The following is a 144,179-nucleotide window of genomic DNA, read 5'->3' on the forward strand; positions in this document are numbered from 1 at the left end:
CCCCATGTTGGATGCAACATTATTTGAGTTAGGACATTGTCATCTATAATATTTGGAAATTCCAAGGATGTTTTAGTCTTGGCAGCATGAGACCTCTAGCATATATCACTCAAATTGAAGTCCCCCATCATCACACTTTTTCCCCCTATAAATTATAGATAGGTGCATAAGAAGCCAGTCATTCTGTTCCCTGGTGTGATTTGATGGGCTGTAGCAGACAGCAACGAATACCCCATCTTGTGCCTTATCTGTGAGGCCATTGATCCATAAGCATTCAAGATCTCTTTCTTCCTAGTTATCTATGACACAGAAATAAGTAATGCCATTTTTGACATACAGTGCCTCTCCCTCTCGCCTTTTGCCCTCTTGAACTTCCTAAATACATTGTCACCATTGATTTTTACACTCTAGTCATGCAATCATCCCACCAGGTTTCAGTAATACTAACTAGAACAAATTTATGCTCACAAATTAGCAACTCCAATTCCTTTCATTTGTTATTTAGGCTATGTCCACACTTAAAATACTATAGCAGCACAGTAGACACACACTATGGTGACAGAAGAGGTTCTCCTGTTGCTGTAGTTAGTCCATTTCCCCAAGAGTCAGTAGCTAGGTTGATGGATGAATTCTTCTGTTGACATAGTGCTGTCTACACCAGGGATTAGGTCAGTTTAACTATGTCTCTCAGGGGGGTGGATTTTTCACACCCCTGAGAGATATAGTCATAGCTGTGCTGATGTAAGTTTTCAGTGTAGACTAGCCCCTAGACTCCTAACATTGATGTGTAGGTGATTAAAGAATTTCTTCTCTTCATGTCCTTTGATTTCTTTATTAATTTTGTTCTCAACATCTTGATTTCGTTCTAAATGAGTCCTCGTATCGTCCTTCCTTTTACCCTCTGCTTTTGTATGTGTGTGTGTGTGATAAATATGTTACAGCTGATTATGAGACAACTGAAAAATTTTGTTGGTTTCAGACTTATTCTCCAGTATAACAAGATCATTTTGAATTCTAATCTGTCCTCCAAAGAGTTTACAGCCCCTCTCAGCCTGGTGTTAAATGCTAATTTTACAAGCAAACTCTCCACTCCATCATCTGAGTCTTAAATGAAAATATTGAATAGTATTGTACCCAAAATGGCCCCCTGCAGGAGCCCACTTGATATGTCCTCCCAGTTCAACAGTGAACCATTGATAACTATTCATTGAGTAAGATCCTTCAACCAGCTGGGCACCTACCTTATAGTAATTCCATCTAGATTACATTTCCCTAGTTTGCTAATAAGAATGTCGTGTGGGACTGTATCACACCTTACTAAAGTCCCTATATATCATGTCTATCGCTTCCTCCATCCACTAAGCCAGGTACCCTGTCAAACAAGGAAGGTAGATTGGTATGGCGTGACTTGTTTTTGACAAATCCATGTTGGCCATTACTCGTTATCCTCAGGGTGCTTACAAATGGATTGTTTAATACTTTACTCCAGTATGTTTCCAGTGTTGAAATTAGGCTGACTATGGTAGTTAGGATTATTCACCAGCCGGAGGAAATGGGAGAAATAGTTGCTGCTGCAGGACCTCCCCTCTTCAGATTCCTATTTCCCTGATCTTTGTCTGAACTTCCCTTCTGATTCCCTTCTCTGTTCTCCACATCCCCTCACTGCACCATACACTGAGTATGGAAGCCAAGAACAAGAGGGGAAGCAGTGTAAGAGAACAAGAGGGAGCTGATGCTCATGATAGTGTCCCTACTGACTGAAGGGCCAAATCACAGGAGGGGGAAAAATCTGTCTTTCCCCACCAATACCCCCCTTCTGGGTAGGAGGCAGGGAACTCAGATTAAGGGAGTGTACTGCTCCTTATTGGCTTTATATCCCCACGCCTGCAACATCTGCCACTGCAGCCAACAGGAGTGGATAATCACAAGCTTTGTTTACTTCCAAACAAAAAACTAGCTGAACATGGAGTTACGGTGGACAGTATATATCAGTAACGTGAGGGTAAAACATCTTGCTTGGATGCTCTAATTATCCCAGAATCATGCATTACAAACCCAGGGAATTCAGAGTTAAGGTTATACTTAAAAGAAATCCAGACATATTCAGGTGCAGAAATGCACCGTTAAGGCACACGAGCAACCTTAACTCTGCCCTGCAGTGATGCTATGAAATCAGTACGATAAAGTGCTTGTGATCTCATTTTTACAGATATTCATTTTTCATGTTTTTCCCCTCTTGGTGTCACTACAGGACAGAGTTAAGATTTATACTGCTCTCCATTCCCATGTCCCCAAACAGAGTCAAGGCCCCATTGTTCTACTATTATACCAACATATAAGAAGAGACCATTCCCACCCTGAGCAGTTCACAATTGGATGGACATTTCTGCTAGAACAATCACTAGAGGAAAAAGTTAATGATGTTGACATTTAAGCATTTATCATCAGGCTTCAGGGTCAACACTCCACTTCAGTGAATGGGGAAGTTCACATCTTTTGTAACTATTGTCTAACACTTACTGCTGATTCTGAAAGACAATCCTGGATCAAGAAAAGGAGTACTTGTGGCACCTTAGAGACTAACAATCCTGGATCAGTTTACTTTGGAAGGCTCAGAGCAGCGTCATCTCTGAAGTGTATAGAGCAAAAAAGCAATATACATAAAAATCAAGAAGTAATGAAACGAGAAAAAATTACAAAATAAAAACTACTAGATATATAAAACTGAATCATTATTATAGTAATTATGTTGTGCATATTCAGTGGGGTTTTTTTGTAATATGTCATTGAACAGATATGCTAAGTGACTCATACCTTTGGATCAGTCTGTGATCTTCAGATATGCAATTTACCATGAGCCACCTGGCACCTGCAAAACTGCTCAATCACAATGAAGTAATCTGTTTCACAAATTTGGAGTTGATTCAAAAGTGCTAGATTTTAGATTTAGAACTGGACTTGAACCTTTGAGCTTGGTTTGATCGTAGCAAAATACGACTTCCAGGTTGCTGAATGTGCTTTTACTATATTCCCCAAAAGCAAGGCAAGAATTTCTTTCAAACAAAAAGAACAAAAAGAACTGTTTGAATAACACATGTTCCTATTGAGCTGTAAACTTGTTTTTTGATGAATTTCCCTGGGGGGGGAAAGGCTTACATTAAGATGGGAAGTTTCAGAGTAACAGCCGTGTTAATTTGTATTCGCAAAAAGAAAAGGAGTACTTGTGGCAAGTACTCCTTTTCTTTTTAAGATGGGAATGGTTCACAACAAAAGCTGTTTGTAAGAAGTATGCAGACCTCTGACAAGATTAAGGGTTATGTAGTTCAAAGGTCTTTGGGTCTCTAGGGATATCACTGTTTAAAACAACATTTACTCATTTAATCCTTCTCAGAACTTTTTTATTGTAAAGGCAATACTAAAAAAAAATAAGAAAAAAATGAAAGACTTCCCTCCCTTCTTAGGGTTCTAACATGAATTCAATACTTCGATTCGACTTTTTTTCTTTCTACCTAGAGTCAAATAGTTCTGAGGATGATCCATTAATTTAAGCTTAGTTCTATTCATCTACATTTATAGAGTAATTATTAATTTAAATGTTAATACTTTTATCCAAAACAGCATAGATAAAAGGTCTAAGCAAAATTAGACCTTGTGTTATTTATAAACATAACTTGAAGTAGGTTAAACAAGATAATAACTGTTTTTTCCCCCAACAAACCCCTTATTTTGGAATAGGCAAATGAGCAAGAATTTGTATTTAGTTCTACCTTATTATTATTATTTAATATTAAGCATTCAAAACCGCACGCAGAATCAAGGCCTGATTGTGCTAAATGCTATACAAACACATATAACATGATTCTTACTCTGAAAAATTTCAAGCTAAGACGACATATAAAGGGCAGGAGGAGAGTTTTATATGCATAACTTAAAGACAGTCTTTCATTTCCCAGATTAAAGGTGAAGCTGCTGGTTGATGTAAATTATTACCAAGTTGGAATCAGTCAAAATAATGTGAACCTGAAAGCTGCAGCAGTACCCAAAATATTGTTGTTTTGGCTGGAACTGTACATTTTACTAGTACCTTATTCCCTTAATAGCCCATCCATGCATTAATTAGTGAGTCCAGCTCTTCAAGAGGCAGCATGCTCTAATAAGATGGACACTGGACAGGAACACAAGAGACCTGGATTCTATTCCTGGCTCTGCAACTGACCCGTGCCACCTGGAGTAAATCAGCCCCTTCTCCGCCTTATCTATTTAGGCTGTAAACTCTTCATATGGTCTATTACCATGTGTTTCTGCAATGCCTAACAAAATGGGACCACAGTGTCAGCTGGTGCCTCTAGGCAATACCTTAACACAAATAATGGTAATTTTAAAAGAAAGTCTTTCCTATAGTCTTCCCTGAGGGAATCGTAAAAATAAGAAAACATGCACGTTACCTGTTCACATAAATCTGGTTGTACTGTACACATAATTGTGTGACCAGTTCCCCGTATTAAAGGGTATCTTTCATAAGATATCTATTAACATTAGTCCTCCTGTACCACAGCACTTTGAGAGTTCACATGTTAACAGTGGTAGACATCTGCTGCTTTCTTCATTTCCCCCTTCACATCCAAAAAGCAAGGGCTGTTTCTTATCTCCAGAGCTTTTATTAGCAATAATCACAGTTCTTCAGCACAGGGCCAATTACAAGGCAGTGGTTTAGCCGTCTTAACACTCATTAGCCCTTATGCTAAATATGGCAGTCCTTTCTTCAGGCTCTGCATCCTGTACAGTTAGGCTAAAGGTATGATTTACTTCTTCTGTTGTTATCAATTAACAGCAGTCAGGAGCCCAGAACAAAATATGGAACCTTCCACTTCCAGGTTGTCATTTCCAATTTAGGCGAGGTCAATAGTGACTGAAAGTTGGTAAGGCCTGACTGCGTCCAGCTCCCAGAGTCACAAACTCTGAGGGCAGCAGGCTCAGCAGTGAAGCCGAGCTCTGAATGGCCTACAAGAGTGAAGACTCCTTATCCTAAAATGTGCTCTCTCTGGGTCAGGATTGAGGTATGTTGATGGAACAGTGAGAGGAGAAGGTTTACACTGCTGTTTCTCACGTAGTACCCCTTTTCTGTATAAATAGAGGTGACTACCTGGTCTGCCAACCTGGTACTCTTTCAGCATCACCACATTCACAAATTTAAAAATAATAATGGTAAATATATGCATATATATTAAATAGCCACAGAATAAGAAAATATTTCTGAAGACTCTCTTACCTGACTAAACCCAACACTGTCATCCTTAAGCAAAGTAGCACCGAAGCAGATGAGTGCATGCACTCACAGTGTTATTTCTAAGTGTGTTGTATTTTAACTTTTACCTTTCTTTTTCTTCTGTTCAAGGGACACTCTTGAGCAACATATAATACTTGGTACTGAATTATCATTTACTAATGGCAAAAAGGATTTTCTTTGATGCACTGTGGACAATACATGTTGAGAACAGGGGTCAGCAACATGTCCGTACATGGACACAAGTGAACAATTTTGAGGTCTGTGGTAATTTTTCAAAAAATTGAATGACTGAATGACATAACTCCTCCTCCCCCCCCCCCCACCCACCCCATGTCCGTAACTAGGTATGATAATTTTGTCAAGTGTCTGTTGCACAACATGGTGGTGTCGACCCCTGGTTGAGAAATTTAGTTATCTAAAGGGAACCTTTATAATAGGCTTTATATATAATTACTTTTTTCACTGTTTGACACAATCAATATTTTAAAGTGCACTTTTTCTAAGTTATGTTTCATGAAAGGAAGAGGATATCTCCAAATCCTAATCTACAGCAGAGATAAATGGAGGTTATTGTATAAGTCAGGATATGTTTATTACTAGATTTCGGAGTAACAGCCGTGTTAGTCTGTATTCACAAAAAGAAAAGGAGTACTTGTGGCACCTTAGAGACTAACCAATTTATTTGAGCATGAGCTTTCGTGAGCTCATGCTCAAATAAATTGGTTAGTCTCTAAGGTGCCACAAGTACTCCTTTTCTTTTATTACTAGAGAGTGCAATTCCCCTTCTTCAGTACTTAACACCTCTGCTGTTAGCTGGTTTCTTCCTCCCCCTCCCCCCTCATTTTCTCCCTTTAAAAGAAGGCACATATTGCCAATCACAATTTTGTTTTACCATGAGTTTTCCTCTTCCCTTCTACAAACTCTATGAGTTAACACAGAATCAAATGGCTAACATTAAGATCCAAAATGTGTTTCAGTAAACAGAATTTACTATTTTGACTTGAGTTCTCTGGTCACGATTATAAGCCAGCTGTGTTTTTCACCTAAGGCAACATCCGAGGAAGTGGATAGAGTGAAAAACAATTCTTCTCTCCCTCCTGCCTCTTCCAACACTTCTCTGCAGAAGTTTTTGCACTGCTGGAGATTCCAAGGGAAAAACTTTCAAAGGGAAGTATTGAGAAGTTTCATTCCCTCGCCTTGTTCATAATCATTGACACACTTTATTCTGTACACTATTCAAAATGCTAACTCCAATTTATTATTTTCCTTCGGATAACATAGTTCCCCATTTTAACACATTATCTGATAGTAACAGTTTCAGGGTATTATTTTAGATGCACAGAGAGTTGCAAACATCAGTAACACAGAACTAGAGGTAGTGAATGTGCTTGACATATTTTACAGCTACTGCAGGTCCACTTAATTCTTTTTCCTTTACACTTCTAAGATCAAAGGGTTTTGTTGAAACAACTTTCACAATAATAACTTGGCTTCTTTCCTTTACGTCATTTGCAGAGGTTTACATAGGCCTTGAGTTTACCATTATAATTAGAACAAATGGCCAAACTGGCCCCACACATGTAATAGCTTAGCAGTTGTTCTACTTAGTTGGCTTGGGGATGGCTGCACATTGCATTACTGGTGACGATTATCTTTGAGGTGTCTGTGAGTTAGCGAATGAAGCCTAATGTTCGTGTGATAAAACTTCTGATCACAGAACAGAATGAATTATGTCCTTGACTCCTCCTAGAACATGCATAATTTGAGACGCATACTTCCCACTGTATATGAACCAAAGTACCTCTCATAGCCCTGCATTTCCAGTTCTGATCTGAAGAGGTTTTTTTCATTTTACTGATCCTCATAGACATCCACTAAAAACTGGGCAAGAGCTAAAGGTGTGCTGCCTGGCAACAGATGTATGTGTAATTTCAGCTAAATCTTTTCTCCTAAGTCTCTTCTCTTTTACACCAGTGTAATTCCACTGCACCAGATCCTGTTGTTGGTGCAAAGCTGCCAAAAAGCTGGTGGCACTGATCCCTGAGTACTCCCCCTGCCTGGGGAGTGGTGTAGAACCCAAGTGGTATAGAACCATCACAGCAGATCTTGTGCCAGCCCTCCTCCAGACCTGTGACACACAGGATGTGTCTGGGAGAAGGTGTTAAGACCCCCTGCGCCTCAGCAATCCTCAGCTATTGGCACAACTTATGGAGGTGATTGCCAGCCTGGGGAAAAGCAGAATTGCCCTGAGGCTGCTCTATTTTAGGTCAGAGATGAGCTCTGTGCCTGCATCGGGGGTGGGGCATAAAGGTGGCTTGCGACCACTCCCATTCTGAGATGCATCAAATGTAGCTAACACACAGCCCAGAATCTGGGACCTAGACTTAAACAGATTTACTGTTGATTCTCTTCTCTTGTGCTACTGATTCACACTGATGAAAGTGAGAGAAGAATTAGGACCTGTAGTTTTTTGAGTTCACTTTGCCACTGCTATGCACCCAAGGAACATGCAATCCAAAGGGTAGAGGAAGGTAAAGTATTTGTTCTTCTTCCAAAGATGAGAAAGCAGAGTCAATCTTAAAAATCTTTAGCAAAAAAGGATACACGAGAAATAGCAGTAGCCTTGTAGCAGCTCGCAGCAGTGTGGCGTGTATCATACCAATGAACAGGGGGTGCAAATACAGGTCTGCAATACTTTTGATTCACAAATAAAGCATGATGACAAAGGAAATCGACATGACTGGATTTCACATGAGCGCCTGTATATTTTCCAGCATCTGTGGGGACAAATGTTTTCTTTTTAAACTATTTATTTATTTAGGAAGTTTTAACAGGTTTACAAATCCCTGCCATGTAAATAGCAGAGACAAAACAATCATTACAGCAGTGAGATTTTGTTTAGAGAAACATACAGTAATATAAACATCAGATGGCTCTCTAACAGGGTATTATAGTACAAAGTGTTTCTGATGACTTTAGTAAATTGCGTGAAGTCTCCGCAGGTTTGTTTCCTTTCACATCACTCTTAATTTAAAGCAACATTATTTTCTTCAATTAAATCATTTGAATTCTAAAGATTTTATTTTTGTATAAAGGAGCGGAGTGAGTTCAATTGTTAAGATACTGGATACGTAGGACAACTGGAGATAAAGGACCCAATTCTGCAAACACTTCCATGTGTCTTAATTTTTTTTTTTAAATCTATGTATGTATTTAGGAAGTTTTAACAGGTTTACAAATAATTGCCATGTAAATATCAAAGACAAAATGCTGATCATTACAACAGAGAACTTTTGTTTAGAAAAACATACAGTGATATAACCATCAGCTCTCTCTATTTAATAGGTATTATCATATTGCACTCCCCACAATGTGTTATTTATTTATGGTGATTTTATTAAATTGAGTGCTTAATTTTAAATGTACATACAGTAACTTTAAACACATGTATCTTTGCGGGATCAGGGTCTAAGTTTGAATGCTCATTTTCATTCAGAGCGTGGTGAGAGAGAAAAATCCTTTTGTACTTTGTAGCAATGTGCTTGGTGAGCCAAGATAGGTACATGATGCCTTTTGTAGAGTATATTTTCAAGACCTCTGTGGCTCTGATTGCACTATTAAGGCAAAGGTCCACACTGGCAGTAGTGCAGAGACATCCCACTCCAAAGAAAGGCCCAGGAAGCTGGTCACAGCCCTTTCCCCATTGCCTCCCCACAAGGTGCAAGCAGGGAGCATTCTCTATGCTCAGACAAGTGCATAGACTGCAATTGTACCCATCACATGTGCTAGACAAGTAGGAGGGAAAAGTCTTCTTGTAGTTCAGGGGACAGTGGATGGAGCAGCAGGCTGCCTGAGTTCCATTTCCAGTTCTGACACTGACCTAGCAAGTCATTTTTCTTCTTAATTCTTCCATTTTCCCATGTGGTAAATGGGGATCCTGATACTTACCTTCCTTGGTAAAGTGCTTTGAGATCTACTGATAAAAAATGCTATTTAAGTGCATAAATGTTATTGTTGTGGTCCCCTCCTTTCGTTCGCACACCAGGCAAGAGTATAAGCTGGCACGGCAGCCCGGATTTGTAAAGGTATTTACAACCTCAGTATTGCAATGCCTAACCGATTTAGGAGCCGACATCTCATTATAAAAACTGGTTTTGGCCTTTAATAGCCTAAATGTCAATAGGATTTTGGCTTCCAACTGTCTAAATCCCTTTGAAAATGAGATTTAGGTTCCTAAATCAGTTAGGTGTTGTAATGCTGAGCACAGCAATACCTAAATACCTTTACAGATCTGGGCCTATGAGTATGCATGAGAAATATGTTGGAGTAGGCAACACAGGGCATTTTCACTAACACACATTTGCCTATACCCTTTATAGGCATGTAAATAGAGTTTGTTGGGGAATCTGTTTTGGTTCTTCAGCTAAAGGCTGCAGAAATATAATATTGTGGGCATTTTTCAAACTGATTCTAAAAGACTGACAGCCTATCTACCAGGTAATGTTAATGCTCCATTTACCATCTACAAAATCATTTCCAGTTTTATATCTATCACATAAGTGTTATGACCCCGCTGTCAGTGTTAAAGCAAGAGACCCATATTTTCTATTGTGTGTCATTTCTAGTCGTATGAAATAAACAGCAGTTAGATGGTCCTTTTTCTGTCAGTTTTCTTGTGTTGATCCTTTCATATGATAGGATTTTCAACTTAGTAAAAACGCAGTTGAACTCATAATCCCATTCCAGAAAATAGTGAGCACTGAGCTGTGTAAGCATTACTATAATACAGAAGGCATTAGTAGCAGACATCTGTCAGTAAACAAAACTGCAGGCAAGGTGAGCTATTCTGCCTTTACTCTTGCTATATGAATTTGATACTGAATCAGTAGCTGGTTCATTAAAATTCAGGGGTACCAGTTTGTGTCATAAGTGCCAAATTACAATTGAATTTGTTAAGAATGTCAAAACACTGCTATTCTACAGGCAACATTCATCTACTGAATACCATTCCTCCATGTTATCTAGATGGCAGTAGATAAAGCCTTTCCCTAAAAACTCTCTTTAATATTTTGTTGATCATGATCTTTTTCCCATGGTTGTACGTTTCATTTTGCACATGGGAGTATTTCTTCCCTTCTCTGCACAAAGTGATAACGTTCCAAAGAGTTTTTAAAAGTTTAATTAAAAAAAAAAAAGTTTTCATTATGTATGCTAGAGATGGCTGAGTGGTCAGCAAGGGATGACTAAATTCAGGGGTGTCATTGTGCAAGCTACACATCAGTAAATCGGTGTAAGTGGGTGTGACAGCAAGTATAATTGACATACCAAAGGCGTGTGTGGATGAGGTTGTAGCAGGAAAAGCACTGAACAGGAAGCCGTTACATCTTGTTACGCCCATTAGTTGGCTACATTTGCTGTTACAATCCTGCCCTTGCAGTATGTAAATTTCAGTGGTTTCCATACCTGATCCTGGATGCATAATTGACACCAGAGTTTCTCAACCAAGGTCTGAGGCCCCCTGGGGGGCTGCAAGCAAGTTTCAGGGGACCACCAAAATAAATCAGACTGCAGGGCCAGCATTAAGAGTCGCTGGCACCCAGGAAAGAAAGCTAGACCCCGAGCCCCACTGTGTGGGGCTGAAACTGAAGCTCAAACTCTGCCTCATGGGGATGAAGCCAAAGCCCAAACAACTTAGCTTCATGGGGCCCCCTGGGGCTACCCCATAACTCCAGCCCTGGCTTTTAATCTACTGGATATGCAGAAAAACATTTCTTGTGGCACAGGCGGGCCGTGGAGGTTTTATAGCGGGGGGGGGGGGGGGGCTGCAAAAGAAAAAGGTTGAGAATCCCTGACTTAAACCATCATTTATGTCACCTCTGAATTTGGCTGGGAAAAGCTCTTTCCCATCTTACTTATCTATGGGCTGTATTATGCCATCAATTTAAGGCGGAATTCCTCATTGATTTTCTTTCAGTGAGGAGTTCTACTTAAATATCTGATGGCAAGTTATGGCATTATGTAACTATTTATATAATATTGTACCTGATTTTGAACTGTGCATTGCCCAGGGCTGTGCAAAGCCCTGTCTTTATCTTCACTTTAAATCTCAACTGGAGACAAGTAATTACCAAGCAAATGTCAATGAAACCATCTACTACAAAGGCTTTAAGAAACTGACCAAACAAAGCCAGGATTAGGAAACGTTTAACAGTTCTTACCACTCTTTGCCCATTTGTCTTTGTTGCAGTACTTATTTACTCCAAATATCCTTAAAGATAATAATTTCCGTAGCTGCACCACCCAAGGATCTTTTGTTTGTGATCGGATTTTCTCATTTAGTCGATCTAAGTTCAAAGAATTATAAAGATGAAATTGATTGGTATGTGAAAAAAGAACAGCACCGCTCTCATTAACACGTCACCACAAAGGCCAGCTAATACCATTAACACTTCACCACAAAGGCCAGCTAAACCAATAGCTATACTAAAAGGATTAGTAGTGTTTTTAAAGAGTACATTTTCTAAGAGAACCCAAACTATATACAGAAGTATAGTGAAGCCATTTTAAATACCAGCTAGAACAATATATACCATAGAATATATCTCTGTTATATAATATATAATAAATTATATAGTCTATATGATCACCTAAATGGTAGTTTTCGATATGCAAGGAATCCAGGATCAGACTCTAAATTTGTTAAAGGAAAAGGCTGTCATTGAACTAAGGGTAAAATGCCATAGAAAATAGACTGCATGGAAAGCTACATTAATTTATATTCACTGGATCAGACTAACATGCAGTGCATTAAAGAGCAGAATCCTCTTAAGTCTAAAATAGTAAGTCAAAAAGAAAAATACTGATGTAACAAGATTATTTAACACATTTCTACATTTGCTAAATAGCTACACCAGTAACACTTTCCATTGATTCTAATGTACTCTTATTCTGGTTCAGCAGCACTTTATTCCATGAATACTTCTATTGACTCCAGTGGGGCTACAGGTGGAGTAAGGCTATTGGAATCTGTCCCATAGTGTTGTCTATCATAGATCTCAAAGCACTTTACAATCGTGGTAAGAGTTGTTATCTTTATTAGACGGATGCAGAAACTGAGGTTCAGAGCTACTGAGGCCAAAATTTTCAAACGTATCCATTCATTTTGAATGCCTCAACTTTGGGAGCCCAGCTTGTGAAACTATGCACGCCAAAATGTAGAATGTCTCATGCTCACACAGCTAGTTCATGGCACTGTCAAGAACCACAGTTCCTTGACTCTCAGGGCTTCTTTTCTCACAGGTTTTGTACGACTTTAAGTATCTGGGTTTAAAAACAGATATAATTAAAGCACTACAGTGCCTGAGTGGGAACACAGCTATACCGGTATAAAGGTGTTTATAGTGGTATAGTTTACTCCTGTAAATATTCGGACAGAAATAAACTATACTGATATAAGCACCACATGCAAACTGACATCCAAGAAACCTATGGTTCACTCTCTGGCTGCAGCAGGGAAGGGGAAGGCCGGATACTGTGGCATTCCAAGCGTTAATTTCTGAGAGCGAACTAAGGCCCCAAGGCCAGCTGGATTACAGGTGTTCCCCCTCTTGAACTTATCTCATGAGGTGGCTAATAAAGAAAAGGCCTTTCTGCAAGCAGGGGGAAAGAGGTGCAGAGTAGGCGATGACTGATGGAGACAGAATTGTCAGAGGGAAGAGACTGTTATATTTAATGTCAATAGTGAGAATGTAAGGATAAAAAAATATAACTAGGAATAAAACAGTGATTGTGCTACCCATGAAGTAACTACAAACACAAGTAACCAAGTAACTACAAAAACAAACTGCTCAGGTGTGGTGTCTGCTATTGGTGTGGTGTCTGGCACACGAATCAATGGACCAACTGGTCAAGCCCTTACTCTTATGAATAGCCCCATTGATTTCAGTGATCAGGCCCCGTGTGTGTGTGTGTGTGTGTGTGTGTGTGTGTGTGTGTATGCACGTGCGCACACATTTTTGCTTGTAACTGTCAAAGAATGAAGATGTGGTCTTCTCTGAATAATTCCATTGGGAACCTCTAAGGACTCTGTTATCTGAAACAACACATGTACGGTGGGTTCTCGGAGTTCAGTGAAGACTGTCATAAGATACACCCACACATGCTGTGTTTTCTCATAGAGATATGATTGTTATCTTTTGTTGTTGTTCTCTTAATCTAAAATACAGTACAGTACAGGGCATTCAGACTGAGAGCGTCTGTTTGTTCTTTATTCATGGGACAATATAACATGTCGTCATCACAAAGATTATAAAATGGGAGCTGAACTTTCAAGAATCATGCTCTTTTCTCCAAGCTACTGGGCTCTCTTTCAATGGCCGTAGTTTCCCAATAGTCTTGTGAAAAGTGTGAGATCCTTAAAAGCTTCTCCACCTCCCTTTTTTCCTAGATATTCCAATAAAAATTATCAGATTATCTACTGCTTGGTAGGTGTGATGAGATGGACAACTGTAGCAGGTTAGGAAGAGGTTAATAGTCTATCCTGGACACGCACTGAATCAGGCTCCATTCTGCAACACCTTCCAGCAATACCAAGCCTCGAGAACTTCCACTTGGAGTGAAATACAAGGGAGCAGGCTTTCGAATTGGGCTACCTTGGAAGAACCTAGGCAGCGGGTTGAGTTGAATCTTGTGGTGCTTAGGGACGTTCTATAGACATTCATAGCTGCTTGACGTTCTATAGACATTCCAGCAATTTCTCCATCACACTTTTTACTAGCAGAAAGTAAGGTCATTATGGGATAGAGTGTGAGCTTGCCACAAGCCCTGGCCATGGGCCAGCGGTTAGTTATACTGCCCCACGCAAAGACTGGGAAGCAGAAAATGATAGAGACAACATCTCCTTCCTGGTTTCCCCTCCTGAAAGGGGAATGTACCCTGTGCCAGCAATGTCCCACCAAGGCTGCACCTACTCCTTATCCCTTTCTGCACAGTCCCCGTCCACATGAACAGCCTCCGCAGGGGCCACGTGCTGCCGTTTGCACAGCTAACTGCAGTAACGGGTGTGCAGAGCGGTAATGGAGTATTCCATGAGCGGGTGCACAGGCAAGACACAATCTGGCACTAATTACAGCTGGATATATGCATTTATCAAAGGGGTTCAAACCATGCTACTTTAAAGCTCTTCAGTGCACATTGCAGACTTGTGACTGAGGCACAAAGCTAATATTTTCCCCTTTCTGTTTAAATGCCAGGTTTGAGAGACTTAAGATTAAGTGCATAGCCCTTATTAAGAAAGATCTAGTTTAGGGTTTGTGCTTGACATCATAATATCCTTAAGTGGTCATTGTACAAGGCCATGAGATATTATGTCTACTGGTTGTGTTCCAGTGAGTGCGGCAGGATTAACTCAAAGCAAGCATTGTTCAAAAGTTGTGGTCAGCATGTTCTGCTAAAATGTGTTGCTTTAATATAGTTAAGCAATTAACCAATTAAACCTGGGTGATATATTTGACATTTAAAACTGAACTACATCAGGGTTTTCTCCCTTTCACCCTGATCTCCTTCCAAACTGCATCCATGGAATGCCTAATTTTTCTTGACAGAAGTGTGTCACTTCTTTAGATTTGGTGGGAAGTTGTGATGAGGACACTATTAACCCCATGGGTTGTTATAGAGCCTGACATACTTGTGTTTATTGATCAGAGATCCTATGGCCACAGTCTGCTTGATAAACAGGAGAAAGGCTGAATTTCAGATGCTGGATTTTAAATCTCACACAATTGCAAGGAAATATTTGAGCCTTCCTACAGTTAAAATGAGTTTTCCAAAATCATAAGTATTTAAACTAGATCTGTCCTCAAGAGTGGATAATCGAAGGACGTTACAAAATAGTGCTAAAAATATACAAACAAATGGGTATATGGAGAAAGGATTTTGCAGCTGTATAGCCCCAGCAGAAGCTCCTGGAGGCATGGTCCTTCTAGGAACAGAGATATAGCACAGCTGCTATACTACCCTTGAGATACATGCAGCTGCACACATCAGACTGGTTGAACTCCTGGGTCATGAAGTCCAGTCCCCTGCCATTGCAGGCAACCCTGTCATATAATCCCATTCATAAACTCATCAAGATTCATCTTAAATCCAGTTAGGTTGTCCCCCCTTCCCACTCCACCACCTTTCCCCACACACCTCCACACACTGGAAGTCTGTTCCAGGGCCTCCATTGTTTTACACACACACACACACACACACACACACACACACACACACACACACACACACACACACACACACACACACAGTGTGTGGAACCAGCTCTGCTGGGCAGCATGGAATTTGAGATTGGAGCCCTGGTCCTGTCCCTCCAGTTCCTCTCTGCCATCTCTAGGAAGTTTGAGCCAACAGCAGTGCTGATCAGAAGTAGTTCTTCTTGGTCCTTGCAGTGCGAAGATTGCCATTGTAAGAGGCCTCTCTTTAGGGAGTACGAAGGGAAGGGGATGCTTTCCATGCCTGTCTTCCCCAGTCACAATCTCGCCCAGAAAGGGGAAAATATTAGCTTTGTGCCTCAGTCACAAGTCTGCAATGTGCACTGAAGAGCTTTAAAGTAGCATGGTTTGAACCCCTTTGATAAATGCATATATCCAGGCATGATATACATACATTTTTCTTCAGAATCCATACTATTGGTTGTGCTTATTACAAAATGAAAAAAAGTCAGTTTTAGCCCAAATACTGGCTCTCTGTAATGTGGCAGGTTGATCTTCAGCAGCACAATTATTAGAAATTATATTTAGAGTGCCTTCTTTTAACTGTCATTAACGACTGAAATCTCACTGGAGGTAAACCTGGACATTCTAGCTTCAGCAGAAAATCATATTTTTTACTAGAGTGCAAGATTCTCCCAGGAGAAAGGGAACTGCCCACAGCCCTGGAGTTGAGACTCAGAGGTGGCGGCCAGGCGGAGTGGCACAGAACACAAGTGACTGCTCTATATTGCAGTGGCAGCTGCCAGCTGTTCTCAGTGGGTGAGCAGAAGTGACATCTGTTGCCCTGCTGAAAACAACTGGGAGGCACAAAAAGCACCGGCTGAATCCCAGCTGGGAGGCCCTGGGTGGCAGGAGAGTGGAAAGGGTCTGACAAATGGCTCTCATCAGGCCACAATTAGCACAGGTGGGATAGGGGAGGGTGTGTCTTTTCATTCCATTAAGGTCCTGGCAAAAGAAAAAAGGGAGAGAGACAGCTGCGTAAGAGGGGAAAGAATAGTTGTGTGTGAGAGGGAGGAGGCAGAAAAAAGGAAGGGAATGGAAAAGAAGGACAATGGAGGAATGTGATCTGACTGGGATAAAATCACTGGGTGCTGACGAAATCATCACAGCATCCTACAATCTCAGGGCTTGTCTACATGAGAAAACTGGCCAGCATAGCTATAGCGGAATAAGCTAATCTCCAGAATTAAACTCACTTTCATTCCAGAATAGAGTTTCCACATAGGGAGTTATTCTGATATAGCTACTGCAGAATAGTTTTCCCCCCTGTATATTCCTCTGTAAATATACGGGTCAATGTCCCCATGTAGACAAGCCCTCATTGTCTCCCCCTGGGTGCTGTCGCATGGTTTCATCGGTGTAGTTGCATTGGCAATAAGCCAATTTCCCCACCGGAATCAGAACTACGGGTGTCCTGGAGATTATTACCTCAACACATGCAAGTATGAAAATAGGATTAATATACATGTCTTGCAGTGTGGGAAGAAAGTGGTGTCAGCCACAACGCTAGCGGGCCCATTCTCCCTTCTCACTTGGTTTAATTTGCCTCCTTTTTCCATGCTGAATCTCAAAGAAAGAACTATGATAAATAGTGGTCATGGGGCAGGTTCCGAAAACATACTGTACACGCCAGATTGGGAATCAGCTTCTAGCACATGTTTCAATTAGATAATCAACACCAGCCATCAGGAGAGAAATTTGGTTTGATTATAAAGATAAAAACGGAGCCTGGTTTAAGAGAAAATGAGAAGCAGATTCACCCCTGTGCAAAGGCTTTCACAGGCTTAGGTACCACTTAATCCCCATTTGGAAAGATAAATCAGATTTATGTGATTCATAGACCTTGTCCTTGCCATAGGGGTGAATTTCACCTACACAGTGAAATCCGTTGCTACCAGAAATAGGAGGACAAAAACTGATCACAAAGCTTAGCAGCTGCCACTATACCATATGGGCCACGGGAGAGGGGGAGACCTTATTTTACCCATTTCAGGGGAAATTAAATATAAGATGATATAAATGTTAATAAAAAAATGTTATCTGCTCCCTGCTGTGTTTCATCTGGGGAAGAGGAGATAAAATTCTTGTTTGCCATATGCTACTGTGTGAAAAATTAAAAGTTGATTTTAACAATCGTTCAATAGCATTGATAGCCCTAATTCAATCACACAATGCATTAAAAAGATATTAGAGCAACATATTACAGCTCATGCAATCTCAACCTGTCAAAGGAACACTATAGAAGGAACACGGCTGACATTAGTAAGTCAGAAATGGAACACGCCTCTTTGGTTTAATGTAGCTGTTTGCAAAGTCAAAAATAGAAATGTTTAAATAATACAGTATTTTCCAGACAAAAAGGACTCCCAGGCAATCCCATGACAGACCGGTTTGTACACACTGTGGGGACAGACAGTTTTAAGTATGTAAGGGGTTATTTAAAAGAAAAGTTAATTAGAAATCTATTTAAATTATTAAATACCTGCTGCGTGTCCCTATAAAAGGCACCACAATGCACCCATGTATTTGTATTGCTTGACTGCTTGCATATTCCCACCCACAGCATAGCTAGATCACTGATGAGTTTTCTTTGTTTTTTGTTTTGGACTGGATATATCTATTAAGTGACCAGACTTGCGTGGTGCTGAGTGCCCTCATCTCCCATTGAAGCCAGTGCTATGTAAGGTACTTACCACCTTCCAGCTTTGAGCCATAGATCACACAGCAGAGTTCAATTCTGAGATGAAAAGCTAGGAATAGAACACACTGCAATTTCACCCACTAGCCCCTCTCTTCTCACCCCTGGCATGCTCATATAGATTAACGCAGTGACCCAGAAGGGCTAGGATGGGAAAAAAAGCTGTAGATCATTTTGGTCTTTCAGGTTACTCTGGCGTTTAACAAGTCTGTGCAAGTGTCGGATGAGTCACGAATGGCTCAGCAAATGCCGGCATTGCCGAACCAGATGAGAGAGCAGCCTCAAGCACTTGAAGGGAAACATTTGTGATGATTTACAATGTGCTCCTTGAGCCTTGCAGGGCCTTAGCCTTCAGGATTAGCATGGTGAAGAATTAGAGAAGGACTGGTATTAAAATCAATAGCTACCTGCATCTCTCCACCACTAACGACAAAGGACCTGACCGTGCAAGGGGCTGACTGCCTTTAACTCCCACTGACAGCAAGAAAGATGGAGGATTCTCAGCATATTGACATATCAGGCCCATTGTGTTCATTTATCCACTGCCTTTCCAGCTTCCTTCAGCAGAGTGTCATATTTCCATCTGGAAACCATGGCACCAGCCTGCTGATAGTGAAGCTATCGAAATTGCTCCTTAAAGTCTGGGTCATCAGGAAAAAACACTTGCTAAAGGTGCACAAAGCATAGGCACTAGAATGACCAGTCCAGAATCTTGTGGTGTTTCATGGCAATGTCGACTGGTGCCTTCTCATACTGGAGGGGCACCAGCTAAAGGGGAGGGCACATGACCATCCTTGTGTCTCCTCCCCATTCCACCTCCAGCTTGGGGCTCCCTCACTATTCCCACCCCCTCTCTGCCCCACGTTACCTGCAGGGAGGGGCTCCGTCCTCCCACTGCACCGGCTCTCCCCTTCCCTTGGCACATTCAGCTGCTCTCCCTGACAGCCAGGCCCTGGCAGGGAGCAGGATGGAGCCGCTCCCAGTCGCTGCTCTGTGCAGCATAGCCAGCTTCCTGGGAGAGAGCCCAGCTGGGGCGGGGCGGCAACCCGCTCCCTGCCTGGGCTCAGCTTCACTTCCGGAGACAGGGGCCAAACATGTCGGGAGCGGGGGGAAAGGAGGGGTTCCAGCTCACCTGGCCCGATGTCCCTGGAAGCCGAGCCTGGGCGGGGTGGGCAGCCTGACGCCTCAGCCAGGAGCTCTCTGCAGCGGGCAGCATCCCAGGCCGGAAGAGGCTTTGGTTCCAACCCATCCACTCCAGCTCTGGTCCAGGCCCTTCCACTCCCCACCCGATCTGGCTGCTGGGGGGTAACTTCATCCCATGTGCCCCCCCCGACACGTCGCTTCTCATAATGTGAAATGCAAATAATTAAAACATCCTCATCAATCACTTTTCTTCATACTACCCTTCAACCAACTCAAAGATTACAGCTGACCATCCAGTGTAAAATTACATATTCTCTCATGTGTGTTTGTGTGTTAATGATGGAAGTTTGAAATTCTCTGATTGTACAAAAAGTCACAGACACTGTTCCTAAAGAACAGAATTAAATAAATTAAAGATTTGTTTATGAAATTATAGGGAAAAATGCAATGTAACCATGCAAATGTGGTGAGGTTGCTTTGTTGGTGTTAGTAGTTGCACAGGGCTGGCCTTACCATGAGGCGACCTGAGGCTGCTGCCTCAGGTGCCAGACTGTGGGGGGGGGGCACCAATAGGACCCAGAGTGTAGACAATTGTGCCTGCTGCTGGTGCATATATATTCTCTCTGCTCTAGATGCACAGAGATGGGGGAGTGCTGTGCTGGAGGAAGGAGGGCACAAGAGACATAACAGGCAGGCAGGAGAAAAGGTGAGAGGGAATAACAGAAAGCAGCAGGAGCTGCAGGGAGAGAGAGGAGGAGGAGCCTCTTATGTACCTCTCTAGCACCCCAGGAGCCTGATTAATTGGACTGATTAACACCAGCTTCTCAGAGAGCTTCCTGTTTCCTACTGCTTTCCTGAACCCACTTGAGGAGAACAGGCAGTCAACTGAAGTAGTAGGAGCCAGTTAGGCCTTTAAGACGCTGATATCTTCCCTCACTCAGGCCCTGCTACCAGCCAGCTTATTTGTCCCTTTCAGCTGAGTGTTGAGAGCCACTATAGCTGGCACAGAACAGCAGTCATGAGTGAAAGAATAAAATGCCCCTCTGGGGCAGCATTCAAAAAAAGAAAGAAAGCAAAGGAAGCTTTTCTATCTAAGCAGGAAGGCGCTCTCCTGAGATACATAGACACAAATGTTCACAGTGAGCCTTCTGGCCCCTGTGAGGATGTGAGTGGTGAGGAGATGCCTGATCTTCCAATTAGTCAGCGTGCAGGTGACCTGGCAGCTACTGCAGCATCTATATCTCCATCTCAAATGGATGTAACCATGCACATTCCTGAAGAAACGTGTAGATCAGAGAAGAGTGTGGTGGAGGCGAAAGAAACAGCTGCTGCTGAGTTTAGTTCCTTAAGTCTAGATGATCCAGGACTGTGGACCCACTTGAGCAGTAGCCTGAGGGACTTCCTTGTACTACATGGGCCACAGCAAGTGAAAAACTTCATGTTCCCCAAAGACAATGAAAATAGATGTTTCCATCCAACACATTACTGACGTGAAATCCCCAATGGTGACAAAGTGGAGAGGCCATGGCTTATGTACTCAAAAACACAGAATGCTGCATACTGTTTTTGCTGCAAACTCCTCCAGTCTAATGTTCCAACCACATTAGGTTCTACAGGAACAAGGGGACTGGAAAAATCTGGCTAGAAATCTGGCATGCCATGAGAAGGCAGCAAATCATCAGAGAGCATTCTATAGGTGGAAAGAGCTTGAGATAAGACTAATGTTAAAGGCCACCACACTTGATCACACACTACTACCTTGGAAAAAACAATTCAAAATGAAATCATACAGTTACTGGCAACAAAAGTCAAACAAAAGATTATGGCAGATCTGAAGTCAGCAAGATATTACTCTGTTATTCTGGACTGCACACCTGACATCAGCCATACGGAACAAATGACTTTAATGATGCATTTTGTAACAACAACAGAACCTAGTGAAAATGTCCCTGCAATGGTGACTGTCAGAGAGCATTTTCTATAATTTATTGACATTGATGATACTACAGGAGCTGGTATGACAAATGTGCTTCTTAAAAAGCTGGAAGATACGGGAATTGCGAAAGCTGACATGAGAGGTCAGGGCTACGATAATGGTGCCAACATGAGAGGAAAGAACAGAGGAGTGCAGACACAGATCCAAGAGTTAAACCCTCGAGCTTTTTTTGTCCCATGCAGTTCTCATTCGTTGAACTTGGTAGTCAGTGATGCAGCATCAGCTTCTAGTGAGGCTGCTGAATTTTTTAATATAATTCAAAGCATCTATGTATTTTTCTCTGCATCAACTCATCAATGTCAAATTTTGAAGCAACATCTGGGAACATCCTCTCTGACACTGAAACCACTGAGTGCCACAAGATGGGAAAGTCGAGTGGAGGCAATAAAGCCTATCAAACACCAAATTGGGAAGATAGATGATGCCATAGTTGCCATTATGGAGGATAATGCTATGACAGGAACTGTTCATGGGAGAACAGTGACAAAGGGAAATGGAATCACCAGAAACATACATAACTTCAAATTTCTGTGTGGCTTAGTGTTCTGGCATGACATACTGTTTGAAATAAATCTTATAAACAAGAGACTCCAAGGTGTTGACCTTGATATATCTGGAGCAATGGAACAACTGGACAAAGCAAAGTTATACCTACAGTCTTACCAGGTCAGATGAGGGATTTCAAAACGTTCTGAAGAGTGCACAGAAGTTGGCAGAGGAACTTCACATTGAAGCTATTTTCCCATCCATTCAAGAATACAAGAGTCACCGAAGAAGAAGACATTTTGATTATGAGGCATGGGATAATCCCATAAGAGACCCCAAACAACAATTTAAAGTTGAATTCTTTAACCAGGTGCTAGATTGTGCAATACAGTCAGTTGAAGAACGTTTCATGCAGCCCAAGGAACACAGCAGTTTATTCAGGATGTTGTATGATATTCTAAAACTTCTCACTATACCTGAAGAAGACCTACACCAGCAATGCAGGGTACTAGAGACAGTGTTGACACATGATGACATGTGCAATATTGATGCGAGTGATTTAGGTCATGAACTGAAAGCCCTTTTAAGATACATTTCAGCAGGATCAACTCCAAAGTCTGTTCTGGAATATATGTGCACAAATAAGATGACCACCCTCTTTACAAATGCTTTTGTTGCTCTGTGCATATTTCTAACACTTCCTGTAACAGTTGCCAGTGGAGAAAGCAGCTTCTCCAAGCTGAAGTTAATAAAAACACATCTATGCTCCACAATGACACAGGAGAGGCTGGTCAGCCTTGCAACCATCTCAATAGAGCATGCGTTGGCCCAGACTATGGACCTTCAGGAAGCAGTTCAAATCTTTGCAACCAAGAAGGTACAGAAAGCATCACTTTGATTATTCAAACAGATAAAAATGCCAGTGTTTACTATGCAGACAAGAAAAGTTACATTTGCTGTTCAGGCGTTTGAAAGTTAAGTGTTACTTAAAATTTTTGAACAAGGCATTTTAAGTTGTTAGTTCTCCTTTATTGGGGTAGGTAGCAGAGCATTACCATGAGAGGAGCAGAACAGGGAAGATGGCAGAATTGAGACCTTTCAAGGTTTTGGACCAAGTGAGGGGGTATGGAGGCATCATTTGAGCTCCCCGCCTCAGGTGCCAAAATGTTGTGGGCCGGCCCTGTCATTGCATGCATGTGTGAGATCCCTTTGCTAACTTTAAAGCATGTTATTGGAGAAGGAAAAATATGAGACAATCTAAACTTGACATAACATAACCAGCCATGGTCATAAACAGATGAAAAAGAGGGTCATGGAGAGCAGAGACAAAGTTTACAATAATAAGATCACAAGGAGGGTTACAATAATAAGATTGCATGGATAGTCAGCAAGATATATGTGTACATACATTAACTAGGTTACTTTTTAAGGGTTTTCTGTAGTTATTGTTTGTTGGATATCGTTTAATTATTGTTTATGATAAATGAGTTTTATTATGCCCATGTAAAACTCCCCCTGTAGATTCAATTGGAAACTAAAAAAGCTAGAGAAGGACTTTTTGTCCAAAATCTGTGCACACTGCTAGAATACATGGATGTTACGTTTCACCCCAGAGAAGACTGCAGTTCAGTAGTTGATGAAGTGATCATTATATATTATCTATCACATTTAAGTTTGTATATCACTTGGCAATTATTATTAATATTATTACTTATTATGTATTCTGTGTCCAAAAATGTTGTAGGAGCTCAGCAGACAAATAAAATAGACTCACTAGCCCAAAGAGCCTGCGATCTAAATAAAAAATGACACCAAGTGATAGTAACAAACAATGAGGGCGAAATAAGGAAATGGGAAGAGGAGGATACAAAAATCAGGCAACACAGTTACTTGTTAGGTTCACGTCATGTTCTGCAAAATCTATACAGTTTTTTATATTCCCTTTCCTGTTTGTATCTAAAATGTTCCCACATTTTCTAAACTTGAAATGATTTTCTGTTTCATTACTAAACAGATAGACTCCTTACAAACAATCCACACACAGTTGCCTGTTGTTTTAAACTATTTCATGTGTTAAAACCTACTAAGCTCCCACTTCTTAGCTTAAGTGCTCATTTACACATATCCCCTATCTGACTTCACCACCAAGCACCCTTAGCCCAGAACCCCAACCCAGGGCGTCTGTAAGCGTCTCATCCTATGATGAATGCATCCAATGAAGTGAGCTGTAGCTCACGAAAGCTTATGCTCAAATAAATCGGTTAGTCTCTAAGGTGCCACAAGTCCTCCTTTTCTTTTTGCGAACAGACTAACACGGCTGCTCCTCTGAAACCTGTCATCCTATGATGTCTCTGTATCTCTTCCATCCCCAGCAATCATGTCCTTATTTCAGTACATTGCTCCAGCCCCAGAAATGAGAAGTTTACAAAAGTTACTCTTGTTATCAGAGGCCTGATCCACCTTGAAGTCAGTGGAAAAATTCCCACTGATTTCAATGGGTTTTAGATCAGGCCCAGAGGCTCCAAGAGCCACTTCTTCCTCTTTCTCCCCAGAAGCCCTTCAACATCATATTGCCTCCAGTTCCAGCATTCAGCTCAGTCTCTCTGTTAAATAATAGAGAACTTTGGGGCTATCACCTCAGAAAAGCAGAAAGTTTGTTACGCCTGTTTTATTGTCCCACTTGAAATAATTCTTTAAAATGCAGGTTTCTCTTGTGTAAGGTAACAAGTGACTCAGGATCACCATCTAGCCACAACATGCACGATGCTAAGAAATAAGTAGGTGCGGTGATTGTTTGCTGAAAGGGAAAGCCCTGGTTTGATACTGAATACTGGAACAGACATGAACTATTAACATCTCAAGAGCTCCCAGGCCTCTCCCACCGATGGCCTCCTCTTTCGCAATCAAGCAAATGGGATTTGCATGTGAATTCTTACAATGTAACATTCAGGGATAAGCTGGGCAGCTCGGAGCTCCTTGGAGTTGTACTTTCTGTGAACTTTAATCTTTTGTCATTCTTTCTATCAGAGCAGCACAATAGTGGGATCCTAGGTTGAACTAGCCAGATGTTTACTTTACTAACTTGGAAGGTTGCTGTCCTATTATTTTGTCAGATGCTTGAATTGCACCTATCTCAAGTGATATAAAGTTGAACAAGGCAGAACATCTTAACGGATACCTCCTGCATACGTGATTGCAGGTTGGGGGTTTATTTCTTTAAAACAAATTTGGACCACAATGCCTCTGAGAAACTTGACAATCCCTAATATGGAACAACTTTTTGGTCCTGTCCAGAGCAGTTGTTGCTACAACACCAGTAGGATAAGATCTGCCTACATCTGTGCTTTTGTTTAGTGTAACAGTTGCAACATAAACCTAACGAGGCTTGAATACTCAGGCTTAAGCTTAATAGGTTTGTATTGCTATGGAATTGATATCATTCTATAATAGAAGAGCTGAACCATTTTACACTTGTTATCCAAAACATTATTTAGTCTTCCAAGTCAATCTGATTAGGGGAAGTCTGTTATCATTTGTCAGATGAATTCTTATAATGGAGGAAGAAAAATAGACTGTCCTTTTGGAGGCAATAGAAAACAGGTCTTTTCAAGTCATTTCTTCTCCAGCTCTGCAAAATTAGGGGATGTTGGGGTCCATTTTCAAAGCACTCAGAAATTGGGAGGGAAGGGCTTTAACTAGTTTTTTTAAACGGGGTCTGTTTATACTACATAGCAAACCATGTCAAGGCATCCAGGTATAACACAGTTGTGCCCTGACGTGGTTAAAGCATGCTCCACTTTGTAGTATAAACAGGTTCCTAAGTGTATTCCCAAACTGAGCTAAAGCCTGGACTTCACTGGGCTTTGAGTCAGACCCAGAGTTATTATTAGCATAAGATCATTGCCTGCCCCACTAGGTATCTTGAGGAGAGTTCAGGATGTGAGGAAGAGCTCTGTGAATGCTTCTCTCTTTCACCAACAGAACAGAAATTGGTCTGATTAAAGATATTACCATGCCTACTTTGTCCTATATTCATTTCAGACCATTTATGTCTGTCGCTGAGTCCCCCTTTCAATTTCTGGGTCAAACATCACATTTTCTTATTTAAAAAAATATTTTCTCTCAGCTGTTGCTGTGTGAATGACCCCAACACACAGCAAGGGAAACTGACAAAGGGACTGACTGTACAGAGACAACTGTACAAAATGCAGTTAGAGGCACAAAATAAACACTGGAAAAATATATACTCCCTTTTCTCTAAACTGTCTCACTTCTGGTAATGTTAGGTGTTACTTGTGACAACAGTAGGTAAAAATGTTCAGCAAGAAGGTATTTAAAGTGATAATACAGTGCTGTAAGCTATTTTGCAAAGCCAGCTTAATTTACAAGAAAAACATAAGAAGGTTAGTGTCAGTTCAATCTTTATCGATTAGACAAAGAAATAACTATATGCTAGCCATGAAATGAAAACACTGTAAAGATAGTGAGAGGTGTTACACATTTCTAACATATACTAGGAATGGCTTGAAAATAAATCTGAATTAAGCATTAGTCAATCCCTACAGATCTTTACAAAGACTAATTAATTAATGTTTTGTGATTTCATCTAAATTGTTATTGTTACAGGAAGCTCTGGAACTCTTAGTCATGAGTGAAAGGGCTTCACACATTTTAACTTTATTAAGCATTGTGCTCTGTATTTGATATTTGTAAACATTGTTGTTACAAAATAGCTGCTGGATATGGAGCTGATGGAATGTAGCTCCACATTCCCCTCTGCTTTAGCCTGAGGTCCATGCTGGGTGGAGCTGGGTGAGCTTATTCACTAATCATTATGTATTCAATTTATTTTATTTAGCCCTTCTTTTACATGCATGAGTTATTCATAAGCCAATCACAATTTCCCCAAGATTTGTTTTTGATTTGTACCTGGCCAAACAGTTTTGAAATTTTGAATGCTTTTTTTTTTTTTTTTTTGGTGGGGGAGGGGATTTTTTTTCAAAACTTCTTCCAGAAAAATTGTCCCCATTTTTTGACCACCTCACTTTGTAACTGTTGGTCAACTACTATGATGGAACAAAGGAGAGCTTCTGGGTTACCTATGAATCGAGCGCTATGACCAGATGTTACTTGTTGTGTGTTGTGCCATCTCCCACACAGCCAGCCAGGTCCCCCTAACAAAACAAAAAATCTAAATGGATATAGTTAATGTAGGTGACATCACTGGGACTTAGCAGACACTGAAAGGGTCACCCCCTGCTGCTGTATAGTTCCTTTCTACTGTCCAGCTTCTTTCTACTCTCCTACGGATCTGTGGGGCCTTTTCTAGGCCACTCCCAGGAAAGCAGAGGACTCAGTCACACATGATCAGTTGGCAGGGAGGGTGCTTGGGTCCCTCAGTCCCCATGGTCTCACTCCAAGGGTACAGATGTGGTTAAATTTTTTGTTTAAAATATAAAGTTCTGGTCATCACTGCAAAATGGGAGTGAAATAAAGATTGAAGCTCTGGCCATAAATCATACACACAAATGACCATTAGCCTCACTGACTCTGCAAAGAAATGAGGACTCCCATTCCCATTCATTGGCTGCAGGCATTATTTAAACAAGAAAAAAGATAGGACTAATTGTCTGAATATGTGATCATTCCCCACATCTTGATTTCCTGACTATGCCAATATTGCTTTGTGTGGTGATCCTGTGAGATCTCAAAGGCTCTGTCTACACTTGTTACGAATTACACCTGAGAGGACACGCACACAACTGCTGCGAATTACACCTGGTAGGACACACACACAAATGCCACACTGCAGCCTATGTCGGCAAAACTTATGTCGCTCAGAGGTGTGACTATTTCACCTCCCTGCGCAACATAAATTACACAGACATAAGCGTTCATGCGCACAGCGCTATGTCAGTGGGAGAACTTCTAATGAAGATTTCTAACAAACTCTGAAATCAGCTGTAATGTATATGATTCACTTTACATTTAATAATTCTTTTCTTTATATATATATATATAAAATCTTTAGTTTTAGTTACAAAAGGATTGGTACCTGTTTGGTTTTGGGGTGAGATCCAGAAGTACATATTGATCTGTGAGGCGTGTCTGGTTCTTTGAAACTGGAAGAACCTAATATATGTGATTTCTGGTTTTAATAATAATTTATCACAGAAGACTGGTTCATCTGGGTGGTGCATTAGGGGCTAGAGGGCCTGACAGGGGCTGTCTGTGGCCCCATAATAATTAGTACGGTATTCTGGGAGCACACATTTGTTACTGGTTTGGTGAGATCTTATCAGTGGTGGATTAGCCACTGGGCCAACGGGGCCCATGCCCAGGGCTTTGGCCAATTGGGAGGCCCCTGGAAAAATGGGTGCCCCGGGACTCCAACCCACTCCAGCCCCCGCCCACACACACACGGCACTCCTGTCAGGGAGAGGGGGAAGCCCCCACGCCTCGACACCGCTTCCCAGCAGGAGCACCAGGTGGGTACGGGAAACCCCCGTGCCTCGACCCAGCTCCCTGGAAGAAGCGTTGGGCGAGGTGGGGCAAGTCCCCACACCCTGACCCCATTTCCCCTGCAGGAGCGCGGGCAGGGCGGGGAGTACTGCAGGCAGAAGGGATTGGGTGGGGTCCCCACTTGCTCTGGCTCAGGGCCCCACAAACTCCTAATCCACCTCTGAGTCATGATAGAGCAGGTATTGGCAACCTTTGGCATGCAACCCATCAGGGAAATCCGCTGGCGGGCTGGGCTGGCTTGTTTACCTGAAGAGTCCCCAGGTTCGGCCAATCACGGCTCCCACTGGCGGCGGTTCGCTGCTCCAGGCCAGTGGGGACTGCGGAAAGTGGCAACCAGTACATCCCTCAGTCTATGCCGCTTCCCACAGCCCCCATTGGCCTGGGACGGTGAACTGCAGCCAGTGGGAACTGCGATCGGCCGAACCTGCAAGTAAACAAACCGTCCTGGTCTGCCAGCGGATCTCCCTGATGTGCCGCATGCCAAAGGTTGCCAATCCCCGTGACAGAGTATGCCACCATACTGGGGTATATGCGCTGTATTCTGGTAGTCTGACCTGAGATCGGCACTCTTAGCTGTGTCCCTTATCAGACAGTGTGACAATTGGCTCATGTGATGCCATCCATTTTCGTCTCCAGTGTTTACAGCAGTGTAATTAGGAGCAGAATCTGACACATCAGCAGAGCTGGTTGAAAAATTACAATTGATTTTCAAGGGACATTTTCCAGGACAAATTTTCAGTTTCTCAGTGAAAAATTGAAACATGAGAAGTTTTTGGATTTTGAAAAAAATGTTTTTGGTTAAAAGTTTAACTGAAAAAATGTTCCATTTTCAGTAAAAATATCTGAGGCTTGTTTTCAGGTTTTTTATCAAAACCCAGAAAATATCAGCCATCTTTTTCCCTAAAAAATGTTTTAACAATCTTTTTTATTAACTCTATAGATTTAGGTATATTCTCTAATGATACAAAGGTATTTGAAATCCACGGGAGCAAGGCACCTGAGGATCTGTGACATAATGGTTATTCCTACTAGTAGTTCTTGCATAAAGCAAGGGGAGAATGGACTTTATAATTGCTCTATCAGGAATTGCTTAACCACCTCGTTCATCTTAACATCAGTATATACAGCTTTTGTCTTTGTTGTTAAAATGTGTCTGTTTCACAGTGTCCTAGAGCCTGAAACTATCAAGGAAATAAAAATCTATGTCAATGTAGGGGCCAGAATGAAACCTGGATCTCATCAGTATTAATTCAGCAGATCTAAGTGGTTTATTGTCAAGCTTAATTGTGAGAAGAAATTAACCTTCTCTATAAACCTAACCTTCCATGGCGCAGTTGAATAATCGTTGTAATTGGACAGTGATACATCTGTAGGTAAAGAGCTTTAATAATCAGATGCTACATGGTCATTAATGGTGTTTATGTTTTTATGGCCATGTTTTTTTATTTGCAAGGGCATTCTTTTTTTAGCCTAGCAGTTACAGGAGTCAGCTATATCTATATGTTTCTAGAAAAGAATGTCTTTGTAAAAAAATATGACTTACATATTTGCAAAGACTTTGGTGCAAAGAATCTCAAAGCACTTTATAATCCATGGCCCCTGTTCAGAAAAGCACCCTATTCAGAAAAGAACTTCAGCATGTGCTTATAGTTAAGCTGCTTAAATGCTTTGCTGAATAGAGATGGACTTAAGCATGTGTTTAAGTGCTTTCTTGAGTCAGGACCTATATGTGTAGCCACCTCTAGCCTGAGCCCAAACGACTACACTGCAATTACATAACTGTGTCAGGAGGACATGTCTGCTTGATGTTACTACATTTGGGTCTTTTGCTGTTAAGAATATGTCTTCACTGCAGAGACAGCCCGAAACTGTTACGCTCAGTGCGATCCCCAACCTGGGCTAGCTGGCTTGTCTGAGGTCATAAACTAAAAACCAAGTCAGGCTTTCACTCGGGCTGGTAACCCACCCACTTTGCAGTGAAGATGAAGGCTAAACCACTTCAGTGCCAATAATCCTCCAATGCTTTCCCACAATTTCCCCCCTGTGCTTGGAAGGACAGACAAGTTCTCCCACAATTCACTGGGAAAAACATAGAGTGGCTCATCAGCTCAGCTTACTGCAGCACTAAGAACCATGGGATATGACCCTAGAGGCATGTCTGCGCTGCAATAAAACACCTGTGGGTAGTAGTGGCAGCTGACTCGGGCCCTTAGGGCTCAGGCTGCTGGGCTATAAAATTGCAGTGCAGAAGTTTGGGCTTAGGCTGGAGCCTGGGCTTTGGGAGTCTCTCCCTTTACAGGGTCTCAGAGCCCAGGCTCCAGCCCAAGCCCAAACAACTACACCTCAATTACATAGCCCTGCAGCCCAAGCCCTACGAGCCTGAGTCAGCTGACATGGCCAGCCACAGGTGTTTTATTGCACTGTAGATGTACCCTAGGAGTCCTAGTGACACACACAGGGGAACACAGCATCAGTGTGGCCAGAGTAACTCAGATCTGGCTTTGCAGTGTGGCTGCTCACACCTGGGATAGGCTAATCCAGGCACTGATCAGCTGGGCTAACTCTGTGGAGAAGACGTACCCTAAGAGGAAAATCCTCAGGCCATTGTTCACACTGAGTAGCTTGGGTGAGTGCTGAGGGGAAGGGAGAGAAAGAATCCTCGCCTTCAATCCATGGAGCAGCTTGCAGGGCTGCTCATGCAGTTCTAACACATCCTTTCTGGGGGAGGACAGAGGATTCCTGTAGCAGTGGACAGAGCCTGTGGCCCCAGCCTGCCCAATTCATGCAAGGAGGCTCCACAGAACTCATCTTCATGCTGCACAGCACGCACCATATTCTGACCCCCAACAAATATTCCTTGTGTAGCAAACTGCACTGGCACCAGTGCCTGGGGATCCTTTACACCAGTGGTTCTCAAAGCCGGTCTGCCGCTTGTTCAGGGAAAGCCCCTGGTGGGCCAGACTGGTTTGTTTACCTGCTGCGTCCGCAGGTTCGGCCGATCGCAGATCCCACTGGCCGCGGTTCGCCGCTCCAGGCCAATGGGGGCTATGGAAAGCGGCGTGGGCCAAAGGACTTGCTGGCCACCCTTCCCGCAGCCCCCATTGGCCTGGAGCGGCGAACCGCAGCCAGTGGGAGCTGTGATCAGCCGAATCTGCAGACGCGGCAGGTAAACAAACTGGTCCAGCCCGCCAGGGGCTTTCCCTGAACAAGCAGCGGACTGGCTTTGAGAACCACTGCTCTATACCACACAGACTAGGACAGGATTTCCCCTAAAAGTAAAGTTGCAATATCTAAAGGTTGGGACAGAGAGCAACCATCTACCTTCTCCCTTTTTTGTAACTGATGGTATATCCACCACACTTCTAGTGATGGCAAAAATGATACTCTGAGTCAGTCTTTACAAAAACATTTCTGCACTCTAATCCCCAGTGAAATGATACACAGAAAGAACCTTGTGAGAAACAGGTATATGCACTTTTTGTAGGGACTATTCGATTTTAGACAACAGGCAGATCTGTCGGTGCAAATGGCTTCTGCTTCCAAATTAGGGAGCTACTTCTCTAAAATGCCTGGACTAGTACTTCTGGCCCCACTTTAGGGTTCAGCTCCTTTTAAAATCTGGCCCACATTTAATAGCACAAAAATGATGGAAGATGAAATTAGAGCTGGTGTAATTCCATAGTATCTTAAACCATTCCACCACCCACCCTCCACTCTGCTGGTGCCATCCACAAACAAGCATCTTATTGATATCATTGGAATGTTAGGATGTTCCTGGTACATTCAGCAATGCAGCAGGTGCATTTACCTGCATGTGCCTGCAGGGTTTAGCACGTGACTTTCACAAGCCTTTTGGTTGAAATCTCAAACAGCAAGGTGCTGAATTAAAGCTCTGCATTTTTGAAGCCTGAATGTGCTCTTTACTTAAAAAAAAAAAAAAAAATCCCCCCCAACCTTTAATATAGGACCCAGAAAGTCCAGGTTTAAAGGCTTGATTGTGCAAGGCACCAAGTATCCCATCAGAGGTGCTGGGTGTGGCACTGAGGGTCCTCAGTTCTTCTCAGGGGCACGCTACACTTTGCAGGATCAGGCCCTATATCGTCTTGCTTATCTCAAGGGGCAGGCATTGAAGAAAATGCCTTAGGTAGCTAGGGGAAATGTTTTGATTAACAATGCTTTGGAGCTTATAGTTCTAGGTGCATGTACAATACAGGATCCACATAGTCCTAGAGATGCCTTCCTGGAAGAAACACATCTCTGAAGTTTTGTTCCCATAAAATCCAAATGTCTGTAGTGGCCCCATTAATCTTAGGAAGACTCCTCTAGTGTTTTGACTCAGTCAGATTTCTGGAGGAGGAGACTACTGAAAGCATATGCTCATAAACAATATTTTAATTAGTGCTTGTCCTTGCTGGAGGCAATGGAGTGTTGATGATCTGAGCCACTCCTCTAACGTCAATGAACCAGCTCACTGGTGATGTCAGCCGGGCCTTCTGCACACAGACCTGATTGGCTATGTTTGGATTGCAGGGGCCGGCTTAGCTATAAGGTGAATATGCAAGGAAGCAGCTGTGTGGAGGTGTGTAGTCAGAGAGTGTTAGCAGCAGACACAGTCAGACAGTGGGGCTTTACTGAGGCTGAGGAGCCTTTTGTATTTCGCATAGGTAAATAAACAAACCAGCAGCAGACTTTGGAATTTGGAAAGACTCACTGGGCACTTATGCAGGAAGAGTGCAAGCTGCAGATTCCATAGAGTGGCTTTTTTTCTTTTTTTTTCCCCAGAACCATAAGTGGAATAAGTGTACCTGAAACTGATATGCCAACTGAAATCTCTCACGCCGTAAGAATGCACGCCATCTCGGACTTCCCTTTGACAGTGCGACTCCTCAGCAAGGGGCCAGAATACCTTCGCAGACAGATGGAGGCAGGCACCCCAGGCAGGAAAAGTGCTGTGGAAAGACTGGCAGCTGATAAGGCCAAGTATGTAAAAAGTCAGCATGTAATCAGCACTAAGCAGGAACCCGTCATCGGGCTGAGCTCAGCCTCAGAGAGCAGCAGTGAGAGCTGTTCAGTGGAAAACAAAAAAATCAGCAGGGACGTTGGTGGAGGGAAAGGCACAAAAAACTCGGAGCCAACTAAAGCAATGTATTCCTGCAGTGCTCCCCTGGAACCTGATCCACCCATAGCAAGGCGCAGCAGCTCCAAGAAGCAGGTACGGCCAGACTCCCTAGTGATCTATCGCCAGAAATGTGAGCTTGTGAAAGGTCAAAGCAATGAGAGGTCACGAGGGGGCCTGGTGAGGTGGCTGTTCCAGGGGTCCATGAAGGAGAAGCTGCTGACTTCCCCTGAGATGCCCAACGTAACTGGGGAGGGCCTCACACCAGAAAGTGAAGAGACAGTATCCACCAAACACGCCGCCAATGGGCCAAACAGCCGTGTAGCTGAGCACGCTGCCCCTGAAAACACAGACGCACGAGCTGTTCCTGAGCGTGAGTGTGAGGACTCCTCACAACTGACTGTTGCACCTGATGAGGTCAAGGACATGAGGAGGAAAGGGTTGCATCGTTCCCAGTCTGATATCAGCTCTCGCTATTCCAAGTCTTTCTCTGAGTTTGACACTTTTTTTAAGTACTGCGGCCTCGAACCCGAGGTAGTCGAGGATCTGGGCAGAGAGAACTTCTCTGTGATTTCTGACATCTCCTTCAGGATCCGCAGCATCAGCCTGGCAACATCCGAGAGCGACTTCACAAGGCACAGTGGGGATGATGGGCTGTTGGAGGAAGAACTGACTGAGCAGGTCCCTAGCACCACGTCAGTGATTGAGCGCAACGCTCGGATAATCAAATGGCTGTATACTTGTAAGAAAGCCAAGGAGACTAACAACATGCTACAAGAGCTTGCGTGAAGGCTTCTCCTTTCAGCATGCGTTACAGCCTGGTAAACTCAAGGTGTGTGCAAAGCCCAGCCATGCCCATTTATATTTATCTTTTTATTAAAACACTGTTGATTTATCTGAGTTTGTCTGTTCTATGAATGGCAGGAACAAGCTGCTTTCTGCCCATAACGTTGCTATTATTATTATTTATATAATTACAGTAGCACCTAGGAGCCTAGTTTGGGGGAATGGAGTTCTTGTAAAACAGGAGTCCGGGGTATTACAACAACAACAAAAAAGAGAAACCAACTGTAATTTGCAAGCTTGGATCAGATCCCCAAATGAAAGTAAACAGTCAGGGTTTACAAGGAATGTCTGCCCTTTGCAGTTTCCTGCTTTGTAAATGACTTGTTTTCACCAGTTTCTGCTATGTTAAACTCAAGACAAACCCCAGAAAAATTATTCAGCCCTTAATTGTAGCAGGTAAGATCAAACAAACTGAACTGAACCACTCGACGTTTAGGGGTAGTCTGTATTTACCGTGTAGTAGTACAATTTTCCCATCCCTCCCCTTCTGTCTCGCTCTCTTTCTTTCCCTCCCACTTTGCCTGCACTTATTATATCCATGCTTTTTCTAGAGATCCCATTCTCACAGAGCTTTCTGCCTTGGCAGTAGGAATTGCCAGCTGATGCCTGGCATTTCACAAGCTCTGCAGGGAAGTGGGACTGCTCTTTCTGTTCACGTCGATTGTAATCAGTTTGGCTCTTTTGACTTTGGAGAACTTTCGTGGCTTTGCCCACATGGTTGTGCTACTGCAATTCAAGCAGCAGATTTTGGAAGTCAGTGATGTGGTTTGTTTGGTGGGCTGGGCCGATATTTAAAAACTACAACAATGAATAAAAATGTGAGAGGCTTGGAAAGCTATTCCTTCACGTAGAGAAATGGGCCAAATGCACTTCTGGTGTAAGTGGGCACACTTCCTATTGACTTTTAATAAGAGCTGTACCTATGCCTGGGGTGAGTCTTGTCTATTGGCAAAAACCATTTTCTTAGGAACTTTAGTAGCTATTCATTACATGCAAATTGCCCAAAGTATCCATTATATGAAAATCTTACTGACCCAAGCACATACATCCCTTAGGCCTTGGACCTCTTACACAGTATTATTTTAAATTGTGCTAACTGATCCTTGACACAATGAGCTACATGTGCTCTTTGTGAATTTATCATGTGCATAATCTGTATATTAAGAGGATACTAATTAGCCCTTGGCACAGTTGTTTGAAATGAGTCCATGGCTTATCCAAAAGAACATGGATATTATAATGTCTGAGCCAATTTCCTAGTGGATCAAGAACTGTTACCCAGATTTCTCCTGGTACACCGATTTTATAGTGGTATGAATCCACTGTCTTCAAAGAAATTCATCCCAAATTACATAAGTGTAGGTAGGAAGTGAGTAAGGCCCTGTGACTCCATCCCACGCAGTTGCCTGGGGGCTCAGAGTTATGAAAATGTTGGGATATGCATTAAGCATACTCACTGCATCTCCTGACATGCTAACATGGTGGTGGATTCTAGCTTGGTTGTCTGACAATGTAGGGCAGTAAAGAGTCTGAAAGATGCAGCATACAGTACCTACTAACTTCTGAGCATTCCTAATGAGGAATATACCTTTTAACACCGTTGAAATATATTAGGCTGAGAGAGCTTTCTAGAAGGCACAAGATGGAAACTTGATACAGATTCTGTTTAAAAACAGGACCTTTTTTAGAGGTGGATAAAAAAAGTATTCTGGTTGTGCATTTGTTTGAGAAAAACAAAAAATGCATTTTCATTTACCTTTTTCATAGAAAGAAAAGGAGTACTTGTGGCACCTTAGAGACTAACCAATTTATTTGAGCATGAGCTTTCGTGAGCTACAGCTCACTTCATCGGATGCTCACGAAAGCTTATGCTCAAATAAATTGGTTAGTCTCTAAGGTGCCACAAGTACTCCTTTTCTTTTTGCGAATACAGACTAACATGGCTGCTACTCTGAAACCCATTTTTCATAGAATTAGTTTTGTCATTCAAATGTTGAAAACTCAAAAATTTTGACTTTTGTCAAAATCATTTCCACAAAATATTTTTCACCAGCTCTAGAGTGTGCCTCCAGAATAGGGACAGTTGTCATGTGTGATGCTGTCAACCCACAGATATGTCACTGGGTGAGAGCTCCATGCCTGAATTCAGTCGCAGAGAAGAGAGGGTTTCTCTGAGCTGAAGAGTTCCCCTCCCTCACTCTCCAGAGCTGATGGGAGAGGGAGCCACATAAAACAGATGGTGGATGTGGGGGTTTGCAAAAGTTTCTGCAGCTGTGAACTTTACACAGTTATGAAGGTGGGGCCTTTGACCACCTCCTGTTACTGGGTGCAGGAGCCTGGAACTGGCTTTGTATAAAGCAACTGGCTTTGTATAAAGGGAAACAAGAGACGTCTGGCTGTAGGATCTCTTTGCCACTGCTCTTGGGGCCAGCTGTGAGGTTATTCTCCTACTGGAACTGTGGTAATTCTCATGGGCCATGTGGGCCTTGTCAAATGGAAGAAGGCTGTTGGGCCTCTTATTATTTATTTGTGAAATGCTATCAGTGTGTTCAGCGTTGCAGATGACACAGGAGACAGATGATCCCTACCCCAAAGAGCCTACAAACCAGCTAGGCACACATCATAAAAAGATGTCTGGCAAAGGGTGCTGTAATGTATGGAAAGCCGGAAGTACATTCACATGTGCTCCCCACCTTCGCAGAAGCTCTACAACTCCCTGGTGCAGAATCAAGTGTTGCCTTTTTCTCTTTCTGCCCTTTGACCAACCTATCACACAGTCAGCATCTGAGGCCGTAGGTGCTTTTGCAGCCAAAGAGACTTTCTTCTTGACTGGATCCTTAATATTTGTCATGTTAATAATCCACAGAGCAGGACTTTAGATAAATTATACTTCTGTCGCATTTTAGAGGGGTATGCAAAGGAAAGACAGAAGCAGGGCCAAAGCTGTGAGAGGTTTTTCAAAGACATAGAATTTTTTATGTAAATGAAAGTACTGGGTTCTAAAATGTAGCATAGCAGATTTTAAATGGATTTTAAAAAAATAATATTCTGATTTTACAATAGCATACTAATTTATTTTCAAGCTATCCAGGGTCAGCTCTTTAAAGGACCTTGCCCAAACATGTGAGCGCATTTCTGTGCCTACGTTTGTTAACATAATTATCTCCATTGCTTGTGCAGATGGGGTTTTTGCATGCCCAAGTGGACTTTTACGGCCTGATTCTTTTCTCATTTACACCAGTGTAAATCAGTGCTAATTTTATTAAGTTAATGGCATTAAACATGCATAGACCTGATTTGTATAAAAGGAGAATTGGGCAAGTAGCTACCTAAATAGCCATTTGCACATGCAATGGCCCAATTTGCACATACAGGTAGGGTAACTTCACATAAATATAGACCCATACATATGTGCAAATATTTTCATGCTTTCTGTCTTTAAAAATTGTAGCCCACAATTTTTCTCATGTTATGATGGGAAATTTACTTTTAAACTTTGTTTCCTTAATATCTTTTGATACTGGTCTGGGGAAGAGGGAATACATAGGAAGCATACACCAGAAATTTTTAAGTAATATCATTAATAGTAAAGACAAAGAAATTCAAAGTATTGACTGACACCACATTGTGCCTTTGAATTACAGGTAGTTTTATAACCTATTTCTTCTTATCCATATAGGCACAGGGTTGTGTTTTGTTTTGTTTTTTTGAGGACATGGTGGCAAACACATTTAAAATTCCTTAACTGCTTTTTCTATGAGTTTGTGTCACAGTTTTAATGTTGCTTAAACATAGTTGTACATGTCTTTTCGTGTGTTTTCAAAACAGATCCATGTATTGGGACAGGACAGGAATTTAGGAGATAGGGCTTTTGTTATTGGCTCTGTCACTGACCTGTTGTCTGATCTTGGGCAAGTGGTTTAACCTCTTTGAGCCTGGCTTATGCCCCGGAGAAATAATACTTCCCTACCTCCCCAGGGCATTGTGAGATTTTAATCATGTTTTTAGAGTGGATGGAAGACAATTTGAAATGTTTATTGGATTGCTTTCTGTTCCAACTAGCAGTTCAGAGGATGCTGAAATATGTGGGTACCACGTGAAAATTCATGGTAACAAATGTCATCTACAGTGTCAAGCCCTTCCATGATTGACCTGAAATTAGATTGGTTGACTGGTCCTCAAGAATACATATAAACCCTTAACACTTTCATTAATATTTAAGAACTTGCTCTTTTTTTGGTACTAATATTTCTGTACAAAAGAAACCCTTAGCAGAATGATCTTCTGTATTAATCTAAACCACAAAATCTCCACTTATAACTCATCACGTGTTTACATAATTGGTTAATCAGAAGATGAGCCAGCAGGGAGACAAATTAACCACTCACATGCTAAGCCTTCAGCCTAGGCCCTTTGAAGCAATGCAGGGAACTTCCTGAAGTGAAGCAATGCATCCTGGCTTTCTGCAAATATTGGATGTGATCCACAAAGCATACAGAGACATTCATTACTAGCATTACTGATCCCTTGAATTTTACAAAGGCAAAACTAATCCGCATGGGAATGAGTATGACTGGGACACGAGTACTCTAACTCTCTTGGCAATAATATGCAGAGAAGTATAGTACAAACCTAGAATTGGTAACAAATTACTTGAGTAGAAGAGTGTGTGAGTGAGTATACAACTCAGGTCATATAATTTGCTTATTTTTAGACAGGGGGTAGAAAGAGATTTTAACTGCTGAGCCTGAGATCTGCTCAGTCACATGTCATTTAGTTGTATTTAATTACCCAATGAATGTGCCAAATAAACAATTCAAAATTGATGCTATTTACAGCCCATGGTTTAACAGAGTAGGAGAAGGACCTGCATGAACTTGGGTATCTATTGGTTAAAAACTAAATTCATAGGCTAGATATGGCCATTCTAACTCTAACAACCTAGTGACTGTGTGGCTGAAAGTAGCTTTTCCCTCAGCTGCTTTCCCAGAAATGATGCCATCTTGAGTTTAATTTGGAATGATATTCAGAGGGGCACACTACATTATGTTGTCCATCTCAGGCAAATATTTTGGTACACTCTGTTTTTGCAGTTTAGGAAACTCTAGTCCATCAGGTTTGTACCCTAAACCTGACTTTAAATATATAGGGACAGATTCTCAGCTGGTGTAAATCAGTAATGGAGCTATGCTGATTTCCACCAGCGGAGGAGCTGGTCCACAATTAATGAAAAATCAAGGAAAATCCAACAATGCTGATTTTAGGCCATTACTTTTAACAGACCCAGTAACCGTTAGAAAACTCACCTATAAATATCAATGTACAGTGCCCAGCACAAAGAGGATTCGGGCCTTTTGGAGCTACTTTCATATAAATATTTAATAATAAATAAGGCTGAATTAAAGTAGTTATCACCAGACAATCGGTGGTGTTGACTCTGGGTCTGAGACTTGTGTTTCCTACAAACCCACAAGCTAGCTTCTTGTCAATGCTAGAGTTTATCCTGACCACAGGCCATCATGTTTGTTGCAAAAAATGCAGTGCTCACAGGATATTTTTACACTGCAGTTAAACACCCGCAGCTGACTTGGACTCATGGTGTCAGGCTGCAAGGCTGTAAAATTGTGGGAGGAGACATTCGGACTTCGAGTGCACCCCAGATTCTGGGAACCTGAGTGGAGAGCATCACACCACACAGAGATCAGACAGATAAGCTGAAAATAGAAGCTAGCCCTTCAGCTCCCTTTGGCCTTTGTGTAGACAAAGTGCACAGCATTTATCAGCTGTGGGAACAGGGAGGCTAATGGACTAGACCCAGGAAACCTGCCCCATGGAAACTAGGTGCTTTCTTTGCCTTTCAGCAGACATATTCCTTAAAGCCCCTGGCATGGCCTGGTGTATTGAAATAGTTGCACCATATTTTAAAAAAGAGAAAAACCAACAAAACCCTCTGTGCATGTTTCCTAGACTCTAATGTTCATTCTGAGTAGAACAGCTTTTTTAAACTGCAGGTTTTTAATGAGTCAGACGCTCCTATTAATATTTTATGTTCCTAGCTTAATTTTTCATGAATTCTGTTATGATTGGTAAAACACTGCATAAATAAAACAGCTACTCGAGACATGAAGTGAACTAACACATTTGTTTTAGCAGGATGATAATTAAGAAGCCATGTTATCTATAGTTAGCCTCAAAATAACCCAAAGGTAATTGACTAGATTTTGCCTAGATAAGCAGCATTATAAAGTTACAAAGTCTTAAAGGCCAAATTCACCAATGGCATTAGGAGGAGCACAACTCTATGGGCTTTCAGGGAGTTTTGCTCCTCATTGCTTTAATGATGGCTATGGCTTTAAAAAAAGGGTGAACTGAACATCCTCCTCTCTGATTGTAATCAAGATTACGCAGTTCATATCAGTCCTGAGCTTCAAAAGCATTTTTTTAAAAAAAGAATGCTCCTTTTTAGGGTGGGTTTCTCAGGAAAGGAATTGATTATGTTGGTAGTAGTTGTAAGCAGTTGGAATGAAGTGTTAAAGCTTACCCTGTACCAGTATGATGCATTAAGTGTTTTAAATAGCACTTTTTTCTTTCCTTAGACTGAAAACATTCCCTGAGATGGCAGCTGACTAAACAGGACACAGACAGATAGACCCACAGCAAACTCTTCTATCATCTGGCTTATGATAAATCTGTGCAAGTTTATCAACTTCCTGTTGCCCTCCCACCCGTCTGCAGGCTCACTCTTTGTCACAGGCATATGTGTGTACAGAAGTGCAACAGGAAGAGGAAATTACAAACTGAGACGGAGGGAAATTAAAGCTTCTGGAAGAGCAGGGGCAGGTTTACGTGCTAAAATATCTGGTAATATCCAGAAAGAGGTCAGTGCACCAGGATGTCATCCTAAATGTGAAGGAAAGTTGGTGTGGCATGTCTGGCTCTGACTGATGGCAAATCCATCAGCAAGACCCGGGGAGGAGAAAGCGGGAACAAAGTGGCAATGACCTCTGGGTCAGGTATTTCTTTGCAGGGAGGCTCCACCTACACTTTCAAAGAAAGTGTGTTAACAGGACTTTAAACCTGGCTCACACTGACATGAATTCAGCACACTCTGCCTGGCTGGTGACAGTGGACCAAACATGACAGTTTTACAAACAGTATTTAAAGCCAGCTGTACACTAGCTTCTTTCTTAGGCCTTGTCTAGATTGAGATTTAAGGCAAACTAGAGAACCATGTTCTCCAACTAGACCAGGCTGATCAGCCAGTGGGAATGGATGGCTAAAATCATGTTTCACATATGGTCTTGGGCATACTCCCAAAGCCTAGCTATGACACAGAGAAACTCAATGCACGTTCCATATTAGACAGGACTCTTCTTTGCTATAACAGTGCTCCAGCATGGTAACATGTGCAGTCTAGGTAGCCCTTAGGCTCTTCTTATACTACATCTCAGACCCTGCCAGCACATGGTTGTCTGTAATCTAACACATTTATTTTTGTACTGAGGATGGGCAACATGTTTATTGACTCATGTTAGGGAATAGTGTCACAGCATATGTAATGTTACGGCTGATTAGCATGAATCTATAATAGCATTGTCCTATCTGCATTGTAAACAAGAAGGCATGTTAGGACACAACCGCAACATACCAGACAAACGTGCTGAGATTATTCGACTTGTAGTATAGACAGCACCATGTCAACATAATTGTTATAACGACTACACCTACTTTGCACTGACCAAGCAAACTTTATTTGAACTGTGTTTAAACACTGTTTAAAAATAATTTGTGTCACTCAGTTTGATTGTAGATGTAGATGTGAGTTTATGGCCCTTGGCTATGCCTCAGATCCTTAGCTCAGTCAGTCATTAGTTATCAGAAAATGCCCTTCCCTGAGTTATTTATTCCTGATACCATAAATCACAAAGCAGGGTGGGGGGGAAATGAAGTAGGGACCAGATTCTGATTTTCGTTATTGCAGTGTCAAACTGGAATAATTGAACTGATAAAAAAGAGATCAGAATCTGGCCCTATATTTCAGTGTGCTGAAAGGTTAAAAGTTGAACCACAGGTTACCATGGCTATAGTATTCTGTTTACAGCACTGGACTGTCAGACCTGTACTGTAACAAGTACAGGAAAATGAGATTCCATTCTCAACATTCCATTAGGGTTATATGCGGTAAGCAGTCAATCAGCCCCTTTCAACGATTAGCTGCCATGCCCCCACCGAACAAAGTGAACCAGACGCAGGCATAGAGGAGAAGATGGAATGAACAGCTAATCAGCACTTTTAACATCTTATAAAAGACTTAGTCTTGTAACATAACTATGAGAGAGGGAGGAGAAGGACTGAGTGATGGCATTTTTATAGAGCATTCACTCTAACCATAAGAATCAAATATTTCCGATTTTAATTTATTCAACCATTGTGAGCCAAAATACTGCACTTTAAGTGCTATTTAATAGTTTTTAGTTGACTTTAAGTTAACAATAGACTTATGAGTCAGGCTAACCTTATTTAATTAAGAAAAACATATTTGTCACTATTTCTCACCCCCAGTATGAGAATGCAGGGCATTTGTCTATATTGGTTTAGTGTTAATTCACATACACATATCTTAAATTGTCTATATATATAAAAATAACATTTCCAAATAAAGTATTTATTGAATCTGCTCTACACAGGGGAAACTGAAATGATTGTATTAGTGAGACACAGAGTTTAAGGTCAGAAGAGACCACCAGATCATCAACTCTGACCACTTTTTTATCACAAGCCACCAACACCACCCAGCACCCACACACCAAACCCAACAACCAAAATTTGACCAAAATATTACAGCTCACAGGAGAATAAACTATTATGTGCCACAGGCAGAGAATAGGAGGGACCAAGTGAGCTACTGTATACTTAGAGATTAGCACCTTCAAAACAAATAATCTAAGTTTCGGTTTTGATTCACGATAGACTACACCGTCAATGCTAATATGGTTAGAGTTATCCACTGATGTGCAGTTGTTTAAAGGGAGATTGTAAAGATTGATAAGTCAGCAATGTGACCCATTGTATTCTTATGCTCACTTTGCAAATTACTGTACATGGAATTATGTATATGTTTTATCAAAAGCTATTGAATGCTTTTTCTTGGAAATACGAATGAAACACTGTAGACAGCTCAGAGCTCATGAGAAATCCCACAGCTACAAACCAGTGCACCAACACAATGGCAGGGGGGCCGGGTTTTTAGAAAGGTTTCTGGTTTCCTTTCAAGTTTCCATTGGGTCTGTATCAGAGATGGTAGTGAGATAAATTGGCCATGGACTTTAAATAACAGGAAGAGATATGTAAAGGACTTAGATGGGATTCTCAAAAGCATAGAGAATCAGTTGATTCTGTCCCGATTGAAGTCAGTGGGAGTTTTACCATAGATGTCAGTGGGATCAGTTATGCCAGGATTGTGCATTTCTGAAAATCCCACCGTTGGCCTTTATGAGCTGCTTAATGGAGCTGTGCTGACCTTTCACACCAACACCAGAGCAAATGCACCTGGCTTTGTTCAACTTTGGATGTGTTGAACCTCAAAGAAGATTTGCCCAAGACCTTTCCTTACACCTAATAAGCTATGAATTCCCCTTACCTATAAGTGTCTACTGAGCAGATCTACCCTTTTCCACCTTACCAGGAAAGAGGACAGCTGACAGTCCCTTTATCCCTATATCTCTTGGGAGTGGACATCTTACCACGCTCATCCTGAACAGTGGATTAGCACATTCAGCACAACAGTGGGGATTAGCACATTCTGCTCAGCTATTGCTGCTGTTACTTATAAAGCCTTTTACCTCATTCTGATGCTGACCTGCCCCATGATGATAGGGAAACCAATGGCTACTCTTGGCCATTGACTCTCCTTATCCTTTGACTCTCCTTATCCTTCAACAAAAACCCTTCAAATAAGGAAGGGATGCACTGGGAAACTCATCTATTTCATTACGAAACTGGTGTGTTTTGTAAGGGGTTGCTCAAGTTTTGTTTAGCGCTTTTGGGTAAAATCCCAGCCCCACTGAAGTCAATTGGAGTTTTGCCATTGTCATCAGTGGGGCCGGGACTTATCCTTTATTTTCATGCAAACATAAAACTAGGATTGCTGGGAGAAAATCACAAATTAACCCACTTGTTTTTGTTTGACTGGAACCATGCAAACCAAGACAGCCACATTGGATGCAACCCTATTGCACAGCTTAATTTTAACAGTCCAGTGCTCTTCATAACCAGTTTTTTAAAGCTAATATTATCACTGTGAAAAGGGACAGTGTCCATAGTTTTAATTTAACAGGAAAAAAGGTACAAAGTCCGCTTTTATGGCGAGAGCCTGGTGTTTACAATTAAGACATCAGGTGTAAACTATGATCCCTTCAGTATATTGTACATAGCCATGTACAGGAATCTGTGTAACAAGAAGAAAAGGAGTACTTGTGGCACCTTAGAGACTAACAAATTTATTTAAGGATAAGCTTTTGTGAGCTACAGCTCACTTCTTGTTAGTCTCTAAGGTGCCACAAGTACTCCTTTTCTTTTTGCCAATACAGACTAACACGGCTGCTACTCTGAAACCTGTGTAACAAGAGTGCAGATTGTTGTATATATATACACATTTTTAAAATGGATATAAATCTTCATGCTTCAGGGCATAAATCAACCACTAATTGATGGGGACTAAGAAGAAACTGCCTCCTATAAGCATGTTATTCCATCATTGTCTGTTATGGGGTTTCTTGCACCTTCATCTGGTCCTGGTCTGACCTAGTATGGAATTTCCTAGGTTTCTACGTTTATATTCTTATAAAAAAACAAATCTGTATTTTATTTCATTGCATACAAATTAAAAAAAAAACACAACTGAAAGTTTGTAATTTGTTCTTGGTAGCTTGTAGTTTTATTTTGTTTGTTGTTTACATTACTGTTACTATAGTTTTTTTAAAACTCAGACTCCTTGTCACATGTTTAATTGCTCTGGGACAGCAGCTTCTTTGGTGGTGAGCAAAGCTTTGGTTTGAAGAAACATTCAAAGGTGCAGATGATTCTCTGAAACATATCCCAATCCCTGCGTAAAGAACCAGGCACGCAATCTCTTAAGAAGATCTCTCTCATAAAATGGATAGTGAGTTCTGGTATCAGTAAATTTGATATCTACAAAGCTAATCTTTCTCATAATAATTTTGTATTCCCATTTTAGGTCATGGTTCAAGTGGCGTAACATTTATTTTTAAAAGCAAACAAAACTTTTTCAAACTAATTAGGGTTGCCAACTTTCTGACCGAACAAAACCAAACACCCTTGCCCCACCCCTTCTCTGAGGCCCCACTCCACTCACTCCATCTTACCCCCTCCCTCTGTTGTGTGCTCTCCCCCACCCTCACTCACTCAGTCATTTTCATAGAGCTGGGGAGGGTCCTTTTTCGACTGGGTGTTCAGTTGAAAACTGGACATCTGGCTACCGTAATTTTCGGTATTACCTACATTTGGTTTTGTTCAATCTCAAAAACTAGGATGTGCCTCAGGCAATATTGTACAGCCATTACCCTCACACCCAACTGGCCAGAACAGCTGGGTGTTTGGGTCCATCAGGAAAAGCTCTATCTGAGGAACCTTACTGAGATAATTTTGTTTAATGGATTGAAAGAGACAAACTAGATTTAATAAATGTGTGTTTTGTGGGAAGAAGTGAAATAATGGTTTTTAAAGTGAGTTTTTGCTGAAACTAATACATACTCATCCTAGGGTCTCAACATCATTTGCCCTTCAAACTACTAGACAAACACCTGTCAGGGGTGACCTCTCAAGGTCCCTTCCAATCCCAGAAGTCTATGATTCTATAATCTAATCTTCTTAGACCGGGCCTACCCTTGTGACAGGGTGTAGTGTATGTGTGGCTACATGCAACAGTGGAAGGCTCCTGCAAGGGGAGGAGCAGGAAGTTGCCTGGGCCTTTCCCTGCTGCCTCCCTGCTACCTGAGCCTTTCTCTGCAGCTGGAGTCTTTCACCGAGGCAGGGAAAGACTCTAGCAGCAGGGAAGCAGCAGTAGTTTCTACACTAGCAACAGCAGTGTAGACATGGGAGGCACTGTTTGGGCATATAGAGAGCCGTGTAAGATATATACTCTAGGGTTCAGACATTTAGGGCACTCTGTTCAACTCACCAAAGCAGTGCCTCAGTCTGCACTGCTACTTATACCCCTGCTAGCTCAGTCTACACACCACCACAAGTGTAGACCTACTTATGTAAAAGTAGTCTCACTGACAAGAGTTTGAACACAACTCAGAGTTCACTGCTATGCAGCCAGTAGGATTAAGGTCTTTAGCACAAAACGGAAAGCAATTTTGAGATCGTTGAAATGCTCCCAAATCCTAATTAATTGGTGTTTGTGCAAGGTACTAAGCAAAGGCTGGGCAGGGGAAGGAATTCATGCTTTTAACTTACGGGTGGGACAAGCCGCCTTAGCAGTCTGCAGCTGGTATTCTAGTCTGAGGGCTGAAACAGCAGTCGCTATACTTTCTGAGGTCCCAGTCCAGCAAAGCAGTTAAGTACATCTTTATTATATTAGAACCCAACCCTGCAGTCCTTTTCCACCTAAGTAGGCCTTCGTCGTGCAAGCCTGTGAACTCAGCTGGACCACTCTCACAAATAAGGATTTGCAGGCTCAGGTTCACAGATTGCCCAGTGTGGATAAACAGTCCTTTTAAATTTCACAAATTACTCATCAAGATGCTCTTCTTTCTGCTCATCTGTGAACAGCTTACAAAGCACAGCTGTTGAAAAGAGAGCCTGTGGTGATTTTACAGCTGAGAACAAGACCCTTTGCTGCAGCTTTACACAGACTGGTGTCTACTGAACATTAGGGTGTATAAGATCTTGAAGGGCTTTTCACAAAGCATTCTCTGAAGCTCTGTGCAGTTGCCACTGACAGACGCCCTAGCACATAAGTGACTTACACAACCCTGCAAAGACAAGCCTCCTAACACAGTTTCTCTCTTTTTAAAAAAATGGTGCAATAAGATACATTATGTCCCCCTCCTTACTTTAGTATCTGAGCACATTCTGTAATACAGTTATCCTCACAACCACCGTTCCCTGCCCATAAGGTAGGGAATTGCTATTGTTCCCATTTTACAGATGGGAACTGAGGCACAGAGATAAAGTGGCTTGCCAAAGGTCATACAGGAAGTCTGTGGCACAGCATGAATTTGGATGCAGGGCCCCCAAGTCCTCGATGAGTGCTGCAACCACTGGACCATCCTTCTTCTTAGTTTCATTAAAGCTTATCCTTGAAAGAAAATGAAGACATTTTTAAATTACAGGGTTAAAAAGCCTGACTACTTCAAACTAATTTTCCAACCCCCAAAAAGTAGATTTGAAAAAGCTCACCCTCCTAGAGGTTCACTTACCCTTAGTTCAGGGATCTCAAACTCAAATCACCACGAGGGCCTCATGAGGACTAGTACATTGGCCTGAGGGCCCCATCACTGACACCTTTTCATACAAAGATACAACGCCCCTGCCCCCAGCCCCACCCCCACTCCACCCCTTCCACAAGGCCCTGCCCCCGCCCTGCCTCTTCCCACCCCTTCCCTGCCCTCATTCCAATCCCTTCCCCAAAGTCCCCGCCTCAACTCCGCCCCCTCCCTGCCCTCTATTCCAACCCCTTCCCCAAATCCCCGCCCCACCCCACCACTTCTCCGCCTCCTCTCCTGAGCGCGCCACATCCCTACTCCTCTCCCCTCCCTCCTGGAAAGTCCTAAGTGCTGGGAGATAAGCGGAGGAGTGGGGATGCAGCATGCCTGGGGGACAGAGGCAGGGGGGCCGGGGGTGAGGGGAGCTTGGCTGCCGGTGGAGTCGGCGCCTATGGCGGGCCGCAGCAGATAACACACATAAATGGCCTCGTGTTTGAGACCCCTGCCTTAGTTCATACCATCTCCTACACACTACACACAATTAGTCAGTGGTGCTTTTCAGGCAGCTCTGGCAGATGAGCAAAGTCACAACTTCTGTTTCTCTTTGGTCATTCTATTGTGCTTTTCCCCACTGTTGCATGCAGAGGAAATATTATTCAATTGTTACCAATTTTTTCTATTAAAGATCTCAGTTAGGAAACAAGACTTCTTTTCAATCACATACAACAAACTGGGTCATGAACACTGTGTATGCATTACATGCATGGGCCCAAATGGTTACAAGTTGGGTTACAAGTCTGCACCCAAAGTTAAGGCCACACATTTGCATGTGCAAGATTTTACTCATGAGCCTCAAGTGGTATAAATTAACAGAACTCTATTGAAGTTAATGGAACTTCTCTGTCATACACCAACTGAGGATCAGATACTCAGTACATATGTGAAACTGGGGATTGTTATGTGTAAATAACTTTGTTCACACATAACACTGACTTATGTGCATGCACTAGGACTTTTGTGTGTGCCACTCATGGATACTGTCTTTTATACATTTGGGTGATGTTTAAGTTAAGCATATAATCTCACCATTGATTAGCTCTGATATTGGACTCTGCTGCACGTGCTTTCATTTGCTATTTACTACCTAACATATTGTGGGCCAAGTTAATTGACTTCAGTGGGGTTTTGCCCATTTACACCTGCCAAAATTTTGCCACATATAGCTTTAAAATAAACAAGAAAAAAGACAAAAGGCAACAGCATCACCAACACCAAAATGAGTTTCAGTGATTTCAGACATCCCTATCCCCATCCAGTAGTTCAGCAAGAAAGGACATGAAAACTTGTAAAACTAGCTTGGATAATTTGAGAAGTATTAGGTTGTTTTAGTGAGGAGTGTGATTAAGGGAGCTAAGAGTCCTGTGTGGATTCTGGAAAATGCTTCAAAAATCAACCACCTTTCAGGAGCATCACCTGTAGCGAAAAGATGGGTATAGTAATTACTGACACTAAACCACTAAAACATCTGATTGTTTGTCACATAACTGTGATGACTGTAAATCAGTGCTGAACAGATCTTCTTCCATTAAAAGCTAAACTGTAGAAACAAATGCAAGGATATTGATAGGGCTTAGCTGGTATTGCTAATTTCTTCCTGTTAACGTATCCTCTTTGATTACTTTTTCACTGAAAACCTAGGTCATTGAAAGTCTAACCATTTCCCCTTCACTGTTCCAGAGTTATCTGTGAGCTTTAATTGCTCAGCTTATGCTGGCCTTGACAGTCCCATTTTGTGTTTACATTTCAAGCTAATTCATCCAGATAATGAATACACAACCTGAGGTACTATCATATGGTAAATGTTGCATGTTATTTTCTTATGAATGACATTTTCCAGAGAGACAAAAAATCCTCCTTCCCTTAACTCTAGACCAGTGGTGGGCAACCTGCGGCCCACAGGCCGCATGCAGCATGTCAGGGCGGGCCGCCAGACAGTTTGTTGACATTTGCACGGCTGCCCTCAGCTCCCAGTGGCTGCAGTTCACCGTTAACGGCCAATGAGAGCTGCGGGAAGGAGCGTGGGATGCAGGGACATGCTGGCCGCCGCTTCCCACAGATCCCATTGACAAGGAACTGCAAACCACTGCCACTGGGAGCTGTGGGCGGCTGTGAAAATGTGAACAAACTGTCTGGCGGCCTGCCAGCAGATTACCCTGACAGGCTGCATGCGGCCCATGGGCCACAGGTTGCCCACCACTGCTGTAGACACTGCCTCAACTATATGAAAACAAAACAAGCAAAGAGCCCAGGATCTGCAAGTTGCATAGTTAAACAGAATGGTATTGCATGAACATTTACTATTTTAGCCCTTTTCCTGCCACATCCCCTCCCTTTGTTTAATGTCATCCCTTGTTAGGTTATAGCTAGCCTAGATAGTGAGTTCCCTGTGGCTGGGGTTGTCACTTTACATATCTGGAAAGGCCATGGGCACCTTGGGAGCTAAATAAATAATAAATCATAAAACTCTCTTAAAGATGAAATATATTCCAAAGCATTTAAGAAGGTTGCAGCACAGAAGTGTAAGAGTGAATGACTGGCCAGTGAAAATAATAATGTGTCACCTGGGTACTAAAATACAAGCCTTGCACAAGTGTTAGCATGGAGGGGGGAAACGGTCCTGGGGTATTGCGGATCAGGTCCAATGTATCATAGTTTTTCATAAATTTGTTGGAAGTGAATAGCCTGCCCCTCTTATTCCTTGGGGACTGACCCCTGCTCAGCAACCAGCTTCTTCAGCAAAGTAAGGCCTCTTGTGCTCAGAGTCATATTCAAAGTCAGCACTTCTCACTGCCAGAGTATAAACATGAAGGAAACAATAATGCAGCCCAGTGTGTCCCACTGCAAATGCAAAATAAGGTAATTTTCTGCAGCCAATAGTTCTCAGAAAGGTGGGGTTGTCAGTCAACAGCTCTCCCATGAAGCAGTAATGCTTCTTAGCCAACGAGGCGTCAACTCCACCTGACTTTTTAAGTCTTCCTATTCTTCTCCATTTGTCTCCAGGGAACATTTGTTCTCTCTCCTTTCAAGCTCTCAGAACAAGCATATGTCCCGAACACTCTGCTTATAATCCAGTTAGGATCAGAGTGGGGAAATCATCCCTGTCACACCCCTTCCCATTCCCTCATGGCAAGGTTCCACTGTAGTCTCTGCAGTGGGAGCAGGCACCGAGTCTCTCTTCCCTGCTTTGGGAGAGGGTTTCCACCTGATCCCTGCCAAACGCTGCTGGGCTCTCATAATTACAAAGAGTTGCAATTTTCACTGAAGTGGTGCAATTTTCACTGAAGTCAATAGGAATTTCACCCACTGATGCCAGCGCTGGATTTGGCTTTCTCACACCAGAAAGATACTTGTGATTTCTGAGATTTTAAATATAATTTCCAAAGAAGAAAAGTGATTTGGGGGATTAAAATTCTTGTCTTTTCCATAATAAGTTGCTAAAATCAGCCTGTCAGAATTCAGGCTGCCCTGTAGCATGACACACTCATCTGTTATCTTGTGCTGCTTTCAGAATATTGTGGAAGCCAGCAGATGGATGGGCTGGTCAGAATGTTCCTTGTTTTCGACTTGATGCCAAGTTCCACAAGCACGTCATATGCAACAGGCGGGTTTTTTTTCATAATCACTTTGTTTAAAGCTTTACAATCATGCTTCTATTTGCTACACAAAAGACAATATCGGGTCCTCAATCTGCATTTGTAACCCACTTTAATCCCAAATGTTTACAATACAAATCAAAGTGTATCATCATGTGGCGAGACTCTTGGCTTACTTGGGAGTGGCCACAGTTGCTGATGCCTAAGCCAATTCAAAGAACTGTCATTATTATAGCCCCAAAATTAATTGGGATAGTGCACGAGTGCATGATGTATAGGAAAACCTGGCTACGAAGCTGGCAGATTGCCTTATAGAAAAGTCCAATAGAGTTTAATAGGGAATTGTATTTCTCCTATGGAATTCACAGAAACATAAAGGAACAGGATCATCTCTATTGAATTCTATAGGTTTTTAGACTAATTGCCATAGAACTCTAATTAATTTCCATAGAATTTTAACCTTTCCTTTTTTTCTTTCTTTCTTTCTTTCTTAGAATCATAGAAGATTAGGGTTGTAAGAGACCTCAGGAGGTCATCCAGTCCAACACCCTTCTCAAAGCAGGACCAACACCAACTAAATCATCCCAGCCAGGGCTTTGTCAAGGCGGGCCTTAAAAACCTATAAGGATGGAGATTCCACCACCTCCCTAGTGAAATAGTGTTTCCTAATATTCAACCTAAACCTCCCCCACTGCAACTTGAGACCATTGCTCTTTGTTCTGTCATCTGCCACCACTGAGAACAGCCTCACTCCATCCTCTTTGGAACCCCCCTTTAGGTAGTTGAAGGCTGCTATCAAATCCCCCCTCACTCTTCTCTTCTGTACACTAAACAAGACCAGTTCCCTCAGCCTCTCCTCATGTGCCCCAAGTCATGTGCCCCAGCTCCCTAATCATTTTTTTTTGCCCTCTGCTGGACTCTCTCCAATTTGTCCACATCCTTTCTGTAGTGGGGGGCCTAAAACTGGATGCAATATTCCAGATGTGGCCTCACCAGTGCCGAATAGAGGGGAATAATCATTTCCCTCGATCTGCTGGCAATGCTCCTACTAATGCAGCCCAGTATGCCATTAGCCTTCTTGGCAACAAGGGCACACTCCTGATTCATATCCAGCTTCTCATCCCCTATAATCCCCAGGTCTTTTTCTGCAGAACTGCTGCTTAGCCAGTTGGTCCCCAGGCTGTAGCAGTGCATGGGATTCTTTCGTCCTAAGTGCAGGACTCTGCACTTGTCCTTGTTGAACCTCATCAGATTTCTTTTGGCCCAATCCTCCAATTTGTCTAGGTCACTCTGGACCCTATCCCTACCCTCCAGTGTATCTACCTCTCCCCCCAGCTTAGTGTCATCTGCGAACTTGCTGAGGGTGCAATCCATCCCGTCATCCATACCATTAATAAAGATGTTGAACAAAACCGGCCCCAGGACTGACCCCTGGGATACTCCACTTGATACCGGCTGCCAACTAGACATCGAGCCCTTGATTATTACCCATTGAGCCCAACAATCTAGACAATCTTTCTTTCTTTCTTTCTTTCTTTCTTTCTTTCTTTCTTTCTTTCTTTCTTTCTTTCTTTCTTTCTTTCTTCATATGAAATATAAAACATAAATCCTATGCTCTAAACACCTATTCCATAGGTTTAAATAGAACAAATAGTGCAACCCAGCTGCCTGTGAACAGAGCTATCCCTTGGGTAGGACGAATCAGGGTGACTGCTCCAGGACCCGCACTGTGGGGGGCCCCGCAGGCCAGTGTAATTTTCCGGCGTGGTCGGCCCTGGAAGAGACAAATCCATTACTTCCGCCCCGGACCTCGCACCTCCCTAGGGATGGCTCTGCCTGTGAATATAATCTTCCCAACCCTGAGCCTATTTCCTCCTTAATAGGCTATAAAAAGAAAGGCGTAGTAGCCTACCCAGAATCTGGATCTGGCAGGATCTCGGGGAGCAAGTTGCAAAAGTATGGTCACCTCCCTCAGCATAAAGAAAGCCCCACTTAGGGTTTGTATGCACACAGTTATACCGGTTTAACTAAGGGTCTGAATTTAAACCAGTTAGTTAAACCAGTGCAAACCCCCACGTGGATGCTCTGACTGCAGCTGAAGAGTGGGTTATTTTGGTTTTGCTCAGTCAGTTGACAGGGTTAAGCTGAAGAAAAATAAAGCACTTTTAAACTGAAATAAGAGTGTCTACTCAAGGGTTTGCACCTGTTTAACTAAAATGGCACAAGCCTGTTTGTAGATAAGGACTTAGAGCTACGCATCTTTCCTTTCACCGTGCCCCCTACCCTAACAGAAAGAAAGGGTGGTTTGTAGGAGCTGCTGTGACAGAACTACTTGCTCATCCCCTTACTCTGGCATTATTCTCCTACAGCAGCTTTAGGGTCAGTTTGTGCCTTGCCCTATTCTTTAATAAAAAACACACGTGCCGCTGAGTAAGTTAAAAGGAGAAAACAGTGGTGGAGCTACACCTGGGATTCCTTTTTGTGCAAGTGAACACTCTGTTGTTTCAAATAGCCCTGTGTTTACCCTTGCGTACAGACTGAAAAAAAATATATCTAACTAGGTGGGCAACTTAAATTTGCTTATTTAACCCTCCCCCTCACTTAAAGTCACACTTGGATCCCTGTGTGTGTGTGTGTCCCTCACTGCTTTGACTGAGAGCCCCACCTATGCATCTGTTGACAAAATCTCACCTTTGATCTTTCCAAGAGTTTTTCTGGATATTGGTTAAGGTATGGAGGAGCTCTAGCTGCAAATTTCTGATCCAGATCTAAACAATCCAAACGCAGGAAAGTGCAGATCTCAGATTTTGGCACCACAGAGGAAGAGCCTGTCATAAAGGTTGGATTTTGATTCAAGTCAAGACTTCACGCAAGTTCAGGGTGTTCCCATACAGAGCTTTGGGATAGGCCATGTCCAGTTTTTGAGGGTTTTGTTGTCAGAAGATGAGTCTTGTGTAGATAGTGAGTTCTTTGGGGGCAGGGACTGCCTTTTTGTTCTATGTTTGTGCAGCAGCTAGCACAACGGGGTCCTGGTCTATTACTGGGGTTCCTAGGTGCTACCAAACTACAAATTTAATATTTTATTTATTTAGTTATAAAGTCTGAGATAGGTTCCCAAATTGTTTACTTTTGGAAGCAAGTTCAACAGCCATTCCAAAATTCCAGGGTTTGTTCTGAATAACATAGAGGACACAGTTGAAGACAGAGAATTTCTGAACAATAATGACCATGTTTAAATTAGTTATCCTTGAGCTATGACTAACAGTGACAGCATCTAGGGGACAAATAAAGACATTGAATTTCAAGAGGATGTAAACCAGACAGTTTTGAATGAAATCAAATGAGACAATGCAATGGAAAGAAAGATGACAGAGTGGAAATAGAAAGTGTTCAAAGATAAATGAGTGTATCCCATGGTTAAGGTGTGCCAAAAGGAGAGAAAACAAAGCCAATGTAGATTAACAAGGAAGTCACAAATGTAATCAAAAGTTCAAGAAGGATGCATTAGAACCCAAAAAAGGGGACAGAGATGAAATGGAGAGCTCACAGACTGAAAAAAACTATGTGTGTAAACATGATGATAAGATTTTCAACTGTGTGGAAGATATAAGAAAAATTCATCAGGGATAAACTGAGAGGTCACCTGGACTGCTAGGGCCTCATTAGAGACAGTCAGCATGGATTTACTATGCTTTACAAATTTGACAAGTTTTTGAAATAAAACAGAGTTTTTGGGGAAATTATGAATGTAATCACAGAGACTGGAAATTGGAAATTTATATTATGTAGTGCTTTTCATGCGCAAGCTCTCTCACAGTGCTCTACCGAGTAATGATAAAGGAAATACTTTTGGAGTATAAGACTGGGACTTTTCAGCTTGAAAAAGAGATGACTAAGGGGATATATGATAGGCGTATATAAAATCCTGACTGGTGTGGAGAAAATAAATAAGGAAGTGTTATTTATCCTTCTCTTAACACAAGAACTACGGGTCACCAAATGAAATTAACAGTCAGCAGGTTTAAAACAAACAAAAGGAAGTATTTCTTTGCACAAGGCATAGTAAACCTGTGGAACTCTTTGCCAGGGGATGTTGTGAAAGCCAAGACTATAACAGGGTTCAAAAAAGAGCTTGATAAGTTCATGGAGGATAGGTCCATCAATGGCTATTAGCCGGGATGGGCAGGGATGCAAAACCATGCTCTGAAGTGTCCCTAGCCTCTTTGCCAGAAGCTGGAAATGGGCAACAGGGGATGGATCACTTGATGATCACTTGTTCTGTTCATTTCCTCTGGGGCACCTGGCATTGGCCACTGTCAGAAGACAGGATACTGGGGTAGACAGACTATTGGTCTGACCCAGTATGGCCTTTCTTATGTTCTTATATTAAGGGAGCTGTGTGATTGTGAAGAGAAAAGGAGCCGTACTAAGACATTTTCCAATGTCTCATACATAGCTTTGGGGTAAAATTTTCAAAAGTGCCTATGTGACTTAGGAGCCTAAACTCCATTTTCAAAAACAAGTTAGGGCCAGGTTTACAAAGGCATTTAGACACCTAAAGATGCAGATAGGTACCTAGTGGGATTTTCAAAAGCACCTACATGAGTTAGGCACTTAACTCCCAATGACTTTCAATGTGCCTTTGCTCAGGCCCTTATTGAGGTGAAGTATTTTGGCCAGGATATCTACTGTTTCTGAAAGGTCTCAGCTAAAGAGCTAGCTGAGATGAGTAGAAGAAGCTTCAGTTGGGTGTGAAATACGGCAGCTCTGTATGAAGTATGGCAACTCTAAAGTGCACATACACCTGAAAGAGCACTGTAATATCAGCATTGTAGAGGTTTGAGGACAGGTGGGATTAGGGTGACCAGACAGCAAGTGTGAAAAATCGGGATGGGGGTAGCGGGTAATAGGATCCTATATAAGAAAAAGACCCAAAAATTGGGACTGTCCCTATAAAATCGGGACATCTGGTCACCCTAGTTGGGATTGGAACCCTCAGACATGTGGGGCGGACGGGGCTTAAGAAATGTGCAGTGACAGTGATACACAAATGTGCAGTGACAGTTATAAAATGTGCATTGACTTTTAGGAATACACATGTTGGTAAAAATAAACAGACCTATGGAATATTAATCTAACTCTGGAGAGTCCAGCTGCCCAGATAAGCTCTTCATTATTTGATATGCGCATTGACTTTTTTGAGGTTATGTTAAACTCTGGACCCATTGTTCAGTGCAATATTAACTGAGACATACTGACACTTATTATATCTCTTTGACAGCAAGAGAGAAGATTATGGTGCATCACAGAGGACACAATCTGGCCAGAGAACCCTGCCCATAGATGACAATGAGGACATGAGGCAATTGAATTACAGCTCCCATGAAACGCTTCCAAATCTTTTGTTTGTTTGTTTGTTTGTCTGTTTGTTTTGTTTTGTTTGTTTCCACCTGGCAGTTTCCACTGAACATTTTTTGGTTTAATATTTTGGTGAAAAAATAAAATTTTTGTTAAAAAAGTTTCAACAAAAATAAATTTGTTTGTATCAAAATTCGCAACAGAAAACCCCCTTAGTTTTCATATTAACTTAAAAGTCAGATGGTGACTGCATATGTGAATGTACAACTACTGTGGCTGTTAATATGTAACTAAACGGAAAACACTTTGGAACACGAATCTGGGTTTGTTTGAGGCTGATCCGTCCCTCCTGCGGTTGGCAACAGCAAAGCAAGGTCTTGATGTCTGTACGTGCAGTGGTAACTCATATTAAATACACAGTTATCAGCAAACAGTGAGGTAGAGGGAAGGTGAATTAGCTGTAGTTATTTCTGTTCCCAACAGATTTAATGTATAGCAATTGCTGTACTTATATAGTAATTTGCCATGCAAGGATCTCAAAACACCTTGCAAATATTAATGGATTAAACCTCACCACAGCCTTCTGAGGTAAGTAAACATTACTTATTTTCCAGAAGGGAAAACTCAGGCAAAGAGAGATCTGTTTTAATTACTTTTCATATAGCCAGTTTAAAAAGAAGATATCACATATTAATACCTAAGGGGAAAACAAACTATTAGCTGAGATACCTCAGCGATTGGGATAGATAGATAGATAGATAGATAGATATTCAGGAAGAATTTTGTTAAATAAAGAAAGGCTGGATTGAAGAACAAATGCCACTATAAATAATGGAACTAATTGCATAAAAACAGTTTAAAAAGACCAGAGTATGACCCCTAGGTAGCTTTGGTGAATTTAAATGATGCCAGATATCAGGTCATAAGGATAAGCCTTGATGGTAAAAGATGTCTTTTGCTGACATTTCCTAAATTCCTCCCCATATTACAATTACAAAAAGGATTAATAATCCATTCATTCTTTGCTCTTAAATTGCAGAGTTAATTCTCTGTCTCTGACACACACACACAGACCTAACAATTCTAGACACTCACTGTGCAGTGCAACATTACCAATATTATATAGCACTCTGTGAAATATGTTGGGGACTCCTGGAAATTATACACTGTACTAGCATCCTCCAATAAAGGGGCAGAGATCACAAATGTTTGCAGACGGAATCTGTATTGTTGATTCCCAGTCCTCAAGGTACAAGCAGATCCTGTCTGCTGTAGTTCCAAAAGTAAAGTATTAATAGAATCATAGGACTGGAAGGGATCTCGAGAGGTCATCTACTCCAGTCCCTGCACTCATGGCAGGACTAAGTATTTTCTAGCCCATCCCTGACACTGTCTAACTTGCTCTTAAAAATCTCCAATAATGGCGATTCCATAACCTGCCTGAGCAATTTATTCCAGTGCTTAGCAGCACCAAAGAGACACATGCCAGTTTCCTCAGTCATTCAGTTATTTGTTTAGCCCAGATGTGAGCAATTTCCCCTCAGAGCTCCTTGGTGACATTCATGAGTGGATTTCACTAGCAAGGTAAGCTGCCATAGTTGCACAGGCCTGTTACATTATCATGGGTTTTCCCCGCATTAACATTTTCTAACTAGCAATTAAAATGAATATTGCAAATACAGCCAGTTTTGGAGCTCTCAGGTATCTAATGAGTTCATTAATCACCGGGATCTGTGTAGTCACTTCGATGTAGGTGTTTACATAACAGCAATACCAAAACTTACTGATGTGGATGACATTCAGAAATACATGTTCCTAATTAGGCAGCAAGCCAAGAGGAAGGGTGGCTTGATACATTCTTTAATGGTGGATGTATTCATCTTAATTAAAAATGATCACAGGGCCAATAAATAAGCCATTCATCTTGGCTCCATTCTGCGTGGCCTCTTTTCCTGTTCCAGTGTTACTCTCGCTGGTGAATGCAGTGTTTTGGTAGCCATGTTAGTCCCCGCTGCACAAGTCACCATCTGATGAAAACTTGTGTTTTTCAGAGAAGTATGACTGACCTTGCCTTTCTAATATCCTCTGGTCTACACAGCTACAACACTGCAAACAACTATGGAAGATATTGAATGTTGCCATCTGAAATGGAAACTCCACAACATGAAAGAAAAGGAAGCAAAACTTAACAGCAACTTCTACTTCCTGAGGAAATACAAGAAACAAAACCTACATCAGCCCCGAGGACTCACCATCTCAGAAGTTGGTCCAGTAAAAGATATTACCTCACCCACCTTGTCTCTCTAACTGGTGGACATAGGAAGCAGACACCACAGGGCCATCCGACTATGACTGTCCTCATGTGCATTGTCCATTCTTAGCTTATTTTCACTGTTCATGAATATCATGCAAAAATTAACAGGAAGGTTTCTCAACTACTCAGACTTTCTGTCACTCTAACTTGTTGGTGAGCCACCCTAGCCTGTGATGGTGAATAGCATGGAGACATCCTGCCACAGGTAGACAGCAACTTTGTACTGATAATTCTTAAAATTTCACAGACAAGTGTCTGATAATATTAATAAATAATATATTGGGCCTCTTTCTCCACTGCTTTGCACACTGTGCAGTCATGTAAATCGGGGTCAAGTGAGGGCTGAGTGGGTGTAAATTGCTGCCATTCTGATTCAGTAGGATTTTGCTGGAAAGCTGGCCAGAAAATTTTCAAATATGCTGAGGACTCCGGAGAGCCTAAATCCTGTTGACATTCAGTGGGACTTAGGCACCTAACTCTCTTAGGCACATTTGAAAATCCCACCCAGAGAACATACCAAACACAATGAGCAGTACAACATTCAGCCTGGATATACCAAGTGTGGGTAGTAGCAGCTACTATGAAGTCTTTAATATGCAGCTAGGTTGAGAAAACTTCCCATGGCAGAGTCCAAACTCAGATTCAACTAATGAGTGTTCTCACCTGCCTGAGCGTGAGGAAGTTGCCCAATCCATTTATTATTTCAAACTCAGCTCATATGAAGGCAGGGTCGTTTATTACTCTCCTGTGGGAAACTGAAAATGCACAGACTCGCCATACCCCAAAGCAAAGTTAGATTCTGTATGAATTGGCAAGACTCGGCTTTAACTCACTTCTACCCAAGAGAAAAGGTGATTTAGAAATGCTAATGTTTAGTTAATTATTCCCAGCAGCCACCACTCACAAGGCAATTTGGGTCACCTGTCTACCTCTACCTCAAACTTTCTACATGCACAAATAGCATTTAAGAAGAACTTACCCTTAATCATGAGCTATGATACTCAGGCATTTGCCGATTCCTTTGCAAACAGTGCTATAGCATGTACAGACTAGATTCATCTAATTAATGGGTGGCATGTAAAATAATTAAGCAATCAAACCCCATTGGCAAGGCATTACAAGGGAATTACTGAATGTCTTGGGTGCATTGCACAGTAAGGGACCAAAGACTGAATGCCTCAAGCCACCTGTGAAGTGCAATAATACCCAGGAAATGCACGGCCAAGCAGCTCTTATTTCTTATGTAAAATAGACATAAAGGTATAAAAATGATACCATATATCTACTAGGGATTCCTGACACAAAGCTATAGCTGCTGAAAACCAATCCAAAACCTGTCTTCAAAATGCCATTTCAGCACTATAGTTAAGGTACAAATGAAGAATAAACCAACATTAAAACACCAAAATACAGAGGGTGAGTGAGATCCTCACCCCCCACTTAGGGTTGCCAACTTTCTAATAACAGAAAACTGAACACCCTTGCTCCACCCCTTCCCTGAGGCCCCGTCCATGCCCACCCCTTCTCCGAGGCCCTGTCCCCAATCACTCCATCCCCCCTCCCTCCGTCGCTCTCTCTCCCCTGCCCTCATTTACTCATTTTCACCTGGCTGGGGCAGGGGGTTGGGGTACGGGAGGGGGTGAGGGCTCTGACTGGGTGTGCGGGCTCTGGGATAGGGCCAGAAATGAGGGGTTCAGGGTGTGGGAGGGGTGCTGGGCTGGTGCAGGGGGTTGTGGTGTGGACGAGCAGGTGGACTCCGGCTGGGAATGTGGGCTCTGGGGTGGGGCCGGGGATGAGGGCTTTGGGGTGCAGAAGGGGGCTCTGGGCTGGGGGATGGGGCTGAGGGGTTTGGAGTATGGGAGGGGGCTCCAGGCTGGGGCAGTGGGGTGGGGTGCAGGACGGGGTGAGGGCTCTGGCTGGGTATGTGGGCTCTGGGGTGGGGCTGGGGATGAGGGGTTTGGGGTACAGGAGGGGCCTCTGGGCTGGGGCAGGAGGTTGGGGTGCAGGGAGGCTCCAGCTCCAGCTGGGGGTGCAGGATCTGGGGTGGGGCTGGGGACACTGTGCACACTGCCATTAGGCTGCCTCCTAAGGATCCTCTCAGAAGTCTTTGCATTGGCAATATACCAAAGGCGGGGGTGGGGAAGGGGTATGTCAGGGGCAAGGCTACAGTACACACTGCTACAGAGATTCTTGGCAGTGCTGCAGCTCATTGGGCAGTTCACAGAATCATAGAATCATAGAATATCAAGGTTGGAAGGGACCTCAGGATGTCATCCAGTCCAACCTCCTGCTCAAAGCAGGACCAATCCCCAACTAAATCATCCCAGCCAAGGCTTTCTCAAGCTGGGCCTTAAAAACCTCTAAGGATGGAGATTCCACCACCTCCCTAGGTAACCCATTCAAGTGCTTCACCACCTCCCTCATGAAATAGTGTTTCCTAATATCCAACCTAGACCTCCCACACTGCAACTTGAGACCATTGCTCCTTGTTCTTTCATCTGCCACCACTAAGAACAGCCTAGCTCCATCCTCTTTGGAACCCCCCCTTCAGGTAGTTGAAGCCTGCAATCAAATCCGCCCTCACTCTTCTCTTCTGCAGACTAAATAATCCCTGTTCCCTCAGCCTCTCCTCATAAGTCATGTGCCCCAGCCTCCTAATCATTTTCATTGCCCTCCGCTGGACTCTTTCCAATTTTTCCACATCCTTCCTGTAGTGTGGGGCGCAAAACTGGACACAGTACTCCAGATGAGGCCAAACCGATGCTGAATAGAGGGGAATGGTCACATCCTTCGATCTACTGGCAATGCTCCTACTTATACAGCCCAAAATGCCATTAGCCTTCTTGGCAACAAGGGCACACTGTTGACTCATATCTAGCTTCTCATCCACCATAACCCTTAGGTCCTTTTCTGCAGAACTGCTGCCTAGCCACTTGGTCCCTAGTCTGTAGCAGTGCATGGGATTTTTTCGTCCTAAGTGCAGGACTCTGCACTTGTCCTTGTTGAACCTCATCAGATTTCTTTTGGCCCAATCCTCTAATTTGTCTAGGTCCCTCAGTATCCTGTCCCTACCCTCCAGCATATCTACCACTCCTCCCAGTTTAGTGTCATCTGCAAACCTGCTGAGGGTACAATCCACACCATCCTCCAGAACATTAATGAAGATATTGAACAAAACCAGCCCCAGGATGACCCTTAGGGCACTCCGCTTGATACTGGCTTCCAACTAGACATGGAGCCATTGATCACTACCCATTGAGCCTGATGATCTAGACAGCTTTCTGTCCTCCTTATAGTCCATTCATCCAATCCATACTTCTTTAATTTGCTGGCAACAATACTGTGGGAAACAGTATCAAAAGCTTTGCTAAAGTCAATGAATAACACATCCACTGCTTTCCCCTTATCCACAGAGTCAGTTATCTTAGTTCTGGGAGGCTACCAAAATTTAACCAAGTTCCCAAGGCTAAGTTACGCTGGGTGTGCTATTGTAGCCCCAAATATGGAGGGTGCAAAAATGTCTTAAAACCACCTTAGCATCTCCTCCCCCTGGGCTAGAAGTTCTATGTTGTGCCCTTTGAAAAAAAACTAGAAAATATGGAGCAAAATTGTAGCTTAAAGGGAAGTGACAAACAAAAATGGTGAGTTACAGAAGGGGAAAGAAGTTGCTCTTTAAAGTAATTGTAAATATTTTTGCTATTTATAACAGTATCCATTCCAAATGTGTCCTTTTCTAAAAATGAGCTATCATGCATCTGGCTGCTGGTAGTAACTGTGTTATCAGTGGGTTTTTCCCTGAGTCAGCAACCTCCTTTGAACTGTAATCTAATAGAACCAATATTTTCTCTGAGTAGCCTGTCTTTAGTATCTTGAAAATTCTGTTTGCTGTTTTCCTCCAAAATACAATTATCTTAGGGCAGGCCCACCATCCATTTCAGAATACATAACTTCCTTTTTATATATTTTTCTTTCTTTAGTCAGAGCAAGGTACATTGATACAGGATTTTGCAATAATTTTCCTTACTGATTACACAAATAGATAGGGTTTTGATCTTCCTCCAGATATTTTCCTGTTGTTCCAAAGTGACTTTTCCTTTTAGAGCCTTTTCTCTTTTTGCATAAAAGTAGTCTTATCTTCTAGATTCATCAGTAACCATTGGTATACCATGAGGAGATCAGGCCTTTCCCATAAATAATGTTCCTAGACTCATTTTCTGTATCAAATTCCATAACTGAAGTGTCATTCTGATATTTTTATGTTGATATAAATCAGTGGTTCTCAAACTTTTGTACTGGTGACCCCTTTCACAGAGCAAGCCTCTGAATGTGACCCGCCTTATAAATTAAAAACACTTTTTAAATATATTTAACACCACTATAAATGCTGGAAGGAAAGCAGGGTTTGGGGTGGAGGCTGACAGCTCGTAATCCTCCATGTAATAACCTTGTGACCTCCTGAGGGATCCCAACCCCCAGTTTGAGAACCCCTGATCTAAATCTTTTAGGTAAAAAAAATTCAGTGCACTAAATTTATATTTAAAATCCTGTTGTTCAATTTCCACTCACTGTTTCTATTTAACTATAATCTTTTATTATTATAACCCTAAAAAATATAATGCCCTAACCACACTCTAATCATGTTCTTCTGTATCTGGATCACTATTTCTCCTCTAAACTTTATCCTCTTGTCTTGGTGGTTCATCTCTTTGGTGCATTTTCAAAGGGTAGACGTTGCCAGTTCTTGGAAGATTTTTATTACTTGGTTGAAAATCATCAGTGTTTTTCCTTCATTGCTCTCAGTATTTTTCCCTATCGTGGTAGCAATGTCGATGAACAATCACTTCTCTTCCTCTGGAAACTGCTGGGGTCTTGGGAATAAGGGATCTATGGGCCATCATCACAGTACAAATATATACCTTGCTGCCCAATTGTATTTCTTCACATAACTCACAGTCAACCTGTGGAACTGTTTGTCAGAGGATGTTGTGAAGGCCAAGACTATAACAGTGTTCAAAAAGGAACTAGATAAGTTCCTGGAGGACAGGTCCATCAATGGCTATTAGCCAGGATGGGCAGGGATACAAAACCATGCTCTCAAGTGTCCCTAGCCTCTGTTTGCCAGAAGCTGGGAATGGTCAACAGGGGATGGATCACTTGATGATTACCTGTTCTGTTCATTTCCTCTGGGGCACCTGGCATCAGTAGACAGGATACTGGGTTAGATGAACCTTTGGTCTGACCCAGTATTGCCGTTCTTATGTTTTTATGATCCTACAAACAGTTCTTAATGGACAGATCCCTGCATCCTGGTAGAGTTTGAATGAATTCAATTGCTTTCAAGATAAACGTGCTAGCTGAGTGCTCGCAGTATTGGATATAGCTAGCAGATGCTCGATCTATTCCAGTACATGTGGGCACAATGCATAGTTACAAAGAAATTATTTATCTCACCATCTAGCTAGGTTCTTATATGGCCACTATCACCTAGCATCTGAGGCCCAGTTCCTTAAAGTTATTTAGGCAGATGAACTCCCATTGAAATCAATGAGAGCTAGAAACCTAATTACCCTATAAGGAGCTAGGCCTGATTGCCTCACAAGTAGCTAAAAAACAGAAATAATACTGTTCTCTCTTTCTTCCTTCCCTTTCAGCCAATAGGAAGAATAGCTTGATTTATTCATGAGAGTTTGTTGTTTGTTTAGGGGGCTATTTTGTGTGTGTACATACGAAAGAAAAAGCTTAAGAGGGAAAGTCACAAAGGTGAATTTTGTGTTTAGGGTATTCTGACTTCATTGGGCTTTGGATCCCTTAGTTCTCAGTGCAATGACAACAGTGGACATCCACTTAAAGTCAATCATTAGTCCCTCCGACCCATCCCTTATAAGCAATGCTACCAACAATTTCATCACTGCACAGGATGACTGCTCTGCGTGCCCTTATTTGTTTAAAATAAGGACAGATCTCTCAGTCCTTTGCCAAAGCCCCTTCTGCAAAAGCTGGATCAACCATTTATGAAATTTGCATTTTGCTTGTGAAATATTTTTTTCTTCCAAAAGTCAGAGGGATATGAAATTCATCAATTTTTAATGTGGTATTTTAAATAGGCCATTGCCTTACCTGAGGCATCTGACTAAGGCTCTTGGAACCAGGAAATTGATAAGGCAGCTGCATCTTCCAATAGGAATATCCACAGTTCCATTTCAGCTTGCACAGAAGCCAGTGCATTTTGTCAGACTGCACCATATTCAGGTGCTTTGTATAATATGATGACTTTTACACACAGGTCCATATTTTCCCCCTTAGCTGTGCAGTGCAGAGGGGGGGAGACTGGATGAGAAAACCATGGTAAGGCCCTGACGAGGGGAAATATGTGATGTTGCCCATTCACAAAGCCACTTCTGTCCCTTCACTAAATATCCAGGCAGTCCAGGGACTACATGGAAGGAATAGACAGGGCAACGAGTATGGAAACAGCCACTATAATGGGCATATGTCGCCTCCAATATGCAGTCTATCTATCTTAGCTTTAAGGTACTTGGTACCATGGGGTCTCTGTGTTAGGCAATTAAGGATAATATTGAGCATGTATCCAAAAGAACAGAGTTCTCACAGCCTCCCCAGTGCAGCGTGTGTGTGTTTTTCTTCCTTCCGTGTGTGTGTGTGTGTGTGTGTGTGTGTGTGTGTGTGTTTTCTTTCCTTCTCCTCCTACCTCCCTTTTCACAGTGTTTCTTCTTTCCTTCCCCTCCCAGGATGGTCTGGGGGTGGTGGGAGTTAATGAGTAATTTGACTCCTTTCCACAGAACAGCTCAGCACTGGGCAATGAGGAAGTTACAACTTCAGGGTATCCTGGCTACCAGCCATACCTTGCTACTACGGTGTAGGCTGGAGGCTGCAATACAGTGTGGCTACGCGAGGAAGTCCCTCTGGGCAGCTGAGCATCCTGGCTCTCTCTCCTTTCTCTGGCTCTGTCCCTGCTAGCCCCCATCCAGCAGTGTCATTCGAATAGGGCAGATCTACACTGCAGCCTAAGTCAATATAATTTACGTCGCTGAGGGGTGTGAAAAAGCCACCCTCCCACCCCAAGTGACACAAGTTTTGCGCTGTCCACACCAGCGCGATGTCAACTGGAGACACTCTCCCGCCAACATAGCTTTAGCTTCTCACCAAGCTGGAGTAATTATGCCGATGGGAGAGTGCTCTCCTGTCGGCATAGCACATCTTCACCAGATGCTCTACAACCATGCAGCCGCATCAGTGCGGCTGCACCCGTGTAGTACTGTAGTGTAGATTTGCCCTGAGCAGAGGGAGAGCTGTGGACTGCAGGATCCGATAGAGGTTGGAGTTCTTCCATTAGCTGGGTCTTGTCTGCACATTTGTGCACAGGAGAGATCATAGAAGCCCATATTAACACTGAATAGCTAGTGCAGACATGATATTTCTTACACAAGGTGCCAGTACCTCATGTTTAGTTACTGGGCAGTAACTTCCAATATAAACCCTTGCCATTGATAACACAGGGCAGCAGGCTGCACAGAGATTAGAGCAAACAGCCTGCTTGGTTCGGTACAGCTCACTGATAATGTGAAATGTGAGGAGGTGTGCTGGACTAGCTGGAAAGTTAAAAATGCATGTTTGCAGGAAGCTCTAGTTACAGCCTTTATTTTTGTGTAGTGGTTAGCTCAAGCATCACTGGTGCATGTGGAATTAAACTAGTGACAGGCAGAGAGAAGATGAGAGAACACATGGAACACAGCAAGGAGCAAGGGCCCTGCTGATGTTATCACTCATCTCAGAAAGGGTGGGTGGAAGCGGGGAGGAGCTGCATGTCTCACTAATGCAATGTGCTGTGACCTCAAAGAGCTTCTGCTTTCCTTTCAACTCCAACTCCCAGAACGGCGAGACAAGAGAGAAAAAATAAATGGGAAAGCCCTGAAGGTAGGTAAGACACATACAAAACAGTAGCATGAAATGTCCCAAAGTGAGTGAGGAAAACAAAACGGGGAAACATGCTTTTACTGAAAAAGAGGATAATTTTCTATCTTCAACAGTAATTACCTGTTGCCCCCAACCAAGTTAAGTAGCAGTCATGTTAGGGATGGAAGGCTGAATGGGCTTCCCTTTTCTTAATGCCTATTGGCTTTATAATAGATAAAAACTATTAATTATTATCTTACATTCAGGCCCTGATCCAGCAAAGCACTTACCCTCAAACTTAACTTTCAGCACATGAGTTTTCCCACCAAAGTCACTGGGGCTATTCACTTGCTTAAAATTAAGCGTGCACTGAAAATAAGCATGCACTTAAGTGCTTTGCCAGATTGAAACTGTGAGTACCTTTCACCTGCAAGTTCCCTAAAGTGCCATACAACTTATCAGGCATATCCTACTCTCAGCTCATTCACAGCACCCCTGCTGACATCAATAAGAATCCTATGAGTAGGGCCCTACCAAATTCACAGCCATGAAAAACACATCACAGACTGTGAAATCTGGTCTCCCTCTGTGAAATTTGGTCTTTTTGTGCTTTTACTCTATACTATACAGATTTCACAGGTGAGAACAGGGGGATGCAATGGTAGTGCCACTTCCCCTGGGGTAAAATTCCCTTGACAATCAGATATCAGGATGGTGCAAAGGAGGGTAGCTTCCAAATAACTGACCGCCTAAAATCAGCCATGGAGCAACAAGTGAGGGTCTCACACAATTAGGGTGACCAGATAGCAAGTGTCAAAAATCGGGACGGGGTAGGGGGTAATAGGTGCCTATATAAGAAAAAGTCCCCAAAATCGGGACTGTCCCTATAAAATTGGGACATCTGGTCACCCTACACACAGCACAAAAAAGAGGAAGAACAAGACTTACAATAACACCCAGATGTCAGTAAGGTCTCAGTCCTACAAAGACTTATGTATGTGATTAATTCACCATACGGCAGCCACAGTTTAGCAAAGCATTTATGCTCATGCTTAATTCCATCCCTACTGAGGTTTCAGTGGGACTTAAGCAAGTACTTAAGTGTTGTCAGGAACAGGGATGCTTTCCTACAAGTTCCACACATAGGCCTTTGCGGGAGTCTTACATATACACACACATCTTCTTCATGGCTTCATCTGATTCATTTTTTCCAGAAGGGAGTGGGAGGGGGCAGAAGGGGACAAAGTTTTTAACTCCCTTCTGGTAGCTGACAGCACTGTACGTGCCAAATTTCTATTGCTGTGCCAAATTTTTAATTGTTTTCCCTTTTTCCTTTGTGCTCTTTTCCTTTGTGCTCTCTTCCCATCCCTGTTATACTCAGCTGTGGAAAAGGAGCTGAAAATAATACATTTAGCTTTAAAATAATTAGCCAGAAATTAATAAAAAAGCACTATTCCCACAAATTGCTGGTGTTTGTAGGTATAAATAACTGACACATTCCCACTGTTTTAATGAAAATCTCTGACATTCAGCAGAAGCGTTCTTTAATGTAGCAACTCTTTTCTGGACTTTGTTTATAATAATGGATTACATTTGATTGTCTTCATTGGATGCTCAGTTTGTCAAAATGGAGACATTCCTAGCATTAATAATACCACCTAGTTCTTATATAGCACTTATCAGTGGATCTCAAAGCATTTTACAAAAGAACTTGGTATCATCATTCCCATTTTATGATGGGGAAAATGAGGCACAGAGCAGTGATGTGACTTGTCCGAGTTCATGCAGCAGACCAGTGACTGAGCCAGATTCCCTGAGTTCCATTCTAGCGCTCTGTTCACTAGGCCATGCTGCCTCTCTTTAAAGCCAGCCAGAAAATGAAAAGCTATTCTTATGAAGCAGTTTGCATTTTAGAAAGTTTTTCCATCCTGAATTGGGACAAAGTCAAAAATACAAATTGTTTTGTGGGAAGGGCGGGGAGGCAGGAAAATTCTGCTTTGGAAGAAGTGGAAGAAGGGGAGCTTGGCTGCCAGTGGGTGCAGAGCACCCACTAATTCTTCCCCATGGGTGCTCCAGCCCCAGAGCACCCACGGAGTCGGCACCAATCCCCCAACCCCACCCCAGAGACCACACCCCCAGCTAGAGCCTGCACCCTCTCCCACATCCCAAGCCCCCGCCCCAGCCCAGTGAATGTGAGGGTGGGGGACAGTGAGCGACGGAGGGATGGGGGCTGGAGTGAGCGAGGCAGGGCCTCAGAAAAGGGGCAGGGCAGGGGTGTTTGGTTTTGTGCAATTAGAAAGTTGGCAACCCTAAATATACTGTGGCTCCAGTATCTCATCAGAAGGATGTCACACTCCTTCAGATGGATGTAGGGTCAAATCTTGGCCCCACTGAAGTTAATAGCAAAACACTCATTGATTTCAGTGGGACCAGGATTTGATGTGACGAGAATAAACTATGAATAATTTGGGAGATATCAATCAGTGGTTGGATTACAGCAGGGACATTCCTGTTTGCTATATCGCTCATTCAGAATTCAGACACAGAGCTTAAACAATAACTTTCATTTTGTTCTCTCTGATCCTGAATGCCACAAACCTTCCTTCTCTTTCAGGACCTTCCTCAGAACACACTTATCTGGACAATCTCTTTATGCTGCTCTACATGCCCATGTCAGTGAAATAAAATCTAAATTCATCATAAAAAGAGTGGTGCTAGCACGCGCTGCACATTTTGAAAACAAGCAACTTCATAAACGGCTTGTGCAGGTCTCCTTCCCTGCCGCTTTGTAAATGGCACCTCTCAGCCTGTGTCATTTGAGATCATATTCAAGATAGACTGCAAGCAAATGCCTTGAGTCTGGGGACCAGGTCCCTTATTTAGTCTATAAACTGCCATACAGGTCTCTGGCATGATATACAAACAACAAATATCATACTTAAAGACTACACATGGTGTAAATGTTCACTATGATGGGAGAACCCTGTTAAAATTAATGGAAGCTGTATAGCAAAATCCCCACCCAGAATACTGAAAGTGTACCCATCAATAACCCAAAGTCAATGGCGCATCCGTTCTTTATACAGAATAGCACATCAGAAATAATTGCTGCAACACTTTGGAAAGTGGCTAAATATTAAACAAGGATTCTATTCTTTGCTAAAGCTCTGGAAAGGTGAAATTCACCCCTGTGCAGTAGCACTGCAAGAGGCACACCTCCATCTTACTTAAATCCTCAAAACAGGGCTCACGGAGAACTTAAATGGTGCTTAGACTTTTTGATGGCCCTCTGCACAGGAGGAAATTTCACTCCAGATGAAAGGCATGCACTCATTCTTTTCATGAATCCAGACCACAGGTTTAGCTGCAGATAAGACATTATTCCTCTGCAGGAGTAGTCTAATGTAGTCACCGTTAAGGTGAAAAGTGACATTTATTCATTAATTTCTATTACGTACTGTTCTATAGAATAGTCTATCATATGCTTTGTCCTGCCAGCCTCTAGAAACTGATCAGTCAAAGTCTGTGACATATCACTGTCCCCTTTGAGTCATCACATCTGGGATTTGTTGATTGTGATCTTTAAAGAATTGAATGGTCCACGACTCAATGGCAATTAAGATTTATTTTCCTGCTCTTGCTATTGGTTCTTGTAGTTTAGTTGTCCAGGGCAAGGCAATGGCAGAATATTCTCAGTGGAGATTCCCCCACTACACAACTTACTTTCTGGCAGTCCTCCAGACAGAACCTAAGTTTTGTTAGCTGAATGGTAACTTCCAACTTATCTGTATGTATATATATCTTACTATATGTTCCATTCTGTGCATCCGATGAAGTGGGCTGTAACCCTCAAAAGCTTATGGTCTAATAAATTTGTTAGTCTCTAAGGTGCCACAAGTACTCCTGTTCTTTTTATAGTGGTTTATATTAACCTTGACTTTATCATCACAAAGCTAGTTTATTCATTCAATCCAGTCACCTCAGACAGACTATATTAGCATGTATTGTGTTTTAACTGTTGGAAGGGAGCAAGGTGCCATGGCTGTGAGTGCCACATTTAATATATTCACCTAATGTCCAAAAGCACTTTCACATCTGAGTAAAGCATTGTGTATGGCCCAATAACAATGATGTGGTGCTTCTGGTTATAAGAACTGGTCATTTAACACAAAGACACAGACACACAATAACATTCCTTGCCCTCCACAGTGTGTTCAACCAATTTTTATACTTATGACAACTGATCCTCTTGAAGGTTATTACTGTTTAATCATAATCCTCCATATGGTCGACTTTCTTAAATGTAAAAGCAGATGTTCTCCCTTTCCTCCGTTGCCAACCAGCTGAAATTCTGTGTTTTATTGATTAGAATAGCCACTTGATAATATTTTATATTAAACATTTATTCACTTATTATTCTAACTTTTGTAGTAAGTTTGTGCCATTTTTAACCCTTCTCTTCATGACCATTTGAAGAAGAAGTGATTCTTTCACTGCTTTGAGATGAGCACCTGGGTTCAGATCAACGGAGAGGAGGAAACAGCTCAAGTGTGGAGTTAAAAATCATGATATTCACTGTTATGATACCCCACAAATAATGTTATGTAATGTAATGTCATGGCAATGTAAAACTGTGTCCCTGTCCATCACACGGAGAGGAATGGCGACATCTGCAGTACACCAGGTCAGAAGGTTAATCAGACTCCACTAAGCACAATGTTTTTTTAACTAATCCACTTTTGTTTGTCTGCACTGTAAACGAAATACCTCGTGTAAGCTGCATTAATTCTCCTATTAGTAAAGGCAGGATTTATCAAGTGGTAACTGGGATCTGGCAGATAGTAGGTGCCATGCCGGGCCCCTCATGGAATTGTTCCCCCAGTTCTTTAGGAATTTCCAGACAGGAGGTTAGTTCTGTTTTCTCTCACAGGAGTGTTGGACTGATAGGAAGTGAACGAAAAACAGCTTATTATCTAAATCACTTAGCTGTTGCACCAGCATAAGAGGGGAATTGTATTTTCTGAAGCCAAACAAACAGGCCAATTAATTTGGCAGATTTTCCTGTTTGGAAAAAGCTATTACCGTAACTCTCTCTTCAAGTCTAAAGGGCCTTTGTAAATGAGATAAGACCAGCCAGTCAATGGGTTTGTCTTTCCTGTTACGATACCGATATGCTTTGGACAGGACACCATGGGAAAAGGAGAATTGCTTTACAAGTCTTTTTTTAAAACCAATTTCCTGCTTTTCTAGTTAAGCACCTTAGTTGCAGAGGTCACTGAGCTTCCCAGCTACAGCATACGCTAGTAACCATAAGTTACTGCTGGCTGTCAGGCCTCATAAGTAGTCTAAGCAGGATTCAGTTTAAATCATTAGTCACCTGGAAACGTCTATTTCATCTGACCCAAAAATCAACAAAAAACAATCCATCAATAACAGTCAGGAACCACAGCCTCCCGCAAACCTAGTGCCCACAGGGATCTGATGTCATCGGCCCCATGGCCAGGTAGGGAGCCCTCTGCAGCCGTGCTGTCACAGCCCTGCTTGCTAATGGCCAAGAGTATGGGGGTCATCCCCGGGCAGGACCCGTTCAGCAGCCAGGGTGCCTCCTCCTCCTTGCAGCCCTAACTGAGTGTCTTTGCTCTGCCCTGTCAGGACTGCTACCTTCCCCACACTGGCCCCACAGCTGTGAAGGGAGCCCTCTGCAGCCCCCCGTCACAGTCCCACTGACTCACCAGCCAGGAGTACGGAATATGGATGTCCCAGAACTGTTCAGCAGGGAGGTCTCACCCACAGCTGGGGACTCTGCCGCCTCCTCCTCATGGCCCTGGCCTGGCATCTTCACTGCATCAGCCAAAACCTCAGCCTCCACCTCATCTTGTGCCTGGGTGTCTCGGACCGCTCAGCTGCACAGAAATCCCCCTGCAGCCCCGTTGTCAGCATTGCCATAATCTTAATCCCAATTCTAACCTCCCTTAATTTCCCACAACTGTGAAAATTAACATAGTTACAAATAAAAATGCTTAAAAGTAAAAATCAATATTAATTGCAGAAATTACAAAAAATAAATTTGAATTCTGCCAAAGGATCTGATGTTGCCAGCTATCATGATTTTAATGATGATATTTGGTGCTTTTCTGAAGCCCCAGATTCTGGAGTCAAGTGAGTATGTAGAAGACTTAGCTGAAAGAAATCATATATATTACAGGCATGCACACACATGCCCTCATAATGGTGGAGAAAAGCTTAAAAAAGGAGAACCCTAAAGGCTCACCAAGCAGAAAACAAAAAAGAACCCAGACTAGATGATTTTATGGTCCCTTCTGGCCCAGAAACCAAACCAAACAAAAAACCTATTAATCTACGAACCTCAGATTTCTCTAGTTCTTTTTTAAACTCATAACTTAATTTTTAATTTAGTTTTTAACTCAAACTGTTGAAATGTTTGATAAAAAAATTGAATGTTTTAAATTAAGAATTAAAGTTAGTAAAAATTTAGTAAGAATTTCAAAAGTTTATGAAATTGTTACTGTTTTTAACAACGAGCTGCAGAGCTGATCGATTTTTTAAAAATTTTGGGGAAAATTTTTTACATTTTCAAAATTCTCAAAGTTGCTTACTGTATATTGATTTTTTCTACCTTTATTTTAAAATGCTGCATGATTCCTGATTTTGCCACCTGTTTTTAATTGTTTTTAACACTGCCTTTGTCTCTTAAAAAAAAATCAAACCTGTCCCTGTTTCGACTTTTTAAAAGCCTTCACTGTTGCTCTGTGTGGCTCTCACATATTTCAGTAACACAATGCTGTGTGTATGAAATGTTTTCATTAAACTGTTCATAACTGCAGAAAGTAAGAAAGTAGTAAGTCAATCGGGATCTTACATGTTTATTTTTTTACAACTACTGAATATGCTTGTAAGGCATCTATCAATAGGCATTGAAGTGTCATACAATAATATGCACTGACTTGAAATCAAAATAAAGGGCCAGACCCTCAGCTAGTGCAAGTCACTGTAGATACACTGTCTTCAGCTACAGGTTCTGGCCCAAAATCTCAACCAGTCTAATCCATCACAATTAACTTGAACTAACCGGTCTGGCACAGGGGCAAACCATTTGACTTTGATTGTCACTTGTTTGATCTGAGCATTTATCTAGCTCACCCATTTCCGATATGGCGGCTCTGTCGCATCCTGCCAATGGCTGAAGCATTTTTTCTAACTGCTGAAGTGAGAACTACAAAAACAAACAAGCTGATGCAGATGCTGGAATATTCAATTCTTATGCCCATATTACTTTGTGTGCCAGTGTTGTGCTACACCTCAAATTTGCCCGTTGTATACAGTAGGGATTCAGCTACTGCTTCTGCTTCAAACCTTCTTTACATGTAGAGTGGTTCTACATGTACATCAAGGCCACAGAAACCATCTACAATTTATGCCATAAGTTGTGACATACCTTCTCCTCTGTACCATTTCTTTCCTGGAATGTTGGAGTCCTCACCTGACTTGACTCCCTGCAAACTTAAACATGTTTTTCCTTGTTTTCTTCCTGTTCCATCGCACAGCACTTACCACACGTTTTAATAACTCCTAGCAGCAGCTGTCATCACAGTTCAATGGACCTATTATAAAGCCTTTATTTACTATAGCTAAACTGGCTTCCACATGACTCACTTCAGAGCCTCAGGAGCTCTTCTTGTCAAGTGCCTGGAAAATAAAGGAAAGGAGGCTGAAATGTTTTACTCAGTGTAACAATGCTAATGGTAACTTTACAGGTTATGTGTGTTTAACAAGGACACAGTATGCATTGACTGTTGTGTTATTGCCTTCCCTGCCTGGGACCTCTGGTAAAAAATATCTCAATATCTCTGCTCCCAGAATCAAATCTGTATAGTAGACTAAGACCACTCCAGATAAGTCTGTTACACTCATTATGGCTATGTCTACATTACAGACATTACAGCAGCACAGCTGTATTGGTGCAGCTGTGCCCCTGTAAAGTCTCCTGTGTAGCCGCTCTATGCTGGTGGGAGAGAGCTATGGTAGCTATGTTGGCAGGAGAGTGTCTTCCACCAACATTGTGCTGTCCACACTGGTGCTTTTGTCAGTGAAACTTTTGTCAGTCAGTGTTTTTTCACACCCCTGACCAACAAAAGTTTTACCAACAAAAGTGACGGTGTAGACATAGCCTATGCCACTGCACAGCACCTAGAGTTTCCTTTGACCATGGGGATGTGTTTATGGTAATAATGGATCACTGCAGAAGATTATCAAGATCCATATCATGCTGCACAAAATATTATGAAAGAAGATAGGCAGCTGTCCAAGGTGGGCTTGTCTAGTCCACCCTCACAAGAACAACAGCAACTTTTAGATACACATCTACACATAAACATCATGTGACTTACTGTGACACAGGGTCATCACTAGAGGACCATGACTCTCTACTACACCTTCAGATAACAGTCTGCTTTTAGGATTTTGTGATTACTTTGTTTGTAATTCCTTCTTGTTACTTAGCTCTTGCATAGTCTCTCGGGATCTCATGGCCTTCAGAACAACCAGGCAGGGGCATGCACAGGAATTTAAATTTTATCACTTGGGGGCTGGGGCACATTAAACACACACATATTATACGCATTAAATCATATCAACACATGCACATACATCATATGCAAAGAAATAAACAGCAGGATATTCACCATTTCCACAAACTGTACCTTTACTCCACCTCGAATACAGGTTCCTTAACGTTATGGGGAGAACATGTGCAAACCACGTAGATACACGTGCATCCATAACCTCACGTTATGGGGATACATGTATGACCCCCCTCCCCCCCCCGCTTTTTCTACTATGGTATTTCCTCCTAACATACAGCGTGCAAACTCAGTGAGGTCAGAACAACGGCAACCCCTCCAGCTCTCTTTTCATTCTCTCCTGCCTTCACCAAAGAAGCTGCTTATATCCTGTCCTTCTTCCCAGCATGCTTTGTTGTGGAAGTCTGCAAATCCCTGTAGCGCCTGGGACTACATTTCCCAAAAGTCCTTTTGGCTAAGAAAGAGAGGACCCTTCCCCCACCACACTTCAAGGTTCTCATTCCAAGCCCTCGACAGAGTCAGAAGCCTATGTTCTCTTCCAACCCGTAAATTGTCACCCCAGGACCACTTCTTCTTTCTCAGCGATTATTTTCTTTGGCCCAGATCCTCAAAGGTATTTAGGCTCCTAACTCCTATTTAAACCACTGGAAGTTAGGAGTGTAAATACCTCTGAGACACAACTCCTGGACCAGAGTGGCATGGCCATGGAGTCTTCCTTGCTCAACCTTGAAGGGTCAGTATACTGTTATACACCCCAAATACCCATCTTACCTGTGGCCATGTTGCCAAGCACCAGAAACAAATTATTTTAACACCACGCCTCCAGGATATATAATATTTCTCAAATGTATTATCAGAAATGATATAATTCACAATGGCAGCAACCACATATTTACTGAAGGATAGTCTCCCAAACATCTCTAATTTACTAAGTATCCAAAAATATTTCAACCAGTTGGGCCAATCACCTATTTTGCTGCTGTCAAAGCCCATCACATTGTTTAAGGAATATAAAGGCATCTGGCAGGCTCAGGGCTCAATCCTGGCTTTGGCACAAGTCCAATGTATGGAGACAGTGCATTGGTTGCACTGCCCCAGGGGCAGCCCCAACCAGAAAATCAGAGTTCTGTCTTCTGGTTCCCCCCTACATGGAAGGGGGTGGAGGGAACTTACCCTCTGCCCTACACCTGCCACAGTGTACATCTCCCAGCACTCTAGTACACATTATGGAGACAGAGCCCAGGCACCGCCCATTCCACGTCCTTTTGCATAGAAGGGTCAGAAGCAGCTCTGTGGAGGTTGCTTCATACTAACCTAATGCAGGTAGGTGGTACAGGGACATAAGGAGGTACTATCCTGTATAGGTTTGTAGGAGGCCACAATCTTGTTCTAAGATAGTAAATCATGCCTAGTTAACCACAACCCAGTGGCTACAAAAATTAAAAGCTGTCAAATTCCATGTGTTTTGGAGAAGTAATGAAATCATATGCCCTGTAAGCTATTACTGTGGTAATCAAGTTTGATATTGCATTATTAAACGTGTACTTATCTTTCATCCCTACCCTCAGTCTGTTATTTGTTGTTGAAGAACAACTGAGGTTTATTCCTGGCTAAAAAATGGCTTTGTTCCAAACCAGATGTCTCACCCACTGCACATATGTAAGCCCTGCAAGTCCTGTGGTAGATTCAAGAAATAGCAAGTTTTGCAGCAATTTTCAGAGAACAAAGTGATATCAAGTTATTACTTAGACAAAATAATAGAACACTCCCTACCTTTTATCTCAGCAATTGTTTTTCCACACGTTGGATGCTGCTATTACACTGGTATAAACACAGCGTAAACTCCATTGACTTCAGTGGAGTTATTTCGTTTGTACAGCAGCATAACTGAGAGTGTAATTTTGAACCAGTGTATAGACTGGCCGAGGAAATGTTTGAGTAAGACTTTAATACTTCAGTGGCTCAGATTCCAACTGTGCTCTCATTGAAAGCAGTGAAAGCAACATCAAGTCCACAAAGAGCATTTCAACAGGATGGTAAAATTTTATTCTGCTTTCACACGCACATTATACCACATCAGTGTAAACAGTAGAATCTGTCTTTCCATGCAGGGCCGTCCTTAGGATTTATGGTGCCCTATGCAATATTATTAAACTGGTGCCCCTATGCCCGACTTGCTCTTAGCAACACAAAAATAATCAGTTATAAAAAATAAAAAACAATTAAAAAATAGCTCAGATCTGATAATAATGTTCTATTGCTAACAACATGTTCATGCTCAAAGCTGATCAATGGCAACACAGTACTGCTTTCATGCATGGCTCACCCCTGGCCTACTGGTCCAACACCTGCAGTAGAAGAGATAGGTGGAAAGCCGTGGGACCCCAAAATCTACCTCTTGGGGTGCAGAGTGGCAACAACAGCAGCAAACCCTCAGGTCAGGTCACGTCACCGGACATCGCCGTTGGCACCACGGTGAAGTGCAGCATCTCGGGGCTGGGGAACCTGGGGGCAGCGGCAGCTCCTCCTACCCTGCATGGCTCCCCCCGGATCAGATGGATCGCTGCAAGGGTGCAGCGCCTACCGGACGAGAGACGCGCTCCCCAGCCCAGCCAGCTGTGCGCATTCCAGCCAGTGTGGTCACTTGGAGTGAGGCATTCGGGCTGGCTGCCAAGAAAGTGAGTCACTTCCTCAGCACACAGCCAGACAGCCCACACATCTGCACCCCACCCAGCCCTTCCGGAAGGGGGGGGGTGATGGCCGCTCCACAGGGAGGCGGGGGCTGTGCTCAGCACAGGGGAGAGGAAAAGAAGAATGCGTTATCCAGGCAGCAAAGGATACCACCGGAGCCAGCGCCACCCGGCCCACCTCACCTCAATGGCAGTGGGTAGAGAGTCACACAGGTGAGTTCCACCGCCCCTTCCCAGAGACCCCAGCAGTACCCTCCCTCAGAATGCGCCACGCCGGCGCATTTGTGTCTACAACCCGACCCCACTCTTACCCGTCCCAGCGGGACCCCAAATGTAGTGGTGCCCTACGCAGCCACGTATGCTGCGTATGCCTGAGGACGGCCCTGTTTCCATGTTTAACACAGTTTTTGTGCCCAGAAAGCTACCATAGAGCATATCACAGCTATACTCACTTTACAAAAACTAAATGAAATGTAAAGAAAGCTACTCACTCCTAGTTTCTCATTTGAGAGAGAAAGTTTTGAAAAGTGAAAAACCTGTGATATCCCATATCACTTTTGCAATGTTTCTGGATGATTTAGTGGTTCTCAAACTTCATTGCACTGTGAGCCCCTTCTGACAACAAAAATTACTACAGGGACTGAAGCCTGACCCTGCCCAACTGCCCTAAGCGGGGGAGGGGGCGGAAGCCAAAGCCTAAGTCCCACTACTCCGTGCTGGTGGGCCAAAGCTGAAGCCCAAGGGCTTCAGCCCCAGGTGGGGGGTTTAAAACCTGAGGCCCACCACCCAGGGCTGAAGCCCTGGGAGGTGGGGCTTGGGCTTGGGCTTGGGCTTGGGCCATGACGATCCCATTAAAACAGAGTCATGACCCACTTTGGGGGCCTAACCCACAGTTTGAGAACCACTAATATAGTGTCTTTTGTTAAATAACTTTCTTAACCAGCAAAACTTAAAATCTAGATAAAAAGATGCTTTAAGATATTAAGGGGCTGTAATCATTTTGATAGCAAAAAGAACCACTCCCTATCCTGTCTGAAACCTTTTCTCATTTTTTTTTAGAACAAAAATGGACAAAGAGGACTTTAAGAAACCTTTGGTCCCCAGATCCTTCAATTGCAGGTCTAGCTGTGATAGCTGAGTGCCAGACTGGTCTCTCAACACATCTTAGAGCAGTTCAGAGGTGGCTCTAAACTGCACCAGCTGCTTAAGGAACTGAGATCAATGGGATGTACCGTAGCCAAATCGCCTCTTCCCTGTTTATAATCCTGAGTCAGGGAGCAGAAGTGGGGCTGGCATAAGAGCATCAAGGGGAAACCTTGCCAGTGTTGACTGGAGAATCTGACCCTGGATCTTTTTGAAGGTTCTGAAATGCTCAGTTTATATTTTCCAACCTATTATTTTAATTTTCATAGATGCAGCTGCAACTGTGGTGCTGGCAAAATACAGAAACAGACGTGGCAGAATGCTAAGGGACAGCTGATCACCTTTCAGTGTCTGTTTTCAATGAAAGCTGGAATTACCAGAAGTCTCCTGAGATAGCCTCTTCTCACAAGATTTCCAGCCAAATTCCAGACTAAAACAGTTCAGTTCAATAGTTCAGGTAAACCTGGGAATTTCTGGGTGCGTTTCCAGACTGAATGTCTTTTGGGAAGATTTGCAACAGACTTTTCAGAAGCTCAGGTTTCTGAGTATCAGAAAAGCACATATCAAATGCAGGCAAGAGTTGACTCTAAAAAGACAGCATGCATCAGGTCATTTACAAAAATAGTATTCACAAGGATTTTCTTAACATGCCATTTATACAGTATGTGACGCTGTTCTACCAGAACATAGGCATGAACAGAATTTGAGCAAATAAATCTCTGAAAAAGATTTGGCGGTTGTGGTGGAAAATCAGCTGACCATGAGCTCCCAATCTGACATTGTGGCCAAAATTGCTAATGCAATCCTGGGATGCATAAACAGGGGAATCTTGAGTAGGAGTAGAGAGGTTATTTTACCCCTATATTTGGCACTGGTGTGACTGCTGCTAGAATGCTATGTCCAGTTCTGGTGCCCACAATTCAGAAGGATATTGATAAATTGGAGAGGGTTCAGAGAAGAGCTACGAGAATGATTAAAGGATCATGCCTTACAGTGATAGACCCAAAGAGCTCAATCAATTATCTTAACAAAGAGAAGGTCAGGGGTAACTTAATTACAGTCTACAAGTATCTACGCAGGGAACAAACATTTAATAATGGGCTCTTCTATCTAGCATAGAAAGGTATAACATGATCCAATGGCTGGAGATTGAAGCTAGACAAATTCAGTCTGGAAATAAGGCATACATTTTTAACAGTGAGGGTAATTAACCACTGGAACAATTTACCAAGCTTGTGGTGGATTCTCCATCACTGACAATTTTTAAATCAAGACGGGGTGTTCTTCTAAAAGATCTATCTAGGAATTATTCTGGGGAAGTTCAATGGTCTGTGATCATGATAGTCCCTTCTGACCTTAGAATCTATGAATGTCAAGGTATAACTCTGGTGAAGTTGCTATTTAATTAAATATCCCTTTTCAGCACCTGACAACTAAGTCAGATGATTTTGCAGATGTAGCTATAAGCCTTATCTGATGCAACACATTTCATTGGCATACCAAAAAAAAAAAGCAATGTAAGAACTGAAAGAGTTCAGGTCATATAAAACATGTTACCTATGAAAACAGCCATATTAGTCATAGGGGAGTATTTAAATAATCTTTTAAAATGAGACAGGGTAAAAGTTAATCACAGACAGTGACTTGTAGAGGAGTTTTAAATGATGTAAGTAACACATCGATAACCCATCTCTGCTGGCCAGATCCTCATCTGGTACATCAACTGTGGATCTGGCCTTGTAAGCAAAAGTCAGTGTATGGGATGGAAAGACTGGTAGCAGAATCAAAAAGGTGTGTAAGTAGGAGTAAGAGAAAGCAGGCCATCAGAGACAGTATAAGATGAAGCTGCCTACTGACACATTTTGTCTAGTTCTTTGACATCATACGCCCTCCCATTGTTTGCTTTTCCCACTACAACTAAACCCTTTCACCCCCTCGGCATCTAGACTATGCTAATTTGCATCCATTTAATTATCCTATTTATTTGCCTGCCAGGATGACCAATATTGTCGTACTGCTCCTGTGTTCTCTCCTGTAAGTTTGTCTGTTGCTTTGTCTTGTATTTAAGATTGTAAGCTCTTTGGAGCAGGGACTGTCTATTTGTTCTGTATTTGTACAGCACCTCGTACAAAGGGCCCTGGCCCATGACTGGGATTCCAAGAAACTACCACAATACAATTAATAATAAATACATAAATAAATAATATTTATTTTGATTAGTAAAGGTCTGAATTATTCAATTAATAAGTGGCCGTCCCAGGCTCAGGGACTTAGAAGTTACATTCTTGCAAAAAAATATAAATTTATAATAATATTTGAGTGTGTTCATGCGCCACAAAAGAACAATGTCAATGACAAACAACCCCAGGAGATCAACCTGCCTCCTCCTCAAGTGTCTGACAGAGAATATGGGCCTTGCAGCACGCCCAGAGGCTTAACAAATCTTGCAGTGCATTACCAATGTTTAGTTTACAATACTATTCACTTCAGGTCTGAATTCAACCAGGATTCTGAAACCTACACATGCAAGCTCAAATGAGAAAAGTGGCTCTCACAATCCAAAGAGAAAAGCCAGACAAAGGATGTGTTTATTACCCTTATTTTATAGATTAGCTCAAATTTCAAACTGAACTGAACCAGAAAGTCTTTTAGGTTTGAAAAGGTTAAAAGGTCATACCCTCTCCATCACCTCTGTTAAAAGGACCACAGGAGCCCTCCTATCTGTGCTCAAATCCATTCTGGGATCTCTGCAGAGGTGGCAATTTTTGGTACACTAGCATATGCTGCCATCACATCTTGCAAGTTCTAGGGCTTCCCCAGCACTAGCAGGAGGAGAGCCCTTTGGGGTTTTTCAGAACTGGAGAAACTTGGTAGAGCACACAAAATTTCTTGGCCAGGATTTACAAAATGCCAGATTTTAGCTCACAAAGAGAGGAAGTTTGCCCCACTGGCTAGCATGCTAGTCTGGGACATTCCCTGCTCTGCCACAGACTTCCTGTGTGATTTTGGGCAAATCACTGAGTCTCTATGTGCTTCACTTCCTCATCTGTACAATGGGGATAGTACTTCTCTATCTCACAGGGGATAAAACAAGACAGGGTAAAAGTTAATCACAGAGAGTGACTTGTAGAGGAGTTTTAAATGATGTAAGTAACACATCAATAACCCACCGCTGCTGGCCAGATCCTCATCTGGTAAACCAACTGTGGATCTGGCCTTGTAAGCAAAAGTCTGTGTATGGGATGGAAAGACTGGTAGCAGAATCAACAAGATGCGTAAGTAGGAGTAAGAGAAAGCAGTTGTGAGGATAAATAATTCCAAGATTGTAAGTCACTCACACACTGTAGTGATGGAGGTATATAGATAAAAACGTTGTCAGACCCCTGTGGATATCAGCATGGTAGGGGAACTACAAGAGGCCCAGGAGAAGTGGCAGACGGGGGAAGATGTGACTGGGTATAGAAAGAAATATGAGATTTGTGATGGAGGAGAAAAAATCATGGGATTCAGAGAAGGCAAGGCCTTGAAAGCATATACACTCAGAAAAGCCTCCAAACTGCACTGGCACGCATTTGGCACCCACCATTACACTATGGTTAGGGTCTGGTGCATTGGCTGCCATATACAATCCCTTTTTATGGCTCTGTGATTGAAACTGATTCATCTGAGCTGAAGTTTTGTCTCAGAATTGCTGCTTCTCCTGAAGAATCATATGACTGTTGAGAAGTCAAGAATAAAAACGGCAACAGAATGTTTTATTATATTGCTCTAGAGAGCCCTGGTTTTGACACAGGAGACTGAACGGCTAATATGGGGCAATATATCAAAGCCAAATTGTTTTTATTGGAATCCTTTAAATTGTTTCTATCTGTTTCCATAATACATAAGTGGGAGAAGTAGATAAAATATTTTCAAAGACAACCATAAATAAAAGTTATTTGTATTCTTTTTTAAAGCCTTAAGAAACCAAACTGCCTCACGGTTTTGTTTTTGTGTGTGTGTGTGCATGCCTGTATTTTAATTTTTTCAGTACTCTTCACTTTATCTTTGCTTACCAGCTTCAGATAGACTGTGGTGTTTAAAATGTTAATCCAAAAGAAACTCATTATGTGATATCTCGAGCACTAAGCCAAAAATATATCTATAACAGTCAAGCTTAAAACAAACTTTTCTTTTCCTCATTCAAAAGTTTAAAAACTCTTTCACTTTATATATTGTATAAAATTAGTGGAAATGCTTAATTAAATTTGCTGAGTACAAACATATTACTGCCAAATAAATTACATTTGTAGAACATTTTAACATAATTGGCACATGCTAACAACCTTTCTACAATATTGAATGAGGTCTATTTTCAGCAAAGCTAGTCAGTGTGTCCCTAACTTTAAGCATGTGCCGAAGTCCCTTTGACATCTATGTGAGTTAAACATATGCTTGAATGTTTAGCTGACTTGAGGCCCCAGGAGCAGATCCTCAGCTGGTGTAAGTGGTCATAGGCCCTGCTCAATAGTGAAATTTTTAGTGTGACATTTTGGTTCTATTTAATTCAATGAGAGGTTAGCCATTGACTTCAGTGGAGCCAGGATTTCACCCTTAATCTATCTGTCTAGAAGGAAGCTACTGCTGATACAGTTCATTACTTTGATGTACCATCTTGTGTATGAACTCACAATATATTTCAAGCAACACTTGCATAAATATGGTTACCAGGATCAGTGTTTGCTAGCTCCACTGGTTACTGTTATAGGGTCCATGTTGGCAGCAATCTTGTCAATCTTAGTGTTAGTTATTTCTAGGTAGATAAAGGATTGTTTGGGCTGCTAATAGCATTGGCTGGAAGACCCAGCCCTGTAGTTTGAAGATGACATGTTTTTTTCCCAGTTCATTCTTCCTTTTAAGCATTTTGATTCTTTTGTCTTTCTGAATAATAATCCCAGAACTGTAGATTGCATGGGTAAATATCCAGACTGATGCAGAAACACTAGAAATATTAGGTATGTACAGATTACAGGAGTATCTGTACATACCTAAGTCCATCTGGGCAAAAATCACATTGGGGAAGAAAACGACTAGAACCTCCCCTGTGATAGTACTTGGGGTGTGCTATAGACCGCCAGGATCTAATTTGGATATGGATAGTGCCCTCTTTAATGTTTTTAATGAAGTAAATAATAATGGAAACTGCGTGATCATGGGAGACTTTAACTTCTCAGATATAGACTGGAGGACGAGTGCTAGTAATAATAAGAGGGCTCAGATTTTCCTAGATGCGATAGCTGATGGATTCCTTCATCAAGTAGTTGCTGAACCGACTGGAGGGGATGCCATTTTAGATTTGGTTTTGGTGAGTAGTGAGGACCTCATAGAAGAAATGGTTGTAGGGGACAACCTTGGTTCAAGTGATCGTGAGCTAATCCAGTTCAAACTGAATGGAAGGATAAACAAAAATAAATCTGTGACAAGGGTTTTTGATTTCAAAAGGGCTGATTTTCAAAAATTAAGGAAATTAGTTAGGGAAGTGGATTGGACTGAAGAACTTATGGATCTAAAGGCAGAGGAGGCCTGGGACTACTTCAAGTCAAAGCTGCAGAAGCTATCGGAAGCCTGCATCCCAAGAAAGGGGAAAAAATTCATAGGCAGGAGTTGTAGACCAAGCTGGATGAGCAAGCATCTCAGAGAGGTGATTAAGAAAAAGCAGAAAGCATACAGGGAGTGGTAGATGGGAGCTACCTAAGGAAAGCTACCTTATTGAGGTCAGAACATGTAGGAATAAAGTGAGAAAGGCTAAAAGTCAAGTAGAGTTGGACCTTGCAAAAGGAATTAAAACCAATAGTAAAAGGTTCTATAACCATATAAATAAGAAGAAAACAAAGAAAGAAGAAGTGGGACCGCTAAACACTGAGGATGGAGTGGAGGTTAACGATAATCTAGGCATGGCCCCATATCTAAACAAATACTTTGCCTCAGTCTTTAATAAGGCTAATGAGGATCTTAGGGATAATGGTAGCATGACAAATGGGAATGAGGATATGGAGGTAGATATTACCATATCTGAGGTAGAAGCAAAACTCCAACAGCTTAATGGTACTAAATCGGGGGGCCCAGATAAGCTTCATCCAAGAATATTAAAGGAATTGGCGCATGAAATTGCAAGCCCATTAGCAAGAATTTTTAATGAATCTGTAAACTCAGGGGTTGTACCGTATGATTGGAGAATTGCTAACATAGTTCCTGTTTTTAAGAAAGGGGAAAAAAAGTGAACCGGGTAACTACAGGCCTGTTAGTTTGACATCTGTACTATGCAAGGTCTTGGAAAAAATTTTGAAGGGGAAAGTAGTTAAGGACATTGAGGTCAATGGTAAATGGGACAAAATACAACATGGTTTTACAAAAGGTAGATCGTGCCAAACCAACCTGATCTCCTTCTTTGAGAAAGTAACAGATTTTTTAGGCAAAGGAAATGCAGTGGATCTAATTTACCAAGATTTCAGTAAGGCTTTTGATATGGTGCCACATGGAGAATTATTAATTAAATTGGAAAAGATGGGGATCAATATGAAAACTGAAAGGTGGATAAGGAATTGGTTAAAGGGGAGACTACAGCGGGTCATACTGAAAGGTGAACTGTCAGACTGGAGGAAAGTTACCAGTGGAGTTCCTCAGGGATCAGTTTTGGGACCAATCTTATTTAATCTTTTTATTACTGACCTCGGCATAAAAAATGGGAGTTCGCTAATAAAGTTTGCAGATGATACAAAGCTGGGAGGTATTGCCAATTTAGAGAAGGACCGGGATATCATACAGGAGGATCTGGATGACCTTGTAAACTGGAATAACAGTAATAGGATGAAATTTAATAGTGAGAAGTGTAAGGTCATGCATTTAGGGATTAATAACAACAATTTTAGTTATAAGCTGGGGACGCATCAATTAGAAGTAACAGAAGAGGAGAAGAACCTTGGAGTATTGGTCGATCACAGGATGACTATGAGCCACCAATGTGATATGGCCGTGAAAAAAGCTAATGAGGTCTTGGGATGCATTAGGCGAGGTATTTCCAGTAGAGATAAGGAGGTTTTAGTACCATTATACAAGGCACTGGTGAGACCTCACCTGGAATACTGTGTGTAGTTCTGGTCTCCCATGTTTAAGAAAGATGAATTCAAACTGGAACAGGTACAGAGAAGGGCTACTAGGATGATTGGAGGAATGGAAAACCTGTCTTATGAAAAAAGAAAAGGAGTACTTGTGGCACCTTAGAGACTAACAAATTTGTTAGTCTCTAAGGTGCCACAAGTACTTCTTCAAATTTGTTAGTCTCTAAGGTGCCACAAGTACTCCTTTTCTTTTTGCGAATACAGACTAACACGGCTGCTACTCTGCAACCTGTCTTATGACAGGAGACTCAAGGAGCTTGGCTTGTTTAGCCTAACCAAAAGAAGGTTGAGGGGAGATATGATTGCTCTCTATAAATATATCAGAGGGATAAATACCAGAGAGGGAGAGGAATTATTTAAGCTCAGTACTGATGTGGACACAAGAACAAATGGATATAAACTGGCCATCGGGAAGTTTAGACTTGAAATTAGATTAAGGTTTCTAACCATCAGAGGAGTGAAGTTCTGGAATAGCCTTCCAAGGGAAGCAGTGGGGGCAAAAGACCTATCTGGCTTTAAGATTAAACTCGATAAGTTTATGGAGGAGATGGTATGATGGGATAACATGATTTTGGCAATTAATTGATCTTTAACTATTCATGGTAAATAGGCCCAATGTCCTGTGATGGAATGTTAGATGGGGTGGGATCTGAGTTACTACAGAGAATTCTTTCCTGGGTATCTGGCTAGTGAATCTTGCCCATATGCTCAGGGTTCAGCTGATCACCATATTTGGGGTCGGGAAGGAATTTTCCTCCAGGGCGGATTGGAAGAGGCTCTGGGGTTTTTTCGCCTTCCTCTGTAGCATGGGGCACGGGTCATTTGCTGGAGGATTCTCTGCACCTTGAAGTCTTTACACCATGATTTGGGGACTTCAATATCTCAGACATAGGTGAGAGGTTAATTGCAGGAGTGGGTGGGTGAGATTCTGTGGCCTGCATTGTGCAGGAGGTCAGACTAGATTATCATAATGGTCCCTTCTGACCTTAATATCTATGAGTCTATGAGTCTATGAGTTCTCAGAAACAATTTCTACCCTGGTGACTAGTAGGGATACCTGCCCCTCCCAACAAACCCAGTGATTATTAATCTGTCGAATATACCTAAAGGCAAAAGGAAGATGGTACATTAAGATAGATCATTTGTATAAATTACTTGATATGTCAGACCACAATTTTGCAGGCTTTGCATACATGAGCAACCGTTACACATGTGAGTAGTCCAATGGAAGACAGTGGGCTTCACACAAATAAGGCTTGTAAGTGTCAAACTGTCCTGCAGTGGTTCAAGAATATGAATATCAATCTCCGGGCAGACTGTTAAGAGACAGAGCGCAAACCCGCAACTGGCTGTGAGTTCTGTACTTCAATTTCACCCATCAAGTGTAAACTCCTCAGGCACTATAACTGCCTAACCATGGAGTCATAGACAGTCCCCTTGGGTGCTCTGATCTATCTTGTCACCACCGCAAGCTTGCCTTTGTGGTAGATGGTCTCTAACACCAAAAATCACAGCAATATTCAGGTTACTCCCAGTCCCAAAGGACCAGTCACTTAATCCAAACCAATTGCTCTTTAGATCTCACACCAAAGACAATACTTGCTGCCAGTACTACAATAAACTACCTAGAGATTTATTATACAAGAAAGGGAAATGAGAGTTATTTACAAGGTTAAAGCAGATAACAATATACACACAAAAAAGAGTTACAGTCTTCAGTTTCAAAAGCTTCTGTAATGAGCAAGCTCTCTATGTCCCTTAGGGCTAACCCAGGCTAAATAGTGAGGATCTTTTGTTTATACCTAGAAAAACTTGCCCTCAAGAGTCCAAACAGCACAGAAATACTGTTCCTCCTTGTTAGAGCTTTTTATTCTTTCCCCACTGCTGCTTCAAATTACAAACTAAGGCTATGTCTACATTGCAGAGTTTTGTCGCTGTGATGGGGAGCACTTGCCCCACACTGGGCATGTTCCAGCTGGAGTCTATGTATAAAAGAGAGCAGCTCAGCTCATTCAGGGCTGGCCGCCAGAGGGAAAGGACCTTGGGCGGAGGCTTCATCTGAAGAGCCGTCACAGCCCTTGCCTGCAGGAGCCAGAGATCCTGAGAGTCAGACTGGAGGTTTGTGGCCAGCAGAGTCTTAGGGAATCATCCACGCTGAGGAGCCCGGAGACCCTTGATACCCGATGGACTGCAGCTTTGGGAAACACAGTGAGAAGTGACCCAGGGAGGGTGAGTGAGTGGTATCTCTCACCCAAGTGAGATCAACATGTTTCGTTGGGATTTCCCACTGACCCAGGGACTCCGTCACTCTTAGGGTCCTGGGTCGGGGCCTGGTGGATTTGAGTGGTCCCCCGTGTACTGGTCACTAGGCCACATTGCCCTGCATCTGGAGGCTGTTATATTGACTCTGAATGCAAGGGCCATTGTAACTGACTCTGGCCATTGGGCCACACAACCTTAAGAGGAGAACAGCCATATTGACTTTTACAGTTAGCCCTCACCACCCCAAGACAAAGGCTGGTTATCAGGACGTGACCACGGGGAAGCAATTACCTCACCGCAAGAGGGGATGGGGTGCACTTGCCCTGCGACAGTCACCAAAAGTTATGCTGCTTTAATTAAAGCACTTTAATTAAACCCCTGTTGCATGTCCACATGTTGGCAGAGTGCATTCACACCAGCAGCTCTTGCATCGACACAGAGAGCAGTGCACTATTGGTAGCTATCCCACTATGAAACTGGCCGCAGGGTGCTTTGCGAGGGTTTACAATGCCTCATAGGACAGGTATAGCATCACATGATGCAGTTTTCTCAATACCATTGTTCCATGGTCATCCTACTAGGTTGCCAGCTGTTTTTCAACTGAAGTATGTGGGGGTGAGAGTGTGACAGGGAGCATGTGGTGGGGAAGTCAGAGAGAGTGGGAGGGAGCGTGTATGTGAGAGAGACAGATAGGGTTGTCAACTTTCTTCTAGCACAACACTGAACACCCTTGCCCTGCCCCCTGCCCTGCCTCTCCTCTGAGGTCCTGCCCCTTCCCTGAGGCCCCGCCCTCGCTCACTCATCCCCCCTTCTTCTGTCGCTCGCTCTCCCCACCCTCACTCACTTGCTTATTTTCACTGGGTTGGAGCAGGGGGTTGGGGTGTGGGATCTGGGGTGGGCCAGGGATGAGGGGTTTGGGGAGCAGGAGGGGGCTCCAGGCTGGGGGTGTGGAGTCAAGGGGTTTGGAGTATGGGAGGAGGCTCTGGGCTGGGGCAGGGGGTTGGGAGGGGAGGGCGATGGCTCTGGCTGAGGGTGCAGGCTCTGGTGTGGGGCTGGGAGATTTGGGATGCAGAAGGGGGCTCTGGGCTGGGGCTGAGGGATTAGGAGTGTGGGATGGGGCTCTGGGCTGGGACAGGGGTGCGGAGGGGGTGTGAGGGCTCTGGCTGGGGGTGCGGGCTCTGGGGTGCGGCTGGGGATGAGGGGCTTGGGATGAAGGAGGGTGCTCCGGGCTGTGACCAAGGGGTTCAGAGGGCAGGAGGGGGATCAGGGCTGGGCAGGGGATTGGGGCTTGGGAGGGGGTAAGGGATGCAGGCTCCAGGCGGTGCTTACTTCAAGCAGCTCCTGGAAGGAGCGGCATGTCCCCTCTCTGGCTCCTACATGGAGGCACAGCCAGGTGACTCTGTGTGCTGCCCTGTCCACAGGCACCGCCCCTGCAGCTCCCACTGGCCACGGTTCCCAGCCAATGGGAGCTGCGGAACTGGCTCTTGCGACAGGGGCAGTGTGCGGAGCCCCCTGACTGCCCCTACACATAGGAGCCGGAGTGGGTACATCTTCCTGGAGCTGCGCAGAGCCATAGCAGGCAGGGAGCCTACCTTAGCCTCGCTGCGCCAATGACCAGACTTTTAAAGGCTCAGTCAGAGATGCTGACTGGAGCTGCCAGGGTTCCTTTTCGACCGCACATTCTGGTCGAAAACTGGACACCTGGCAACCCTAGAGACAGAGAGAGTGTTGGGGGAGTCTGTGTGTTGCAGGAGAGTGAGTGTGTCGACGTGCTGTCTTTAAGCTCAGACAGCCGCCAGAAGCAACCAGTCCTGAGGCTGGGGTGGGAGGGTGTAGCGGGGTAGTCAGCTGATCTGGCCTTAAAGGGCTTAAAACAGCCCAGAAGAGGGCTGTGCCTGGGAGCAAGCAGTTCCCGGGCTGATTGGGGGAAGCAGGCTCAGCTGTGGCCATGCCCCAATCAGGGCTCAGCTGGCCCTTATAACAGGGCAGTGAGCCAGGAGCAGAGAGTCTCCTCTAGCTGTGAAGGAAGAAAGGCCTGGCTGCTGGGGAGCGTACCAGAGTACCTAAGGTGGAGCAGTGCTGGGGGAAGGCCAAGGGCAATGGGGAGCTCTGGCCTGGAAACCCTGCAGGCCAAGTGTAAGGCCAAAAAGGGTACTGGGATTGCAGGGGGCAGCCCACGGGTAGGCAGAGGCAGCAGGTCCAAACCCCCCTTGCCTGTGATGATTGGCTTATACACTGCTGTCCGACCCAGTGTGCGGGGGCTAGATGGTGACTGGGCAGTAGCCATATACTGAGGCAAGGTGGGGATAGGGATAGGGTAGACCCAAAGACTGTGGGGGTACTGCCAGGGGGCAGTACCCTGGGGAGAAAAGGGGCATCTGGGTCCGGGAGGGACACGGGGGCCAGTGGCAGTGAAACACCGGCCTGCAGAGGGTGCTCTGGAGGCTGGAAGAGCTAATTCCCTGAGAGACCAGCAGGAGGGGAGGAGGGATAGCTCAGTGGTTTGAGCTTTGGCCTGCTAAACCCAGGGTTCTGAGTTCAATCCTTGAGGGGGCCATTTAGGGATATGGGGCAAAAATTGGGGATTGGTCCTGCTTTGAGCAGGGGGTTGGACTAGATGACCTCCTGAGGTCCCTTCCAACCCTAATATTCTATGATTCTATGAGGTGCAGCAGGGGTGAGTCTTGCACTGTGACAGAGGGAATAGCTCCTTACATCAGCCCCTGCTTGCCTCCCTGGCTCTGCCCAGCACAGCAGTTTCTCTCTCTCTCTCACACACACACACACACACACACTCCTGCCTGCCTCTGTGTTTATAATGCAGGGGAGAGCAGGAACATTCCATATTAATGATTCACACTTTGCTGCTGGAGCAGAGTGGCATGCTCAGCTGTCAGAACTTCCTGGAGCTTGGAAAGTGGGGGAGTGCATGCCTGCAGGGCAGCTGAGTTCAAAACAGTGAGAAGAGCGGTCACGGTGGGCATTGTAGGATACTGGGGAGGGCAGTTCTGGTGATATAACAAACAGCAGATTTAATAATTTTATTAAGATGATGTTAAAAAGAAAATGGTACAGAGTTTAAGCATAGAAGTTTCTGGTTATCAGGGAATAAGGTACAGATTATCAAGGGGTGCAATATCTACACTGACCCTTTGTCACTTTACGGGCTTGGCTACACTTACGTTTTATAGCACTCTAATTTGCTGGCTCAGGGGGGTTAAAAATCACCCCCCTAAGCACAGCAAGTCAGAGCGCTTTAAAGCGCTAGTGTAAACAGGCTCCGAGTGCTGCCTGGGAGCCGCGTTTCCAGCACTCGGAGCTAATCCCCTCATGGAGGTGGATTACCAAGAGCACTAGGAGAGCTCTCTCCCAGCGCTGCACGTGACCACACTCGCACTTCAAAGCGCTGCTGCAGGAGTGCTCCCGCGACAGCGCTTTGAAGTTTCCAGTGTAGCCAGGCCCTAAGTTTGCCACAAAAAGCTTTATGCCACTCATCGAGGTGGTTTTATTCTGTCACCAAAACTGGCATTGGAGCGTGTTCACCTCCTGTATTTCATTGCCAAAAGCTGCCTTTTGACAACAAAACTCTGCAGTGTAGACAAGGCCTTAGCTGATGGGAGGAATTCACTTTCATGTCTCCTCTTCATGGGATGAGGGGAGAGCAATCAACAAAATCTTTGTCCTCTGATGTTCCACAATAGTTGGTTGGGTGTCGATGGGCCTTCTCTCTTGGGCAGGACCTAACACCTTCTGGTGGAAGCCAGCATTTCACAATAATTCATGTCCCTTTCATGTCTGGTGATTTACACACTTAAAGAGGCTTACAATGCAGACACTTAAATATGACTTTACAAGGTAGGATACAGATGTTTTAAGGGAGATTAGTGCATGCAGCAATTTACTGTCATTCAATAAAGTCTAAATACCAAGTACATTTTTATATCTCTAATACCTATTTTAGCAATACCAATACACAGGTGAGCCAGACTGATTCCAGCTATGTTTTTGTCAGTGTTCAGCTGAGACATGGGGGCTTGGCATGAGCTGGCACCGTTTGCCAGCATCACAGTAGGATCAGAGGCTGAGGTTGAAGTTGGACAAGTAGCTGACTCTTCAGCTGTAAACAGCTATAGTTTTAGTAGCAGCGTGCTTGCAGAATGATGGTTGAAATGAGACATCCATCATAAACTCCTGAAGCCATATTGTATGATCAAATTTTAAGCAGACCTCCCAACAATAGGGACATCTGCTTCCAAATCAATTATGTGATGTAGTCTGGTTTTTAAGATTTATAATTAGCCAAATGATCCTTCCGTATTAAGGGTGAAATCCTGACTGTGCTGAAGTCAGTGGCAAAGTTTTCACGGGCTTCAAACAGGACCAGAAATTTACCTTGAGAGTTGGCATGTATGGTCTCAATATGGGACTAGTTAAATAATGATTTCATTTTAAAAAATATTATACACATATAAAATGTAGATTTCTGGGGTTCAGATACCACAATCTGATACAACAAACTATCTAAATACATATTTACCCATTTGTGGTCAGTCTACATTTTCCAAGTAAACATGTCTAGCTTTTCATGGAATATTTCCATCTTTATTGGGTTTGTTTTAAAGGAAATTAAAAGGCAAAAATATCCCATTCATTTGGACAACCTTGAGGCTGGGACAGAAATCAACAAAAGCCAGGAAATTCAGAGTGAAGGCTGACAGGCTGCCCTTCACTCAAGGCTTGGTTCTGGCAGTGTGGAGGCGGGGGGGGGGTGGGGGGGGGGAAGAAAAAGAAAACTCAGACAAAACAGCTTGTCACATAATATTTATAGACTTCCATTCTGTTGAGTGTTAAAATGGTTTGGGAATTGGGATTTTGGGATACATTAACCCTGTAACTAAATTTAAATATTGCATTGTCAAACCTGCCAGAATCTGCAATAGGTACTAAACAAAATATATTCTGACTGAAGTTGGAGACTGGTTCTTTAGTACAGTAATGACTGTTCTGAATGGTCCCAATATTGAAAAAAGACATTCAAATACATCTTCAACTATTTGTCAGTAACGGTGTCTTCTTGCTACTTGAGAAGCACTGGTTTCAGAGTAACAGCTGTGTTAGTCTGTATTCGCAAAAAGAAAAGGAGTACTTGTGGCACCTTAGAGACTAACCAATTTATTTGAGCATAAGCTTTCGTGAGCTACAGCTCACTTCATCGGATGCGTACTGTGGAAAGTGTAGAAGATCTTTTTATATACACACAAAGCATGAAAAAATACCTCCTCCCATTTTTTCATGCTTTGTGTGTATATAAAAAGGTCTTCTACACTTTCCACAGTATGCATCCGATGAAGTGAGCTGTAGCTCACGAAAGCTTATGCTCAATAAATTGGTTAGTCTCTAAGGTGCCACAGGTACTCCTTTTCTTTTCGAGAAGCACTGTACTTAATCACCTCCATTGTTTAGTTTTTAGGCTCTATATTTTGCATATAAATAGTTGTGGATTTATAAATATAATTATAAAGGAATGTTGGGGTTTCCTCCTGATTTTGTATGTTGTACTTGTGTCATAAATATAAAGGGAAGGGTAAACACCTTTAAATCCCTCCTGGCCAGAGGAAAAACCCTTTCACTTGTAAAGGGTTAAGAAACTCGTTGGCACTTGACCAAAATGATCAAAGAGGAGACAAGATACTTTCAAAGCTGGAGGGGGTGGGGGAACAAAGGGTTCTCTCTGTCTGTGTTGCCTTTGCCGGGACCAGAGCAGGAACGCAGGTCAGAACTCCTGTAAAGGGTTCATAAGCAATCTAGTTAGATACGCATTAGATTCTGTTTTGTTTAAATGGCTGATAAAATAAGTTGTGCTGAATGGAATGTATATTCCTGTTTTTGTGTCTTTTTGTAACTTATGGTTTTGCCTAGAGGGATTCTCTATGTTTTGAATCTGATTACCCTGTAAGGTATTTACCATCCTGATTTTACAGAGGTGATTCTTTTACTTTTTCTTCAATTAAACTTCTTCTTTTAAGAACCTGATTGCTTTTTCATTGTTCTTAAGATCCAAGGGTTTGGGTCTGTGTTCACCTATGCAAACTGGTAAGGATTTTTATCAAGCCTTCCCCAGGAAAGGGGGTGTAGGGTTTGGGAGGATTTTGGGGGGGGGAAGATGTTTCCAAGTGGGCTCTTTCCCTGTTATATATTTGTTAGATGCTTCGTGGTGGCAGCAATAAAGTCCAAGAGAAAAAGGTAAAATAGTTTGTACCTTGAGGAAGTTTTAACCTAAGCCGGTAAAAATAAGCTTAGGGGGGTTTTTCATGCAGGTCCCCACATCTGTACCCTAGAGTTCAGAGTGGGGAAGAAACCTTGACAACTTGTCATATTGCTATTGGTTTTAAATGGAATTTGTAAATAAAATGTCAAAGTTAACCCTGCTGACTGGAGAATCCTAAGAGAGAAGAATTGGTGTGTTATATGAATCAGCACCAAATAATAGCTGACTTCATTTCTCTCCAGCCCACCTTGGGAAGAAAGAGCTGAGATGACCTAATGGGAATGGCGTTTTTGTTTGCTGTTCCATCACAGCTGCAGCTTTGTGTTACTTGGACGGTCTAAGGTTCATCAACAGGTAAAAAAACAATTATCTTCTAAAGTAAGGTCAATGAAGGAGATACATTCCTTTACACTGAATCTCTACATAGCAATGAAAAGAGCAGTATATTTGACACTAACACAGTATAAGATTATTTCCCATTCTGTACAGCATATCATAGAGAAAAAGAGATTTGATACCTTCGGCTTTGGTACTTAGATGGGCTCTTCAGATGTCTGTGGAAGTAACTGAACACAATAATGGTCTGCAGGCTAAACGTGTGGAAATCCTTCTGTATTTCTGGCTTGCAATACACGTCTACAGAAACAAACACAGGACCTGATATGGAGAGATGCTCAGCAGCTGTGCTTCCCATTAAAATCAAGATAAACCTCTCAGGTTCTGGTCCTCAGTGCATCTCAGGGAAATTGAAACCTTCCATTTAATTCACAGAACTCAGAGACCAGCAGTAATGAAATAGCTGTCAAATGGAAAAGGGCATTCTGGTAACTGACATAAGCAAACCAAAAGTCCTACTTGGATTCAAGGTATGTATAACAGTTAGATTACTATCTAGCTTTATCATTATGCGATTCTGTCACGGAAATTACAGATTCTGTGACTTTCCGCAACCTCCATGATTTTTGCAACTGCAGTGGCCAGTGCAGCTGACTCCAGGGCCACTCAAGAAGCTGGCCCCAGGGCCAGCTGCTTGGGTTCCATGCAGCCAGCCGCACTGGCCACTGCTGGAACAGCCCCAGGGCCAGCTGCTCAGACAGTCCCTGGGGCCAGCCACACTGGCCGCAGCTTGGGGCGGGGGGCCAGGGAGCTCCTGAGCAGCGGTCCTGGAAGCAGCCATGGGGAGTGCCTGAGCAGCAGGTCCTGAGGGCTGCCCTGGGCCAGCCACTCCAGCCACTGCTCGGACAGCCCCAGGGTGGCTGGCCCCGGGGAGTGCCCAAGCAGTGGTCCTGGGGGTGGCCCCGGGAAGTGCCCAAGCAGCAGCCCCAGGGCAGCTGGCCCTGGGAAGTGCTTGAGCAGTGTTCCCTGGGGCCAGCCACACCAGCTGCAGCTGGAGCAGCCTTGGGTGGCTCTCCCTGGGCTACCAGAGCAGCCTCAAGGCTGCAGGAGCAGCAGCGATCCCAGGGGCCTTGGAGCAGCAGGTGCCTGGGGGCTGCCAGTGCAGGAGCTAGCTGTTGGTCCCCAGGGGTCCCCCAGAGCAGTGCCCTCGGTCCCCCTAGAGCAGCAGTGCCCCAGGGCCCCAGAGGCTGCTAAGTTTTAGTCAGGGATATATATATATATTCAGTAAAAGTCATGGACAGATCACAGGCTCTGAATTTTTGTTTATTACCTGTGACCTCTCCATGGCTTTTACTAAAAATGCATGTGATTAACCTTATTGATCATCATGAAATTAACCAATCCATGAAAAAGAATCTGCACTATTATAGTTACCTTTCAAAATGTCTGAAAAATGGAAAGACAATTTAGGTGAGCTAATGAATGGACAATTTTTGGTAGTATTGTAGGCAGCAGTGCTAAGAGCAGGGACATCACTGTCCTCCCTCCAAAAAAATCAAACATCAAAAAGCAGAGTCATGCCCATTGCATAAGAAAATTTATATTCAACAGCCTGCTCCAGTCTCCTGTTTCCCATTAAGTAGAGGTCCTTGTATATTTTTGAAGCTCACCGCAGAAGTAATCATTATTGGCCTATATGCCTAGATCCTGTGAAGTACCATAGATCCTCAATTTCCATTTAAATCAATGGGGCTCTGTGATAAATAAAGTGTGGGGGGGATAACTCCCTTTGATGGACACCCAGCCAGCCGGTTAGCTGTAAAATCCCTCTTGGTAGCTGTTCTTTATTTGCTTTACCTGTAAAGGGTTAAAAAGTTCCCTAGGTAAAGGAGGGGGGGAAAAAGTGGGCAGCTGACCAAAAGAACCAATGAGAAGTCTAGAACTTTTTAAAATGGGGAAAGAAACTTTCCCTTTGTCATTCTCTGGGGTGGAGGGACAGAGCAGCCATGCTATAAGCAGCTTTCAGCCAGGTATGATCATACCTAGAACTACTTATCTGAACTCCAAATGTGTAAGTAGATCAGAAAGTTTAGCTAGATGCTATCAGGTTTATTTCTGTTTATTTTTTAAGGCTTGTGGATCTCTTTTGTGCTAACCCCTGAGGCTTTTGTTTGTTTGTAACTTTTAGGCTGAACCCCCCAAGAAAGTTGTTTTGGGTGCTTAATTTTTGTAATTGTTTCTTTTAAGATCTAGCAAAAAGCTTGAGTTCCAGATGTATTTTTCCCTTTTTGTTAATAAAATTTACCTTTTTTTAAGAACAGGATTGGATTTTTGGTGTTCTAAGAGGTTTGTGCATGTTGTTTGATTAGCTGATAGCCACAGCTAATTTCCTTTGTTTTCTTTTTCAGCTCTTCCCTGGAGGGGGATGAAAGGGCTTGAGGGTACCCCACAGGGAGGAATTCCTAAGTGCTCCTTCCTGGGTTCAAAGGGGTTTTTTTGCATTTGGGTGGTGGCAGTGTTTACCAAGCCAAGGTCAGAGAGAAGCTGTAACCTTGGGAGTTTAATACGAGCCTGGAGAGGCAAGTATTAATTTTTAAAATCCTTGCAGGCCCCCCACTTCTGCACTCCGAGTGACAGAGTGGGGATTCAGCATTGACATGGTGGTGTGAAGTGCCATAGATCCTCAATTTCCATTTAAATCAATGGGGCTCAGTGCCTTGCAGAATCAAGCACATGAAGAGAGAACTGGATGAGCAGTCCCTATTAACAGCAGTTAAACATAGGTGCTTAATCCTCTGTGAATGGAGATAATGTTCCTTATTTAGTATTAAGTGGAGAGACTATCTGCTGGGCTTTGCACACAAATAGACAGAGGCCCTCTCGGCCAAATCACAGAAGCTTCAAGCCAAATACTAGACACAGCAATGGCAGCAAAAGAAGAAGTGTGTGGAAACACGATATGAACCATGTAAATCAGCTTTGCTCATTTATATAATGCTGGAAGTGATGACCACACTGCCAACATCTTTCTTGTACACAGGTGAAATGGCAAGAGACAAAGAAAATGTAAGTCTAACCTCTTCTCTATCCTCTCACTTAAAAGATCAAATGTAAGGGTCAGTTTCCAAACTTGTATAAACTGTAAAATTTAAATCAAGCTATAGGCTTTGTCTGTGCAACCTTGCTCTTCCACTGATGCTCTTGATTATTTAAGGGATTCATGAACAGGCTTTAGCTAAGCTAAGTTACTAAACTGCCTATTTATGTAATTGTGATATATTTTTAAAAGATCACCCTTTAACTAGTCCTAAACACACTTTATGAAATGTAGTGTGTGTGAATGAGAGAGTGTAACCCTTGCATTCATAGTTAATAGGATATATTTGTTGAATAATAATTGGTAGCTTTGATAACTACTTAAGGGCTGATTCTGCAACACATATTCAGTAGTACTTATTCAGACAGGTAGCCTCATTGAGAGGACCTCTAACATAAGTGCTGCTGAACATAACTCTGTGAGCATTTTAAGGATCTAAGAATATGCCTAAGTAGGTACCTGAGTCCACCCCTATTCAGAAAAGTACTGAAATATGTTAAAGTTCCATTTCCATGAGTGTTTCATTGCCCTTCCCTGTTTTCTATTTTTATTAATAATTACACTCCCCTCTCCAAAAATAATGAGGGAAGAATTAACTCTTCTCAGCTTTCTCAAAAACAGGTTTAAAATACAAGTTCCACTCCTTTTGTTCATTCCCCTCTTTGTCTAATCTGGGGCCCTGAACGGTGCCCCTTCACTCTCATCCTTCACTGAGGATTCTCTCTTGTGGCTGTGAAACAGTTAAAAGAAAACACCACATACCTTCAAAGTACCCTGAGTCTGAGGGCCATATGGTCTATTCTATTCTATACAGGCTCTTATATCACACTCATGATTTTAGTAATCTGAGCACCTTCCCATAGTGCATTAAGTGATGTGACTAACCTGTCACATATGGTTCATTCCTTTCACTCTGTGACGGGTTGGATCACAGAAACCCCCTGGGGGCTGCCACCTGATGTGCCAAGACTACTTCTTCCCCTGTCTTCCTTGCCAGCTTGGGACTCCAGAACCCTGCCATAAACACAGACCCAGGTCTGAACCACATCCCACAAACTGCAAGCTTAACTGAGAGCAGCTTACAGAAGTGTGCCTGTCTTTAACACTCAGATGCCCAACTCCAATGGGGTCCAAACCGCAAATAAATCCGTTTTACCCTATATAAAGCTTATACAGGGTAAACTCATAAATTGTTCCCCCTCTATAATACTGATAGAGAGAGATGCACAGCTGTTTTCCCCCCCTCCCCAGGTATGAATACATACCCTGGGTTAATGAATAAGTAAAAAGTGATTTTATTAAATACAGAAAGTAGGATTTAACTGGTTCCAAGTAGCAACAGACAGAAAAAAGTGAATTACCAAGCAAAATAAAATAAAACACAGATGTCTAAGGGTATGTCTACACAACAAAATTAGGTCGAATTTATAGAAGTCAGTTTTTTAGAAATCGTTTTTATATATTCGAGTGTGTATGTCCCCACAGAAAATGCTCTAAGTGCATTAAGTGCATTAACTCGGCGAAGTGCTTCCACAGTACTGAGGCAAGCGTCGACTTCCGGAGTGTTGCACTGTGGGTAGCTATCCCACAGTTCCCGCAGTCTCCGCTGCCCATTGGAATTCTGGGTTGAGATCCCAATGCCTGATGGGGCTAAAACATTGTCGCGGGTGGTTCTGGGTACATATCGTCAGGCCCCCGTTCCCTCCCTCCCTCCGTGAAAGCAGCAGCAGACAACTGTTTCGCGCCTTTTTTCTTGAGTTACCTGTGCAGATGCCATACCATGGCAAGCATGGAGCCCGCTCAGGTAACCGTCACCGTTATGTCTCCTGGGTGCTGGCAGATGTGGTACTGCATTGCTACACAGCAGCAGCAACCCCTTGCCTTGTGGCAGCCGACGGTGCAGTAGGACTGGTAGCCGTCATTGTCATGTCTGAGGTGCTCCTGGCCATGTCGGCCAGGAGTGCCTGGGCAGACATGGGTGCAGGGACTACATTAGAAGTGACTTGACCAGGTCATTCTCTTTAGTCCTGCAGTCAGTCCTATTGAACCATCTTATGGTGAGCAGGCAGGTGATACGGATTGCGAGCAGTCCTACTGTACCATCTTCTGCCAGGCAGGCAAGAGATGAGGATAGCTAGCAGTCCTTCTGCACTGTCTGCTGCCAGCCAAAGATGTAAAAGATAGATGGAGTGGATCAAAACAAGAAATAGACCAGATTTGTTTTGTACTCATTTGCTTTCCCCCCCCTCCCCCGTCTAGGGGACTCATTCTTCTAGGTCACACTGCAGTCACTCACAGAGAAGGTGCAGTGAGGTAAATCTAGCCATGTATCAATCAGAGGCCAGACCAACCTGCTTGTTCCAATAAGAACAATTACTTAGGTGCACCATTTCTTACTGGAACCCTCCGTGAAGTGCTGCCTGAAATACTCCTTGATGTAAAGCCACCCCCTTTGTTGATTTTAATTCCCTGCAAGCCAACCCTGTAAGCCATGTCGTCAGTCGCCCCTCCCTCCATCAGAGCAATGGCAGACAATCGTTCCGCACCTTTTTTCTGTGCGGACGCCATCCCAAGGCAAGCATGGAGGCCGCTCAGCTCACTTTGGCAATTAGGAGCACATTAAACACCACACGCATTATCCAGCAGTATATGCAGCACCAGAACCTGGCAGAGCGATACCGGGCAAGGAGGCGACGTCAGCACGGTCACGTGAGTGATCAGGACATGGACACAGATTTCTCTCAAAGCATGGGCCCTGCCAATGCATGCATCATGGTGCTAATGGGGCAGGTTTATGCGGTGGAACACCAATTCTGGGCTCGGGAAACAAGCACAGATTGATGGGACGGCATAGTGTTGCAGGTCTGGGACGATTCCCAGTGGCTGCGAAACTTTCGCATGCGTAAGGGCACTTTCATGGAACTTTGTGACTTGCTTTCCCCTGCCCTGAAGCGCATGAATACCAAGATGAGAGCAGCCCTCACAGTTGAGAAGCGAGTGGCGATAGCCCTGTGGAAGCTTGCAACGCCAGACAGCTACCGGTCAGTTGGGAATCAATTTGGAGTGGGCAAATCTACTGTGGGGGCTGCTGTGATGCAAGTAGCCCACGCAATCAAAGATCTGCTGATATCAAGGGTAGTGACCCTGGGAAATGTGCAGGTCATAGTGGATGGCTTTGCTGCAATGGGATTCCCTAACTGTGGTGGGGCCATAGACGGAACCCATATCCCTATCTTGGCACCGGAGTACCAAGCCGGCGAGTACATAAACCGCAAGGGGTACTTTTCAATAGTGCTGCAAGCTCTGGTAGATCACAAGGGACGTTTCACCAACATCAGCGTGGGATGGCCGGGAAAGGTACATGACGCTCGCATCTTCAGGAACTCTGGTCTGTTTCAAAAGCTGCAGGAAGGGACTTTATTCCCAGACCAGAAAATAACTGTTGGGGATGTTGAAATGCCTATAGTTATCCTTGGTGACCCAGCCTACCTCTTAATGCCATGGCTCATGAAGCCATACACAGGCAGCCTGGACCGTAGTCAGGAGCTGTTCAACTACAGGCTGAGCAACTGCAGAATGGTGGTAGAATGTGCATTTGGACATTTAAAGGCGCGCTGGCACAGTTTACTGACTCGCTTAGACCTCAGCGAAACCAGTATTCACACTGTTATTACTGCTTGCTGTGCACTCCACAATATCTGTGAGAGTAAGGGGGAGATGTTTATGGTGTGGTGGGAGGTTGAGGCAAATCGCCTGGCTCCTGATTACGCTCAGCCAGACACCAGGGTGGTTAGAAGAGCACAGGAGGGCACGGTATGTGTCAGAGAAGCTTTGAAAACCGGTTTCATGACTGGACAGGCTACGGTATGAAAGTTCTGTTTGTTTCTCCTTGATGAAACCCCCCGCCCCTTGGTTCACTCTACTTCCCTGTAAGCTAACCACCCTCCCCTCCTCCCTTTGATCACCGCTTGCAGAGGCAATAAAGTCATTCATGCATTCTTTATTCATTCATCACACAAATAGGGGGATGACTACAAAGGTAGCCCAGGAGGGGTGGTGGAGGAGGGAAGGCAAATGCCACACAGCGCTTTAAAAGTTTACAACTTTAAAATTTATTGAATGCCAGCCTTCTGTTTTTTGGGCAATCCTCTGTGGTGGAGTGGCTGGTTGACCGGAGGCCCCCCCACCGCGTTCTTGGGCGTCTGGGTGCGGAGGCTATGGAACTTGGGGAGGAGGGCGGTTGGTTCACAGGGGCTGTAGTGGCAGTCTGTGCTCCAGTTGCCTTTGCTGCAGCTCAACCATACACTGGAGCATACTGGTTTGATCCTCCAGCAGCCTCAGCATTGAATCCTGCCTCCTCTCATCATGGTGACGCCACATTTGAGCTTCAGCCCTGTCTTCAGCCCACCACTTACTCTCTCCAGCCCGCCACCTCTCCTCCCGGTCATTTTGTGCTTTCCTGCACACTGACATTATTTGCCTCCACGCGTTCATCTGTGCTCTGTCAGGGTGGGAGGACAGCATGAGCTCAGAGAACATTTCATCACAAGTGTGTTTTTTTTCTTTCTAATCTTCACTAGCCTCTGGGAAGGAGAAGATCTTGTGATCATTGAAACACATGCAGCTGGTGGAGAGAAAAAAAGGGACAGCGGTATTTAAAAAGACACATTTTATAAAACAGTGGCTACGCTCTTTCAGGGTAAACCTTGCTGTTAACATTACATATGTAACCCTTCTGCCCATCGGAGTTGGCAGCAACAAGGGCTGAATTCAGTATCTAAGGGTTCCATTCCAATAACACAATGCAAAACCGGCTCGAGCCCCCACCCAGTGACCTGGGACAAATATATACCACCCCTGCTGGGCACCTCCAAGAAGCAATACTTCCCCTCTCGCAAGCACGGAGTCTGAGTGTAGCAAAAAAGCCTTTTAATAACAGAGAGAAACAATGTGGCATTATGTTGGGGAAACAGCACCAACAGGATTCATAACACAACCCATGAGCAAAAACCCACCCCAAGCAAATTGGGGCGTGTCCTTTCCCTTGGGTTCTTGAGTCCAGCAACCTGAAATCACCCAAAGTCCCAAAAGTCCAATAGCCCAAAAGTCTCTGTCCCTGGTCAGGGCAGCCCCAGAGTTCGAAAGTTTATCTGCAGAGTTTTACCTCCCAACCTGGGTGGAAATGGTGGGGGGGGGAAGGGGAAGAGGTAAGGGGCACCTTACATGATCTGAAGCTGACTGCCCCACAGCTCCATAGGGCTCCGCTCCGCTCCACCAGCCAGTCCACAAACTGCTCTGCATCCCACAAGCAGCTCCCACCGTCCCATGAACTACTCCACCAGCTGGTCCACAAGCCTCTCCAGCTGTCCCACAAAATATCTTCAGGCTCCCCCACTACTTAACACAACACTCAGTGAGTTCAGCTCTTAGTCAGTTTTTAGCTCTTTTGTGATTTCAGTTTGTAGTAGGGGAGCCTCAGTGCTGGTGCACCATTAGCCCAAAGTGAATTCAGCTCAGCAGCCTGTAACTCGACTCCTAATGGAATCAACATTAGCTCTGATATTCCACAGTGGAGAGAGGAAGAAGTGCAATTAGCATGTAAGGCCCTCACCAGCGGGCCCATACTACCAAGTACTAATACCTGTCCCCAACCTCTCTCAATTCACAGAGTTTTGGAACCCATGTCCCTTGCCTAGCGAGTGCTGCTTAGTTGATGGCGAGTCCCTCCATCATAACAAAAGGCCAAGTACAGTTCCAAGCACAGTTCCCATAATCAGGGTAATAACAATTTATTCTTCCTGCCCCAATAACAGAGACACTGGGGATCCCACAGCAGCCAAAGTGACCATTTGGGCAGCTATGGGCTCATGCTAGGTGGGGTGGGTGTGCCTATGCAAATGAGATCAGCCCCTGAAGTTCTTTTCCACAACTTGCCACACCTCACCACCAGATGTCAGGGTGGAGCTCATCCTGACTCTGCTTACACATACATAGCACATGTGCTTTCGTTACAAGGTCGCATTTTGCCTCCCCCCACCGCGTGGCTACCCCCTCAACCCTCCCCCCTCCCCGTGGCTAACAGGGGGGAGCATTTCTGTTCAGCCACAGGCAAACAGCCCAGCAGGAACGGGCACCTCTGAGTGTCCCCTGAAAAAAAGCACCCTATTTCAACCAGGTGACCATGAATGATATCTCACTCTCCTGAGGATAACACAGAGAGATAAAGAACGGATGTTGTTTGAACACCAGCAAACATACACTGCAATGCTTTGTTGTACAATGATTCCCGAGTACGTGTTACTGGCCTGGAGTGGTAAAGTGTCCTACCATGGAGGACGCAGTAAGGCTGCCCTCCCCAGAAACTTTTTGCAAAGGCTTTGGGAGTACATCCAGGAGAGCAGCGAATTAATCCTTTCACATTCTTGCTTTTAAACCATGTATAGTATTTTAAAAGGTACACTCAACAGAGGTCCCTTCTCCACCGGGCGGGTCCGGGAGGCAGCCTTGGGTGGGTTCGGGGGGTACTGGCTCCAGGTCCAGGGTGAGAAACAGTTCCTGGCTGTCGGGAAAACCGGTTTCTCCGCTTGCTTGCTGTGAGCTATCTACAACCTCATCTTCTTCTTCTTCTTCTTCGTCCCCAAAACCTGCTTCGTGTTGCCTCCATCTCCATTGAAGGAGTCAAACAACACGGCTGGGGTAGTGGTGGCTGAATCCCCTAAAATGGCATGCAGCTCATCATAGAAGCGGCATGTTTGGGGCTCTGTCCCGGAGCGGCCGTTCGCCTCTCTGGTTTTCTGCTAGGCTTGCCTCAGCTCCTTAAGTTTCACGCGGCACTGCTTCGGGTCCCTGTTATGGCCTCTGTCCTTCATGCCCTGGGAGATTTTGACAAAGGTTTTGGCATTTCGAAAACTGGAACGGAGTTCTGATAGCACGGATTCCTCTCCCCATACAGCGATCAGATCCCGTACCTCCCGTTCGGTCCATGCTGGAGCTCTTTTGCGATTCTGGGAGTCCATCATGGTCACCTCTGCTGATGAGCTCTGCATGGTCACCGGCAGCTTGCCACGCTGGCCAAACAGGAAATGAGATTCAAAAGTTCGCTGTTCTTTTCCTGTCTACCTGGCCAGTGCGTCTGAGTTGAGAGTGCTGTCCAGAGCGGTCACAATGGAGCACTCTGGGATAGCTCCCGGAGGCCAATACCGTTGAATTGTGTCCACAGTACCCCAGATTCGACCCGGCAAGGCCGATTTAAGCGCTAATCCACTTGTCAGGGGTGGAGAAAGGAAATCGATTTTAAGAGCCCTTTAAGTCGAAAAAAAGGGCTTCATCGTGTGGATGAGTGCAGGTTTACATCGATTTAACGCTGCTAAATTCGACCTAAAGTCCTAATGTAGACCAGGGCAAACTCTACTACAGTAATAAAACTGAATACAGATAAAATCCTCACCCAGTAAGCTTCCTTTTACAGACTAATTTCCTTCTAGTCTGGATCTAGCAATCACTCACACCCCCTGTAGTTATTGTCCTTTGTTCCAGTTTCTTTCAGGTATCCCTGGGGGTGGAGAGGCTGTCTCTTTAGGCAGCTGAAGACAAAATGGAGGGGTCTCCCACGGGCTTAAATAGACTTTATCTTGTGGGTGGATACCCCTCCCTCCCCCTGTGTAGAATCCCAGCTACAATATGGAGTTTTGGAGTCACATGGGCCAGTCACATGTCCCTGCATGACTCAGAACTACAGGTAGCAGCCGTGGTTCACATGCTACCTTGAACATCCTCAAGCAGACTTCTAATGTGGATTGGAGCATTCTAAGATCCATTGTTCCTTAAGCACTTCTTGATTGGGCACTTAATTTGCACATTCCTTTCTCAAGAAACTGACCAAATGCTTTACAAAGGTTACTTAAAAATCAAGCCAGTACAAAGCCAATATTCATAACTTCAAATATAAAAATGATACATGCATACAAATAGGATTAATAGATTCAGTAGATTATAACCTTTACATAGGTTACATGGCATATGTAGCATAAAACATATTCCAGTTATGTCATATATATTCATAAGCATATTTCCATAAAGCCTTATGGGGGGCACCATCACACACTCATCCTCCCCAAGGGAAATATTGTATGTGTAAAGTAGTGTTTTGTTTTGGTGGTGTTGCTGTTCTTGTAAGAAACTATATGTACATATGCTATGTGTTTATATTAGCAAAGCCAAGGTATCCCTAAGTGTCTCGCTAAGTGGCTCTGGCCATTGCTGCTCCTCCAGGAGTTCATCAGGGTGAGGGTAAAAAGCCAACTGTATGGTGTCTCTTTTCACCTTCTGAGATCCAAACTGAAGTGTCTCTCAGAGCAACTCTGGGCAATGGTCCTCCTCCAAGGGTGGTGAACTCTTTAGTAGAGTAGAGGTAGAGCGCATTGTAGTATTCCAGTCCTGAAGTGCCAATGACATGGATCACTCTGGGATCACAAGGGGAGTGGGCACCATCTTCTTGCCACTCCGAAACTGAGGAAGTAATTTGTGTCTACTTCTGCGACCCAGCTATCCAGGTTTAGGACTGAGTCATCTGTCGCCAAGCCAGTACACCACTTTGATAAGTAGGAGCAATCATGAATTTCTGGAAATCTTTCAAAGTATTTCCCCCTCCAAATATTATTTCTTCCAGACATTTAGGCAGTTGGGTGACAGAAAAGTGCTCAATAAAGTAGGACTATCTGATGCACACTAGGGAAGTCTCTGCTTGTAGCTGCAAGGGTAAGGTTATCACATGATGACTAGTCTCCTTGCACCAAATCCTCACTCAAATCTTATAGAGAAAAACCTTTAATTGATTTCAGTAAAATTATGCTTGATTAAGGATTGGAGGGCCTGTTTCTGACTTCAAAGGACTTATTCTAGATTTGTACTGATGTGATTTAGGGCCAGATTCTGCCTTCAGTAAAGACACCATAATTCAGCTCCCAACATTTCAATACCTTTCTTCCCTCTCCGGACTTTTGATTTTATTTAAATATATGAAACCTGTCTTGGTTGGCACTTTGAGCAGTCATTACTCACCATTTCAGACCTAGAGCTGTGGCATTTTAGAACAGTTAACTAATTAAGGTTTAATCACCCCCAAACTGCAATTATTTAAATACAGGTCTCCCACTCATCTCTCCTTCTCACAGAAATATGTCCCAGTGCTTCATTTAAAAAAAAAAAGAAGAAGAAGAAGAAGAAGAAGAAGCTGATGTTGCTCTTCTTGGAATTCACACCTATTAGCAGCATTTTCAATAAGCGGTACAGAATACTTTCATTAAAAAGAATTCTAATAGTCAGTGTTTTGTCTGAAGACACTACAGCAGACATAACTAATTTGCAGAATCCCAGATGTAGTGCCTGGATACAGTTCACTGGGCCAGATTATGATTTTAATTATACCAGCCCACTCTATTAATCTGTCTTTCCCTCTATGCATCCTACAGATTACCTCACTCAAGATTGAAAACAAGACCCTGCTCTGTGGGAAGTAGCCATATCAACTGAACCAATAAGGAGCCTTTCTCTGAGCTCAGAGGAGCTGTGCTTGATTTTCTCGGCTGAAAATTGCTCACTGCAATGAGCAACTGAGCGTTTGAAGTTCTGAATGCATGCATTTATAATGCTACTTCAGCCATGCCATTTGCCAGAATCACTTCATTCTCCTTTTTTACCAACTGACGAGTCACTTGTGGATGTGATTACACCTTCTCTGTTGACCTGCCTCTGTTGTGAAACAGTCTTCTGAGCATACTCTAACCAAGTGACAATCAATCTTTTAAAAAATCCTATGCCAACATTTCTAAACTTCAGTGTTTAAATTTAAACACCATCTTCCATATTTAGGCAGCTGAATAAAAATGGCCTGATTTCCACATGTGCTGTGCTCCTCCAGTTCAGTTTTGGCAAATCAAATTATTTACAATACACGGGTATGTTGTTGAGATTGGCAATTGGTAGGCAAAGAGTTGAGAAGACTGATCTCCCTGACAAAAAAATAGCCTACACATGCACGATGTTAACCCTTTGTATAATTCAGCATTATCAAACTTGCAAAGCCTTTTGAGATACAATTGAATGAAAGAAATTATACAAAACAAAAAATACGAGGGCTGGGTGAAACTGGTCAGGGTTGTAATTTTTTTTTTTCATGAAAATTCATGCAAAATTTGTCACTACTTCATTTTTAAAATTTTGGGAAACAAATGTAGGTTGGCTTGTTCACAATAAGTTTGTGGAAATAAAAAAGTTCTTGGCCAAAAGCAGTGTACATTTTCAATCAGATTACAGAAATATAGGAGCCACTTCTTCCACTCAAATTCTTTCACTCTTATTCCCATTGGACCTAATTCAGCGCCCGTTGAAGTCAATAAAAAGGCTACCACTGACCTCAGTGGGCCCTGGAGGCAGCCCACACAGCAAAATCTTACTCTTACACGTTGGCGTATATAAGGCCTTTATCTTTCTTTCATTGAACTCAATGGTAAAACTCCCACGGATGTTCATGATACTTGATCAGACCCCAGCGCTAGTAGAAAAAATTCTAAATCTGGATTATCTGAAATCCCCCCTCCCAAAAAAGGACACATTTTTCATTTACAAATAATAATCTCTTTTTTGACCAGCTCTATACATCAATGGGAGTCCTTGCTCAGTGTAAGGATAGCAGAAACTGGCTCTGGAATTGGGCATTTCTTTTTTCTTATTGACTGGGTGCAGACTTTTGATGTTGAGATCATTAAAGCTTACTTTAATTATTTCACACAGAAGACAGATGGGTAACTACTCAGTGCCTACTTTTCAGAATTTGAATTATTCCATTGAGTAGATGGAATATAATTTTTCCTTCCCAAGAGAGAGAAATTGACTGGTTCAGACAGTGGGCTCTGTTATTTTATTGTATTAATCTACTAATCCACATTCCACAGTTTTCAAACCAAATATATCCTAATATTAATTTAGCCTGGGAAGACATCTCTTGAGTGTATGTGATTACCCTAATCTCCTTCCAGAAATCCTTGGCCACTCTGCTTGTCTGCCAGCATCAAAGAGAAAATCATGGCAACTGTCTTTTTCCTTTAAGACTGTTTATTTACCTGAAATCTGGCAACCAACACTCACTGCAGACCTCACCTCCACCTACAAGAATTTAAGTTTACACTGAAGGTGAATACAACAAGCATGAGCATTATGTATTTGGTCTGTTTTATAGTTTTACCTCCTCCACAAACTTCAACATTTCACTATCAGTCACTTTTTATTTATCTTGTCATACTGCACTAAACTTCCTAATAGGTTTCCACGGCCCCAAAACAATGGCAGCATGTCATCTCTCTCTTTCTCCTCTCTCTGGCTTTCTCCACATTGCACATTTGGAAACACAGCAGGACCCTCTGCAGGAAGAAGGCAGTTTCTTGAGTTGTTGTTCCAAGGAAACTCTACCTGATTCCAAAATGGTATTTTCCTTTTTGGCAGTAGCAGAGATCTAATGTCACTGAAGGCATTACTATGAGTCCAATCCTAGGCTCTTGATCAGGCTGCCACAGCAGCACAAATTGGCTAGAAAACAGCTTCGAAGGAGCATCCAAGGATTTCCCCCTGGCAGGGAGTATGCCATGACAAGGGTGGCCTTCCCAGGAGGAGTACACAGCCCTCTTCCTGATCCTTGGCTGGCACTGCAGTTGTTATGAAATCATTACAGCCTTCATAATTTAAAGTAGCCTATAGGATGCTCTACATTACACCTATGGTCATTTAATTGAATCCTACATGCCTGCCTATAAATGTTTCGTTTCCACTCTGTGACTCTGTATATGTCAGGATGCCCTAAGGCAGGGAAGTGGTTCTTCCCTGATTAATTGCACAGTGAGCTAAGGAAGATTTGCATGGAGCCCTGTGGTAGACAATGGGTCATCTGACATGCTCAGATCCAAGGAGAAGAATATGGGTTTGTCAACTCAACATTATCCTAGTCTTTCCACTAACACAACGGCAATGGCGAAGGCACAGTCATAATTCCTGATGTGGTGAAGTAATTCCAAGCCCTTTCTAGAGACTGAGGGCAGAAGCCTTCCCACTGTTCACCTCTAGTGATCAGTGGGTCTCCAACGACAGGATTTTTTTTAAAAAAGAAAACTTACCCTTAAGCTGGACCAAAGCCAGCCCATCTCTCCTGCACAAAGGTATAGTTCCAGCCCTAGGAACAGCTCTTTGGCACAAGCAGGGGGTGGAATAACAAACTAAAGATAGGGACTTCTGAAGTGGCACAGGGAGGTAGCTTATTTGCATGAGCTCTCTTTCCTCAGCTGCACCCCCAAGCTCATTAGGGGAAGAGAGCTCATTAGGACTTTAGTTCATTCTTGTTTGTTTCAGCTGCTGGTTATAAGTTAACTTGCAATTAATATAAATAGTCTGACAAAGCCATGTGGGAAACATGTCTTAAGCAGTGAAGAAATATCATTCAGGCTGGGTTTCAAACGTTCACCCAGAGCAAAAGCATTTATGCTTAGTTTATTGTAGCAGCAGCTTCTGATCTCCATCAGGTTCTAGAAGTTAGTTTATTTGACCCTCAGAGACTTATTTTTACAAGTCATGGAAAAATGCCATTTACTCATGTTGTAAATAATTAGTACTCTTTTCCTACTAACATTATCAAAAAGTAAGTCAATTATTTTGTCACAGTAGGAGCAGTCTAGTTTACCCTTTTTAACCAGCCAAAAGTGAGATTTTTTCCAACTTGTTTGTTCCACATCTGACACTTACTGTTTATCCCAGACCCATCCAGAATTTCTCAGAAGGAAGGCGTCATTCTCCATGATAATTGCTTAACAAATCTGAATCATTTCTGCATTCTTACTATCACGCAGGATGGAAATAATCACAGGTTTACAGCCCCCAAATCTTGGAATGTTTGTACAATTTCAAGTTTATCTGATCTTCATAAGTTACATGAGTGAAAAAGCTTCATAAAATTCAAACTCGATATGTTGATCTGTAACCAAAAGCATATTCTGCTAGATCGATTTTTTGAGCTCAAAATCTTAGTATCTATCGATAGAGCATCTGTCATTGTAATGTCTATGCACTGGATTTTAATGCTATGTGTATGCTTCAGCCCCTAGATTTCATTTAGACTCTTGTTGCACAATGTACTCAATCAAACATAGAAAAACTGTTAAGTCCATGTGCAAACAGAAAAAATGAGAAATATTGGCTAGGAGCTAATTTCTACTTTTGGCTGTATGCAGCTTTACACTCCGATTTAATGGAAATCAAAATTAAATGTGAAGCCATAAGTAAGGACACAACAGAGCCCTTTAAAAGCCAGTGGAATTTCTTTTCAGAACTAATAACTGAGATTCATAATAAGGTGAGAAATAAATGTGTAAAAATTAAATAATGTATATAATGCATATTCTTTATGATTATTATTTTAATTATTTTTAAATGCTCGGTTCCCATAAACTAAAAGATAACATGATCCTATCTCCCAGTGAATTTATTAGCGTTCCATGAGGGCACGGGGGTCCATCTGAGTGGAACTAATTGCAAAATCAGGCTACATTAGACATGACATAAGGAGAGCATCAGAAGCAAGTAGGGGAGGGAAGATGTGGGTAACACTGATAAGCGTACATGATTACTCAGTGAAGGCAGGTGCCTGGCATGATTTACTGTAAGTGGTGGTTTTCAATATGTGATTAAACAAATGTATTGCTTGACTGAGTTCATGAAGGTGTCTTAAGCAGGATGTAGTTAACGGATTTTCTAAAAGGACACTGTGAAGAGGACAGGAGACCTTAGCACTTATCATAGCAAAATTCCACCTCTCAGAAATGATCAGCTATATCAATTATTTTTCTCTTGTGAGCTTCTATAAGGTACCATGGTTCATAATGTTCAATTACCAAGGTCTAATTATAATCAGTTCTATACTTCTCTTTATTTTGTCAACTTTCCTCTTTTCTACCTATTCTCTACCTGTCTCCATCTTTCTCTGCTACTCTACTATATTCCTCATATTCTCCCTCTCTCTCTCCTTTCATCCTATTACTACTCTTTTATTTAACCCAAGGTACTAATTTAGGGCCAACTCCCACTCCTGTTGAAGTCAAAAGTTGTTTTGCCTCTGGGAGCAGGACTGGACCCTTAACTTAACAAACAGCAGTAACAAACAAACTTGTCTATTGTGTTAGGCCTGTGGCAGATGCTACAGAGCTATTTTTATTTAAGAAAAAATTAAACATCACAAATCTTTCAAGATGATTGTTCTGCCGGTCACTCAGTTATCTCTCTTTTGCCAAAATATGGCTGCAGCCTGCACAATTGATGTACTCAAGAGCAACCTACAAAACTAAACAGTATCACAGGTGCATGATGGAAGATAACAAATTTCAGTAAGGAAACGTTTACTTTCAAACTTCCAAGAGGTTATATACACAACAGTGTGTAAAAACTGTGATTTTGAAAAAAAACAAACAAACCTATCTTGATTTCAACCACTTTGAGAAAACTACCATTTTCTGGGCAATAGTAAAAATCTTCTACGTGGATGCACAGTGCCTTTGTGTTTTTTATAAAAGAAGGTATTTGAAAATCTCACATCTATATTCAAGAAGATCTGTATTGGAAATAGAATGTTTCTATACAATTTGGATATAAGAAGTACCTCTCATGGACATTATACACTGTAGAGCTGCACACAAGTAGAAAATGACATATCTGAGGACTCATGCCATATACCAAGCATTATATAGTGGGCCAGGTATATTTAATGCACAATGTATCCATCTGGTCTGGAGTCAGTCACTGATCTGAAAAACTACAGATATTATTTTGTCGTGACTACAAAAATCATTCCAACAAAAGGCCATGAACTTCACACTGTTTTTTCTCATCATCTTTGTGTTCCCCATCTTCAAGTGCTATCTCCTGGGACCATCATTTATAGATAGAAAAGTCTGGGTTGTCATACAAGGAACAGAGAATTCTTCAACTGCTCATAACTTATTTTATCCTGGCTGCTAGTTTTGGCAGTTCAACCATTAGACACAGTCAGATAATAAGAAAAGAAGTACTTGTGGCACCTTAGAGACTAACAAATTTATTTGAGCATAGGCTTTCATGAGCTACAGCTCACTTCACTCCTTTTCTTTTTGCGAATACAGACTAACACGGCTGCTACTCTGAAACCAGTCAGATAATAAAAGCTCACAGTGTGATACATGTACATAAAGTCTTGTCTTAGTCTTGTTTTAATGCTTTGTTTCTGCCATCTAGTCAAGGATGTTATTTTGCTATCTGGGCCAAATTCTGCAATCCTTGTACCAGCATGCCAGGGAATGCAGTTGTACCAGCATGTTGGAGAAGGGATGCTATGCCAAGTATAGACCTGGCACAGTTACCTCCCTCCCCGGAGCAGTCAGGAGGCCAGGAGGGAAATTTGTGATTCAGGGAGTCACAGTCACCCTCCCAGGCTGCTTTTGGGGCACCACAACAGTGCACTTCCCCTTACTCTGGGTTTGTGGCAAAACAATGGTTGAGCCTATAATGAAATACAATAATCAAGAGTGGAGCTCAGGAATGCATGAATTGTTGTGGCCAGGTCTGAGTCCACTAGGACTTCCTGAGATACAGTTACAGTCTTGGGAGCTTTGCAGCCTTTCAGAAAGGACTCTGTGGGATTTGGGGGTCTCCAGAAAAGCAGTTAGGTAGGAAAGGAGATGCAGTAGAACACAGACAGTCTGCTAGGAAGGTTTGGACAGAAGACCAAAATTTGAGTGTGGCATTAAAGTCGGCGTCAAGTCATTAAGTTAATAGATTCTGAGATTTTTAAGGCCAGAAGGGACCATTAGATCTAGTCTGACCTCATGTAGAATAAAAGCCCCTTCTGTGTATTACAAACCAACCATCATGTACTGCAATACCTTTGCTTAACCTAATAAAGGCAACACATTAACAGGCCTCCTCCTTAAGGAAAGAAACTCTACATTTTGCCTCAGTTTATGGATGTGCACAAGTCCTGACATTCTGGTTTAGTTTCATGTGTCTGATACAGTTATAGTAGAAGCCCACAATAGACCTGCCTTAAGGCACTTTTCAGAGTTACCATGTGAGGCTCTGACTGGAGGATTTCATGCGGTTGAAATGAATAAACCTGTGGGACCTGATTCACCTCTGCATTATACCAGCTTTATACTGTGTAACTCCACTGAGTACTGCAGTGTTGAATCAAGCCCTGGAATATTATGTTTGCTTGGTGTGGTGCTCACTATAGCTGAAAGCTTAAAGCCAATGGGAATTTTCACACTGATATCCATGGGAGAAAGATTTGGCTTTAAGTGAAGAAGAAGAAAACAACGCAAAGAAAAACTAAGCAACACCAAAAATGTGGAAAATTTCTGGCTTTGGAGGGGATTTTTGGCTTTGAGACTTCTAGCATCCATGAACTTTTCTGACTAAATCTCTTATCTCCGAATAAGCCACATATTGTGACTGTGAGTACATACAGCACCACATAACACATAGCACGTGAGTGAGTAAGCAGTATTGTGTGCATGTATTCTCTAATTCCAGAAGGCAGCAATTAATAATTCCACACATCGTCAGCATCATCACCACACACAATTAACTGCAGTCTCACTAAAGTTGTCTAAGATGGTTTTGCACTAAGGGATGCTGGCTATATCCACCATGCACACCTTATACACTTTGCAAACATCTTATGTTTCCTTTGCAGAATAACTAGGTTGTCGATGCTGTGGGCCTGATTCTGATCTCACTAACACCAGATTTATGTAGTGTAACTCAAGTGACTTTGGTGGAATTACTCCAGATTTACAGTGGTGTAAACATGATCAAAATCAAGCCCATTGTTAGGGGTGACACCCTCCTAATGCTGACAAAGATCACTAGAAGAATGTCCACATAAACACAGAGCAAGAGCCCAGATGAGCATTTTTCTTCTCCTCCCAAGCTCTCAGATGCATTCCAAATAAATCTCATTAAATACAATGAGCCAGATTCTGGGATGATATTAGAGTTCATTGATCAGAAAACGTGTAGGTAGTCCAACAGTATAATTCGCACCAATTAGTCAGTCAGAGGACATGCAAAATCAGAGCAATCTATATATCAAGGGAGTGGGGTGAAGTAGCAGGAATTTAACTATTAAAAGGATGTACCATAAGGACAAGGAGGGTTGCATAATATTACTGTAAGCCAAGCCTGCTCGGTGCAGCACTTTGTCCCCCTCTAGCTGGCTTGGCCACCACCAGAGGGGGACAATGTGCCCCATCAAGCAGGCATGGCTTACATTACATTACGCTTTCCTGTTAAATGTTTAACTTGCTCTACACCCTTTTGCCCTGCGTAAATTGTAATACATATAATGCAGGTAAATAAAATACACTTTGCATACCAACTGAATGGTAAATCATGCTCCTTTCCCTACACCCACTTGTCTGACAAGATGACACCTGACTTGTAACCTACGCCATCATTTTTACCTGTGGAGAATTTTGACCCATAATCTTCCATAGGACTTGCATCTGCTTCACCATTTCTGGAAGGCTCTTAAGGACAATAGTAATAACCACAGTAATACCCAACTGTAACATCGACGAACGTAGCGCTGCCTGCACTATGCATAAGTGCAGCTGAGTATATGGATAGGCTGTTGCCCTTTGTCCCATGTCCGTGCAAAGGTCTTGTTCTGATAGTCTGGCTGTGGTGGTTAATGGATTTCAGGAGGCTCTGAGTGAAATTGCTATCTTGCAAACTGACAAATAAATAGGTAAATCAGGGTGGAAAGTATCTTATCAAATATGCTAGAAAAGATAGTCTAGAGATTAATACTTTTAATACTGGCATCTGAAGAAGTGGGCGGGGGGGGGGCATTATCCATGAAAGCTTATGCCCAAATAAATCTGTTAGTCTTTAAGGTGCCACCGGACTCCTCATTGTTTTAGAGATTAACAATGTGTTACCCTAAAGTTTAGCATAGTATTATGCATATAAAATCATCCAAGCAAACTGCTTACATATCCTGATCAGTAGAAAGCGGATTAGCCTTTTTGCCTGGGAGACAGAGAAGTTTGTTCTTGTTCACTTTAGTGAAAATTATTAATCTCTTCTGAGCTATCCACAATGTAGTAAATAGTCAGAATTTGCCTTTAGTGCTCCTGGAGATACTGTAACATACTGGCAAACTTTGCCTAGTGAAAGCTGCTTTTCTTCTAAATGTAATGTAGTATACTACACCTATTCTTCTCTCTTACAGCCGGGTATGAGGCTAAGTAGGGAATCAATGTGCAAGGATAGCAAACTGCTCTTACAAGTTCTGTCTGCACTGCAATTAGAAACCTGTGGCTGGCCTGTGCCACTGACTTGGGTTTGCAGGACTAAGGTGAAGGGGCTGTTTAATTGCGGTTTAAGTGTTTGGGCTTAAGCTGGAGCCCGGGCTCTAGGACCCTGAGAGGTGGGAGAGTCCCAGAGCTTGGGCCGAGCATGTCTACATTGCAATTAAACAGCCCCTTAGCCCGAGTCAGCTGGTATTGGCCAGTCATGGGTGTCTAATTGTAGGGTAGACATACCTACATATACATGCATAACTAATTCTTATTTTACTCACACTGGTGTAATTCCATTAGTTTCATATATAAGTGTGAACTGATTTATATAAATGTAACTGAGAACAGAATCAGGCACAATCCACATGTAAGACTCCTTCACCCTTCTGACCCTAAAAAAAGAAAAAGGAAACATCTGCTTAATACAGATATTCTGGGAACTACAAAATAAGTGCCAGGTACTCATGTAGTACATGTAAGTGCCAGGTACAAGCTAAACATTAGGATCTGTTACCACATTCTCTATCTGCAGGTGAGGGACAATGGAAGAGACTCCATTTGGGAAAGTCTATGAATCATAGTTAAGGGCCAGAATCAGATCTCCGTGTAAATCAAAACTAATTTTCCATTGACTTCTCACTGCCTTCTTCTTCTTCCAGCTGTCCTCTCTGCACTTGGTGCTGGTTACTGATGGGTTAATAATACTCTTCCCAACTACAAGCACTTGTCTGAGGGTAGAATTTAAGTCTTGAAGATCAAAGCGTCACTTGTTTAAATACCAACTCATGTAAGTTATCTGATTATATACCCTTTAGTATTTGGAGCATAGTCATAGGTCAAAGGTATTTCAACTTGAGCTCATAAATAATTTAGCTTCATCCAATGAATAATTCAGCTTCACCCTATGAATAATTCAAACCTGCAATGAGGTCAGTCCTAATTATATGAAAAAGTGAGATTTATTTAAGGTACATCCTTCAGGTTCCTCAAGTTAACTACAGAGCAGACACGCTATCAAAGCCATCATGTTCCTTCAAGCAAATCAGAAACTAATACAGTTATGCTGAATGTTGAAACATATTTATATCTATGCTACTTCCTAGGAAGGATTAGATGGCATACCTAAATAATCACCATTAAAATTGGTATGCCAAAATGACAGCATATTTATATTCTATAATATAGATAAAATATTACCAATACTGCCACACTTTTTTATATGATATGGCACAAGGAGAGAAAAAATGTTCTTAGGATAATTTACTTCCTTTGCAGTGGTTTGCAAAACAGCTCATTTAAATATTGTAATAACCAGGTCAGTCCAGGTTTTGAGTTATAGAACGCTGTGCTTGATCTCAGCCCTACAGTTAGTGGGGCTTTTTTTGCATTCTCTGCACCTAAGTACATTTACTTAACTACATATGTCCCTCTGGAAAGGAGGGACGCAGTATGTTTAATATGTTTCAAGCAATTGTGCATCAACTCTAAGGTGAAAAAACAAAAAATAAATAAAAAATAAATTAAAAATGGAAAGATTAAAACTAGGACAACTGTCTTCAGCACACAGAGAAAGCTCTGCAGGAAATCATCATTGATTTAACAAAGGAGTAGCGAAAGGGTTGCTTACTGACACATGTGGTCCACGAAGTGGCTTACAGTCAAAATCATTTTTAAGTTGGACGTACAGCCTACCAAAAGTCTGGAAGCTTTCCCAACCAAGGTGAAGGAAAGTGTAGGCTCTCTACTGAACAGGGAAGGAGAGTTTATAACTGATGACATCAAGAAAGCTGAGTTGTTTAATGCCTATTTTGCATCAAAATTCACTAAAAAGTTTAATGGTGGCCAGATGCTTAACACAATTAATATCAACAAGGGGGAAGGAATGCAAGCCAAAATAGGGAAAGAACAGGTTAAAGAAAATTTAGATAAGTTAGATGTACTCAAGTCGGCAGGGTGTAATGAAATTCAGTTTAGGATACTTAAAGAGCTAGCTAAAGCAATCTTGAAATCATTAGCAATTATATTTGAGAATTCATGGAGGATAGATGAGATCCCAGGGGACTGGAGATGTGACAAACATATTACCTAACTTTCATAAGGGGAACAAAGAAGACCCGAGGAATTACAGACCTGTTAGCCTAACTTCAATGCCAGGAAAGATACTGGAACAAATTATTAAACAGACAATTTGTAAGCACCTAGAAGATAATAGAATTATAAGGAATAGCCAGCATGGATTTATAAAGAATAAATCATGCCAACCCAACCTCATTTCCTGTTTTGACAGGGTTACTGGCCAAGTGGATAAAGGGGAAGCAGTAGACATGATATATCTTGAGTTTGGGAAGGTTTCTGACATTCTCATAAGCTAACTAGGAAAATGTGGTCTAGGTGAAATTACTATCAGGTGGGTGCACAAGTGGTTGAAAGACTCAATGAGTAGTTATCAGTGGTTCACTGTCAAACTGGAAGGGTGTATCTAGACAGGTCCAATAGGAATCTGTCCAGGGTCTGGTACTATTCAATATTTTCATTAATGTCTTGGAGTGGAGAGTTAAATTTGTGGTTGACACCAAGTTGGGAGAGGTTGTAAGTCCTTGGAGGACAAGAATAGAATTCAAAATGACCTTGGCAAATTGGAGAATTGGTCTTGAAATCAACAAGATGAAATTCAATAAAGATAAATGCAAAGTACTACATTTAAGAAGGAAAAATCAAATGAACAAATACAAAATGGGGAATAACTGGCTAGGTGGTAGTGCTATTGAAAACAATCTAGGGGTTATAGTGGATTGCAAATTGAATATGAGTCAACAATGTGATGAAGTTGCAAAAAAAGTATCATTCTGAGGTGCATTAACTGGAGGATCATATGTAAGAAACGGGAAGTAATTGTCCCACTCTACTCTGCACTGGTGAGGCCTCAGATGGAGTACTGTGACCAATTCTGGGAGCCATACTTTAAGAAACACGTAGGCAAATTGGAGTGAGTCCAGAGGAAAGCAACTAAAATGATCAAAGATTTCAGAAAACTGACTGAGGAAAGGTCAAAAAACTGGGTATGGTTAGTGCTGAGAAAAGAAGAGTGATGATAATCTTCAAATATGTTAAGGATTGTTATAAAGAGGACAGTGATCAGTTGCTCACTCTGTCTGTTGAGCATAGGACAAGAACTAATGAGCTTAATCTGCAGAAAGGGAGATTTAGATTAGATATTAGGAAAAACTTTCTAACTATAAGGGTAGTTAAGTTCTGGAATAGGCTTCCAAGAGCAGTTGTGGAATTCCGATTATTGAAAATTTTTAAAAACAGACTGAACAAATACCGATAGTTTTGGTCCTGCCTCAGCACAGAGGCCTGGACTTGATGACTTCTTAGGTCCCTTCCCTCCCTACATTTCTATGATTCTATGAACAGTCAGTTGAAAGGGTTACTTCATTCTCCAGGAATGGTACGTATACTATTTGCATAAAGTTAAATGGCCCAAAGTATCAGCAGCACAGCAAAAATGCTACTCTCACCTTCCACACTCTGCAAAGATAAACTGGTTCATGAGGGTCAAATAAATAATTCTATAGGGTCCTTTTTAAAAAATATTCTTTATCCTAAAAGAGTTTACAAAGTGAAATAAGAGTTTCAGGGGGAGAGAGATGTTAACAGAGAGAAGCAGTGATGGTACTACCAATTTTTCAGAGGAAGTGTGAGAAATTCCCAAGAGGGAGCCAAAGGGATGAGATGATAATAGCCCCAACCACCCCACAATGTACCTGAAGCATCCTCCGCTCTCTCTTATGAGCTCCTCAGAATAGGGACCATCCCCTTTGAGTGTGTGGAAAGTGCTGAGTACATAGTGGGTGCTACCATAAGTAAATAATAGATAGTAACAAAGGGGAACAGACTTTTCCATTTTAGGGTCCTTGATTCAAATCCAGCCCAACTCACCAGTGACAAACAGTCATTACCATCTGATAGGTGTTTGATTCTCTTTGTGAACTGAAAGCATCTGTCCAATATCTTATGGTTAAGTATTTATATCCTAAAAGTTGGCATCCTTGTTGGTATCTTTACCTGAGGGGGCTCAGGGTTTGAATGGGCCTTGAAGAAATGAAGTACAGTTTCCAGAGGTGGTTCAGGGTTGATGGAGCGATGGAGTGATTTGAGGGTGCGCATGTATTATTGTTGCCTCTGCCATTTCTGTTCAGAGGGTAATCAGAGGACTTCCCGCTTCAGCACCTTTCATAAATGCCAAATTTCACTGAAAGGAAAAGAAAACTGCTCCCTTAATTTCTAGTCACAAAAGAGCAACAACAAGTTTATGAACAATATAAGCAGGTTTATAAGTCTGATTGCCAGCACTACACAAGTTATAAGCATATGATGCAGGGGGAAAGAATTATATTTTAAACCTAATGATCTTCCAGCCGAAGATGATATATCATGTATAAAGGGATAAAGGTTTTTAAATGTACAGGTTAGTTTGAAGGTATTGTTTATTTTAAATTATTACAAGCCCCGCTGTCTATTTTAAGTTTCCTTTCCAAGCCAGGTGTTTCTGATCTGTCTGCTGAATGATCCCATGAGAAAAGATTGTATAGTCAACGGAGGATTAGATTTATTCTTCATGAAAACTCAAGGCTTTCCTCATCATTAAAAGAATGTGTCTTTAGCTAACAAGGAGGCAGCACAGACTGCACAGTATAAGGTAAAATAGCATGACATCTCTGAATAGTCACAGAAAATTATTTCTTATAGCCTTGGAAATTTTATACTGATTTCTTCAATATTTATGCTAGCAACTAAACTTTAAAATTGTGCATTATAATGAACAAGGCTGAAAATGTCCATATTTCCAGTTCAGTGAAACTCTCATACCGGACGGGTGAAGCTTATAACCTTCATGGTTCTGAAGGTCAGCAGAGTGAGTCTTCAGTAAAATAAAGTCTTGTGAGCTTTGCAGAGCTGAAACTGAACTGAGGCTAAGAATACCTGGCAAAGTTCTCCACATCTGCAGCTGCTTACTGACACTTCCAGCCGTACAAGGAAAAAAGATGATCAATAATTACTGCTTGCAAGATAAGACAGCTATGAATTACTTTAAACAGAACGGAGTGCACTCTACCTAAACAGTTAATTTTGCTGCAGTCCTTTTGCAGTATCAGGACAGTATGCCGCTGAACAAAGCTATTTTCTCTTCTTCAAATAAAAAAACAGCAGTTAGAAGAAATGACCAAGTAAAATTGGATGGAATAACGGCCCAAATTTCTCAACAGGCCAGATGGTTGGAAAGACATGTATTTTTGCTTTTAAGAATACAATATTCTCTCTCTTTCTCTATATATACAATATAGATACAGATATAGATATTAGACACTGTACACTTTATAATTACTGGGCCAAATTCAGAGGTGATGTAAATGGCAGCATATAGTATAAATTAAAAATCAGTTAATCAGCAAAAATGAGCATATGTATAATTATACCATCCTAAGTAAGCTGGTATAATTAAACATGCTGAAATGGTGGAAGGACAAGAGAAGCAAATGAGAAGTCTGGGAGGATATAAGATGGAGGCCTGATATATTTGACTCCATTTGACACCTTCCTAATCATTGCTTATTATGCTACAGCCTCAGTGTGTAAAAGTTACTCATTTATACTGTCTTACTCTAATTCATCAACATGCCACTAATACCACCACTTTATTTCACCTCTGAATGTAGGCCATTATCTTAACTGAAAAATGTTAAATATATTTCAATAATTGTAAGAAGGCAACATTCCCCCCTCACTCTCAGCACAATACACCCACACAGAGCTGGTCCAAACTAATCTGCTGCCTGGGGTTTGATTATTGTTAATTTTAACAACAAACCATAAATCTCATTGTAAGTCTGCTCCTGGGCAGGCTGCTCCTGAGGGCTTTTTCTCTGTTGGATCACTTTTTTCCTGCCCTAGGTTTCCTCTGTCCTAAACCCATTTATACTTCTGGATTGGAGTTCAGAGGATATTCCAGGTCTGTCTGCTATGGTGAGTCAACAGAGATACCTCTTCATCTTCGTGCAAGTTGTTAGCACCTGCCATTCATTTCAGTCAGCAGAAGAGTTCTGTATCACTATGCACAGCTCTAGAACCAGACGTTATATTACAGTAACACATATAATTTAACAGTAACACACAATAATAATTCAAAAATAGAATATAACCCAAACTACTAAGAAAAAGGAGAAAAAAACAAGTAATGAAAACTAGGGCTGTCAAGCGATTATAAAAATTAATTGTGATTAATCGCGTTGTTAAAGAATTTTGGAATACCATTTATTTAAATATTTTTGGAATGTTTTCTACATTTTCAAATATATTTATTTCAGTTACAACACAGAATACAAAGTGTATCATGCTCACTTTATATTTATTTTTATTACAAATATTTGCACTGTAAAAAACAAAAGAAATTGTATTTTTCAATTCACCTCATACAAGTACTGTCGTGCTCTCCCTTTATTATGAAAGTTGAACTTACAAATGTAGACTTATGTACAAAAAATAACTGCATTGAAAAATAAAACAATGTAAAACTTTAGAGCCTACAAGTCCACTCAGTCCTACTTCAGCCAGTTGCTCCGACAAACAAATGCGGTTACAATTTTCAGGAGATAATGCTGCCCGCTTTTTGTTTACAATGTCACCTGAAAGTGAGAACAGGCATTTGCATGGCACCATTGTAGAGGGCGTCGCAAGATTCATATGTCCCTTCAACTTCAACCACCATTCAATAGGACATGCTTCCAGACTGATGATGGGTTCTGCTTGATAACAAGCCAAAGCAGAGCAGATCAATGCATGTTCATTTTCATCATCTGAGTCAGATGCCACCAGCAGAAGGTTGATTTTCTTTTTTGGTGGTTCAGATTTTGTAGTTTCTGCATCTGAGTGTTGCTCTTTTAAGACTTCTGAAAGCATGCTCCACACCTTGGCCCTCTCAGATTTTGGAAGGCACTTCAGATTCTTAAACCTTGGGTCGAGCGCTCTAACTATTTTTAGAAATCTCACATTGGTATCTTCTTTGCATTTTGTCAAATCTGCTGTAAAAGTGTTCTTAAAACAACCATGTGCTGGGTCATCATCCGAGACTGCTATAACATGAAATATATGGCGGAATGCTGGTAAAACAGAGCCGAAGACATTCAGTTCTCCCACAAGGAGTTCAGTAACAAATTTAATTAATGCATTATTTTTTAATGAGCATCATCAGAATGGAAGCATATCCTCTGGAATGGTGGCCAAAGCACGAAGGCACATATGAATATTTAGTATATCTGGCACATAAATACCTTTCAATGCTGGCTACAAAAGTGCCATGCGAATGCTTGTTCTCACTTTCAGGTGACATTGTAAATAAGAAGCAGGCAGCTTCTGTAAATGTAAACAAACTTCTTTTTCTGAGCGATTGGCTGAACGAAAAGTAGGACTGAGTGGACTTGTAGGCTCTAAAGTTTTACATTGTTTTATTTTTGAATGGAATTTTTTTTGTACATAATTCTACATTTATAAGTTCTACTTTCATGATAAAGATGAACTACAGCACTTGTATTAAGTGAATTGAAAAATAATATGTAAGACTAAGTGGACTTGTCAGCTCTAAAGTTTTACATTGTTTTGTTTTTGAGAACAGTTATGTAACAAAAAAAATCTCCATTTGTAAGTTGCACTTTCATGAGAAAGAGATTGCACTACAGTACTTGTATGAGGTGAATTGAAAAATACTATTTATTTTGTTTATCATTTTTACAGTTCAAATATTTGTAATCAAAATAATACTATAAAGTGAGTACTGTACACTTTGTATTCTGTGTCATAATAGAAATCAATATATTTGAAAATGTAGAAAAACATCCAAAAATATTTAATACATTTCTATTTGGTATTCTATTGTTTAACAGTGTGATTAATCACGATTAACTTTTTGAGTTAATTGTGTGAGTTAACTGTGATTAATTGACAGCCCTAATGAAAACTTTTTTCTACAATTGTTATTTAGTCATACATTAAGTCATTTGTTAATCTATTGCATCCTTCACCATTACTAAATTACATATGGTATCAGTGATATGGGTTATTGACTATAAATATATCTTCACAGGCAACTGAGTACAGGTCCTGGAGCTAGGGATGTCTCTTTAATTGGCTTGGCTTCTTTTTAGGGCTTATTCAACCCTTAGTTTTCCTACAGCTTTGCAGCCAGTGGAACTTCCCGTCATGGAAGACTTGGCGACATCAGTCCTCATTAAGCAGGTTGGTAATATTCTAGTGAACAAGAAGCAACATACTTGTGCAAAGCATGTGTGAGCAATGGGTTATCTTAAAGCTTTAAGACAGATCTCATATATATTTTTCATAGGTTTCATGTGTCTGTAGATACTCCTAGTCAAACTAAGTATACATCAGTTCTTCAGATTTAAAAAAAAAGGAATAATATCCTGGAAGAAAATAAATTACCGGGGAGGTGATAGTTGAGCATATTTCACAGAAAGTCAGAGTTATGTGCTGTCTGACCATAGCTATCAGTTTGCAGTTGCAAACACTGAACTCTTGCTGCCGTTGAAAAAATGGTTTATAAGAAAAGTCTGATCACTTTGACTGAAGGTGATTTCCATTGTATTTTAATCCCTGGGAGAGGAAGCTTGATCATGTAACTAAAACACCGGCCTGGAAGTCAGGAGATCAGAGTACTCTGCCACAAATCTTCTGTGAGACCATTAACAATGGTCTTGTCAATTATGAACAATGCAGATGGAGAAAAATAATTCATTGATGAAAGGTGGGTATATTTTTAAGGCACCAAAGATTATTAGATATGAACATATACTGCCTATGTATCCAGGCCTCTCTTGATATCCAGACTCTTGAACTGGGTTACTACAGCACAAGCTCTTCTGGGGTAGCATCATGATCAAATTAAATTACACTGTTACGTGTTAAGCTAAGTGCCAAACATTAAACCACAATGTTGAGACAGACTTAATAACATCTGTCAAACCATTCGCTCAGCCCTGATCTAGATGTTTTCTTTGGCATGCAACCTGGCTCAGGACAGATGTGTGCTTATGGATACAGGTGCCTACTGAAAACAGGGCAGAAACTATGAGGAGTTGGGGCAGGTATTTTTCTATTTAACTGGAACTTAAAAAGATTTTATGAGTAAGGTGTTCCTTATATTTTTGGATTTAAAAAATTAGAAAACCAGAGGAAATATTGTGAAAGTATCAGAACTATGAATGATTTTACAGGCAGTACTTCATCCTGCTTTGGGAAACAAAAGAAAGAAAAAGATATATTCAAGCCAATATGGAAAGAGGAAAACAATGGTGTGTGGGTGAGAGAGCAGGAGCAGGAAAGAGAGTGATCATGGATACAGTTTGAGAAGTGTATTGAGAAGTGTTGAAGATAACTGCAAAAGACACAAAGAAGGCAGGAGTAAAAGAATGAAAGACAGATAAAATATCAGAAGCATAAAATATTGGGAAGTATTAAGGGCAGCTAAGAGGGAATAGAATGGAGAGGTTTGCTACCAAGGAAGAGAGAAAACCTTGACATTAAAGCAAAGTTAACAAATTCTGAAGTGAGGTGAAAGTGAGAGAGCTATCTAGGACCAACATTTTCAGCTTCAGCCTCTGAATTTACTTGCCTACTTTTTGACTGTTTAACTAAGTGTACCATAAACTGTGTGTACTGCAAATTTGTATACACACTCAAACTTTCGTATGGGCGAATCTTGCAGGGGATTGCTCTAGCCAGCATAATTTAGAATAGCCTCTAGGCTGGCATAAAGCCACCTTCCCCCACCACACATCACAAGTCTTGCACAGAGTGCAGCTCAGCCAGATGCAGGGATCTGGTTCTTTGCTTCCAAACACACCTACTTTCTGAAGAATTCAGATCAAAACTCCCATCCAGATCCATATTTCTGAACTGTCAGAGTAAGAAGGACAGATTGAAAACTAAGTAAGGACCTCAGTGTCTGGTTAAATCGAAAGGCCTCTCCTCCTCTCACTTTACAAGAAACCAATTACATAGTTACTAAAATAGTTTGATTTGCAAGATAACCATTTCTAGTGTCTTCTTTAGCTTAAGGCTACAGTGTTTTCGATAGTTCAGTTGCAGTGTGGTTCTTTTCAATCAGCTGGTTTTGAAAATCCTATTTCTGTGCTATGATATGCGTTTCTTTTTTCAAGGCAAGTTCACATTTTCAGGATTTCCCAGTGGATAAAATTTAATGAACTGCACAGGGAATTGTAGTTGCCATACTCTTCTGGCCTCCAAATCCCATTGTTTGCAGCGTCTAAGGCATTCCATATTGTAATTCAACATCCAAATATATTTAATGAATTCTGCTTTGTGAAATGAAAGGTAAGCTTGAAATCCAAGCTGATATCATGGCTGGACGTAACTACATCATGTGCTTGGAGAAATTAGAAAACCCCTATAGAGTAAAGATGAGGAAAAGCTGCTTAGAGGACTGAAATCTGATGACAATTACTAGACAACATGAATGCAACATTTTTTGACAGCTCACGTTCTTTGCATTTTCTTATATTTTCTCTTAACTGAATTATCAACCTGCATTGGTTACATTAACTTCCAAACGACCTAAAAATATATGAAAGGGTTTTGAACAGCATTTATAAATAACTGTTTGTCAAAGGATCATTAGATTTGTACTCCTCATTTTGGTATGACATTTTGGACGCCACTGCCTTTGGCAGGCTGATTGTAGGAGTAATACAACATACATTCTTTGAAAATTATCAATACACAACATATAGACACAGCATTTTTCAAATGTTTCTGACCTTTATTTCAAAATAGAATGAATGCACTGAGGACACTCAGATGAATCTGCAGTCAGCAATACTGGCTTTGAACTAAGCAAGGACAGACACTGGTTATTAGCTCTCTAGGGTCTTCAAATTCAAAAATGTTGACTCTAGATATGCCTACAAACATCCACATTTGGACATACAAATAGGCATTTGCCTTTGTAAATGGCTGCTTAAGGGCTTATCTAGGAGAACACTTACTGTAAGGCAAGCTACCCCATGCTAGCCTTCCATGCATTATGTGCCCATGTGAAAATGTCACAAACTAAATATTCCCTAGTGAGTTTTGATCTACCCCCTTTTGAAATGGTAGTAGATCAAAGTGCACTAGGGAACATTTAGTGTGTGGCAGGAGGGTCCACACAGACAGTACATTGACATGCCAGCTTGGTGTACAGTAAGTGTTCATACAGACAACCCTAGTGCAAGAGCTTGTTAGCAAGTAAGTGGGTGCATGCACTTTTTTGCTGGAGCACCCATTATTATGTTCACTTATGACTAGAGCTGGTCAGGAATTTTCCACTGAAGTGTTTTTTTTTTTTTATTTTTATGGAAAATGCGGTTTCTGCGCACACACAAATTAATTTCTGTCAGAAAAATTGAAACAAAATGTTTAATTTCAGATCTGGTTGTCCCAAATCGAAACATTTTGTTGCAGTCAGTTCAACATTAATTTGTGTCTACCTGAGCTGATGTGCTGCCTCATTGGAGTTGTTGTTTGGGAGCCCCAGACCCCCATTCTCCATTATGGGCTGGGATCCCCAGCCAAACAATATCTCCCAGGATGGAGGATAAGTCCATCAATGGCTATTAGCCAGGATGGGCAGGGATGGTGTCCCTAGCCTCTGTTTGCCAGAAGCTGGGAATGGGTGACAGGGGATGGATCACCTAATGATTACCTGTTCTGTTCATTCCCGCTGGGGCACCTGGCACTGGCCACTGTCGGAAGACAGGATCCTGGGCTAGATGGACCTTTGGTCTGACCCACTATGGCCATTCGTATGTTCCTATGATGCTATATGTTCTCCTCTCTGACTGAACCACCATGGTGCATCATAGGAATTACATTATTATGACACATCATGCATAAATGAGTAATGCCTCCCCATACTGGTGGAGCACAATGTGCAGGGGAGGACACATGACCACCCCACATGTCTCCTCTGCCCAGCAACACACACCCTTCCCTGCACCCAGCCCGGAACCACCACTCTCTCCCTGCCCCATATTACTGGGGTAGAGGGCTCTGTCCTTCTCTCACTGTGCCTCCCCCCAGCATGTTTGGCTGCTCTCCCTGGCAGCTGGGTCTGGGCGGGGAGCAGGATGGAGCCACTTCTCATGTGACTCAAGATGGCCGCTCCAGGTTGCTGCTCTGTGCAGCGTGGTGGCTGCCTGAAAGAGAGCCCAGCTCGGGAGGTGGCGGCAGCAGCCTGCTCATCACATGGGCTTGGCTGCTGGAGACGGGCTGAGCAAGCCAGAAATGTGCCAGGAGAGAGAAGGAGTTCTAGCTCATTCAGCCCCTGTCCCAGCAGCCGGGCCCAGGTCGGGGGCAGCCTACCACCATCTCCCCAGCCCGGCTCTTTCAGGCAGCTGCTGCACTGCACAGAGCAGTCACCAGAGCAGCCAGTGTGAGATGTGGCTGATCCTGCTGCCTCTGCTCCCATCCCAGGCTGCCTGGGACAGGGGCCGAGTGTGCTCGGCGGCAGGCACAGCGGGAGGACAGAGCCCCTCTCCTTCCCCTCCAGCATGCCAATCTGGGGAGCCACTTGACCCCGCATTCCCCCGCTACACGTCACCTCTGCATCATGGGAAAAGTAATCCAGCCAGGATCCTGGCCCATAAGAGAGAATAGGGGCATGAGGTACTTGAACTGCAACTCCCAAAAGTCACCACAGCTCTGAAGTAGACAAAGTTTAATGTCTAATTGAGCTGAAATTAAATGCTTTAACATTTCCAAATCAAATTTCTCAGAACTTCTGTTCCATGAAAAATTTTGATATTTCTACATTTCATCCCAAGTTGGTATGAAAACAAACATCAGAACATTGGCATTTCCTGCGGGACAGAACTTCTAATTTTGAACCAGCTCTCTTTATGGCCTTTATGTGTTTGTTTTTTGTAAAGTCGTCTTCAGCCTTCCTTGGCCAAGCTGCCATTCTGTCCCTGCTTTCAATTTGCATCGCTGAATACCATCCTGCTTCTCTCCCACATACACAATTCCCCCAGCACTGTCAAGGAAGCAGTTGAGGCTGGAAAAACTGCAGAGGGGCAATTAGAAAAATAAAGCATGTAGTTCACAACAAAAATAGAAGATAACAAAAGATAGAGAATTGGGAGGACAGCAGCAGCAACATTGCCATGTGGAACAGTCCCGTCCCACCCCCCCCCCCCCCCCCCCGAACTATTTCTGATCTTAAGGGCAAGGGAGAAATCCCCCAAGCAACTATTCACCATTTGTAGGCAGAAAGTCCCTCCAATCTCCTTAGCTGTGATCAGTGGCTTTTCCTCCAGTAAAAGCTTATATTGAACTGTTAGCTGTCCTAGGTGGGTTCTCTGGGTGACGTCCATTAGCTCCCTGGACTCTTTCAAGGAGCAGTAGGTGCTGTCTGGGGTTTTCTGCTATGTGTCCCCCTTTGTGACCCTGGCTTTAAACCTATGACACATACTCCCTGCCCGTTTTTTTCATTTGTTGTCCCCAAGAATTAGTTGATCCCCTTGTTGTTTTCTGGCCCTTCTCCTCTGCAGAGGGGGAGGCCATTTTATTTTAAGGGCCAAAGGGGATCCACCATGAACATGGAGACCAAACACACCCAGGTGGGGCAGCTGGTTCAGAATGAGCAGACTGGCAGAGTGCAGCCACAGCCTTTCTGGGAGCAGATGGCAGAAATGTAATCCACATATCGACAGTCTCCAACTTTCCAAGGTTAGATCCACCCCTGTCCAGCATTCCCTGCACACCCTGTGGTGAAAACACACAGCCTAGCAAAACTAGCTGATGATACTTTCAGAGCCTGATGAAAATACAGGACATCGTGTTTAGTTGTTCAGCAAACTTTGGGTAAGTCCCAGCTATGGGAGTACCTGCTCATTTAAGGGTCAGATTAGTATCCAGTACCTGTGGGACTGATTCCCTTCATAAATATTTGCGTAACTAGTGATGAGCACAAATGAAAAGGGTAGAGGTCCGGGTCAAAGCAGCATCCAGTGACCAACATACTGTGAGAATGGCCTGTTTATTGTATTTTAGCACTTTTGCTTCCTGTTCCAGCTGGTACAGAAGTACCACCAGCACATGCAGAAGTACTTGAAAATATAGTACCTCACAGTATCCAGGAGGTGGAGAGCTGAGCAGGACTGCGTGAGTCTTGATGACTTGTGTGTGCACCACAGAATCATAGAACTGGAAGGGACCTTGAGAGGTCATCTAGTCCAGTCCCCTGCACTCATGGCAGGAGTAAGTATTATCTAGACCATTCCTGACAGATGTTTATCTAACCTCCTCTTAAAAATCTCCAATGATGGAGATTCCACAACCTCCCTAGGCAATTTATTCCAGGGCTTAACCACCCTGACAGTTAGGAAGTTTTTCCTAATGTCCAACCTAAACCTCCCTTGCTGTAGTTTAAGCCCACTGCTTTTTGTCCTATCCTCAGAGGTTAAGAAAAACAATTTTTCTTCCTCCTCCTTGTAACAACCTTTTACATACTTGAAAACTATCACTGACTTTCCTCTAGTGTATCTTGTGACATTGCACTCCATATGTTTTATGGAAATATGCTTAAGTGTGTGAATATGATGTAACTGGAATATGCTCTATGCAAAAGATCTATTGTAAGGTATTATAACAATGGTTATAACCTACTGAATATATTCCTCCTATTTGTATGCATGTATCATTCTTGTATCTGAAGCTCGAAATATGAAGTATAACTCTGAGGTCCTATTGTAATTATGCAAAGTGTGGGCCATTAATGGTGGTTTAGAATCTTGATGGCTCCCGTTGACCCAGACAATTGGTTGTAAACAGTTTATTTACCTGCAAACCTTCCTGTGTAGTGTGGGCCAACCCAGGGAGAATGGAGACTAGGGGTTTTACAGTGACAGGTGACGATGTCACATGATGCTGGAATCCATCTTAACCTTGCACTTTTCCATTGATAAGGCAGGGGTGTGGACAAGCACAGACAAAAGATTCCCGCCTCGTGCCAAAGCTATAAAAAGGGGGTGGAGCAGGACAAAAGGGGCTCCCAGTCATGAGAAAACCCCTGCTTACCACCTTAGATGTCTGCTGGATCTAACAAAGACTGTACCAGGGGGAAGCATTGGGCCCAAACTAGGAAGGAGTTTAGTCTGTGAAAGAAGCTTATTGGAACATCTTTGAGGGTGAGATATTACTGTAATCAGTTTCTTAAAGTATTAGGCTTAGACCTGCGTGTTTTGTTTTATTTTTCTTTGTGACTTACTTTGTTCTCACTGTTATTATTTGAAATCACTTAAATCCTACTTTTAATACTTTATAAAATCACTTTTGTTTATTAATAAACCCAGAGTAAGTGATTAATACCTGGGGGAGCAAACAGCTGTGCATATCCCTCTATCAGTGATATAGAGGGCAAACAATTTAGGAATTTACACTGTATAAGCTTTATGCAGAGTAAAACAGATTTATTTGGGGTTTGGATGCCACTGGGTGTCTGGGTGCTGGAGATAGGTAACTTGCTGAGCTGTTTTTAGTTAAAGTCTGCAGCTTTGAGGGTGTGGTCCAGACCCTGGGTCTGCGTTGTAGCAGGCTAGCATGTCTGGCTCAACAAGGCAGGGTTCGGGAGTCCCAGGCTCAGAGGTCCCAGGCTCAGAGGTCATTTCAACACATCAGGTGACAGTCCCAAGGGGATCTCTGTGACCGAACCCATCATATATCTCATCGAGCACAAATCCCTGATTTTTCTTTTTCTTTTTCTTTGTACTCCTTGGCTATATACATTGTATATAGTGATAAATTATATTGTGATAAATATAATGATTCTTCTCTGAATGCAATGCAAATCAGGAGTATCTCTATTGAAGTCAGTGGTGCTGGTATAAAACCATTGTGCATGAGAGGTGATCAGAACCCACTTGCTCAGAAAGAATAGGGGGGTATTTAATCTCACATGATAAACTTACCCACATGACAAAAATGGGAAAATTTACCTTCTGGCTTGAGTCTGTTCTTCGAAAGGTCTTGAAAAGGTGCAGTCTTTGCTTTAATAGGTTGTATCAGAAGAACAACTAACAAATACCTCAGATTATGCCCAGAAGGGTTAATGATTTCATCTTTTCATATCTAATGTGCAAGAAGCAACCTCCTGAAGAGACCAATTCTCTTAGGTGCTGAGTATCTCCTGGAAGGTGCTGAGTGCCTTCAGTCATTCCATTGTACTGTCTGCTCATTTGTATGAAATCCTCACACTGGATTTAATATGCTCAAGCAGAAGCACAGTTCAGTGGACTGTTTTTAAAGCACCATCCAGAGAAACATTCTGTGAGAGTAAGTGAGTTTTCTGGTTCACAGAGTGCAGTTCAGCTCCACTCTGATTTGCAGGCTGCACAAAACACACCATGCAGAAATGTAATGGAACGTGGAAGACTTCAGCATGAGCAATAAGCTCCACTAAACTCAAAACTTGAAGAATTGGCATCAGATCTGGGTATTGTGACCACCTGCAGATAAATCATTCCAAACCTTTGTTGTTTCATGGCTAAACTTTGTCCCTCATTTTGCTCTCTCCTGGTCATTACTTTTCCCCATTGCTGGCGCTTTCCATAATACAATCAAGCATACATGTCCCTTTCCTTGACAATGCTAATAAATTGCCTGACCACTTCATTCAAATCACAGCTGGCATATAATCACTTCACTCTGATTTCTCAAAAAACTTCAGCCTGTCTCATCCAATCCAGCATTATATAACAAAATTGTGACCTCTAGAGCTGATTGAATAATTTATTGTAAATTACATATTAATTATCTGATATTATATTAATTGTTATTAATATTCTGCCTGATTCATGCAGAAGCTCCTCGTGCTGACCCCACTTCAAGCGCCAGCTATGCAACTCCCATTGGCTGGAAACCAAGGCCAATGGGAGCTGTGGGGGCAGCGCCTGAAGGTGTGGGCAGCGCGTGCTGCACAGAGCCACCTAGCCGCACCTCCACCTAGGGACCGGACATGCTGGCCACTTCTGGGAGCAGCATGGAGCCAGGGTAGGCAGGGAGCCTGCCTTAGCCCTACTGCATCACTGACTGGGAGCCACCTAAGGTAAGCACCACGTGGCCAGAGCCCGCAACCTGAAACTCCTGCCACAGGTCGGAACCCCCTCCCACACCCTAACTCTCTCCCAGAGTCTGCACCCCAACCTCCTGCTCAGGTCCCTGAGCCCCCTCCTGGAGCCTGAACCCCCTCCTACACCCCAACCCTCTGCCCCAGCCCTGAGCCCCCTCCTGCCACCCAAACCACCTCCTGAAGCCTGCACCCCAAACCCTCTCCCACACCCCAACCCCCTTCCCCAGCCCTGAGCCCCCTCCCACACCCCAACTCCCTCTCAGAGCCTGCACCCCTACCACACCCCATCCCCCTACCCCATCCCTGATCCCACACCCACACTCCAAACCTCTTGGCTCCAGCCCAGACCCCCTCCTGCACCCCAAACCCCTCATCCACAGCCCCACCCCAGAGTCTGCAACCCCAGCCGGAGCCCTCACCCCCTCCCACACTCCAATCCCCTGACCCAACCCAGAGCCCACTCCTGCACCCTGAACCCCTCATTTCTGGCCCCACCCCAGAGCCTGCACCCCCAGCTGGAGCTCTACCCCTCCCATACCCCATACCCCTGCCTCAGCCCAGTGAAAGTGAGTGAGGGTGGGGAAGAGTGAGCGACAGAGGGAGGGGGGCTGGAGTGAGTGGGGGCTGGGCCTCAGAGAAGGGGCCGGGGAGGGGCAGGGCCTCAGGGACGGGGAGGGGCAGGGACAGGGCAAGGATGTTCAGTCAGTTTTATGCAATTAGAAAGTTGGCAACCCTAACTGGAGTATTGTGTCCAGTTCTGGGTGCCACATTTCAAACTGGAGAAAGTCCAGAGAAGAGCAACACAAATGATTAAAGGTCTAGAAAACTTGACCCATGAGGGAAGAGTGAAAAAAATGGGTTTGTTTAGTCTGGAGAAGAAAAGACTGAGAGGAGACATGATAACAGTTTTCAAGTACATAAAAGGTTGTTACAAGGAGGAGGGAGAAAATTGTTCTCCTTAACCTCTGACGATAGGACAAGAAGCAATTGGTTTAAATTGCATCAAGGGAGGTTTAGTTTGGACATTAGGAAAAACTTCCTAACTGTCAGGGTGGTTAAGCACTGGAATAAATTGCCTAGAGAGGTTTTGGAATCTCCATCATTGGAGATTTTTAAGAGGAGGTTAGACAAACACCTGTCAGAAATAGTCTAGATAATACTTTAGTCCTGCCATGAGTACACGAAGACCTCTCGAGGTCCCTTCCAGAATCCAGTCCTATGATTCTGTGTACTCTGTGTTAGCACGTGCTTAAGTGCTTTGCCAAATCTGGCTTTAAATTAACATTTGAGGGTGCTTCCAGTTTATCAGCTTATAACAATGGACCAAATGCTCAGCTGATATAAATAAACATAGTTCCACTGAGGCAAAAGAAACTATGCTGATCTACACTGCATGTGGATCTGACTCTTTCCAGCATCATTAAACTCAGAGGCTATAAAAGTGACCTACTGGTTGGACAATAACTGAAGTGCTCACTGAAAGTGAAAACCTTTCACAGCCCAACTAGTGAGGTCCAGTTTGTACGAGGACATAATCTATTGGAATTTCTCCTCCATTTATGGTGCCACATTCCATCCAAAGAAATCAATAAGAATTGTCAGGGGCTTATCTAAGGACAGAATTTAGCCTCTAGTACACAGAGAAATGTCAGAATGTTTCTGTGAGGCACCTTTTCCTCTAACAGGGCAGCATCTGACCCAAAATGCATGAAAACATTTAAAAAACTTTAACGTTACACAAAAAATATTTCAAGCTTTTTAGCTCTACTTCAAGGCTGTGGAAGAGGGACCAACAAGAAAAAAAATCTAATTATACATTTTTTTACTTCTACGTCATTCTGTGTGGGTTTTTATCAGTCATTGTGCCAGGACAAAATGTATCTCCATATATCCATGTACAAACCTGCTTGATCTTGCCAAGGGAAGCATAAATATTCTGTCACTTAAAAATGAAAACAGGCAGTTAATAAAATTCTGATCAGTGAAGGGAAATTTATCTGACACTTGATATGTTACCTTCTTTTTAGCTTCAAGCAAAAATCCCCAAACCCCTTTGAACTTCATTGTGCCTTCCTGGACCGGGCACCTGCCCTTCTGAATTTGACTTTTCATAGCGCAGCTGGAAACAGAAGTATTCAGCCAGACCTTTTCCAAGTACTTGCCTAGAACCTGATCCTGGAGTCCTTTCACAAGCAAAACTATCTTTGACCTCAGTAAAAGTTTCCTCTGAAAACAACAACAACAGCAACAATAAGGAGTGCAGGATTGGAGTCTAGGCCCTGATCCAAACCCCACCAAAGTCAATGGGAGTCTTTCCATTTATGTAATGGGCTTTAGGTTAGGTCCTATTCCCTTCTGCTGCCTTCTCAGGACTTTGTTACTTTGCAGCTTGTTTGGGCCTGACATAACAAGAAAAAAATGGTTTGGTATAAAACTTGGAGAGAAAGTGAGTAACCTGTGGTGTTCTAGTTTTCACTACATATCTTTACTTGGATTATAGTCCCCTAATCATAGAAATATAGGGCTGGAAAGGACCTCAAGAGGGCATCAAGTCCAGACCTCTGTGCTGAGGCAGGACCAGGTAAACCTAGATCATCCATGACAGGTATTTGTTCAATCTGTTCTTAAAAATCTCCAAATCATCAGGATTCCATAACCTCTCTTGGAAGCCTATTCCAGAACTTAATACCCGTGTAGTTAGAAAATTTTCCCTAACATTTAACCTAAATCTCTCTTGCTATAGATTAAGCTCATTACTTCTTGTCCTACCTTCAGTGGACTGTGAGAACAACTGATCACCATCTTCTTTATAATAACCCTTAACATATTTGAAGACTGTTAACAGGTCCTTCCTCAGTCTTCTTTTCTAAAGACTAAAGTAGGCTTAACTAGTGCTGAGTAGAGTGGGACAATAACCATCCATGTCTTAAATATGACATTCTTGTTAATACACCTCAGAATGATGTTAGCCTTTTCATGACTGCATCTTGTTGTTGATTCATATTCAATTTGTGATCGACTGTAACCCCCAGATCCTTTTCAGCAGTACTACCACGTAGCCAGCTATTCCCCATTTTGTAATTGTGCATTTGATTTTTCTTTTCTAAGTACAGTACTTTGAATTTATCTTTATTTAATTTCACATTGTTGATTTCGGAGGAATTCTCTAATTTGTCAAGGTTGTTTTGAATTCTAATCCAGTCCTCCAAAGTGCTTGCAACTGCACACAGTTTGGTGACATCTTCATATTTTATAAGCATACTCTTCACTCCAGTAACTGTGTCATTAATGAAAATATTGAATAGTAGCAGAGCCAGAACTGACTCTTCTGGGGCCCCACTAGATACACCCAGTGGTGATCTGGAACCGGTTCCCTGGAACCGGTTGTTAAATTTAGAAGCCCTTTTAGAACCAGTTGTTGGGACAACCGGTTCTAAAAGGGCTTCTAAATTTAACAACTAGCCAAAAGTGGCGCCTTAGGCGCCGACTCCATGGGTGCTCCAGCCCAGTAGCTCCCCTCCCCGCCCCGCCCGGCCCCAGCTCACCTCACCGCCCGTTCCGCCTCCTCCCCTAAGCGTGCCACCCCGCTCTGCTTCTCCACCTCCAGCCCCCCCCCCCCCCCCCCCGGCTTCCTGCGAATCACCTGTTCGCACGGGAAGCCGGGGCAGGCTGAGAAGCAAGTGGCAGGCGGAGGCAGAGCAGAGGGGAGCTGGAGGAGGCACAAGGAGGGCCTCCCATGCCACAGCAGGTAACCCGGGGGGGTGGGGCGTGCAGGGGAACCGCTCCCCACCCCAGCTCACCTCCGTCACCCTGGGCCTGAGAGCGAAGCCGCCACCCGCTTCTCAGCCCTCCCAGGCTTCCCGCGTGAACAGCTGATTCGGGGGAAGCCGGGGTGGGGTGGGGCAGAGAAGCAGAGCAGGGTGGCGCATTCAGGGGAGGAGGCGGAGCACAGGTGAAGTGAGCTGGGGCCAGGTGTGGGGTGGGGAGCTGCCGGTGGGTGCTCTGCACCCACCAAATTTTCCCCGTGGGTGCTCCAGCCCCAGAGCACCCATGGAGTCAGCGCCTAAGGTGCCACTTTTGATGTGATCAGTGTGGGGAGCGGCCGCTCCCCCTGCTCCCCCCAGCTATGCTCCCCCGCCCCTAGGAGCCAGAGGGACCTGCCAGATGCTTCCTGGGAGCTGCCCCAGGTAAGCACTGCCGGGACTGCCCACCTCGCCCCCCGGCAGGTCCCTCTGGCTCTTAGGGGTGGGATGGGCACCCACTACGGTGGCCCATGAGACCCTCCTGCCCAGTTCTGGGGGCAGTCAGGGGACAGGGAAGTGGGGTGGATGGGGCGGGGTCCCGGGGACCGGGGGTGGGCCACGACCCCCTCATGCAGTGCGGAGGGAACCAGTTGTTAAGATTTTGGCAGGTCATCTCTGGATATACCCACCTAGCTGGACAATGAACCTTTGATAACTACTCTTTGAGTACTTGTGGCACCTTAGAGACTAACCAATTTATTTGAGCATAAGCTTTCGTGAGCTACAGCTCACTTCATCGGATGCATACTGTGGAAAGTGTAGAAGATCTTTTATACACACAAAGCATGAAAAAATACCTTTGTAGTCTAGATCAGTAACTTTTTCATGCTTTGTGTGTATAAAAGATCTTCTACACTTTCCACAGTATGCATCCGATGAAGTGAGCTGTAGCTCACGAAAGCTTATGCTCAAATAAATTGGTTAGTCTCTAAGGTGCCACAAGTACTCCTTTTCTTTTTGCGAATACAGACTAACACAGCTGCTACTCTTTGAGTATAGCCTTTCAGCCTGCTGTGCACCCACCTTGTATTAATTTCATCTAGACCAGTATTTCTCAACCTTTTTGCTACCGGGGACCGGCTTGCTGCCTTCCTAAACTGTGTCAGGAAGATCTCAGGAACTATTGCCTGTCCATGGACCAGTCACTGAGAAACACTGATCTAGACCACATTTCCCTAATGGCGGTGATGTATAGCACCCTTATCTAAGCATCCCCATTTATCTGCGGTCACTTGAAGGACACTGATTTAGGCACCAAAACCTAAACACCTAACTTTGAAATCTTTATTCCTCACCATCCTCATCTGTTCACCTCACATTGGTGCTATGAGGCCTAACGATCAAATCCTGCTCATTTTATTCCCATTAGTAAGCTCCATTTCCTTTACTGAGGATATTTATCTGAGAAAGGCAAGCAGGATTTGGCTCTAATTAGTTGGTTTTTGTAACTTGTCTTGAAATGTTTGGATGGAATATATAGAAATGCAGGATATTTTATTATTGTTCTTGGCATGAGTGGGTCTAACCATTGAAAAAGTTTCCACAGTGAGACAGGAAAAGGTGCTTCTGGCTCAAATGGAGGGATTTGATCTCATATTACTTTTGTAAGGCAGCAATATTTAACAGCTAAACCACAAAATGTTTCCTGGTAAAGAACAGCTGGTGGAAAAGAAGCAGATTGCATGCTCTCTTGTGCAAGCAGTAGGAGGTGAGATGAATAATTTTAAGTGCCTTCATTTCACTGAGCTCTGTTTTTCATTTTACTTGCTTAGCAAAGAGCAACTTAGCAAAGAGCCGTAAAGCTGCTTAAAGCTTGAGGGATCTGTAATGTCTGAGGTGCCCTCCTTTCCAAATGTTTGCTGTTATGATATCCTGTTTGTCACTGGGATAGTGCTAGGGTGACCAGAAGGCAAGTATGACAAATTGGGATGGGGGGAGAAGGGGGAAATAGGCACCTATATAAGACAAAGCCCCAGATATCAGGACTGTCCCTATACAATTGGGATATCTGTTCACCCTAGATAGTGCTATAAAGTTAGACTACAGTATTATGGTGCTTTTCCTCTGCTTTCTATGGTGATGAACCTGAGCTAAAAGGCAAGTTCCAACGCATAAGCGAAATCCTGAATAAAGGGCTCTAATGAATGTAGGTAGATTCTATCCTGCCCAGAGTGCCAGCCAGCTGGCAGAGAGGAATGGGTGAGCTGGTTATAGCTCCTTGCTTCTGGGAGTGTAGTGTTACAAACTGCTCCCCACTGACCTCAGCCTCGAGCCCACTTACAGCTGCTGCTAGGCACTGTAAATTGTGCCACTGACACAGGGTCTTTTAGAGCAGTGTTTCTCAACCTTTGGATATCAGGGACCAGCTTGCTGCCTTCCTGAACTGTGTGAGAGTGATCTCAGGGACCAGTGCCAATTATTGAGAAACACTGTTTTAGAAAATAAAATAATAAGAATGGCCATAATGGGTCAGACCAAAGGTCCATCTAGCCCAGGATCCTGTCTTCCAACAGTGGCCAATTCCAGGTGCCACAGAGGGAATGAATGGAACAGGTAATCATCAAGTGATCCATCCCCTGTCATCCATTCCCAGCTTCTGGAAAACAGAGGCGATATCCCTGCCTATCCTGGATAATAGCCATTGATGGACCTATCCTCCATCAACTTATTACGTTCTTTTTTGAACCCTATTATAGTCTTGACTTTCACAACATCCTCTGGCGAAGAGTTCCACAGGTTGATTGAGCGTTGTGTGAAGAAATACTTCCTTTTGTTTGTTTTAAACCTGCTGCCTATTAATTTCATTTAGTGACCCGTAGTTCTTGTGTTATGAGAAGGAGTAAATAACACTTCCTTATTTACTTTCTCCACACCAGTCATGATTTTATAGACCTCTGTCATATCCCTCCTCAGTCGTCTCTTTTCCAAGCTGAAAAGTCCCAGTTTCATTAATTACTCCTCATACAGAAGCCGTTCCATACCCCTAATTATTTTTGTTGCCCTTTTCTGAACCTTTTCTAATTCAAATATATCTTTTTTGAGATGGGGTGACCACATCTGCACAGAGTATTCAAGATGTGGGCATACCATGGATTTGTAGAGATGCAATATGATATTTTCTGTCCTATTATCTATCCCTTCCTTAGTGATTCCCAGCATTCTGCTGGAGGATTGGCATAGTGTATCTCACCTACTTGCCAGCCAGCTATACCTGGGAGAGCAGAGCCCAGAGGTCCGGATCTGCCACAGTTATGCCCAGCAGAGGGTTCCCCTATGCCAGGAGACTTCTCTTTTGGGAATGTGTAGCCAGATTACAGGTCTTTCGTACTACCTGAGTGGCACAACGAAGCTGTAACTCATTTAAGAATTTGACCCATTTTATTAAAAACAAACCCAAACTTGCTACTGCAAGTATTTCACATATGCTACTTAGATGTATGTTTGCCATATTACCCCCACCCTTCTGTTGTTTGTTTGTTTTGTTGTCATAGTCCAAGTTTTATTCATGATCGTGCTATGTGTCTAGCTCTATCTGCTGAACTACAGAAAAAGTAAATGGCAAGCTAGAACACTGTGTGTAAAAAATGGTGTTTAATGTATCTCTGACTAATATACCTTTGGGATATAATAATGCATCTGGAATCAACAGTGTTGGAACATAACTGCATGGGCACAATAAGAGAGACAAGGTGGGGAAGGTAATATCTTTTTATTGGCCAACTTCTGTTGGTGAGAGAGACAAGCTTTTGAGCCACACCGAGCTCTTCTTCAGGGGTGTGTGTGGCTCGAAAGCTTTTCTCTCTGATCAACAGAAGCTGGTCCAATAAAAGGTATCACCTCACACACCTTGTCCCTGCAATATCCTGGCACTGACAGAGCTACCGCTACACTCTCTGGGCACAACAACTTTCTTCTGGTAGGTTTACAAGGTATCAAAGGATCTGTTCATGCTTGTGTGATGTGTGGGACCAACAAATGGGGAAATTGTATGTGGTCGGGTAAGCTTTGACTGCTGAGGTGAGCATGCATTCATTTTATGTATTTATGTTTTCTCTGTTGTTGTCTGATATGAATAAACCTTTCCACTTACTTAATCTTGAAAAATAATTGAAAAAAAAAACCCCAAATATCCAGGCGAGATACAATGAGATCATTTATCACTTTACCCAGTCCATAAAGTGGACTGGTTTGTAAATAGACCTTGAATTTCCACCACAATGCAAAGCCAAAGTGTGAAACAACAAACCCTCCCACTCCCTCCACCTACAGCCTTTGTTACAGGGCCTGCAGGCAGGCCACTTTATGCTTTGATCTTGTCAAGCTAAGCAGGTTTGGGTCAGGTCAGCCCATGTATGTCAGATGTTGACAGAACAGCTATCCATGTGTGCTTCAGGAGGTGTTGTGGGTAATTCGGTAAATTGTGGTCTGGTGAAAAATACACTTGGTTTTAGGAGCAACAACTGATCTAAAGATAATGTAGAGGTCAGCATTTATTGTTGTACTATACTGTACTTTTAAAACGTATTGTGCTTTGGAAACAGGATTAAAAGAAGAACTGAAGCACAGTGATCACTCCTGGCCTTAGAATCTATGAATTATATATTTTCTATTTTTCTTACTTTTTTATTAATTTTCTGAGGATCAATATTTTAATTCATATAAATAATATAATTAAACAAATTAATTAGTCATACAAGGAATTCCCAGTGATATAATATATTGCGCTTCAAGCCAGTGTTAACTAGGGTACAATTTTCAAGAGCAAAGTTTGGGAGACATATTGGAGGAGTTATGCAGCCAGTAATAAAACACCATAAGAGTTTTTTTAAAATTACAGGTGATAATTTTCTTATACCCACAGTATTGTCAACCCCAAAAACCATGAGTCAGGCTCACCAAAAATGATGAGATTGGCTTTAAAATCATGAGATTATGTAAAAATAATAGATTTGGTGTTCTTTTATTTGCCTTTAGGATGCACTGGGGATCACATTTTGAAGCTTTCTCCACAGCCACAGGGGCTAGAAACTTCATTTTTCTTTAAGAATGAAGGCTGCAATCACCACATAGCCACTTGACTCCAGGAGCTGGGGCTTTTAGTAAAACAATAATTATCATGAGACTCATGACAAAAATCATGAGAGCTGGCAACACTGCGCCCAACATGAGGTAACTTTTTTTTGGTTATGACAGATACAGATAAATTAATGGAATAAATTAATGGACTGGAAGTCTGTGGGGATGAGTGATCATGACCTGATAACATTCAAAGTGGGCAAACAGAGAACAGTCCCAACTCTCAGTTTCCTGGACTGTGACCCTTCCCACAACCTCTGCTGCTATAACTCTGTAGCTTCATTACTGATTTTTGTATTCTCACTGTAGCACCTTGAAATTGCTATGCATTTTTCCTTTGTGCTGAGTTCAGCAGCCATTATGATATCAGCATGTAAAAGAGGAGACTCACTCACTATACTCTCTCATTGAGACTTTATGTTTTGTTCTTCCTTCATGTAAAATAAAGGAGATAAAATACTGCCTTAGACATCGGAATTACAAACTTTTATCTCTGTGTATGGAAACAAAAGACCCTTCTAGGGCATTGTGCAGTGACTGCGAAGTGGGCGGTTAAGCCCAGTGATTAGAGCAGAAGTCAGCCTTTGTGATTAGTACAAGAGTAGGTCGTCGGGATTCAGAGCCCAGGCTCAGGTTATTAGCGCCCAAGGTCAGGACCAGCTTAGTAGGAGTGAGCCAAGGCAGGAGCAGGACTAGGAATAAGCAATCACAGGAGTGATCACAGCAGTGGGCAAATACTTTGAGCAGCCACTGACCTAGTGCTGCTGCTAGGCTTAAGAGCCAGTCTCCTGACTCTTCCAACCAATCAGGCCATGTAGTCAATCAGTCAGCCTACTATAGGCCAGCTGTGCTCGTTAGGTTGCCCGGAGACTGGCTCTGCTGCAGGCCCTGCTTCTTGATGAATCTCTGTAGAAGGGTGTAGTCCAGCGGTAGTCAATTATTTTTTGTCAAGGTCTAAATTTCTTGGTCAAAGTATAGCCAATGTCCAGACGCCAGAGAAACATTTTTCACACCACAATAACAATAATTATAATAATAAGTAAATAAAAAGATTTAGCGGTCTGTTCAAAAGCATCTGGCGGTCTGAATTTGGCCTGTGGTCCGCCTATTGATTACCCCAG

The 144,179-nt window shown here is 42.7% G+C and overlaps 1 protein-coding gene and 1 long non-coding RNA gene across 3 annotated transcripts; one reads left to right on the forward strand and one right to left on the reverse strand.

Moving 5' to 3' along the window:
- Positions 1–6,522: 6,522 nt before the first annotated feature.
- On the reverse strand, positions 6,523–33,329 carry LOC114019711. Its single transcript, XR_006289397.1, has 3 exons — positions 33,206–33,329; positions 11,506–11,631; positions 6,523–8,064 (listed from the first exon to the last, which is right to left on the reverse strand). It is a non-coding gene; the product is annotated as an uncharacterized LOC114019711 (long non-coding RNA).
- FAM110C (family with sequence similarity 110 member C) lies at positions 33,217–59,431 on the forward strand. Of its 2 annotated transcripts, XR_006289396.1 has the most exons (3): positions 33,217–34,348; positions 56,748–57,412; positions 58,876–59,431. XR_006289396.1 is itself a non-coding variant. In XM_007060845.4 (2 exons), exon 1 carries the CDS (start codon positions 33,217–33,219, stop codon positions 34,303–34,305), a length of 1,089 nt encoding a protein of 362 aa, XP_007060907.2. In that variant the 3' UTR covers positions 34,306–34,348; positions 40,959–43,044. The 2 variants fall into 2 exon arrangements, 1 of the variants encoding a protein (XP_007060907.2); XM_007060845.4 differs by lacking the exons at positions 56,748–57,412; positions 58,876–59,431 and adding an exon at positions 40,959–43,044.
- The last annotated feature ends 84,748 nt before the right edge of the window (positions 59,432–144,179 follow it).

Source organism: Chelonia mydas, chromosome 3, assembly GCF_015237465.2.
Source record: "Chelonia mydas isolate rCheMyd1 chromosome 3, rCheMyd1.pri.v2, whole genome shotgun sequence".
Classification (NCBI taxonomy): Eukaryota; Metazoa; Chordata; order Testudines; family Cheloniidae; genus Chelonia; species Chelonia mydas.

Bases quoted from the DNA above. Each gene is read 5' to 3' on its own strand.
- FAM110C (XM_007060845.4), top strand. From the start codon at position 33,217: ATGCCAACTGAAATCTCTCACGCCGTAAGAATGCACGCCATCTCGGAC.